We start from the raw sequence: 144,179 nt of genomic DNA on the forward strand, positions 1-144,179 counted from the left end.
GACCCTTCATTGAGCTGTTCCATTTCATCGCATGATTTTATTGCATGGCACTTACCACAGGCTGTTGTATAATTGTGTGTTCCTTTTCATCCATGTCAGTCTCCTGCACTACAACGTATGATCCAGTAGTACAGGAAATAAGTTATGTCTTGCTTACCCTTGAATTCCCAGTGGCAAGTCCCACTACTGTTTCAGTATGTACCTATTGCATTATTAATTGAATTATTTATTAAATTATTAATTATGTCTTTAATTAATTAATATTGAGGTAGACCAGCAGAGGGGTTGAGAGCCCTGCTTCCCCAAGCAAACCACCAGAATCCATTTCTGTCTCTACCACTTACTCGTTGTGCAAGGTTGGTCAAGTTGCCACCTTCCCCAACACCCCTTCTCCAAGATTGAGTAGCTTGCATGGAAACTCAGTGAGACAAAAGACCGCCTCCTCGTAGCAACTAGGTAAACAAAACCCAGTCTTTACCGCATACCAAAAATACTCTTATTTTTAAATGTCCTTAGCAGGGGCGCCTGGGTGGCTCAGTCGTTAAGTGTCTGCCTTCGCCTCAGGTCATGATCCCAGGGTCCTGGGATCGAGCCCCGCATCGGGCTCCCTGCTTGGCGGGAAGCCTGCCTCTCCCTCTCCCAATGACCCTGCTTGTGTTCCCTCTCTCACTGTGTCTCTCTCTGTCAAATAAATAAAATCTTTTTAAAAAATAAATAAATAAAATAAAATAAAAATAAATGCCCTTAGTAAACATTATTTCACTGTACAGGATATTATTTTTTAAAAAAAATAGGAAGAAAGAAAAAGCAGAGTCACAGATGGCTGTGTTTTGCTAGCAAATAACAATCGGACGATACCTCATGAGGACAATGTCGGCTCGCACCCATTTCCGGTACAGGTACACTGGCTCCCCACCGAGTCCCTTTCCTCCGGAGCCCCAGCCCTCCTGCAGCCTACCAGCTGCCAAGGCTTCTCCTCCAAGAGAAATACAGCCAGGAGCCAGGCCCCGAGCCCCACGCGCAGAGCACAAGGCTGGGCAGTGCCCCTCTCCTGCAAGCAATCAGCACAGGCCCTCAAGCATGAGATTTAATTGCTTGTTCATTATTTTAGCTCACAGGGGCTACAAGGAAGCATGGCATTTCTGCGCACACCATCCAACAGAACCCTGGGAGCTGTCAAGATTAAAAAAACAACAGCCAGGACAAAGGGGCCTGTCTTGAACTGAACGGCTTCAGGTGCCCGTGACTCAGTGAGAGGGACCAGGCGAAACGCATAGCAGGCCCTCGCTGTTCGCTGCACCCTTTCCAATTCTATTTGAGCAGGGAGGAGAGTGCCACAAAGAGATGGGAATTTGAACTCACAGCCCCCGAGTGCACCAATGTCCCTTTTCTGCCTGATTGTATACTTACAGTGCCTGGAAAGTCAATAACTTCCCATGGTTTCACAGCAAAGCCAAGCGATGAAAAAAGAGACATTGTCCTTTTGAAGATGTGGAAAGTAATAAGTGAGCAGGCTGAATCCTCTTTGGGTTTAAAAGCCAGTGCAGTGCTAGCAGTTCTGCTTTAAGGTGTCAGAATTGCCTTAAATCTTTCGCTTTGTTATACCCTACTGCTACACAGATATAATAGAGCCGGACTGACTATCTCAAACAATTTGGAGATCATTCTTTCTCTCTAGAAACTTTGTTGAAATATATATATGAGCACAGACTTTTTTCCTTAACATTTTCTGTTTAAAAAATACTTTTTTTTTTTTTTTTTTCCCAGATGCTTCTTCAGAGATCAGGGTAACCAAGCCAGTAGCAGCTCGCTTAAAAAAATAATAAAATAAAATAAAATCATATTCTATCTATCAGGTGTGGAGCACAAAGGTTACAGCTGGTTTTCCTCCCCCATTTTATTTCCTCCATTGGAGCAGATTTGACCTCGTCTCTCTAAAGGCAGAAAACTTCAACAAAGGCAGGAGGGCTATTTTAAGTGATGAAAAAGATTCTGAATGAAGGATTATGCCTTTGATGAAGCCTGAAAGAAATGCAGTGCTTAGGAAGTGGATAAAAGTCAATAGCAACCATTCTTTGCTTTGGATGAAACCTTGAAGGTGCACTTTCCCCCAGTGATCTTCAAAATTAAAAAAATAAAAATAAAAACAAACAGGGACCGGTGACTTTCCAGTTCTCTGGCATCTGTGCGTCCGCGTGAGAGGAAATAGTGAATTCCAGAGGGTCCCTGCCACATGCCAGGCTCCGTGACGGATTGAGCGTCCTATAACTCACTGCACCGGGAGAACCATGAGTTACTAGGCTCTGGGTCGGGGGAGAGAAGCCCCCTCATCTCAACAGAGAAGGAAAACCCTGGACCTGCGACACAAGCAGCCGAGAAAACTCGCTCTGCAGGAGCAAGGATGGAGAGAAGTCATCCAGAAAGAAGGCTTTGAAAAGATACTCCAAAGGCGCCATTTCTCCCTCCTCTCTTTCCACGTTTCTTCCCCCGCGGCCCCCTTTCCCTCCCCCGGGCTCCTGCTTTGACTCTCTGGCTGGGGCCGGACACACACGTTTCCCAAAAGCAGGTGAAAAGAAAAGCAAGGGCCTCAGACTCTACCCCATCCGACTCATTCTTCGGTGGCAGAGACAGAACGGCCTTCAGTGTCGGCCTGCCCCGTGTCTGTCGGACTGTGAACTCTTTAAGCAGTGAGACGAAACGTTCTCCACAGCGAGATGCCCCTCATGCTTCAGTTAGGTGCTTACAGGTGAATATTTACTGGGGGGGGATCATCACATAGCGAATCTGGTTTGCGAATCTCCAGCCGGAAGAGCCGAGGCGTGCGCCCGGAAGTGCCTGTGCGTCCTCCCCGCCCGCCGCCAGCCCCCAGCCGCGCTGTAGGTCTTCGCTTGCTGCTGCCCTTATCGCTGGGGTGTCAGTGCTTCCGCTCGGATGGCCTAACCCGGCTGCGATCATTTTCCGAGCAGCCCCAGTCACCCCGCCTGGCTCCGCGCCGCCGGCGCTGCTTTGGAAGGCGGGCTCACCGGAGAGAGCAATTTCTTTTTTTTTTTAAGATTTTATTTATTTATTTGAGACAGAATGAGAGAGAGAGAGCACATGAGAGGGGGGAGGGTCAGAGGGAGAAGCAGACCCCCCGCCGAGCAGGGAGCCCGATGCGGGACTCGATCCAGGGGCTCCAGGATCATGACCTGAGCCGAAGGCAGTCGCCCAACCAACTGAGCCACCCAGGCGCCCGAGAGCAATTTCTTAATGGAAGGAATTTGTTATCAGTTTAGGCCACAAGCCTGCATCTTTGAAACAGCGTGACTCAGATGTCTTAGCGCTCAGAGAATTAAGGTTTCGCATCCCTTGGTTTTATGTGAGGAGTCTTACTCTTTGGGGGATGGCGGGATTAAATGGCGCCCTCTCGCGAGTCATTCCTGCGGTATTTTCCAGCACCTACTATGTGCAAGGAGGAGCGGGAAGCATGCAGCCTAAATTTTTAGTAAGCAACTATCTGCAAGGAGGTTAGCTAGGAGATCGATCTTAGAATCAGAAGAGTTAGAGAAAGTTTTGAAGGTTTAATGCAATTCAAGTGCTCTATTTTTACAGAGGAGGAGATAAGCCCCTGGACTATTATTCCATAACTTCTCGAATAAAAGGAGAGGTCACTCTCAGACCCAGATCTTGTGACTAAAATAAGGCCGGCATGGCTTTCTGCTGTTTCCTGACAGTCACGGGGCTCCCACGTCACCGGATCACAGAGGCCGGCGTGGTTTGTAAAGCTGGTGCTGTGGTGGCCAGTCAGAGGCAGCCACCAGCCCCTGAGAAGCGACCCCGCGGTCAGCACACGCGCGCACGCGTGCACACCCATGTAGCCCTCGCCGTCCGTGTTTGCGGGAGGAACCCTCTCCCAGATCCGTGGGAAAGAAATCTGGGTGCAGAGCGTTCAGGCACCCTGCTCCAAGTTAGCAGGCAGTGAATCAAGGACTCCAACCAGCGCGCGCTCGAGGGGGCCATTTTGTGCTCCCCACACTTCAGCAGCCTCGCTTTGCAGCTCCTTCCCTTGTTCCCTTTGTCACCAACTCCACATATTTCCAGTACCCTCGTTTGCACCAAATCATGAAACCAAGGAATTTTAGAGATGAGTTTCTTTTAGAGACCAACTAGCCCAGACCTCTCATTTTATAGGTGAGGGAACCGGCCCAGCGACTTATCCGGGTCACCTCACTAGAGCGCGCACATTGCGTGAGAAACAAGATGAGCTCCTTCCCCTCCTGCAGACACCAGCCCATCTATGGATTGGTATAACGTCGTGTCAGCCAGGTTTCCCTAAGCCTCAACAGCCAGCACATGTTAATATGGTCACACTGTCAAGAAAAATAAGTGTATTTCCATAAAATACCTGGATAAGACATGCATACATATTTGTCTGGGTCACACGTGTTCATGAACCACCCACCCTCTCAAAGTCTTCACCTCCTTACCCTGGAGTCCTACTGGCTGTCTCAACCCTGCCCACCCCTTGTTGGTGCTCACTACCCCAGATGTCACTTGAAGATAGTCCTCACTCATGACCACAGCTGCTCAGACTCTCCCTCACAGTGTTGCTGCTCATGGGGAGAGCTCTCTCTCCAACTCTGCTGGTGTCTTCCTTGTCTGAATTGGATGTGCCTGGTCTTTAAGGAACAAAAGCCGGGATCCATGCTTGGGAAGACCTCTCCATCTACCCCCAGGTACCATTTGTCTATCAGGCACTAACACTGTATCTTTGTGCATCATAAAGTCTCTGATAAAAACAGCCCCTTAAACCATAGTCTGAAAAATAAATCCACTGGGCTATGACAGAAACCAGTCACAGATGTAGAAATCCTCCCCCTCGCTCTTGACCCAGGTATCCTTAGCTAAACTGGCTCACAGCATCTCCAGGAAATCAGCTTTAGTGGAGCTCCCACCAAGCTATGGGGCAGGTTTGAAGAGATCTAAAGCCAGGTTAGGCATCAGCTAGAACCCCCACTATGTACGTATCACTAGATCTAACTTGACTTGTCTTCAACTTTATACATTATGCAACAGGAGTAAGAGCATAGTTCAACAAACCTTTTCCAAGAACGTTCTGGGTATTTTCTGTCTCCTGGAAATTGTAGGTAAAAGAGCATGTCATATGAACAAGTAAAATTCAAGTTGTTGTTGTTTTGGTTTTTTTTTTACTTCCTTTTTTAAAAAAAATTTATTTAAATTCCAGTTAGTTAATATACAGTGTAATATTAGTTTCAGGTGTAAAACTCAACACCCAAGAAACAAGTAATCCATGGCACCTCAGGCAGGAGTGGCTCCATCTTGGGCCTAGAAATTTATTTCAACACTAGCTACATGGCTTTGGGCCAATTAGTTAACATCTCTGTACATCAGTTTCTTCATCTGAGAAATAGCAAGCCGTTCCTGGGACCCCTGGAAGAGCCGACTGAGATAATGCGTGTCAGAAATGTAGCAAAGGGCTGGACATTAAGAGTAAGCTGCTGGCAAATTTTAGGTGTTAGCATTACTATTTTGTGGCCACCATCACTCTCACTCAAGTATTAGGAAATTTCAGGGAAAGAGAGATCACTGGATGCCAGAAATACAGAAAACTTTATAATTTCACATGGGTCCTGGAATTAGAGAGGCCTGTATTTAAATCTCTATCTGACTACCTAGGCAAATTTATCTAAGAAACTCAATCCCCCTGAAACTCAGTTTCTTCACCTGTAAAATGGGAACAGTAATACTTCCTATGTACGTTTATTACGTTTTTCTCTAAGGAAAACAAAGTTATTGAACTGCCCAAAAAGAAGTATACTCTGTGGGCAGGAAACAACTCCGTTTTTATTGCATGCCTCCATTTATTTATACACCTATGAGAGAAAGATGCATGTATGGTACCAAAACCACAGACACAACATATATATCATCCTTATTGCAGTCCTTGGCCTTAGTAGACCCTCAGTCAGCAAGAGCCAGTATTAAGAATAAAGATGACTAGATACAAGTATGACCTCAAAGAAGGAGCACAAATAGATGGTAAATTAAGTGGAGAGGATAATGCAGGGCAAGGGGACAGCATGAGAATCAGCACAGGAGGATTAAGCATATCAGGTATGGGAGGAATTCAGGAGAAGGGCCTGAATGATGAGAGGGATTCTTGGGGGAACAGTGACAGGTAAGATCAGGTAAAGAAATAAGGGACTGAAATACCAGGATGCAGGCTGAGGCACTAACAGGAGGCAGCCATTGTGGGTCCGGAAGCAGAGAGGAGCTTGATGAAATCAGAGTCGTGAAGGACCAGCCGGGTCATAATTTGCTCAGCGGAGGGAGCAAGGAGACACTCTAGGTGCAGTCTTCGACACCTAGGGATAGTAGATTAATAAAATTCCGAACACTTCCAGCATGTACAGCTCCACTCTCCATTTCCAAACTAGTTGGATTTCACATAGATACCCACTTCCCCCATTACTACTCGTCACTATTCCAAGACTCAAGGGATTTGTATGTATGGATTCCATAAGGATTCTAGTCACTCACCTTCTACTGATTTTTAGCTTAAAACACAGTAGAAAATTATTGACATTATTTCCTTGAAAACCCTTCCCTGCCTGTACATGTCTATGTCAATAATTGTCATGTTGGCAATTGGAAATGGGCCTTTGGCAGCTCGCCTAGGAATGTCAAATAGTCTCCATTAGGTTTGAAAGCCCTGAGTTTCAGTAATGGGTTGATACTCTAGCTGATATGATTGTACAAAATTACATAATTGATTTCTGGGACACTGCACCACACAAATTTTATAGGTTTCTTTTATTTTGTGCCTCAAAAGGCAAGTGTGCTTACGTTCATTTTCCTGAGTAAGAGGATTTCAAGTCTTGCTCCTGGCTGGTCCAGATTAAACTCAGGTATTTTATAAGGCTCTACACCTTTTTTCTCAGTTATTTTACACATCAAAGCCTGTGATTTTTCCATTTGCTTCTAGGAGTTGGAAACTAAAAAGTGGGTCTGAGACCAACTGTAGTTGCACAAAATATATCATTCCTGGAGCAAAAGAAGTAATGAATACTTCTTAATTGTCACAGTATTTTTATGGGTTTTCTTCAGCTTTACGATTGTTACAAATGTAGTATTTTTTACATATCTTTACAGCATATATGGTTAGTGCAGGCATTCTCTTCTTTAAAAAAAAGTTATTTCTAACCTCAAGAAAGCCTACGGTCAGGGAACAATGACAAGGTAAGAAAGAATTGGCTTCCGTGCGATCTATTCTCTCTGTGTCAATGGATACAAGGACTAATGGGGCTCCCATTCAGTCATGACTGCACTGTCTGGGCCAAAGCAGAGAGGAAAAGCTGAACCGGCCATATTCGATGACACTGGGTAATTGTCCCTAATATTTAAACAATGGCCATGACAAATGCAATGCTGAGAGGGGAAAAAAGGAGGCATTAGGCTGAGTAGGAGCTAGGGGCACCGTGAATGCATTTCAAAAGCAACATCTTATATGAAGAGGGAGAGAAATATTATGAAATGCAGAAGGCATATAATAAGAATAATGAAATTCCTAAAGCATGTTGAAAGGCAAGAGGAATTGAATTCAAAAATGAAACTTCTGAATGAAAATTATTTCATTTGTTTAATTAGGCTCACGAGCTGAATGCTGAACTGAGCCACAATTAACCCATATTCAAGTATCTTGATTTGCAGGCATGATTTTCATACTGAAGGATTTAAGAAAACTCCTTTCTTCTCCTTGAGAAATGCATTCATTTTAGACAGAACTTCTCAAAATTGCCATCAACAGACAATCCCCAAAATTATTTCCAAGGAAGAAAAGTGACAACATGGAAAATACTGCATAATCAGAACCTAATATTATACCTTATTATGTAACATACCCACATGCACACAGGAATCTCTTACCAAAGGTGTAATACAATCTTCACTCTGGTATTGAAGGGAATCTTGATATGATCATCCCCAAAACCCCATAACAGATATGGTTTTACTATTCGCAATTGTGACATTCCCAGAAGTGTCACATTATTTTTTTAAATGAAAATCAATTGAAATTAAGTTTCTTTTGAGATTTTCACAACTTGCTCAGAAATACTTGGGACATACATTGAGATGTTATAAAACCAACTTTCATTCACTTTTCATGCTCACTCATCATTCAATGCTTATTTTGGTCAATATGAATAGATTGACTATTCTATGCTGGACACAGTTGGGTAGGCGATAAGGATGCACGAATTACAAACTCCTAAGAGTTGCCACTAGCATGGAGCAGAGAAACAAATACCACTCATTTGTTCTTAAAGCAAGAAAGATCTCCAACAAACCTCTCAATAAATTTTAAATAGATAAAAGATAATAGAGAAACAAAAATCATCAGAAGAATTCAGCTCTTAGCTCAAGACCAAGTCACCTCCATTTTACCCAATTTCATAAACTTTAGAAAAGAAATTCCTCTTAAAAGACTATGGTTTGAGTAATTTTTCAATTTGGTTTGAGATGAGGGGTCTTTCCTTGATATATGTGCCTAGGATGGCCATTTTTGTTTTATCAGATATTTTTGCTTTCTTTGGCAGATGTTTGAAATTCAAATGTAGTTTTGACAGTTGAATCCCTGCAGTAGCTAATAGTTCTCAACCACACCCAGTTCTCTTGTCATTCTGGGCACACAAAAGACCTAACTTCCTAACCTCCTCGTGGGGTGCTGAGGAAGTGGGTCTATGCCTGGTTCGGACCAATGTGGTGACACCTCCCTGCAGGAGCATTTAACTGTGCCGTACATGCCCAGCATTCCCTTTTCAAAATGATTCTCTTCAGTGACTGATCTTTCAGCGTGGGGCCTGGAGAGAGAACAGCATGGAGCAGAGCTCCCACCTGACCTTGCAAGACATAACCTTTTGTCTTAATAAGCCATTGAAATTCCAGGGCTATTTGTTACAGTGGCATAACTAAGCCTATCCTGATGTATACCTTCTTTTACCTTCACTCTTGAAATGCTCTTGGGTTTTCTATCTGAGAAATTGAGAATTAGAATTAGAAAATGAGAATTACAAAATGAAATCGATCACTGGGTTTGGGAGCCTTTGCAGATGTGAAAACTTTTTTTTTTGTTTCAAAGAGAGATGATTCCTCAGATCCAGAGCATATGGAGTTATAACCATTATCCTACAAGGAAAGGGAAGATTTTCTTTTCTCCTTCTTAGAGTGGTGAACTCTCTCCAGCCCTTCTAGGCAGACAGCTCAGACTGGATGAGGTTGGATCATGCGATAGGCTTGGAAGGAGGAACACAAAGGGGTGCTTTCAGGGTCTGAGGACCCAACACCAGGTATGATGGATGGGCCAGCTCACAAGCTACATCTCCCATTAACCTTTAGGTTGATGGCTTGTAGTAGTGCCGGGTACTGGACCTTCTTTCCACTATGGAAGTCTCCAATTTCCCTCCTTCTGTCTTCTGACTCACCATAGACACTTACATTGGACAGACTTTTCCTCAAATACACCTATTCTTCCAGCCTTTTGAATCCCCAGTCATCCTGTGCCAGATACAGACCCACACTGCTGAGTTCTAGCTGTTCAGCAGCTCACCTTGCATGGATTTCTCAACACACTAACAGAAGGAGGCTCGAATTCAACATAGCTGGGTGCTGCACACCCCCAAAACACCTCACTCATGACTCCCCTGCTGGGCAGGGTTGAAAACCACAGTTGCATAAACCTCTTTCCTCTCCGATCACTAGGGAAATAAACAACTACTAATAATAGTTTATTATATTATTATATAACATTATGTATTATGTATAATATTTATTATTATTATTATTGAGCATACACAAGCAACTTCTGAGCACTAAACTCATTTAATTCTCATACCAATCCTATAAACGAAATACTGATATTATTCTCATTTTATAAACATATCCCATGCCCCATAGGAGTAAGTGGCAGAACCATAACTGGAAGCTGAGTCCATCAAACTCTAAAGGCCTTCTTTCCCAAAAGAGAATCCAAACTCCCCACTTTAAGCTTAATTTCTTTGCTTTCTGTTAAAACACAGCCACACCCAGGAGAGGTATCACACTAGGAAAGTGTGCCCTATTCTCTCAGCGGAGACTGGCCCGATGCTTACCTATCTTACTTCTGAACGAGAACATGGGGAGACCACACTCCTGCCCCCCCCAAACATAGGCTGGGCCTATAAGACCAGGTTCTGGCCACTGGACGTGAGGCCTGTCCAGGCCTGCCCAGGAAACACCTTGCAATCTTGTCCACACTGGCTCTGCCCCTACTTCTGCAGCCACGGAGGCCACATATTCAAGATGGTGGTATCTGGGGCTAGGAGGGGCAGCTATCTCTTCGAGGAGCTTCCCAGGAGCGTGCCCAACCTGTACCAACCTGTGACAGGAACAAGGAATAAAGCTTGATTTTGTTAAGCCACTAAGATTTTGAGGTTGCTCTTTGAGCAGCTTGTGTTCCTTATCATGATAAATATACTCTCCTGTGGTAATAATAGGGAAAAACCCATGAATGACTTACTTATAGTTCAATTTCTCAAATTCAGCACAAGTATTTCAAATCTCAGCCTCACCAAGACATATAAGTTTAACAACCACTGAGCCAAGACTCTCAATTAACTAGCCAAAACAAACAATCCAACAAAAACTCACAATATATCCAAGGACCCTCACCCCTAATGAACTGTTTGTTCTGGATTATTTATAAGATAATCTGTTTATTCATGTCATCTGATCTTACCTGGCTACTTTGAGTTCTATCCTAGAGAATCATTTTGGAAAATCTCCTTTTGAAATTCTCCTAAAACCACCACATGTGTGAGTGGGTGAGTCATGCCCATTTATTTCAACTGCTCACGGGAGACAGAGGTTGAAGATGCTGTTCCAGTTAATCAATTACAACCCATATGGGGCTGTTTTAATCAGTGCTTCAAGATGCACCTGGAAATAATTACCTCTCGTAGGTAACAACAGCAAGACTGTTGAAAGGGTTACTGGACTGTTGCAAATGGCACGTTCAGTGTGTATCACCTGAGGTTCTCAGGTGTCCCACAAGCAAGGGCCAGTAGCATATTCCAAAAGCAAATAAATGATGATTTTGTTGCTGTTGTTGTTCTCTTCATTCTAGGGATCACTGTATGAAAGTCGGATTACCAGAGCATGGCGGTCAGTGAGACTAAGATTCATACTGGATGATGGCTGAGGATATTCCATACTCATACGATAAATCTGTCATACAGATGTTCATCCACTTGAAATATTTTTAAAGAAAGTTTGGCAAAATGCAAGGCTGGGATGTGACAGCTCTATGACAGATCTATCAAATAAAAAAGATAACAGTGGAAACTCTACATCACTTATGGCACAAAAATTAGCAACGGGCTGAGTGATCTGAAGGCTCAATTCAGGGTTTAATGTTCTCATATTTTTAAGTTATTGAGCGAATATTGAGATTTATTTTTTTCTCTCATAATAGGGTACCCAGAGCCAGAGGGAGAAAAACCTTCCAATAAGAGTACTTGAAAATAAAGAATGACATTTCAACCTGGATGACTTGTACATGCAGAAGTATGCCAGAAACTAGGAGAACACAACTGTGTATACAGCTGGTGCTGCTCCAGTGACATCTCATCTTAGGACCTTTTTAAAATAAAGCAGTAAGGATGCTTATATGCAGGATTCCCTTATTTAAAAGATGGTACTTTGCGGTGGGCGCCTGGGAGGCTCAGTCAGTTAAGTGTCTGACTTTTGGTTTCAGCTCAGGTCTTGATCTCAGGGTCGTGAGATCGAGCCCCGAGTTGGGCTCCTCACTGGGCATGCAGCCTGTTTAGTATTCTCTCTCTCTCTCCCTCCTCCCCTGCCCCACCCCCTAAGCTTGCATGCTCTCTGTCTCTCTCTCTCTCTCTCTCTCTCTCTCTCTCTCTCAAGGAAAATAAAGAAAACATCCTGCTCTAAATAAATCTAATTAAAAAAAAAAAAAAGATGGTACTTTGGTTAAAAAGGTCCTTTCCCAAAGAGTGCTCCAAGGATTCTATAAAAGAGAGTTGCCTTGGGTGTTACATAAAAATCAGATTCCTTAGCCTCATCCCAGATCTAATAGGGCCTTGGCACAAAAGATTTTAACAATCGCCAGGTGACTCTGAGAACCCCTGGGAGAGACAGATCACTTGTGAGAAATCAAGTAGGAGAAGCATAATTCATCACAGACAGAAAGCATTTTCCCACATGAGAACCCAGAGAAATTAAACTCCAACAGAAGTGATACGTTTTTTAAAATTGAGATTTTAAAGATCAGAATAAATAGGAAGTCATTAAATGTGTCTATCTAAATAAAACAGAGATAGATGAAAGGGTATTATGAGAAAATCATTCTGCTTCCAATAGAGATAAATATGATGTTCAACTCTTTGACTCTACTAAATAGAAATAAAGATCTTAAAATTTATATAGGTAATAACTAGAGAGATAGACAGATATTACAGTTCCCACTGTGATTAGCAAACAGCTTAAGAGAATACCTTTTATTCTTTATCTTATATTCTTCCCACTGTTAGCTTCCTTCTGTTTTTAACAACAAAGACTCCATACCAGTCAAAGGGGAAAGGTTTTGAAGTAGCTATTAGAGAGACAGTTTTTCCCAAAAAACAGCCAGCACAATTCATCCTTCACATATCAGAACTGCTCAGTGGGAGGTTAAATTCTGTAGAGCTGTTTGGTCAAGATTTAATATTACAACTTTCCATTTATAGCTCGGCGTCCCAACCTGCTGCATGCAAGTACTGGGTACCTAGTCCCTCCATCGTTGTTCAAAATCTGGTGCCAAGTGCCACTGGAAATAGATGTCACTTGAGCAATGAAAACCATATGTTCAAAGGAAAAAGATGAGCTGCCTCGCACTTTTTAGACCACAGGGAAGTCTTAATACATCCGAACAAGAGTGTTAAGTATAAGTGCAAGGCAGAAACCCACAAATGAAAATACTGTAGGAAACTTGGTTATCTGTACAGGGAACAGATTTCAGCAGCTCAAGACAGTTCATGATGACAACTGTCGCAATGCCAAATTGTCTCTTTGACATTCTACTGTGCAGTTGAGAGAAACATATAAAATGCATTAGTATAGAAATGAGCATATGTTGGGGCACCTGGGTGGCTCAGTCAGTTGAGCGTCCGAGTCTTGGTTTCAGCTCAAGTCATGATCTCAGAGTCCTGAGATCAAGCCCCATGTCAGGCTCCATGCTCACTGCGGAGTCTGTTTGAGATTCTCTTCCTCTGCCCCTCCTCCCACTTATGCTCTCTTTAATAAATCTTAAATAATAAATAAATCTCTAAATATAAAAAATAAATCTCTAAATAATAAATAAATCTAAAATAAATAAATAAATCTCTCTAAATAAATCAATCAATCTTAAAAATAAATGAGCAGGGCACCTGGGTGGCTCAGTTGGTTAAGCGACTGCCTTCGGCTCAGGTCATGATCCTGGAGTCCCTAGATCGAGTCCCGCATCGGGCTCCCTGCTCGGCGGGGAGTCTGCTTCTCCCTCTGACCCTCCCTGCTCTCATGTGCTCTCTCTCTCTCTCATTCTCTCTCCCTCAAATAAATAAAATCTAGAAAGAAAATAAAATAAAATAAATGAGCATACGGTACCCATATGAAAGTGACCAAAAAAAAAAAGAGAGAGACAGAGAGAGAGAGGAAAAAAGAAACCATATCATCCAGCTGTAAGTACATGAGGGCAGGCACATCGATTTTTGCTCTTCATGGAATCCCCAGTGCTTTGTACACTCCTTGACTCTTGTAGGTATACATACATACATACATATAATTTGAAATGATAGAAAATAAAGATCAGTACAAATAAAATGGGTTTTCCTGAAACTGTCAAAAGAAATTCCAAGATATAACCTGTCTTTCCACCGAGTCTTGCCAAGTTACTTCCTAAATATCTCAAAATTTTCTACCTTTCCCCACCTCTGCCCCACTGACCTTAATCTCAACCACCATCAGCTCTTTCCTAGATAACTACGAGAAAATTTTAAGGGAATTCCCTGCATTGACTTGAGCCCATCTTCAATCTTCTGTTCACATTTCAACCACCACAGTCATCTGTAAAATGTAAATCATACTCATACACACACACACTGCACAAGCCAAATTAAACCATTTCAATGATTCTCATTGGTCTTAGAATCAAAAAGAAAATTCTTAATGTGGCTACCAAGATGACCTGGCTCCTATCCATCTCCATATGGTCATCCCATAGCATGCTCTGGCCACCCAGACTGCCCTTGGTTCTTCTAATATGCCATGCCCTCCAACACAGGACTTTGGCACTTGTTTATTCCCCTCCACCCTTCCTTTGCCTTCCATTTTTTGGGTAATAACAATGCTTTCAGATCTCAGCTCCCATATGTCTCCCTCAAGGAAGACTGTGTCGGCATCCATGTTTAGATCACATCCTCTACACTCATTCTCAAATCATCATGGACCTCTTCCTTATGGCACTTATGAGTCATTATTTTATGTTCACGTATGTGATTCTTCAATTAATGTCTGTCTTCTTTACTCTAGTGAATGCTCTATGAAGGCAAGGATTCTATCTTTGAGTTGTACTCCCCAGTGTATCCCCATCATCTAGCAAAGTGTTTGGCATTATAGTAGGTTCTCAATAAATAGTTATTAAATCCATAAATTAATTAGGGGACCAATGATTCAAGAGTATCCCCTCTATCCATCAGTTCCGCATTCCTAGTCCCAGGTCTGTTGTAGTTGTTGTTTGTAAACCATGAAAGGTTTCCTTTTACTTGTCTGACCAATGCATATTTAAATAATTTCACCAAGTTAGTAATGATGTACAAAAAGACAGATCCAGACATCCGTTGGAACCAGAAGTCCAAAGTATTTCCTAGCAAAGGGATCAGATTAAGGAATTTACAATAATCACATCCACAACATTTTTAGGTCCCTAGGAAGCTTCTTGAGTATTTAGATTGAAGCAGCTGCTTCTGTCATGGCTATCATGGAATCTGATTCCATCAAGTTCAGAAAGCAAAGTGTGGCATTACAAGTCAGATAGCAGGATATCAATGGAAACAACTGGTATTTTCATGGGGTTATAACAAGAAAACTCATTGCTGAGACCCAGCTAACCAGCTGAAAGCTCACATGCACGGAAAGTTTCCAAAGGTTGTTTTTTTTTTTTCTCTTGTTTTTAATAAAATGTCCTTTCTTTGTGTCCTGATCCCAACCATGTGATATTCACTAGACTATTTTGATCTGTTAGCAAGTACCTCTGCAGATATTTTTAACTTCCAAAAAGCCACCAAAATATTTGTCTTTAATAAATATTTAACAAGTAATACAGGTTAACATATATATGTATCCACACACACAGAGAGGATTTGGGAGTTTGCTTTGTACAACAACTTTAAAAGATAAATAACTTGGTGTCATTATTATCACAATTATATACATGAGAAAACCAAAGGTTCAGCTGTCTAGCTGCTAAGTGGTTCAAGTGGGATTCAGATTTATGTCAATTTCCCATGACCCACCACCATCCTCACCTTCCCGTGAAAAAGGAAAAAAAAAAAAGGTGCCGATCAGCTTTTCCAATATGGTATATTAAATATTTTAGACCCAATCTAACATGTATAAAAGTGATCAATTTCACACCACTCAGCTTTTTCCATTTAGGATACTTTTCATAAAATTTTCCTGGAAAAGTCTTTAAGTTGAGTATAGAATTTTATTCCACACTGAGACAAAGGATGAAATGTCTTCAGAGTTCACGTTCCTTGCTATTTCACTCACACAGAGGTCTGCTCTTAATTTTTTTTTTCTGTTTCATTCAAAAAGCAATTCCACTACCAACCTGAGGTTAGCTACATTAATCTAATGTCAACTCCATTATTGTTAATTATTTTATGGTAGCTATATTTTAACAGAAGGGGTACAAAGATCCCTCATGTCATTTCATAGCCCACCAAGAATTATATTGAAATAACTACATTGATTTCCAGATCTCAGCAAGCAACTAGGACATAATTAAACTTTTATCTCTGGAAATTTTGCTGTCTTTTTTTTTTTAACCTGGTTACCTATTGTTCAGTAGACTAATCTTATTTTGCTTCTCAGGTGGGCCTAAAATTTCATTCAATGCTTAAGAAATAAATTAAAATGAAAGACATGTAATATCTGGACATTTCTCAAATAAGAATTTCCATTGGCATATTTTCTCTGGGTTCATTTTTTTTCCCTGTTTCTTATTTGACTTTAATAAAGCTATACTCTATTGAAGTTAAATAAAAGCGTTCCTCTGAGCACTTGGAGTTAAATTAAAATAGCTATAAATCTGAAGAAGCAGCCATTTAAAGATTCTACTTGACCTACCTTAGAAGAAATAACCTGTAGCTATAGAAAGAGTAGGTTCTACTGGGACCTGCTCTGCAAAATCAGCTCTGAGTTCCCAGGTCTCTCCCTCCTGGAGTACATCTGTCATCTCTCTTTGCTCCCTCCTCACCCCAAACAGTAGGTCTTAAACTTTATGAGATGGAAACTTTCTCTAGACTTCTGGAAATTTTTTCTTCCATTAAAATAAAAAACAATAATAATAAAAAATAAAAAGCAAGTGAAAGAGCATCATGGTGAAGCAGAAAGAAGGAAAAAACCCCACCAGACTGAAAACACACTTGAATTCATAATCGCCTTACTCATCTATGTCACACTGGAGAAGCCACTTTGTGCTCTGTGACTCCGCTTTCTCCTCTGAAAATCAAAGGAGGTAGATATGAGGTAGGTTCAGGACTGGGCACTCACTGCCCATGCAAAATGTGCCAAAAATTAAAATTTATGCAAAAAATTCACGAGGAACAAAATATCAAATGCTTAAATAAAAACAGGCTGAGTGTCACTGATTTTCCTGGTCTTGACACAGCTCTGTTCCTGACCAGATCCTCTCTAAATACCATCTACCTCGAACATTCTGTGATTGGGCTTCTAGTCTCCGTAGGGACATGGCTACCTTCCAGCGCCTGAGACCTGGACAGGGAGGTTCAGCCAGTACAGCCCCTTAGGAGCATTTCAGGGTGACCGGTGAGAGTGCCTGGCGCCTTCCTTCTAATTCTCCTCCTGTTGTTCCAGGGAGACAGTGACTTCATGTGGCTTCACATCAGGACTCTGCAGTGTGATCAAGATTGAAATCATAATCTCATTTCCTTAAGAGCTTTGGGAAGGCATAGACTTCCAGCAAGCTGCCTCGGGGCGCCACCCCGCACCCTGACTTGCACTGACTTGATTAAGCTTCAGCTTCAGACTGAAGGACGCATGGGGGCTGCTTTAAAAAATTCTGGAAGGCTGTCCTCTCCCTACCCTTGTCCATCCAGCCTCAGCAGGGCATTCCCATGCACTGCTCTGCGAAGGGTGACATAGCATGGAAGGAGAATGAAGCAAAAGCAAGTCCTGACCTTTGATGGCAAAGCTTCTGATCCCCCAAGAGTAGAGCAAAGGTCCTACTTTTGGTCCTGAGCCCTGCTGGGGGGAGGAAGGTATAAAATGCCAGGATGGGGACCACTGTGACAAGACTAAAGCAAGTAAAGCAACTTCATAGAGATCCCCCAAGCCCCAGAGGGTGTAAGAGGTCTTAGAATACCTCAAGGCTGGCAAGGGAGCCATAAAATGACCTCCATGCTCCTGTAAGTGCAAGGGGTCTCAGATCTGGAAACGCTGTTATTTGCAAACATAGAGCAGGCTGTATCCGTTTCCCAAGGAAGTTAGTGGCCCGCGCTCTCTTTCTCCCCCAGGCGCTCGCCTTAAAACCCTGTCTAGCCAGCACAGTACGAAACAGGAGCCCGTGGCTCTCCATTTATGTGTTGGAGGCTAGTCTGGATGAAGGTGAGAATTTGAAAGTCCTATCAAGGATGCTGAGCTCTGACCGCGCCTCTTCTCCAGTGCAGGCTGTCCTCCAACAGAGGCCAGTTTCATAAATCTGAAGATGTCACCTTTTTTCCGAAACTATAGTTACTTCGATAATTTGATCTGCTCCCTCTATTGCTCCAGTATTGCTCATGCCTTGTGATTTATATGGGCTTCAATATTCTTCTTTCATATTTAAAAACCCTTATGCAAATTCTGCCAGGGGCACAGCAAACTGAAGTTTTTGCATTAATGTTTCATATTATTCACATACAAAAATTCCATTTAAATCTCATTAAGCTTGTGACATAAATCCAAACAAACTAGAAAATGCCCCGTTAAGGTGGAAAAGTGACATATGTCTTCCAGTCCCCTGGCAGAACAGCGCCGAATGAAAAAAATGATAAAAGTGCTCCCCATTTGGGACAATATACCAGTGGACACATATGTTACTTTTCTGCCTGTAACTGCTCACAGCCTTCCTGCCTTTATCTCAATAGCATTTAAATGAAGTATTTGTCAGCAACTATTTCTGGTAATGTGACGCATGTGATTCAGTAAGGCGGCGAGCGGAGTTTCTGGAAACATAACAGTATCCTGGAAAATCATAAAAAGTCTGTCTGCTAACGGCATTTTTTTGATTTCCCTCTAGGCATTTCTTGGGGTTCGTGATATGATTTATCTGTCATGTAGTATTAACAATATACCTTTCAAGGACTTAAGGATGCGTGGGGCCCCTGAGCTGCCTGCCTCAACCTGCCAAATGCTGAACGTCCTTCCTTCGCGTTGCCTTGCCTCATCTCTAACCAGTTTTTCCTTGAAAAACAATTATAATAATATCAGCAGTTTACAGAGACTTTACAATTACTATTATAATCAGCTTTGGCCCTTAGCTATTGCAAATCTGAGTTTATCTCCCCTCTTGATGTGAATAAACACAAGTTCAGACCAGTACTTTGAATGACACTATTACAGTATCATAACCATTTATGTATTTTTCTCCAAAAACATCGGATTTGGGGTCTTGGTGTAGCTCTCAGTAGCTGCAGGGCTCTCTCAGAAGGCTGAACGAGAATATCTAAAAAGGTATGAACGAACGCCCGTGGGTGTTGAAGGCACAACAAAGTCTTCAGCCAATGTTCGCAGCTCTCCACCCGCTCTTGTCAAGCCTTCAGAGACTCCGTGGGAAAAGAAGGCATGTTTGGCCTCCAGCCCCTGGGACCTGGTTCTGTTTTCTGTGGTTGTCAAGAGCGATAGGCATATGCGCTTTCCCATCCCTACCCATTTCAGAGAAAGAGAATGAGAGCAAGAGAAATAGAGTATAAGCAGATAAGTAAACGTGGACCAAGAAGCAAGCCTAAGGGGAGGCTGCCTCTTTCACCTGCGTGGCTCCCACTTGCCATCTCAGTCTAATGGCCTCCTTGTTTAATTAATTTAACAATTCCCTCTTTTGGTTATTCTCTCATACCTGGGAAATTGACCAACTCAAGCGTGGCTTCCCCTGGACAGCCTTTCCTATTCGCCCCACCTGTAGTAGGTGGGGGGCTTTGGTGACGGACGTGGCATCACACCACTGTGCACTCAGCACCTCGCAGCACTTCTGTATTCCATCCTGAAGGCAGAGTAGTGAGCTGGGTAGGATAACAACCCCTGTAGCCATGCTTCCCCGGGTTTGGATTTCACTCCACCATTTACTGAGAAATCATTGGTGAGGTACTTACCTTTTTCTCCCTTGTTTCCTCATCAGTAAAGTAACAAGTTATACATGTAGGGTACATTTTTTTTAATGTCTTGTAAATACAAAGGGCTCAGTAGCATAACATATTATTATTATGTTATATATACCATTGACTCTCTCCGCCATTAGACTGAAAGCCAGTCAAGTCAAGGACTGCTTTGCTCAGTGCTTGGCTGAATAGATATTTATGGATGAATAGACACCAGTGATTTGAAAGTATTCTTAGAATTAAGAAAATGCATGATTCCAGATGCCTGCACGATGCTTTCCTTTTAAAAATTTTGTAAAAATACTGAGTTCTGACACATTAAAACAGCATGTATTTAAAATGTATAATTTGACAAGCTTTGACATATGTAAATATCCATGAAACCATGACCACACCAAGATAGCAAACCCTTTAGAATCCCTCCCTGAAGTCCTCCCCATCTCCCCCCACAACTGCTGATTTGCTTCCTGTGACTATGGATTAATTTGCATTATCTAGAGTTTTACATAAATGGACTGATACACTAGGTACTCACTTTTGTTTGCTTCTTTCACTCAACATAGTTAAGAGTCATTCATATTCTTGTGTATATCAGTATTTTGATCATTTTAATTGCTGAGTAGTATCATTTTGTATGGCTACATCATGAGTTGTTTATCCATTTACTTGTTGATAGGCAACTGGGTTCTTTCTAGGATTGAGCTCTTACAAAAAAAGCTGGGAAAAACACTGGACATATACTTTCTTTTCTTTTGAGTAAATACGTATTAATGAAATGGCTGACCACACCAATGTAACTTTTTAACAGACTGCTTTCCAAAGTGGTTGGAACATTTTACATTCCCACCAGCAGTATATGAGAGTTCCAGTTCTCCCACATCCCTGCTAATACATACTATGATTAGTCTGTTTAATTTTTCATTCTAATAGGTGTAAAGTGGTATCTCACTGTGATTTTTGTTTCCATTTTCCTATTGAATAATGCTGAGCATCTTTTCATGTGTATAGTTGCCACCCACAGATCCTTGGTAGATTGTTCAAATCTTTGGCCAATATTTTTATTGAGTTATTTTCTTACTGTTGAATTTTAGAGTTCTTTGTAATGTTAAAATATATGAGGCATATTAAAAAATTTAAGAGATTATTTGATTATTTCAGCAAAAATCAATTGAAATCAGGCAGGGCCAAATCAGAAGTGGTTAGAAGTGCTCCACCAACAGGAACTAGGGGAGAGACTTTTATAGAGAAGATGTGGAAGCAAAGCAAAGGAAATTATTTGATTGGCTATAGCTTAAGTGTACTTGATTTGGAGAAGATTGTTTGGTTGGTTGTCCTTAGGTTTTGCTTTCGTCTCCTTGAGGCATTTATAGGCTGAGGTTTGGGTTTGCTTACATAAACTGCTAAGGTATTAGAACCACATCAGTCTAAAGGCCTCCTTGTTTAATTAATTTAACAATTCCCCCTTTTGGTTATTCTCTCATACCTGAGAAATTAAGCACAAATGTGGTACTAATGCCACTCTCAGTCACCAACAGGGTTAAGTTGTTCTTGTTTCATTAGGAAACTTGTAGGTTATGTCAGGTCCATGGAAGAATTGTTGTCCTCCTGTTGTTCATTTGTTTCTGTTTCTCCAAGCACAGTGAGACCATCTGATGTATTGCTAATGGCTACAAATGCATATTTAAGACCCTTGAGAGAACACAGCACACCAGGGAGACTACAATGATGATTATCAGGAGGATAAAACCAAGGGACTGAATTATGTTCCTTGGCTCCTATGAACCAAACCAGCTGGTTATCAAATAAATCAAAGAATATACCTGAAGGGACATCAACATGATTTAGCCAAGTGGAGTGTTTGTTGATTTCTTGTATTTGCCTCAAAACCAGAGTTATTGATCCTGGCATTGCCATGGCACAGGCTTCTCCTTGTGCAGCCAATAAGTAATCTAAACTAATTCTATTCTCTAAAACCACCTTGCAAGAAAGCCTAGGGACTCTTGTACAGAGCTAGCCTTAACAGTAGATTTAGTGATAACTGCCAGAGTTAAGGAGTATTGTCTTCCTGTGCATTAAAAAAGAGAAAAGACAAGTCACGAAAAGGCAAAGGGAATAAAAGTTTCATATTAGAGATGTAGATCTTGATCCATGATCTTGGGAGAGCTGTCTACCTCAAGATGCCTTCTGCTTCTGGAGAGGAACCTCCCTGGTGTATTTTAATATTAGATCTTCAGCTGGTGGTAGATTCAAGAGTCTGGAGGAACCCCTTATAATTGGAGGATGTGGACCCAAGCTTCAAGACCCTGAAGTTTTATTACTATCACAATAATGAGGAGGATCCAGCATGGTCCCTTCCAACAAGGCTCAAGGGAAATATTTGTTCTTAGTGATTTCAAATCAGAAAAGTAGGAAAAAATAAGAAACATTAGTTTGAAGAGACATAGCCAGGTATTTGAGGAAACTAGAAGAATTCAGGATCCAGTCTGGTTTATAGGAATATAGTATCCACAAGATTGTTTTATAGTTTCCTACTGAAACATTTTTTTCTCTCTACAACCATCCTCATTTCTATCAAAGATAATCACAGTAAGACTAATTTGTTTGCAAAATAATTCCAATCTCATTAAAGTTGGCCTGATTATTTATATAAGTGCAGAAAGAATAGTGATTGACCATACCAGCTCTGTATAAGTCATCTTTGTCGGAATTTTTCATAAATAATATCAGACTGGACTTTGAAAAGCCTCTCAAGGCTAAGAAGCCAAGCCAAGGACTCAGCATCAAACTTTGCCTGCAATATCTATAGATTTAGGTTGATTCCTTTCTTTTTGAGATTTCCCCAAATATCCTGAGTTTCCTAGGGCTGCCAGGAAGTGACCTTTCTTCCTCACTTGGTAAAGTTTAGAATCCTGTAAGCAAGGTAGCAGGTGGGTTTTCCAAAGAGCTTCATTGGTTCCATAAAGTCAACCTTATTTCCTTAAAACTGTCTAGCCATATCTGATTTTATACACATCATTCTCAAAGATGAAATTTCAGTCAAAGCCTGGTAGAATATAATCAAAGTTTCCAATTGTGGCCTGTTATAAAGAAAACAGATTCTTACTAAACTTATGTAAGTGATGATATTGCCCTGCAAATAAGAATATTTAATGAGTTTCTGGATTCTGGAGGGATTAGGTAGAGAGAAAAAATTATCGTCTCAATTCTGTTTAAGAAACTATACTTTGCCAAACTGCTGTAAGGCGTAGATAGGTTAAAAGAAAAGAGCAAAAGGTTTTCTTAAACCTGGAAAACCAAAACATTAAAGAACCAGCAATGTTTCAAACAAAAAGTCATGGAAAATTATATTCATCCTCATCTGTTCTGTCAATCAATGTTATTAACTCTCATTCTATTTGAACCTTGTTTCTCCATTAAAGTTCTACAAATTCTTAACCAGGTCAATGGTATGTTCTTTAAGTTATCAGAAACCTGTATTCTAGAGTACTTAATGGCTTTCGCTGAAGAAAAGGCACGTTTGCAAAAGCATCAAAGTAAAATAGCAACTGTCTATAAATGACAAAAAAGACTTTTTAAAAACAGCCATGGTTAAACATTTGATGAGAGGTCATATTATAAGGAGATTTAGTTATTTCTATGGCATTCAATAATTAACATAATAATTGAACAGAATATTGACAAATTTCTATGAACTATAAAAAATTTCTGGAATACCTATATTACTAACATACATTCATATTCATGTAGCTTAAGAAAGTTTATCATACTGATTTGACAATGCTTTCCATGTAATTTAACATACAGAATAAACCTAATTCATTTAACATCTCTATTTTACAAGGTGGGAGACAAATCCTTTGAGATTTTCCAGGGACCATCTAGAAAATCTCAAAGCTGATTTATGGCCAGAAAGACTCCATTTGGAATTTTTTTTCGGTAAGTTGTCAAAATGGAAAAGGGTTTGAACATTTGATCAAATAGAATAACAGATCATTATGACATAATACTTAATCATCTTTTTAACCAAAGTGACAATAGAAGATTTTAAAGGCAAATGCACAAGATGACATAATGGGGCGGGGGGTGGGGGGAGAGAAATTAAAGACCTGATAAAGACAGCATTAAGCCCAGGAAATTATATTTTTCCTTACAGCTAATTTTTCAACTTAGGTACAAGTTTACAAATAAATTCAAATATGTTAAGTTCTTCTAATAAGAAGCCAGAAGTAAATAAATCTATATCCAGAAATTAATGTTTAAGAATTTTATCTTATTTGGAAATGATCCAAATATTCAACAAATACTCTTCATTTAATTAACTTAGTATAACTTTAAAGTTTCATGTTTGGAAACTATTTTTAAACAGACATACCATAAAGCAATTATTGTTGAAAAGTTCATTTATAAACTTTTAACTTACTTACATCTATTTAATTGTTCTTAACAATTATGTTTAGGTTACTCATGAAAATCGCAAGGAGACATTAAACAGCTAACCATCATCGTAAGTTATTTTTCTTGCTGACAAATTTTGTAACAAAGATAACATGACTTATTTGACTTTTAATAAAGCCAGGTAGATTAAAGTTACATTACTGCATTATTTTTAATCTTGATAACTCTGAAGACATGCCTATTCTAGTTAAAGCAACAAACTTAAACTAGCATTTATTTACCAAAGATTATCCCAGATCATGTGGGATCACCTAGTTTCCAAATAGCTTGTTGTTGCTGTTGTTGTTCTGATAAGAGTTACCTCACTGGTATTTGCATTTCAAAGAGATGGCTTTTGGTTCCTGGAGAAGACTGGGTAGAACATTTACATCTCAAAGGCAGAGAAAGAATGCAAGTTTCTCCAAGTGGGGAGGGGGGAATTAGTAAAAAGGATAAGTGGGCTTGAATTGCCCCTAGAGCCACATTTCTGTTCTTGTAAAGACTTGATTTTTAAGATAAGTGATTTCTAATTCTTCAAAGAATTCAGTTGCAACCTTATGATATCAAAGGATTGACCCACCCATCCAACTACAGTATTTTCAATTTGCTTATGAGGGAGAAGACTTCCAATTAAGGTGGAATCAAAAGGTTCCTATGTTCTAGATTCAGAGCTGTGTGTCTTTGGAAGGTTTTAGTAAATCCTTCCACAATGGCTTTAGAATGTTTTCTTTTCCTGTGGGCATACAGTTCCATTTTAGCTTAGAGGAAAAGGCCTAAAATATTTCTATGAGGCTTTTAATATCAGCTTCTAATTTGGCCAACTTCTGACTACAGAATTCATTTTTTTTTTTAAATCCCTTAAAATATCTTATCAGGTTTTAGCTGGGACAAACAATACATATTCCTGGCAGTACTGAACTCCTTTTTACTTCCTTGTTCTTTTGAACCAACAATATACCTAGCAAGTGACTCAAAACCAAAACCAATAAGCCTTTTGTGGCTTACCCATGGATTCAAGAGGTTTTCCACAAAGAGGGTGCAAATATGTAGTCCTCCCAAGATCCAGAACCACTGGATTCTTGGTTATCTTTTGGTTATCTTTTGGTTATCTTTGGGATAATCAAGATGTCTGGATAACCAAAGATAACCAAAAGTAGGACTTAGCCAAGTCCCATGAGACCTGGCAACAGTCCATAGGACACTAGCCACAAGTGGAGTGTGTGCATTGCAAGCATAAAGTCAAGCCAAGTAAGTTCTCAGAATACAATATAATATAAATAAGAAAGTGATAGCTGTTCCTGGGAGAGAAAGGATCCAAAACCAATGGGTACCCCAAAATCAAATTCACAAGAGTCTGAATTTGAGAAGTAAGGGACAACATGAAATTTTACCTTTCTTTCTCAATCAGGTACTACAGACAGAGATCCAAGAAAGCTGACTTTGGTAAGAATTTTCACCCTTTTTAGCTTCTGCCAGTTTTCCTAGTATCCCATCTGCAGGCCCCAGAGTGAGTGTGGTGTCTCGACATGTCCCAACCTAGACACCTGAAAATGTAGAGAAGGAAAAATAATTTTTTCTCTGCCCTTTACAGTGAATTCTTGGCTAAGACCCCTTTTTCTATTGAAAAAGGGGACCTAGTAAATGAATATGTTTATCTAGGTTAAAAGTTTCCCACTGTGACCATGTAATTCAAAATTATCTTTGGTAAAGTTAACCCACTTGTTCAGACAAACACAAGTCTGGGCCATAAATTTTATACATATAGTCAGCCGAAGTCCTAGATGGAGGACTCAGAGGAACTAAGTTTTCTCTCTCTCTCTCTCTCTCCCCCACTTCCTCTTTTTTCCTCAAAACAAAATTTTAGTAATCTGAGGTCTCACACTGGACCCAGTCCAGTTTAAGTCAAACCCAGTTTGACCCCAGATCTAGTCCAGAAAAAGAAATGCTCATACAAAGTCCAAGAGTTTATAACACAAAAGCTGTTGAGCTGGAATATCCAAAAGGGACTTACCCATATCTCCAGAGGCAGCTAGAAAGCAGTAAGCACAACAGACTCAGTGGATACCTTACACCTGCTATCGCTCATTGTTCCTGGAGGCCTCAGGAGTCTCCTCAGACACCAGAATGATTAAAGATAAATTGAGGCATATTAAAAATTCTAAGAGTTTATTTGAGCAAAAATCAATTCCAACTGGGCAGCACCAAACCAAAAGTGGTGAGGAGCACTCCACCAACAGGAGCTAGAGGAAAGTCTTGTATAGAGAAATGGCAGAAGCAATATTATTTGGTTGGTTGTAGCTTAAGCATCGGCCTTATTAGAAAAAGGCTAGTTGCTTCTTTGTGGGTGATTGTCCTTAGGCTTTGATTTCTTAACCTAGAAACATTTACACATTTAAGTTTTGGTTTGATCACATAGGCTCTAAGGCATTAGAACAACCTCTTTCTAATGGCTCCTGTTTAACTTAACAATATATTCTGCTTATAGGTTCTTTATTAAATATGTGTTTTGCAAGTATTTACTTCTTGTCTTTTCACACTCTTATGAAAGAGTCAAAGTTTTTTATATTTGTAAAATTTAGATTTTTAAAGGATCATGCTATCTGTGATATATTTAAGAATTTTTTTACTAACCCCAAGATCCTCTTACGTTTTCATATAAAAGTTTTATAATTTTAAGTTTTACGTTTAGGTCTATGTTTTATTTTGAAGAGTTTCTATTGGTATGTGTTCAACTTCACTAGTCTTGATTTCTCATTGTCTCTGCCATGTCAAACTTCTATAGTATAAAGTGAGGGTAAAATAACAATAATTCTGGGAATGCAAGGAATCAAAAATTTTACTTCCCATGCATCTGTGTTTAGTATGCTTTCATAGGACATGGAATCTTGGAAAAAGGAGCCAACAGAAAGAAAATGTAACAGAAAGTCCTAGATTAAGCCTTTTTCAAAGAACCTAACCGACAAATAGATCAGAGCAAGAAGAATGAAGGAGAAGGGAGGTTTCCAGGAGAGAAGGGGTATGGAGGGGGAGGAACACTAGTAGATTATTGAATGTGTTTGATTATTTGAAAAAAATTATGGTCATTCATTTGACAAGTTTTTTATCCAAAAGAGGAAAAAAAGTTTAAAAACAATAAATAAAAGTAAGTAAATTTTAAAATTGCACAATAATTAACTCCAGGAAAAACAAACAGTTGTACAAGAAAGGAAGTCTAATAATACTATGCTATGTGTTTTAGCAACAAAACAAATTTACTTACTCATAATAGTATAAAGACTGTCAGATAATCAAAAATGTACTATAACTCAATTGGGAGAATGAGTAGGTTGAAGGCAAGGAATTGTAGGCAAGCTAAATCCTCAAATACCACTAGAAAACACTGATACATATTGCCTAAATGTAATCATCAACAAAATAAGCCTATTTCTCAGAAATATGGAGGTAAATACCTGAAGTTAACATTAGAAGAATCAGAGGTAATTGTTTCTGGTGTGTAGGATGGTAGAGAGGGGATGTCTATCTAGCAGGAGGATTAAACCTGGGAACTCCCTCAGAGAGTGGAGAAAAAAACCCGAAGATATGGAAGTATTTTATTTTTAAAATAATGTACATATGCTATTTTGATTGTCTTTAAAAACCGATTTTTTTTTTTTTTTAAGAGAATGGTTCATCCAAATGTTTACTTTTCAGCTTCTTGTCAGTGAGTCTCCTGAATAGCGCCTTTGGCTAAAGACAACCAGCAGGGCAATATGGCCACCCAGGGAGAAGCACTTCAGCTGTATCTGCCTTTTCCTTTGTCTTGTAGGAACATCTCTCACATTCCATTTCCTCTTAGCCTTCTCTGACTTCTGTTCCCATCTTTGCAATCTTCCCCATCCTAAAAGGGTCCCTGAGGGGTCACTGTGCTCTAAAATTGGAATAAACGACTGCTTTCAAAGAGAAAGTCATGCTTTTGACAGGCTTAAATGTGCAAGTGGAGAGAGTGGAAGTTGTGGATTACGTTCAAAAGGGGGCCACAGTTTGCCTCAAGTGCTGTCCCCCCGCAGTACGAGGCAATTCTCTCAGGGTTGCTGCATGATGGTGACGTAGCTGGTCTCTCCTCTGGCTGCTCTGTTCAGGGGAAGGGATGTTGTTGGGAAAAACAACGCAGCTCAGACAATGCAGCAGCTGCCTTGACTAAGAATAGAATCCCGTGTTTGATTTGAATTAGCCATTTGAAACAAGAGCAGAACAGTCCTGAAAGTAGTACCATCTGTTTTCCTTTAAGGCTGGGTCATAAATAACAAGATGAAAATATATTTCCTGTTCTGAATTTGTGACCCGAACTGCCTTCTGCTATGTTGTCACTGACCACTTTTGCTGTAAACCCACATGACATTAATTGGGCAGCTGTTGGCTGTAAGGTGGTTAGAATCTGTTGTTGTTCTGTTTGTAATCTCTAGATCTGTGAAGAACTCCTTTATTTCACCCCTCACTTGTTAAACAAGGAAATAGAAATTTTTCTGTATATTTTTTAAAAAGCAATTCACACGCCAAATGGCTAAGTGATCAAACAGCGCAAAACTATTGCTGAAAATTCCTGCGTGGTAGAAGGATATCTTCCAAGTCAAGGTCAAAGAGAGTAAAGTAAAGAAGACAGGAAGCTCATCCAGCATCTCTTGCTCACCAGGTGCAGGCCTGCTAATCCCAATTAAGATAAGGATGGAGAGAGAGAGGAGCAGGGAGGAGCAGAAAGAAAGGGTGCAGGGTAGGGGAAAGAGAGAGGAGAAGGAGAGAATTCGACAAAAGCAATAATTGTTCTTTCCATGGAGATCACCAGACAGTCTTAAATCCTTCTTCGCTGGGATTTCCAGCGATTGTAAACTGTGATTTATCAGCACTTTCTTTCGTTATCTTTTAAATTCTCATTCACACAGAAAAACTTGGATTTTGTTTCTTTGATAACTCAATGGGCCACGAAGGCTGGTAGGCCATCCCATTTCTGCACTCAGCTTGCTCTATTGCCAATATAGTCTGGGAGGCATTTCAAATGACAGACCTGCAAATTTGAAATGCACCATAAAGGGGTGTGGTTTCTGCAAGTTTTAGATTGGCTGGCCATGAAAAAAGCCGTACCTAACAATGAATGTCTCCGCATGTTAAAATGCTTTTTTTTTTTTTCTAATCATTTTGAAACAAAGGCAGGCTTAGAGAATTAGAAATTTTCTAAGGCACATCCATGAGTTAATGAAGGTGTTACCTAGGAGACTTGGTACAAATGCTGGGTGCCTGTGATAAAGTCGGCCCCTTGGCAATGGTGGAGCCCAAGCAAATCCATCACGCAATCATCAGCTTAGACATCATAGTAGAGAGACAAGGTTGGGAAGAACCCGGTCACTCAAGCTTGGGTTAACACAAAAACCTAATTCCTGCTGCAGGTTTAACCCATCCAGACCATTCTGGACCATCAGTCTGATTCATCTTTCTTAAGAAAACAAAACTTCTAAAAACAAAATAAACCTTCCACTTATTCCCCATTTCTACAAAATAGTTCTCTCCCTAGTGTGTCCCCAGTCTACCCTTTCAGCCTGGTCTCCAGTGGCTTACCACACTCCCATCTCTCCTCCTTCCATGCCTTTTGCCTCATCTCTGTCTGCTACCTGCCCATCCATCCTTCTGGAATGAGGTCTCACTTCACATTTCCCCAAGTTTGCTCCACCACCCCAGCCTATGGGGGCTCCATGAAAGAACAAAAAGATAAATAAGTCTGGGACACTGCATACTGAATCTTTCATTTGGAGAGTTATTATGCAATAGTCATAAAAAGGCTCTGAGAAGTCACACAGTGAAGAAACCTGTTTAACCTTTTTTAGCTGGTGGTGCCTAAACATATTTGACCTCAGGACCCTTTTAATCCTAACAAATTAGGAGTTTTTAGAAACCATTCAGAAAAACATCAAATTCCACCTCTTTTAGAAAATCACCTCTGAACACTCTGTGCCATTGATCTTGCCCCTGCGACCTGAATGCCTAGTTATTGTTTGCACCTCTAGTTTGATGTACTTGTCATGGCTGGTTACTCTTCCCTTTTTTTTTTTTTTTTAAGATTTATTTATTTGAGAGAGAGACAGAGACAGAGTGTGTGTGAGCAAGGGGAGGGGCAGAAGGAGAGGGAGAGAGAATCTCCATCAGACTCCCCGCGGATCACCATGGAGCCCAATGTGGGGCTCCATCTCACAACCCTGAGACCATGACCTGAGCTGAAATGAAGAGTCAGATGCTTAACCAACTGAGCCACCCAGGCTCCCCTGGCTGGTTGCTCTTATTATGTATGCATGTATGTATGTCAAAATGGTAGTAATCATGATCATAATAGATATTGTTTAACAAAAACCACTACATTCCAAGAATGGTACCAGATGCTTTGCAGATATTCCTTCAGTGTATTTACTTCTAACAACCTTGGAAGGTAAGTGGTATTATCCCCATCTTCCCTCTAAAGAAACTAAAGAAACCAAAACTCAGAAACATCAAAGCCCGGAGAACACAGCTCCTGAGTCATGAACCTCTGCTTCAGTTCTGGGTCTATATAAGCTCAGATGCCAAACTCCCTCCTACTATTCTGTACTTCCAACTAGACTGGCCACTCCTTGAGAATCAGAGACTGCCTTGCCTTTCTCAGTGGCCGGCACACGGTAAATGCTTGGCATATATGTTCATTAATTGGGTGTGCTGAAGGTTTTCTAACACAAGCAATAAAACAACAGACTTTCTGGGGCGCCTGGGTGGCTCAGTTGGTTAAGCGACTGCCTTCGGCTCAGGTCATGATCCTGGAGTCCCGGGATCGAGTCCCGCATCGGGCTCCCTGCTCGGCAGGGAGTCTGCTTCTCCCTCTGACCCTCCTCCCTCTCATGCTCTCTGTCTCTCATTCTCTCTGTCTCAAATAAATAAATAAAATCTTTAAAAACAAAAAAAAACAAAAAAAACAGACTTTCTACAGATTCATGAGCCTTGTAGAATTAGTGTATATTACTCTATTTCCTTCACTGCCCCTTCTTAAAATTCTTTAGAAATTTTATTGAAGAAAATTCTGTATCTCCTAAGGTAAATTCTTATTCTGAAACAAAGTTCCTAATCCTTAAAGATGTTTGAACCTTTTACTACTCATTAGTATAGTTAATAAAGGATAGACATTTTTAGTAAGGGTTGAGGTTGAGGTTGGTGCCCCACAATCTGGGGGATGCTCAATACATCCAGTGTAGGCAGCAGGTTGATGATTGATTGCTCCCCTGTTCCCTAAGAAGCAGTAGAATTTAATGGTTAAGAGTCCCAATTATTTAAAAAAAAAAAAAAAAAAAAGGAGCCCAATCATGGAGTGAAAAGTCCTGGGTGGTACAGAATAGTGACCAAAAGCCAGATTCCAGCACTGGACTGCCTGGGTTGAAATCCCAGCCCTGTCTATTATAAACTGTGACTTTTTTCACAAGTTCCCAGACCTCTCCATGCCCCATATGTAAAATGGGGATAATAATGCTACCTACCCCATAGTATCAGTATGAGTGGTAAAGAAGGTAATACATGTCAGGTACTCCCAAAGAATGTCTAGCATGTAGTAAACATTCAATAGTTGTTGAATATTTTTAGTCTATTCATGTGCTAAATGGAGCTCTTCGTTGATCATTCCCATGACTATTTTTAAATCATCATCATGATAATAATAAGCTAAATGATATTGAATGTTTACCACATGCCAGACACATTCTAAGTGCTTTCTAGATATTTTCTCACTCAGTCCTCCTCACAACCTCTAGGTAATTACTATTTTTATTCTCATTTTACAGATGGGGAAACTGAAGCCCAAGGTGGTTAAATAATGTGCCCAAGGGCCTTTCATAAGGATGGTGTGGATTTAAACCAAGCTCCGCCTATGTGTAAAGCCCACGTTGCTCATCACTATTTTGTGAGCCACCAATACACATATATGGTTATTAATTATGACTATGCTATTGTGACCCTGCCTTCACTCTTGCCATTCCCTGGCCTCCTAAGCCCACCCTATATCATCCCCACCCACCCACATTCCACTCCTCAGTGAGCTTGCTTCAGGTCTACTCACCCTGGGCATCTTTCCAGACACCTGTCTCTCATCTCTGAGCCACACTTAGCACTCAGGGACTGAAACATACCATCAGGTTCTTTACTGGTTTCACATCTCCCCAACTGCACTTTGCAACCAAGACAGAAAAATATATTTTATGTTTTTCTACTATGTCACACAATCCTTAACAAAACAAATATTCATGAATCGATGAGTTCATTAGTTAATGCAACACATGAGGCTCCGGCTTCCATTTAGATTTAAGATGCATGTTGTCAGTGGCAGAATTTAGAAGAAACATTCTTCCTGATCACTCTTGGAGAGACCGATATAATAATTGCAAATTATTATACTGGTGGTTAATCTTTACCACATGACCATAGTAATTTCTCTGTGTTGGATTTTTCTACATGATTTGCTATGAAGTATTACAGAAAGAGCCAGGTGTCCTTCATATTCACCTTTTGTCCAGTTTAGTTCCATTTCAGCATATAAACTAGGTCTTATATCATTGGTAAATGAAAAAGAACAAAGTTATATGCAATGGTTATTTTTTTAAAAAAGAAAAAGAGAAATGAGAGTTAAGGAAAGGACTTCAAAGTTAATTTACCAAAATCCAACTACATCCTTGACCTATGAAGACCCCAATAAGGCATTAATTACTAAAGGATTAACACTTCTCTCCATTGTAACAATGGAGTCCTCTGTCAATGGGAAATGATAACAATATTTGCATTCATCCATTAGCTAGGATTCACAGATTATGAGAAAGGTCTTAACACTCTTCCTAAATGAAGTTAAGCAACTCCAGTGAAAGGAAAGAGCTCCTTTCATTGTCTGAAAGGACTTGAACAATTTTGAAAACTCCCAGCAACACCTTACGCAGTGCTCTGCCCAAAGCTAGAGCCCAAAGCTCTGCCCAAAGCATTATGAATGTGTTGACTGCAGTATTTATCCTGCTTGCACACAACTGGCTATGCTTTATCAGCAACGGATTCCAAGGATATTGTATAAGAAACTATTTCCTTGTTCTGCTGCACTCTGTGCTCAGCCTTCCCCTTTCCCGCTGCCCACTCGCACGACTATTCAATTTCAGAGTGGATGCAATGACTCCGTGAGAGAGAATCTAAATAAACACCATTTCTTCCCTCAATGAATCAACATGTTGCCGCCATGTTGGAAAAGCAGATACCATTACGACAGTATATTTCACTTCTAAACATTTGAATTATTTTTTCTAAACTACTTTCTGATACCATCTCTACTGCCTATCCCTTCAAATAGGAGTTTGTACTTTTTGTCGAATGACATGACTCTTTTAAAATGTAGCAAATATAAGAATACTCAGTCCCGGGAAAGAAAAAAAGGATTTATGCATAGTATACACACCCTCAGAGGAATTTTTTCTTACTCTTTTCAAGTTTGTCTTCCCATCTAGGTCAAGTCAGTAATGCTGCCAAAGTCTTTATGGGCATAAGGAAGCCTTTCACATGCTCATAACCTTGAAAGATGAATGGAAAACCATCTAAGAACTTTCCTTACATGTTCATTTTTCCTCCATGAAAAGGATATTTGATTGAAAATAAAACAGAGTTGACAAAAGTGCCAACTCCACCACATTTCTGCCATAATTTAAACTAGGCACGTCTCCCTCACACACCCTGAGGTCAGTGCTCTTCGGCAACAGAAAGGAACACGGCAGCATCGTTTTACAGCTCGGTGTGGTAGGCAGACCCCCATGATTCTCATCCCCTTGTGTGACACCCAGGACTATGTTGCATTACATGGAGAAAGAGAGGTTGCAGAAGTTATTAAGGTTACTAATCAGCTGACCTTGAATTAATCAAAAGGGAGATTGTGTGGGAGAGCCTCAGCTAATCATATGAGACCTTTAAACACAGTGTTTTCTCCAGCTGGTGGCAGAAGAGGAAGAGAGATTAAAAGGAGAGGGAACATGAGGGAAGCTCTTTATTGCTGAGATGGAAGAAACCCTGGAGCAAAGACCTGAGCGTGTCCTATACGAGCAGAGAGTGTGCCGGTCCAATAGCTGGCAAGAAAACAAGGACTTCACTCCTGCAACCTCAAGAGCCTGAATTCTGCCAACAATCTGAATGAGCATGGAAGCATTCTTTCCAGAACCTCCAGCTTAGCCCAGCTGACCCCCTGATTTTTGTCCTGTGAGATACTAAGCAGAGAACCCAGTTGTAACTGACCTGCAGACTATGAGATAATAAGTGGGTGTTGTTCAAAGTTCTTAAATTTATTACAAAGCAATAGAAAATGAACACACTTTGTATTAACTGAGAATGGGTTCCCAAGCTTTTCCCACTACTCTTCTGCTCCAAGTCTCCTTTCCAACCAAAATGTATTTCTTGGTTCCTAAACATACCTTTTGCTTTCGCCCGCTCAGCCTTTATACACATTTATTTGCCATGCTGGAAGCCTTCTTTGCTGTTTAGCCAAGGCCTTTGAGACCAACTCATAGCTTATCACCTGAAGGAAAGGAGCCTGACACAATTTTCTCTCCAAAATCAAATAATCTTCACCTGTATAATTCAATTGACAATCATGCCCTGCTTTGTGGCACCTTTTCTTATGTGGTCTATATTTTTATTACTACTTATTTTCTTCTTAATTAGATAGTAAGGCCCTTGAAAGCAAGCACTCCTAATTTTTATGCCCCACTCTACCTAATACAACCCTTGCACATCATAGGCCCCCAATAAATATTTGTTCATTTGTTTTGTTCCAAAGTATCTCTCCTCAATCTTAATGAGATTAAATGACACCAGAAGTCCAGAGAAAACCTCATTAGCCAAGCAATGGGGAGCTCAGCAGTGACCTGCCCCACATTCCACTTGGCCTTTCACTACCGTGAACCCTAAACACACTTAAACTGTCAAAATTAAAAATGTAACTGCACAAACAAGATAATCACAGAAAGTAATTTTTGCCAATTGATTTGTGTGACTTTCAATGACATTGTAAGCTCCCAACTCTTCCCTGAGCTGCCAATTTGCACAGAAAGGGATGCTTTCTCTACGGACCATATTTACAAATGAATACACTATTCGCATGAATGTGCAAGAGAAAGAAAAGACCAGCAGAAAATATAAAGAGTGTTGAACTGAACATTGTTAACAATTAAGAATGATCAACATAACAGGCATGAAGGAGCAAAGGCCGGAAGTGACCCGTGGTGTTGCAAGCCATGTAGGTTTTGTTTAATCCCTTGAAATACAAACAGGGCCTAAAATCCCAGCTAAGACATTTACTAAACTAAATGAACCTATTTTAAAGTTTCAGGGAAAAGCAACAAGAATGCAATTTGGGAAAATAATGAAAGTCAACTTCGTCACACTCCAGTGCCTCCCTCTGTGATGTTACCATCCGAACCCATAGCAAAGGTTGCCCCATAACTGCCTGAAAATTAAACTCAAACTTCAAAAATATCACTATCTATTTTTCTTTGTTTCTCAAAGGAAAATGTAAAATAAAAATCAATTTTACATGTTTTTTATGTGTTCTTTATTATACACAGAATCATAGAACATGAGGCCTGGCTGAGACCCTGACAGACTCTTTTGTTTATTCTTTGGCATTAGGCAGGCCCACACTTAATCCTTCCTTGATAAGAAAATCTCTATCATTTCTAAAGACTTGCAGAGGAGATTTCTTAGATTCTCTCTAACCCACTAAGGTAGTTAATAACTTTCCTTATTATCTAGCCTAAATCCTTAAGACTCATTTGTTCTTGTCTAACTATTCACTAGAGGTTGGGGGGGGGCGGAATTTATCACTCTCTTTCATATAAGAAATACTCATATACTGATAATAATTATAGAATCACCTCTGCGATCTCATAATGAAATATTCCAAGTCTAATGGTGGTTCTCTGCTAAATGTTCTGCAACTTCTCCTGCCTGCCTTTATCTATAAACCTCAAAAATGTTTGCTGACCTCTGTTAAGGATTTGATTACCCGATACTGAAATTTGTGGTAGTTCTTACAGGTTACACCTTGGACATCCATCCAGGACCGTATCTCAGGAATATAGGATGACATCAATCATGCTATCCTCACTCCTACAAATAATTTTATGAAGATAATTCAGTTGGAATGAATATTGAGGGCACCTATGAAATGTGAAAACAAGTCACAGAAAGGTTGTCTATATAGAAAAATAGGACTGAAAGGAAGTATATCACAATGTTACTAGCAGCTAACCCTGGATGATGGTAGGATTATGTGCATGTATGTTTTATCTTCCATTACACTTTTCTATATTCTCCAAACTTCTTATTATGTATTAGTTTTTAACTAGAAAAGAAGAAACTGTGTGTGTATGTGGGTGTATGTGTGTTGGAAGGGGCAAAGTGGAGCTGCTCATTGGGGTTAAATGAGAGTGAGGTGGTGGGTGACCAACCACCCCAGTTTTCACACTGTTAAGTCCCAAATTGCAGAAAATCTCTCAGTCCCAAGCAAACCTGGATGGTTGGGCACCATAGAGGAAACCAGGTAAGGGGACATCAGAGGTGCTGCCTATGGACAGCCAAGAGTGGGAGTAACACCAGAGCCATTATTTTTCCTACCAACTGGAAACCACTTACCTCGGCCTGATGGATGAGCTGCTCTGGATCCTTAAATTTAGAGGATCAAAGCAACACCCTAATACATGGAAAGGGAAGAGCAACTCTGTGTTGGAACCATGTTCTCTTTTTCATCTATGAAGCCACATTGCTGACTCAGGTCAAGGTAATAAAGCCATTTGAGATTGAATCAGAACAGAAAATTCTAGACTTATTTGCTTTGCTGCTTCTTTTTCTTTCTTTCTTTCTTTCTTTCTTTCTTTCTTTCTTTCTTTCTTTCTTTCTTTCTTTTTCTTTTTTTCTTGCTACTCAGGTCTCAGGAACTCAGAAATGCCAGGAGCACACCCTTAAGAACCAACTAAAAGACACAGACGTGGCTTCAGGTCAGCATGTTGACTCTAGTCCCTATACCAGTTTCCACCCATGGGGCCAGCTCTAAGCAAAACTCTGCAGGAGAAACACGATGCTGAGTCTCCGTTCTGGTCAGAACCAGCCTTCCCTCCATCAGAAGCCCAGTGACTCTCTGGTGGCCTTAGCTGTGGTGAAGCGCATTTGTTTCCAAAGTCATTGTGTGGTAATAGTGGATCCCTAGGAGACAGTTTAGTAGCTTTTAAGAGCAAATGTTCAAGTGAGGCATATGTAGCTCAGAGCAAACCCACAGGCAATTCTTACCTCCAAGCTATAATAGCAGTAATAATCGCATTCTTTCCCTCCCAGGTAATGCACACGGTATGCCTAGAACAGGGTCCAGCATATAGTGAGCATATGCAATATATATACACATGCCAATTTATGCACCAGCAAAAAACGAGTCATAATTCCAGTCTTCCTTAATACAAAATCAGCCCCAATCACATTAAATATTTACTGAACATTCACTAAGGACCAGATGGGGCTAAATATCCGAATACAAGATAAGTAAGATGTGACCTCTGCCCTCAAGGAGTTTATATATAGTCCAGTTCAGGGAACAAAGATAAGCAGATAATTTCAGCACCAACTGGTCTGTTCCCTGAGAGCTCTCTGAGTAACAAAGCATGTGGGTATTGAGTGCTGCAGAGAGTGGCACTGGAGAAGCTTTCATGGAGGAGAGCTTTGTTAGAACTAAATCTTTCAAATATATTTTTAAATTTTTTTATTTTAAAAATATACAACTTCACTACTAAAAAAATTAAAAACACACAGGCAAAAAGAGAAAAAGTTAAAACCACTTGGGACCTCAGTGCCAAGAAATAAACAACTTTTAGCATTTATATCTTTCCATAATTTTTATATAGATATGAAAACTACATATGTATTCCTGGTGATACGTACTATTTTGTAATCTGATTTTTTTCCACTTAAAAATATAGCATGAGCATTTTTCCATATCAAAACATATAAAAAATAAAGTACAACTTTTTAAATGGCTGCTTAGTATTCTACTGTAGATATATATGTAATTTTCTTTTTAACCAACCCCGCTCATGATTTCCAAATGGGTTATGCTGGACACTCTCATTCAGTGGGAAGTAGAAGATTTGTTTAATAGGAGGAATGGCTCGATGTGATTGTGAAAAAACAACCAAGCAGTATGGAAGATGGATCTCAGCAAAAAGAATTCCGAGGGCACCAATATTCCAGTTGGAGTCAAAGAGGGCCTGAATTAAGGCTGTTGTGGGAAGTCAGGGAAAGACCCAGCCTAGGGATCCAGGAGTATGAATTTATAGGACTTGGGGGCTAACAGTGGGGGACGAAGGCAGGGTCATGCTTTGATGGGGCCTTTATCTCCTGGGTGCTTATTAACCAATAGATCGAACCCAAGAACTGTGTGTTTGGGGGGAATGTGAATATTATTCATTTCTTTCAGGATGCGTTGAGGTCCAAGGGCATATGAAACGCTGGCATGGGGATGATCGATCATTGAATTGAGAACTCCAGACTACTTCCAGGATGGAGAACATATGGATATAGCAGTGAAGACTTGGGCATGGAGAACATCCAGGAAAGTTGGGGAAGTGTGTAGACCATAGGTGAGGACAGATGTATGAGGAAGACTACAAGAGGCACCAGCCACGGAATCTGAGATATGAGGTATGCGCATGAGGAGAAGAGTCTCTGGAAAAAAGCCTTGGAGAAAAAGGCTTATCTCTGACAGTACCATGCTGTGGGAGAACTGGCAAAATCCCCAGGGACTTGTTAGCTCTTCTGTGGACATGCCCTTCCCCTGGGGTGCAGCCATCATCAAGAACTTGGTAATAAACGTTAGGACCTTACCGAAGGCCAGCGGTGGTGTTTCAGGCTTAGCTATTTTGATCGAGCAGTAAAATACCCTAGAGGAGTATCTCTCAAACTGTGCTAGAGCACACCCATAAAAAATGGGGGGAAGGCTTTTATAGTCACATAAATTTGAGAACACAGAAGCAAGCATTTAAATGGGATTCTTCACTACAGGACTTTTCAGAGGCTTTAATATGCTATTGTAATTGTGCTTCCCCCAGAGAGAAATGTGGTGGATGGCATCTCCCAAACTTCTGTAAACATAGAATTCTTTCCATATGGAACATCCCTAACAACTCTGAGATCACTTGTGTTCCAAAAAGGCAGCGTGAGGAATGCTGACCAAGGAACACCGGGTAGGTACTACACATAACCCCCATCTCAATTACTTGCAATAACAAAACAAAGCAGCTAATTTACTTTGTGTGTAACAAAATAGGTCAAATACCAAAGGGAGAAAAGCATTAAAGGCAAGGAATCTTTTGGTGCCATATTTCATTAGCTCTGAGGGTCACATTTCTTTTTACATTTTCACGTCTCTGAAATCCAAAATCAGGATGTGTCTCAGAGCTGGGGTCTGACAACCTTTGTGTGACCTGTGACAATCATGACAGAGTTCTCATCGTCCAAACATCACCGAATATCAGCAACTTGATAAAAAAAATCTCGGAAAATTAGAAATGCACTTTTGTATATGAGCTCACAATCAAAAGTTTGTGGGGAGTGGGTCTGCAGTGGTACTGAACGGTCAGCAGCATTTCTGACCTGGGAGTCAAAACAGGCTCGTACCACTTAATAGCAGATCCAGTAAGGAGTTCTGCACTGAGGGCTTTTAGTTATTTCACCGATTCTTTAAGAAACAATGAGCCATTGACAGCTTCAAACGCACAGGTATGTACACAGATGTGGACAGCAATGATAATAAATGAGAAGTCCAGAAGACCAGGACTGTGGATGTGAAGAAGCCTTAGGAATACCCCAATCAACTCACATCCCTTCTATCTTCCTTTTTCTCTGTAGGCAAAGAGTGATGGGTGATAAAATCCTATGTCTATGTTCCAAGAGCTCTGCAAATGGGTATTAAATAAATTCTAAGTGGTAAGAAAGCATTGTATCATAGTTTAATGGGCAGTGATTTTTCCTTCTTAGTGGTATATAAAATAACAGGCCATTTGAAATCAGTTGTGACTTAGAATTAATGAAATGGATAACTGCCTTTTAATAAATTATTTTAGCCAATTCTTTCTCTCTAAAACATTTTGCATCTTATTCTTAAATGGCCCAAATTCCCAAGGAAATGCTACCTTTAGAGTGAAATTTTGAGACCTGCCCTTGGTTACCTTACTTTTGAGGGGTTCAAAGGCATCCGTCTCCTCTCACTAGAAATCTCAAGCAGACCACCTCCTAAAGCAGCATCTCTTTATAAGGCTTCTGCCTCTGAGCCATCCTGAAGGACAAGGCTTTACACCAGACTAATTCTCCGGGGACAACCTAGGCTCCTCCTTGAAGTTTTTGTTTTCCTCTTCAATTCTCTTTTTATAGTTGGAGCCCGTGACAAGGCTCCTCTGCCCCAGCTGACGTCAGTTAAACCTTGTGCTTAAAGCAGCGCTGCCTCCCCTCTCCATTCAAATCTCTATGAAATGAGGGACTGAGATAAGACATTCTCGGGGTCCCTATAGCATCCTACGCTTTATGTTGACTTCTCAAAAAGACCAAATGTATTATTGACATTTCATTTGCACTTTATACAAATATTTATATTTGTATAAATATAATTTTTGTATAAATATAACAAGCACATTATATTTATAATTCACCATTGTGCCTTAATAAGCAGACACAGTTCTTGACAACTCTCATAGTGGAGTGCCGAATACGGGAACATACTACAAATTAACATTTGTCAAACGGTCACATTTCGCAGCATCTCAACTCGGTTTGAACACTGTGTTTCAAGATTATATTTGTTCCCACCTTGAAAGTAGCCACAAGCGCTGCTTCTTAACAAGATAATCATTCCTGAGTTGAGATGGGCAGTTATAATGAAGTTAACTATTAATGTGATCTACAGTCACTAGGCTACAGGGCTGTGAGGTCAAGTTCATGTCCGCCTGGTTGGCTACGGTGTCTGTAACACGGAGCATGGTGTGGTTTTGCAGCAAATTGCTCAACAACTATTTACTGAATGAATAAATGACTGACTCAGTGGCATTGAGAAATAGAAAATTAGGGCAAAATGAATTTTTAAATGCCAAATGCATGTGTATGTTGTAAACCATACAGGCAGGTACAGATGATTTATTGAGACTAATCTTTCTTCTAAATTTTCTTCATGCCAGGATATAGTCCGATAATGTCATAACAACTTGCATTGTCATTGGCTTTAGCTAAATGAGTGACCCATGCAGCAGGCTGTGGGATTATTTATAATATACATGCACACGCATTTTCTTAATCACTAAGGATAAGTCAGACAGCTTCAACTGTAACAAAAGGGGGATCCTAATCTGTAATCCTCTTTTGGTTTTGTGGGGGGGGTTGTTTTTTTGTTTTGAAGACCCCTTAGTCCTTTGGGAGAAGGCTTGAAGAAAACACTGGAGGGGGGATGGACCTCTGAACACCAGAATTAACACTCTTAAAAATAAAAAGGTATAAGCAGCTTTCCCAAACTCTAATGGAAGATGTTCTTTGATAGCAGAAAATTGACTCCTGAGGAGGAATAAGCTGAAGTCCTGACAAGGATGGCTGAGCTTTCACATGTGATTACTGGGAGATGCACTCAGAGAGCCTCTCCCAGCCCCTGGAAGCTGGTGAGGACAAGAGACTGAAAGGATGCTCTGAGGCACCCTGTCCCATGGAGAGCAGATGGGAAGGAGTCAGACAGCAAAACTGCCCAGAGCCTATGAGGGTGACAAATGTAGTAGGAAAGTGCTGGGACTGTCGAGGCGCCCCACAAGAAAGGAGGATGTGCCAGGGTAGTGAACCTACTACCTTTCATTGGTTTGGGACTCTGAGGCAAAAAACCACTGGCATTTTTTTTCAGGGATTGGCTTATTCCCAGGTTTTGTATGTCTTGAGAAGGAAAGAACAACACAAAAATCACATAACATTACGGATGTACATTCATATCCTTACTACCCTCCCTGACCAGTTTGATGAAATCCCAGAATTCTTATAAAAGTGATCGTTCTCCCCAGAGTTCATGAAATTCATCCACCGAACTAATCTAGAAATTCTGTCAGAACAAGCTCTTTCTCATATGTCAGCATCTCTGCGTCTTTCCATTCTCAAAAATAAAAATATTGACATGCAGAAAAACAAAGAAAAGAAATTGAGGGGTGGTGAGCTGAGGCGAATGCTATCCGGATATTTTTCAAACACATGCAAAAATATTGGAATCAGGGAATGCAGTATCTATCACAACAGAAATGTGTACCTTAGATCTATGCTATTTCAATGCTCTGCAATACACCAAAAATTAGCTATTGATAAGAACCACCCTCTAGATTTTTTGTCAGGTTGGATGATTTAATTGATTATATGTAACTAAATACCCTAGGGTTGAGTGATAAAGTGGAATCCAATGCTATTTCTCAAACCACCTCTGTATATATTGACTATATGCATACTCAGGATCCTAAGACCAGCAGCACAATTTTTAAAGTTATTTGGTGGAGTTGGGGAGAGGTAGAAATAAAGATTCATTTCATCCAACAACTCCAATTAATACTTATTTTTCCTGAGTGGAAAAAAATGCAACTGCTATATTGGTCATTATCTCATAGGAATTTGGAATATTGATCCTCACCCAGATCTTCCCGTTCTTTCATCACAGGAAAGTTGGATTGGGGACAAGACTCGTGCAAGTGGTGTGATTTCATTATTCTTCATACATGTGCCATCTTTCCACCCTGCCTTACTCTCATCTGGGTGTGTGGCCCAGACAGGTTGCAGCCCATGCTAGGCTGAGGGCTGAAGGCAAAGGCTTAACTGATGGCCACAGACCTGGGCTACCGTCCTCTGTAAACTTCTCTCTGGGACGTCCCCCACAAGCCCACCCAGAGAGTGGGAGACACAGGGTATGGCCAACCAAGGGAGAGGCTGGAGCAGAGCACATGCTGAATGGAAGTGAGGCATGCTTGTCTCTTTGACCCTCATCTCCACAGTAAAAGATGAGGTAACCATTCAAACTCCTCCCTAAGGAAAACAGGATGCACACCAACCAATCTGAGCTAGAGTAAGTCAAACAGAAAGACTTTGCCAATCCTGCCAGGCCCAGGGTTTTCCAGACATATCATCAAGACCCTGCCTCCCACAGAGCTTCAGAGAAATGGGCATTCATGAGGCTAATATTATTTCATTGAATTGGAAGCAGCAAAATCAAGCAACAAGTCAGAGAAGAAGTTGAGAATATCCAAAGCTTAAGTAAATCCCAATGCATAGAGATTTATTTCTGCACTCCAAAGGATCATAGCTATATACACATATATACACATATATATACACAATGTACTTCGATTAAAGCCCTCCAAGTACACAAACTATATCATCAAAATAAATCCTATCGATGTTCCCACCATGAGGAGGAAAATCCTAATCACTAATGAAACAGGATTCAATGAGTCAACAATAGTCATTCTGTGGGCAAAAATAATAATAAAGATAAATAAAAGTCCAAAATGGCAACTATATATTTATATATATATAGTTATTATATATTAAATACATAACAATGCTTTTAAAGGCAGGCCCTGCCCAGAACCGCATGGGAAGCCACCCGACATATGAACGTCATTCACTTACCTCTAGTCTATGTTATTATATAGTTATACTTCAATATAGATTTGGGACATTACAGTTTATTTCATATTTAATATTACTCTTAAGTGTTTCCATGACTGAAAGGCATTTTACATTAAAATATTTTTAAAAGTCATATTTCATTTTCAAACTGTCTGAGCAAAACAAGCAAAATGATGGAATAGTTCAAAGAAGATAAACTATAACTCCCACTTCTAAGAGTCAGGATGGGAGCTCAACAAGATGAAACAATTAGGGCGCCTGGGTGGCTCAGTCGTTAAGCATCTGCCTTCGGCTCAGGTCATGATCCCAGGGTGCTGGGATCGAGTCCCACATCGGGCTCCCTGCTCGGCAGGAAGCCTGCTTCTCCCTCTCCCACTCCCCCTGCTTGTGTTCCTGCTCTCGCTATCTCTCTCTCTGTCAAATAAATAAATAAAAATTTAAAAAAAAAAAAAAAAAGATGAAACAATTAATTTTTGGAACAACCTAACTCAAAAAAACGCAACTACTGTAAAATGTGCAGTGATGTTTCTCTTCCATTTATTAAAGAGAAAGTCCTGTGAAATGAGATTTATACTCTTGAGCTATGAAGGAAAAAACGGGGTAGGAGCCAGAAGAAGATAAGAATCTACACCTACCATAATAATTCAACCTGACCTCTGATATTAGATGACTATGTGATCCTAAAAATGACACCAATACACTGTCCTCATTTTTTATGGAGATATTTTTGAATGCCACATATTGGAGCAGAAAAAGGTAAAATGAATGATGTTTTATATTTATATATATATATACACACACACACACACTTACACTTGGCTTTTAATGAAATATAAAGGATTAAATTTGCCTAATTTGTTTTTCTTCTGTTTTGATGAATTAAATTTGATCACTTCTTACAGCAATTAATTTATCTGAGAAACCTTTTTTTTGATATTTTAATCCAAGCTCTTATTGCATGTACTGAATTCCTATTGAAGCTCCAATAGTAGATTATAATTTTGAAATTGTATCATATTCAAAATACAGTGAGTCCATCTCTGCCTTAAATGTATAGCCAGGGTAGCTGTGTGTGACTCCAGGAGGTAATTATAAATTCCACAGGACTTCTCGTTTCTGGTCCAGCATCTAAGGAGCTTGGAAGTTGTCACTCTTGGTAACAAGTCAAAGAAGTGAGGTCACAGGGAAAAACACTGCCTCAAAAATTGGAAAGATCAGCAGGAGGATACAGAGAATCACAACTTACCAGAGCAGAAACCTTCATAGGAACGAGCCCCAGAGTAGGGAAATCTAAACTATAGTTGAAAAATTGCCGGAGACTCAGCGTGGACAAGTCTGAGACACAAAAACTCCAGGAGGACTCTGACGTAGGGGTCCCCACACTTCTGTGAGTTTTACCTCCAGGAGATGGACCAGGTTCTTAGAGTGACTATCAGAGAAAAAACAAAAAACAAAAAACCTTGTGCTTCTGCTGTGGGGGAAAGGGCAGGAAGGATTTAGAAACATGCCGGAGCATTCTGTTCTTAATAAGAAGGTTTCTCTGTCCTCAAGAGAAACTATGTAAAGAACCTAAAACATGGGGTTTTATCAGAGACTAACTGACCCGAGGGAAGGGAAATATCCAATTCCAGCCCACTGGAGACATCATATCTACCTAAGGTGATGGGGAGACTAGATATCAACCAACAGATTCTAATGTTTTTATGGAAAGGCAAAAGATTTGGAATAGACAACACAATATTGAAGGAGAAGAACAAAGTTGGAGAACAATATCTGACTTCAAGACTTACTACATTAAAGCTATGGGTAATCGAGACATGTGGTACTGGTGAAAGAATAGACAAATAGATGAATGGAACAGAATGGAGAGCCCAGAAATAGACCCATATAAATATATAGTCAACCGAGGTTTCACAAAGGAACAAAGGTACTATAATGTAGCAAAGATAGTCTTTTCAATAAAGGGTGCTGGAACAGCTTAGCATCCTTGCACAAAAAAAAAAAAAAAAAAGAACCTAAATACAGACCTTATGCTCCTCACAAAAATTAACTCAAAATGAAACTCTTAGAATTTAACATAGGAAAAAAAATCTAAGTGACTTTTGGCTATGGCAATGACTTTTTAAATATAACACCAAAGGCAGGATCTATGGAAGAAATAATTGATAAATTAAACTTCATAAAATAATAAATAACTTAAACATAAAATAATAAAAAAACTTCTGCTCTGCAAAAGATTCTGTTAAGAGAATGAGAAGACAAGAGACAGACTGGGGGGAAATACTTCCAAAAGACGTATCTGATAAAGGATTGTTATCCAGCATGTACAAAGAGCTCTTAAAACTAAACGATAAGAAAATGAACAACTTGATTAAAGAATGGGCAAAAGACCTGAAAAGATATTTCACCAAGGAAGATAAACAGATGGCAATTTTAAGCATATGAAAAACTGCTCAAAATATGTCATTGGGGGGCCGCCTGGGTGGCTCAGTCAGTTGAGCGTCTGACTATTGATCTCAGCTCAGGTTTTGATCTCAGGGTTGTGAGTTCAAGCCCCGCACTGGGCTCCACGCTGAGTGTGGAATCTACTTAAAAAAAAATGTCATTGGGAAAACACAAACTAAAACAACAACAAGATACCACTGCACACCCATTAGAGTGACCAAAATCCTAATGCCACCAAATGATGGCAAGGGTACAGAGCAAGAACTCTCTGTCATTGCTGATGGGAATACCAAATGGTACAGCCACTTTGGAAGACAGTTCGGCAGTTTTTTACAAAACTATAATGTACTCTTGGTAAATATATATGGTAAATAGACTCTTACCACACAACCCAGCAATCACACTCCTTGGTATTTGCCCAAATGATTTGAAACTTATGTCCACACAAAATCTGCAAGTGACTACTTATAGCAGCTTTATTAATAATTTCTAAAACTTGGAAGTAACCAAGATGTTCTTCAGCAGGTGAATGAATAAACTGTGGTACATCCAGACAATAGAATATTATTCAGCACTAAATGAAATGAGCTATCAAGCCATGAAAAGACATAGAAGATACTTTCTAGGTTAAGCCAGTCTGAAAAGGCTACATACTGTACAATTCCAATTATATGACATTCTGGAAAAGACAAAAGTATGGTGATGGTAAAAAGATCAGTGGTTGCCATGGGTTGATGGGAGTTGGGGGGAGGGACAAACAGGCAAAGCAGGGAGAATTTTTAGAGGAGTGAAAATACTCAGCATCATACTATAATGGTGGATACATTTCATTGTCCATTTGTCATCACCCATAGAATGTACAACACCAAGAATGAACCGGACGGTAATGATGTGTCAATGTAGGTTCATCCATTGTAACAAATGTACCACCTGGTACAGATATTGAAAGTGGGGAGTCTGCCTCTATGTGGGGACAGGGAGTATGGGAGATCTCTGAATCTTCCACTCAGTTTTGCTGTGAACCTAAAACTGCTCTAAAAATAAAGACTATTTTTTAAATGTTGTTCTAATAAATGTGTTTTTTTCCTAAAAACTAAAACAGCCCACAGTGAGCCCTTTGCCCCTTTCTCTCTTTCATTGTGATTTAATAAATGCTTATTAAGCATGGGATATTAATTTCCTAGGGCTGTCTTGACATAGTACCACAAACTGGGTGGTGTAAACAAGTATTTATGTCTCCAGTTCTGGAGGCTGGAAATCCAAGATCAAAGTGTAGTTAGAGTTGATTCCCTCTGAGGGCTCTGAGAATCTGTTCTGTGCCTCACACCGAGCTTCTGGCATTCCTGATCTCTGTTTTGTGTTCACGTGGCATTTTCCCTGTGTATGTGCCTCTGTCTCTAAATCTCCCTTTATAAGGACACCAGTCATATTGGTTTAGGGACCCACACTGCCTAAATTCCTATCTGCAATGCCCCTGTTTCTAAATAAGGTCACATTCTGAAGTACTCATCATTAGGACTTCAACATCTGAATATTAGGGAGATGCAATTCAGCCCATGGTACGTGTCTATGTACATAGCATCATGTCGGGCTTTGTTGGGGATCCAAAATATGATAAGGCCTCTTGCCCTTGAGAACATGACACAACTAATACACGGCCACAGCAATTGTGCAGCTGTCACAGGAAAAGTGCAGGATTAAGAGCAAAATGAAAAGTCTTGATGCTGCTGGTATGACTAAAAGAAGGCATTAGAGACCACTTACAGGTTGGGGTGGACCACTGTGGGTGGGAAGCTTATGGGAAGGCTTCATAGAAGCAGCAAGAATTGGGGCACCCTGGGTGGCTCAATCGGTGAAACGTCCGACTCTTTATTTCAGCTGAGGTCATGATCTCAGAGTTGTGGGACTGAGCCCCATGTCAAGCTCTAGGCTCTGCACTGAGTGTGGAACCTGCTTAGGATTCTCCATCTCCCTCTGCCCCTCTACCCCGCCTGCTCATGTGTGCGCTCGCTCTCAGCAGGGATTAAGGAGGACACATGTGATGTCAGGAAGGCAGAGCAGGTGAGAAAATGTCCCCCACAACTCTTGGTAAGCATGTCCCTGCAGAGCCTGTGAGTAGCTGGAGATCAGGCACAGTAGGGGGCTTATTCAGGGCAGCAGTGAGCAGGTGATAAAGATAGAAAGTCAGAGGGGAGGCCAAACTGCAAAGACCCTCAGGATAAGTGAGGGCTCTGGATGAAGTGGGACCTCCAGGGTTTTGGACTGGGAAGTAAAGTAAGGAAAGCAACCTTTGAGAAAGGTGTTCCTGGCAGGAGCGTGTAAACTTCACTGGAGAGGAAATCCATTCATTCCACAAACATCCATTGAGCACAGTCTCTCTGCATGAAAGGAGCTAATATATAACAAGTATCCTTTCTAAAGGAAGAGATCACACACAACTAAAATGCCCGTTTATACAGAGGTAAGGCTGGGACCCTCCTGAGCCTGAATAATCTCAGGGCACTGGTCAGCAGGCCCGCTTTGATCTGCTGGTGTTTTTTTCTTGAGTGCCACGTGCTGCAGTTTTATTTCATGAATAAGCCCTGAAACCTGATCCCATTCTCACTTTTCAGCATACCGCACATCTCATACTCAGTGGGCCACAAAGACAATGGTAACAGATCTAAAATCGTGCTCCACAGAGGGACCGGGGGTGCAAGAAACAGCAACTCTATGAGAATCATAACCGATTCCCACTCATCAGAGAGACAGGCTCTCGAGCAGGAGAGCCAAACATAATTAAGTAAAATTGTATTACTCCAATTTCCAATTACATAAATCAATGATATTTGCCTCAATACTATACTGTATACGGTATAATACATAGATTTATACGTGTTCAGATTGACTGAGTCAACTACCACCCCTGTTACATCAGCAGGTTCTGTATCACTTGGTGTCAGCAAAAAAAAAAAAAAAAAAAAAAGACAGTTACTTTTACATTCAAGATGAAATCACATTGTATTTTCAAAGCACATGTCATCTTCTCAAAAAATTATGCTTAGGCAGGATTTTTCATATAAATAATTCTCTACTGGGCAATCTATCAGAGGCTGGTTTTTTCCTTCTCCATCTTTTTTTAAAGTTGGCTTAGTGCATTTAAAAATAAATAAATAAAAGGATAAACCTTGAAAGCTCACCTCTAATAGCAGACTTGGTAAAATAAATAAAAACATAAATAAAAATTAAAATTAAAAATAAATAAATAAAAGCAGAGAACTTTTTTTGGAAATATAATACCCTTTCTTAAAACAATTACAGCTCGTCATCTGGGTTCTTGATTCAACAGATGGAGAAATTTTCACCCTTGTCTTTTATTAATATGCATTATCTATGGTTGTATGTGTTAATATTATGTTTGTGGATAGCTACAAATAACCCATGAACTTAATCATCCTTTCATTTCCTCTTGACATTTTATTTCTATTTCATGAAACAAGAGAATTTTAAATCTGGGTTATTAGAGATCTTCATTGGTCCAGAGTTTAACTACATTAAAAAACAAAACTCATGGGGTGCCTGGGTGGCTCAGTCGGTTAAGTGTCTGCCTTTGGTTCAGGTCATGAGCCAGGGTCCTGGGATTGAACCCCGGGACAGCCTAGCGGGGAGCCTGCTTCTCCCATGCCCTCTGCCCCTCCCCCCCCCCACTTGGGCACTCTCTCTCTCTTTCTCAAATAAGTAAAATCGTTTTTTAAAAAAATAAAAATAAAATGAAACTCATTACCTTTTGTTTCAGTGTACTTATCAAAGCAAAATAAGAACATTACAGAAAAGTTACAAAATAGAGAATTTCCTATTGATGTCTACCTTCTAATACAGTTAATGTGATCTTCAAAATTTCTTTCTAGTATTGACGTGTATGTAAATATTTTGTTGTAATTATAGTAATTATAAAATTTGGCATTCAACTTTTTTACATTATGAGAGAGTTAGTGGCCATCGTCATTCTTCCTGACGCTTGCTCGAAGTCAAGCGCGTAGAACGGAAGACTTGGCCTTTGAGCAGGAAGCCCGGTGGTTTCAGCAGCATCAGCATCTCCTTGGGAGGAAACCTGCCTGCTCAGACCAAGAGCATCACAATGAGGAATTCTCAAAACAAACCCTGGAAGAGGAGCATGGGGCCAGATCGGGTAGGGGGGAAGAATAAAGAGGGGCGGTCTATGCTTGCTGCAATGAGACATGTGAAGCTACTGTTACTGGATGAGCTCAAGAGGATGAGCTGAAGGAGGCCCAGCTGTGGAAAGCCCAGAGTAGCCACTGAATAGGGGGAATTGGAGGGGAGCGTGGCCACAGGGAACCATGCCAGGTATGGCGTGTCCACCCCTGGGGCTAAGGTCATAGACACAGGGATGGTGAAGAAATGTAGCTCTGACACACTGGAAGTTATGAAGTGACAAGACAGGACAAAAGACTTTAAAGGCTGAAGAAAAACACGACCCAAAGGTCACACGCGTCCTCACTCTTCATCACAGGAATCCTCCTATGACCCATCTTCCCCGTGAGCCCCCGCTTCCCCCACACCCCATTGCCCCAGAAAGGAGAAGCCTCTAATCATCGTATTGCTCAGTCACAGGAAGTACAGACCAGTCCACAGGCACTGGTGGGTGGGGTCACTGTGCCCCTGAAGGAGGCAACATTCTTTCTTCAACTTTATTCTTTCTTTTTCTTTTTTTAAGATTTTATTTGTTTATTTGACAGAGAGAGACACAATGAGTGAGGGAACACAAGCAGGGGGTGTGGGAGAGGGAGAAGCAGGCTTCCCGCAGAGCAGGGAGCCCGATGCGGGGCTCGATCCCAGGACCCCGGATCATGACCTGAGCCGAAGGCAGACGCTTAACGACTGAGCCACCCAGGCACCCCTCAAAAGCATTCTTTCTTAAACTCTGCTACCCCCGGGCCCCTCCAGGGGCTGTCTGGCCAGGTGAAAAAGTAAACGGCACACTCTTGGGCTTCAGCCTCTCTTTGTCTCACTGCGGGCACATGGGAGTGTCTGGTCCCCAGGACTCAACCCTGAGGAGTGGGCACCAGGGAAGGGCAGGGTGGGGAAGGCAGGTGAGGCGGAGACCCCACTCAGCCTCCAGCCTGAGGACCCACCAGACTGTATTAGAGGGCCAGAAGTTTCTTACTGATATTGCTAAACTTCACTTCCCATTCAAGTATTATCCCATATCTACATTTCTACCTTAGGAATCCCAAAGGGCAGAGAAGGGAGGGCTAGACAGGCCTGGGTGTCCTTGACACCCAGTACACCATGATACCCTTCTGGTCTTCTAACAGCTTCTAGCTGCTGAATCTGAGCAGCCCACAGAGCGTCTCCTTGTTACCTACACATCTTTAAAAATAGAGTCAACATTTAAAACTAGGAGCTCCCACACAAAATTTTAGATTTCCACCTCCTTTTAAAACTTGTGTGATCTAGGGGCGCCTGGGTAGCTCAGTTGGTTAAGCATCGGATCTTGATTTTGGCTCAGGTCATGATCTCAGGGATGTGAGATCGAGGTCCGAGTTGGGGCTCCGAGCATGGAGCCTCCTTAAAGTATCTCATTCTCCCTCTCCCTCTGCCCCCCGCCCCTGCTATCGCTCTCTCTCTCTTTCTCTCTCTCTAAAACAAAACAAAACAACAAAACAAAACAAAACACACACACACATAATTGTGCCATCTAGCCACACTAGGCCAAGTGACAATATTTGGCCGGGGCAGAGCAGGGCTGCCCCTGAGGGCTGTTTTCTCCTCAAGGGGCCCACCTCCAACCTCTTTTACTATCAAGAACAGAGAGCGTTGCCTTTTATTTTCATGTTCTGGCCAATGATATTCTTATAGTAGCTAAGATATAGATGCATTTCTTGTACCTGTGTATCTAGAAAAAGTGGGAACATGAAAGACTAAGAGAGCCTATGTTTCAAGAAAAATAAAGGTTTAATATGAAAAAAAAAAAAATACCCTTCCCTTATTTAGTTTTCTCCCTTGTTTATTGAGGCATTTGTATGAGGTGATAACACTTTTTTTTTTAAGATTTATTTATTTTAGAGAGAGAGAGCATGCACAAGTGGGGGGAGAGGCAGAGAGAGAGGGAGAGGGAGAGAATCTCAAGCAGACTCTCTGCTAAGCGAGGAGCCTGACGCCGGGCTCAATCTCACAACCCCAAGATCATGACCTGAACCAAAACCAAGAATTAGACACTTAATCAACTGAACTACCCAGGAGCCCCATTAATATGATAATATGGACAAGTGATTTTTTTTTAATAGAAATTAAAACAGTTTCAGTTGTTCATGTCCCTACAATAAGACAGCCCCAAAAAGTTTGAGCCAATTATTATTATTATCAACTATTTATTATTATTATCATTATCATTATTTTATGCAGGGCTCCCTAATAGAAGCTCTTACATGTATGTATCACCTAAACTTTTGAGATAGGCTTCACTCTGACCACTTTACAAATAAAGAAATGGACCAATCACAAAATCAATCAGCAGCAAGCCAGGATTTAAACCCAGGTCTACTTGGGCCCACACCCAGGCTCTTCCCAGCATTACACTACCCTGGTTTACTTTTTTTAGAGTTTTTATTTATTTATTTGAGAGAGTGAGTGAGAGAGAGTGAGAAAGAGACAGAGAGAGAGGAGCAGGGGGGAGGGGCAGAGGGCGAGAGAGTAGCAGACTCCCCACTGAGCAGGGAGCCAGACATGCTCAATCCTGGGACTCCAGGATCATGACCTGAGCTGAAGGCAGAGGCTGAACAACTGAGCCACCCAGGCGCCCCTACACTACCCTGCTGTAATATGCAGGTCAGAACCACAACTGGAAAAGTATCACAACAATATTTCTGTCTGTTGTTTCAAAGCTTTCTATTTTGTTGTACAAAAACAAGACATGGGTCAAAACCTGAATATTAGAGAACATAACTAGGCTGGTAAGTTTAGTTACCATACGAGTTTCTAATGCCAACCACCTGGCAAGTAGTAAAGAGGCACGTCACCAATGCCCATTTTCAATGGGGTGTTAGGATCCTAAAGCCTGACTAGCCCAGGCATTTTCAAACTGTGTTCCTCGGAACCCTCAACAGTCATCGGAAGAGTTTCAGGATCATTCACCTCCTTCCTTTAGCCAGACCAGTCCCACCAGTACCTATTCTGTTTGCTTACACTTCTCAATAAGTGGAAGTAAGAAAACCTTTGACAGCGACAATAAGTTTGAAAACTACTGAGCTAGTCCGATCTACTCCTTTTTTAAAGGGAAAGAACATGAGATTTTAGAGATTGTGAATTGACTTCCCTCAAATCCCACGCAGCTGTTATAGGCAGCCTCAGATCTCAAACTCGAGGAGGGCATTGTTGTGTTTCAGGCAGATGCTCTCGGGTTCGAGGTGGTGACAGGGACCCAAGCAAGTGCAAAGTGCTAGTGACAGGGCCATTCTGCATTGCCCCATGCCATGCGGTTTCACTGCTTAAACGCTTTTCTCCCCAGTGTTAGGCTTGATTACATGTGTGGAGGCTCTGAAAGTTGAAAGCTATAGCTCGTTAGTTTCTACGAATGTCAAGGGTTTTTGTTTTTTGGGTTTTTTGGGGTTTTGTTTTTTTTTTTTTTTTTTTGCTGTGCTCAATTGTTTACTTTGACTCATCTCTGAATTCTAAATAATGCTCACTCCTTTCTAAATATGCATTAGCCTTCACTGTCCATTGGGTGAGACTGATACGGGAAGGGTGCTTTCTATTAAAAATAGCATTCCATGAACAATTAGGTAATAAAAAGTAATCTGGAATTTAACCAGGTAGATTAGAAAGATGTATAGATAGAAAGACAGATGATAGATGATAGATAGATGATTAATAGACAGAAATATCAATATTGATAGATGGAACAAAATATTAGTATAAATTAAAGGAGGGGAAATATCAAGTGTGAGAGCAACTGCAATAAGATACTTCATAATGCTTAAGCGTTATTACTGATCACCATAATGAGTACTATGCGAAAAGTAATAGTAATTTTGATCAAGGTCAAACACATAATTTAGTGATGCTAAACATGCATATAGAGCTGTCTTCCTGAGTTTGCACAACAGCGGTATTTTTCACAACTTTGAGGTTGGCTCAGAGCCACGGTATCTCAAGGATTAATGACTTCCACTCCGGTGATTCCAAAGCCCAAAATGCTCATGATACTACCAGAGACTTGCTTCACTGTTATTGCTTCTAGCATTTCTAATGAAATTAAGTTTCTTATGTTACTGTAGCATTTTATCAAAACCCTTTCCACCTTTGTCTGATGGTCTATCAGATAAACAGACCCTCCAAAAAACCCATAAAGCACATGGCTCAGAATCTGCTACTGGTTCTCAGCCATATTTCTAAATAACACCAAGCTGCCCTCTCAGCTACTAGTCAATTCCGTTAAACACCTGATCCCCCTGCCCGACTGAAGCCGTTGTTGAATTAAGTTGATCAGCTCCATTGTACGTTGCAGCATCACATGATTTCGGCTCTGTGCTTCTGAAGTCATCTAGAAGCTTGAAAATAAAATTCTGTCCTTAATAAACCTGAACAGGAAGGTTTTCATTACCTATTACCTTAGGGTCCACAGCTATAAAGTAAAAATTTTAATTATACCCAAATTCCTAGAAATGATGCTAGAAATATAAATAAATAGCACATGGCATGCCCTGTTGACCTGCTGAAATGTTTGTCACCTGGGTGTGGCAGGAAAGGGGACTCTCCTTTGCCCCATCTTCTGTTCTCCCCTTTGCCCGATGATGAGCTGAAGGGGCCTGTGTCCCCCAGCAGCTGTGATTGGATTGTGTGGGGCCGGTGAGCACCAGGGCAGGCACAGAGGAGAAGGAGCCAAGGGGCCCCCTGACGGACAATGATGCCGGACATAGACTCTGACCTTCTGGCAAATGATTCTGAGGACCTTGAGGGATGGAGGAAATGGAGGGAGACAACAAGCACAATTAAGAAGCAGATGAAGGTTATTTTCAAGACCATTCCGATCGCCTCTGGCCCTTCAGGCACCTTCTCAGCGTCCCCAGGTGCCCTCAGCTGTGCACAGCCCCAGGATGAATATCCCAAGAGGTCTTGGACATTGTGCGATTCCAGATCTTTCCCTCCTTCCCATCCAGTCTCACTGCCCCTTGGTCCCATCTAAACTCTGCTGACAGTGGAAATAACTTACAAGCGCTTCCCACTTTCTGCTTTGCCTGTAGTTATATACTTGCTTTAGCTTTCCTCCTGGACTACAAGTCCCTTGAGGAGAGAAACGCTCACTTCCTCAATACCTCACACATATAAACCCTTGTTGAATAAATGAAGGGGGAAATGATCTCAGCTCCTGCCCCCAGGTGAGAAGGAAAACAGCATCTGCTGAATGGCGACCATGCATCAGGCACTGTACACACTGTGTCCTCCATGCCCTTCCGTAACCCAACACCCCTGCTGGGCTCCTACTGTCTTACAAATGAAGAAATCAAGACACACTGAGGCTAGGGGCTTGGTACTGCTCCCTCCATCTGAATGCTTTGGTGACACTTCGTGTCTAGGCTGGATCCTCTTGTCATTCAGCCTCAACATAAAGGCTACCTTCACAAAAAAGCCTTTCCTCACTACCCAATCTCAAAGCACCCTCTAGTACCTATCCTGTCACCCTGATTTATGTATCACTTTCCATCCCATATATGGCATTTACCTTACCTGAAATTACTTTGTTCATTTATGTCTCCCCTCAATTAACCCCATGAGAGCTGGCACCTTACTCACTTGTTCATTGCTTTACAAAAGCTGTGTCTAAACATAGAAGGTGCTCATTAAAGGTTTATTAAATGAACTAGCGAGTGAGTGAATGAGTGACAGAGGGAGGAAGAGAATATCATGATTCAACCAGTAAGACCCACGGCAGAATTCAAAACCAGTACCATTTGGGGGCACCTGGGTAACTCCCAGGTTAACGTCCAACTCTCGATTTCAGCTCAGGTCATGATCTCGGGGTTGTGGGATCCAGCCCCACATCGGGCTCCATGCTCAGAGGCAAGTCTGCTTGAGATTCTCTCCCTCTGCCCCTCACCCTGCTCAAGCTTGAGCTCTCTCTCTCTCTCTCTCTCAAATAAATAAATAAATAAATAAAATCTTAAAAAAAAAAAAAAAAGTGCTCTTTGATTCCAAGCCTGTGTTCTTTCCTGCTAATTTAAGGAGCATTTGAGGTATTTGCTTAAATACAGATTCCCAGGCAGCTTGCCCTGAGATTCTGATCCAACAGAGCCCAAACTCTGTATTTTGTTAATATTAGTGAGTCCTGTGTTCATGCAAGTTTGGAGAACACAGCATTATATTACACTGTGTTTTGTGGTGCATCAGCTACCTCTTGCTGGTTAACAAACTGCCCCCAAAACTTAGAGGCTTAAAACATAATCATTTACTTAACATGTAATTCTGTGGATCAGTATGGGCTGGGTTCAGTTGGGGCGTTCTTCTGCTGATATCAGCTGGGTTAGGTTGTATATCCATGGTCAACTGGAGTGACCAGGAGGTGATGAAGGAGACCAAACCACAGATTTTTAATCATGCAGTCTTATTCATGTGGTGGTACTCACAGCATTCCAAAAGCAGTCAGAGAGAGCAAGTCCCAAATACAAGCGACTTCCAAGCCTCTGCTTTACATCATGCTTGCTATCATCCCATTAGCCCAAGCAAGTCACACGGCCATGCCAAGAATCATCCAGGGGGAAAACTACTCCAGGGCTTGGTACAGGGAGGCATGAAAGAATCAGGGGGCTGTTACTGCCACCTCTCTCTTATGATCTTGCCCCTGATGGTGGAATGGAGATGGAGATGGTGAGAAGTGGATGGGTTTTTATTATATGAAGCAAGTGTAGCCAACAGGACCAGGTAATTGATTCGTGTGGAGGATGAGCAAAAGGGAGGAACACTGGGTGGTTTCTCGGTTTGGGATTTGAGCAACTGTGTAAAAGGTAATGACATTTGATCATGAGTAGAAGGTAGGTGCCACGATGATACCTATCCTTTCCCACCTCTATCTCCACAACCAGGTACAACAATAATTCTCACAAGCTTTAGTTTCAGGATCCTTTCAAACTCTTAAAACTTATGGAGAACCCCAAATAACTTTTATTTATGTAGATTGTATCTAGTGATTAATATATTAAAATTTTTAAATGATAAATATTTTTAAATATTTATTCCTTCATTTTTAAAAACAAAAATCCATTACATATTGCCATAAATAATACAATTTTATGAAAAATAACTTTTCTAATACAGAAAGGAGTGATAAGAATGACGTTGTTTTTGTAGTTTTGCATGTCTCTTTCAAAATCTGGCTTAATAGAACACAGCTGAATTCTCATTCCTGCTTCTGCATCTAATCTGTTGAGATATTTATTTTGGTTGATGCATATGAAGGAAATGCAGCCTGGTACAGTATGTAGTTGGAAAAGAGCATTATATAGCTTTTTCAGATAATTGCAGATATTCTTCAATACTATACCAAAACTCAACAGTGGCAGTTTCTTAAAGGTTATTTGTGATATGGAATCTGGGTCTTTATTGATGAACTTTCCTCCACTTACTTATATTAAAATGTTTTCATCTATTCTGCACTTTGAATGGATCTTTTACTCCTGCATGATTATTTGGAGATTGGTTCATTAATTTATACAAATCTTCCAATTGTTGACTCTGTCATTACATAACATCAAAAAAAATCACATTCATTAATATCACCACTAACCTCATCAAAAACGTCTTTAAGCATTGGGAAGCTGTCAACCACATAGTGGCAGATACAAGTTTTCCAAAATTCTAATTTTCCATGAAAGCTCAGATTTTATCATTGGCAACAAATACTGTCAGTTGTTTTCCTAGAAGTGACAGGCTCCCTTCATTCATTTTTAAAAGAAAATGTCTGCCAAATATCCAAGTTTGAATAACTAGTTTTTCTGTCAGACGTTTTTAAGTAAAAACGAGTGTTTCATGAAAAAAGCAGCTAATTCAGCTCACAAGTCAATCACATACCTGTTTTTCCTCCAGACAACCATTATACCTCACTATGAAAGAGAAGTGTTTTATGTGTACTTACTGCTTTTTCACACCCTAGTATTAAAAAGATGCATACTTCAGGGCCAAGGTCTAATAAAATAAATAATTTTTAGTGCTGTGTCAAAAACATTCCTATGTGAAATCGACATTTGGTTTTCATTTTTATTTTTATGCTGTGAGCATTTGGTGGTGAGGAATGCAATGAATACTAGCATGGTTTGGGGCCACTGCCTTGATTCCTGCTGAGGCACCAACAGTGTGTCCCATCATTGCTTTAGCACCTTAGTGCAAATGTCAAAACAGTGAAAAAGGCAAATGACATCTGATGTTATTATGAAAATAGTTTTCACCCACAGATCTCCCCCCCTTAAATAGTCTTGGGGATCCCGAAAGTTCAGTGCATCACACTCTGAAAGTCAACCCATCCAGTGCAAATTTATATAGATGAAATTTATGTAATAAGAGATATGAAATTATATAGAGAGGTTTCACTTTCCCCAAACCCTCCCACCATGTATGTGCAAGAGGACATATCACTCTCAAGAGTACACTGCAAAAAATAAGTCATTTCTCTCACAAGTATTGGACACACACCAATGAAAGCAATTTGTGTGCATAAAAATCATCAAAAGCAGAAAAAAGGGGAAAAGACAGACATTTGCAGATGAAAATCCAGGGCTCAGTTATGGAGCAACCGTGGCCTGGGTACAAGACAAAACTCCAAGGCCATGCAGAGAGCAAAGGGATATGGAATGTGAGAAAGATCAGAATGGCATGGTTATCTGAAAAGGAAGGCCCTTGGAAGCCAAACTTTGAAGGGAAAAGAGAGACAAAGATTGAATAGGGAAGAGGAAAGACTTTTCATATAGAAATTACTGTGTATACAAGGAAGAGCCTGACATGGAAGATAGAATTTTTAGTAGTTATGAACACCAGTTCTGGAGAGCAAGTGACCTGACCTTGAATTCTGGTTCTGCAGGTTTTGGTACAATCATGGATGCACTATGATTTGGGGTGGGTAGTATTATTTCTCTATGCCTCAGTATCCTTAGCCATAAAATGGGTATAATAACAGTATCTTTCCATAGGATGACCATGAGGATTAACAGGATCATGTGTACAAAATGCTTCACAGAATGGCTAACCGCATGGCAGATTCTCATTAGATGTTCACCAGTAGCAGTAAGAGCAGTCAGAGTGGAGGAGGGGTGGAGGGAAATTAAGAATTTGACACGGCATGGAGGAAGGACAGGAAAAGTAAAACAACGGAGCTGGAATGAAAAGGGCTCACAGGTATTCAGCTGTAATGCCTGAAAGGGGGGGAAGTTGACAAGTGGTTTAAGAACTTGGAATGCCTGGTCAAGAGGTTTGGATTAAATGTTTGGATTAAATGTTTAAACAGAAAAGAGTCTCTGAGAGATCCTGGCTGGAGGAGCAAATGATTTTTTTTTTTTTTAAGATTTATTTATTTGACAGAGAGAGACATCAAGGAGAGAAGGAACACAAGCAGGGGGAGTGGGAGAGGGAGAAGCAGGCTTCCCGCCGAGCAGGGAGCCCGATGCAGGGCTCGATCCCAGGACCCTGAGATCATGACCTGAGCTGAAGGCAGACGCCCAACGACTGAGCCACCCAGGCACCCAGGAGCCAGTGATTTTTTTTAAAAACCGTATTGCAGTAGGGCACCTGGGTGGCTAAGTCGGTTGAACGTCTGACTCTTGATTTCAGCTCGGGTCATGGTCTTGGGGTCCTGGGATTGAGCCCTGCATCCAGCACACACTCAGGGGGGAGTGTGCTTCTGTCCTCTCTCTCCCATTCGCGCTGCTGGAGTGCACTCGCTCTCTCTCTCTCTGTCTCTCAAATAAATAAATAAATAAATCTTAAAAAAACAAAGAAACAGTATTGTAGGAAAACTTACAGTGACCCAGTGTAAATGGAGGGGAGCAAACAGGGCCCAGAGACAAGAAGCTCTATAGGAGGCTATCAATGAAAGCATAGCAAAGGTTGTAATTTTGGGGTGGAAAGTTTCATAAATAAGAGATGTCACAAATAGGGAAAATGATACCAACATAAGAGATGAAACAGCCCGAGTTGCTGGGTGGCACAGTCTTTCCATGGCCGGAGCCACCCTCCAGCTGCCCACTTGTAACCCTTACCCTCTAAAGGGATCAGTAGACTCTTATATCAAATTCAAGTGAAACACAAGTGAAACTTACATCCTCTGGGGTTGAAGCTGAAATACAAGTGCACACATACACAAAGCGTAGCACCACTACCATGTAAGGCATTTGAACCTCTGAGCTCATCCTAATGACGTTACGATAAGCTCAGAACGCTTTTTGCAGCCCCTGACCACTCACCAACCTCATGCCCTGACACTTCCCCCAATGCACCTACTTTTATCAGGAGTTTTTCAGTTCACGGGGACTGGAAACCAAGTCCTATTAGCTCGAGAAAGCACATGTGCATGTTGCTCAGGATTGGGGCCAAGGCAAGAAAGGAGGGGAGAGAGCTCCGTGGCCTATGTAATGAATAAGTCAAGGAGTTCCGTTCCAGCCAGATCAAGCTAATTGCAGGTTTCCAACACAAGCTGTCCTTGACCTCTGCGACTGAGGCTGCAATGTGAGACGCCACCTATCTTCCCACCGGAATCCCAACCAGGCTTTCGCCCCCTCCCTCCTCGACCACCTCCCTCTGCATCAGCCATCTGCTCCTGGCGGGCGGGAGAGGAGGCCGTTTCCTGATCCCTGCACTACCCAAGCTCTGCCCCACGTGCTGAGGTGCCCTCTTCCTTTCCCCAACAACCTCCCGTGTGGCTCTTTGGGGACCTTGTCCTCCAGGAATGGGCCCCAGAATCCCTTGGGAGCAGGTTAGGCATGCAGAGGCTTGGGCCCTGCTCCAGGCCAACTAACTCCGAATCAGCGCTTTAACAAGATCTCAGGTGATTCTCATTCACATCTCAATTTGAAGAGCACTCCACATTAGGGAACCGGCCCACTGAAGGGTACAACTGGTGCTTACTTACATAACATTCTCCGTGAAGACGCCATTGTCATGGCTAACCAGCTTCTTGCAGAGGGCCTGCTGCATCATCGGTGTTTAACAAGGGCTTGCTGGATCGACGAAGGAATAACGAAGGAACACATTGAAGGTGATTTGTTCTTGCACATTTAGGAATGATTTCTAAACCAGAATTCAAATACTTATCTGGTAGAAGATTCATTTTATCTTCATCAACAAATGAAACATTTAAACATATAGATAAATTCATTTTAAGGTACTGATTTTTAAATGCCTCTTATTTATATCAGCTACACCTGTTCCTTTATTGAAAACTCTTTCGTTTTACAGAGAAATTAAAATATTCTGATAGTCCAAATGCATAGGCTCTAGGAATAAAACCATCAAAAAATATATATTTTTTTAATTAGGTCTTAAATGTTGAGCAATGAATCTTTATGACAATTATTGACTTTGTAAAGCTCCCCCTAGATTAATGTGCGGTAGAATCTGTGCATCTTAAATTTTTTTCAATCAATGTTTCCTTTAGTTTTTTTTTTTCCCCCTTCTTTTATCTTTTCAACAAACAGGCAGTGGTAAGAGCAGTTTGTCATTTTTAAGGCACGAGGATTAGGCTTTGACTAATTGGAAGATTTGCCCATTATTTAAATGAAACTTGTTTGCAGTTTCATCATCCGTGTGGATCTAGAAAGGCGGCCGACTGGCCCATCAATTTGGTTAGAAAAGAATAAATGAATAAGGAGACTGACAGTGTTCTCTCGTGGGAGGCTCTCTGTCGCTATATTGTTTCTCCAGTATTAATTATCCACGTAAAAATAATTCACTATGCTGCACTATTATCTGCCCTGCTCTAAACTCCCCAGTCAGCTGCCTCCTGGCCTGCCTCTCTCTGCGCATTTACATCTCCTGATGTCAGCAAGTGCTGTGCATTGATGTGTTCACTGTCAACAACACACCGGGAAATCATGGTTCCAGGCAGCCAAGAGTTATTTTGGCTTGAGGCTGCTTCTGAAAGCGAGGTTAGCTCTCGCCCACGCTGTAGGAAAGGCTCATTTACAATCCTCGCACCCCTTCTCTGGTTAGGGTTTGAAAAGAGTGCCAGCACCTCGTGTGTGAGCTTTGAGATGAGGTGTGCAGGGAGGTGTCATTGACAGGTCACTGAGTTCAGACGACTCAGAACTGACAGAAGGGAGAGAGGCAGAAAACAAGAGGAGAGGGGGAGGCTCGCCGGACCACCCCCATCTTGTCCCGTGAAAGGGTTCCAAGCCATTAGTATTATGGATCTGACTTGGCCCTCCATGCAGTGCTGACATGTTGAGGACGGAGGAGTGCATTCCAGGGACAGGGAAATGCAGGTCTGACTTTGGACCCAGAGAACAGAGGGAGGCAGAGATACGGAAGCGCGCAGTGAAGGGCAGGGCAGTGGGACTTGGAAACACTCAGATGAGGTTCAAAGCCATAGGGTTTCAGTGCTATGGATGTTAAGGGGCTTTTTCTTTCTGCCCATTCAGACAGATTTGTGCATTCTCAATTACAGTCTGAGCTCTGTATTAAATTCAATCACAAACTCTGTGGATTAGCCCACTCAGGCTGCTGTAACAAAATACTATAGACTGGGAGGCTTAAACAGCACGCATTTACCTCCCACCATCTTGGAGGCTGAGAAGTCTAAGATCAAGATTCAGTTCTCTTCCTGGTGGAGAGCCCTCCTCCTGGCTTGCAGACAGACACGTTCTCTGTGTCCTCAAATGTCAGAGAGGGACAGAGAGTGCACTGGTGTCTCTACCTCTTCTTGTAAGAACACTAATTCCACCGAGATCTCACCTAAAACTGGGGCACCTGGGTGACTCAGTCGGTTGAGCATCCAACTATTGTTTTCGGCTCAGGTCGTGATCTCACAGTTTGTGAGATCAAGCCTCACATCGGGACTCCAATGCTCAGCAGGAGTCTGCTTGGATATCCTCTCTCCCTCTGCCCCTTGCCTCGCTCTCGCATGCTCTCTCTCTAAAATAAATAAATAAATCGTGAAAAAAAAAAAAGAAAAAAAGATCTCACCTAAACCCAATTACCTCCCAAAGACCCCACCTCCAAATTCCGTAACATCAGGGGTTAGGGCTTCAAAATACGAATTTTGAGAGAATACATTTAGTCTACAATTCCCTGCTGAGAGTTTACCTACCACTAGGTAACATACTAAAGCAGCCTTTTCTTCTGTTTTTTCCCCTTAATCAAAGTCATTCTCTGGATACTTTGCAGAATGGCCCTCTCGATAGAGCGTGGAACTTCATCCCTGCAACCTCAGGGCTACCCACTGCCCACTGGGGTCCCACACCCTCCCCTTTTCACAAGCAGGCACACCAACTCACCCTTCACACCAGGACATCCTTCTCCCCTCAGCTTTTACCTGAGTAGGAGCACCTACTCACACCTCAGGACCCAGCATAGGTAATGCTTCATTCTCCAGATGGACTCCACCCCTCTGGGCTTCCCAGCACTGAGCCCTCTCCCATTCAGACATTTACTACTCTGTCCTGGAAGGTGGCTAGTCACCTCTGCATCCCAACACAAAGCACAGCACCTGCTTCTGGACAGCCTTCGAAACTAGTTCATGAAATAGTCATGGCTGCCTCCTGAAACCTAGTTATCCTTATAATACATGAAAGAAAAGAGGAGTGGTGGCGGGAGGCGGGGTGGGGGAGTCAGAGTATTGGATTTCTTCCCTCCCCCTTTCTCTGGAAAAGGATGACCAGGTTTTCTTACTCAGTGGAAAGGAGAATAGGGTGGAGACAAGCAGATGGAAAGTACCAGTTTCATTCTTGGCCTCACTCTCTTGGCCTCGTCCCCTCCCCCACAGCCCTGTCCCCCTGTCCCCCAACTCTGACCACAGCAAGAAGTCCTGAAGCAGCTCCAGGATCTCTGGAGTGTTCCCTTTCCTCCTCGCACCTTCCTTGGTGGCACGCTGCATGCACCCTTGGTGTGGGAAAGGTTCCAGCCAACAGAGGGGAAGCTTCCAGAGCTGAGAGGATGAGTGGGCCAGGAGGCCTCTGTTGCTTTCAGCATCAGTTCTACTCTTGGGATCGCAGCCAAACGCCCCCAACTCTACTTTCCTTTCAATGTATTTCAACTTTCGTTCTTGCCAACTCTTCTTTTTAATCTCCAGATGAGTGTTTTCTTACCCAATCTCCAACTTTCAGAATCAGTGCTCACCAAACAGGGAAGTCCCATTGCCTGGAGTCAAGTTAGCTGGTTTCTTGCCCACATTTTCTTTCTTTTTTTTTTTTTTTAAGATTTTATTTATTTATTTGAGAGAGAGAGAATGAGAGAGAGCACACGAGAGTGGGGAGGGTCAGAGGGAGAAGCAGACTCCCTGCCGAGCAGGGAGCCCGATGCGGGACTCGATCCAGGGACTCCAGGATCATGACCTGAGCCGAAGGCAGTCGCTTAACCAACTGAGCCACCCGGGCGCCCTCTTGCCCACATTTTCTGTGCCCAACTGGGTACATTTCAGAGCCTTCTCCCTCATGGCCCTCAAAAACCCTGTGGGCGGACATGTGGTAACACCACGGTACTATACACTCCAAAACGGTTAAGATGGTAAAATCTCTGTTCCGCACTGGGTGTTATGCAGAAACAATGAATCATGGAACACTGCATCAAAAACTAATGATGTAATGTATGGTGATTAACATAGCAATAAAAAAAATTTTTTTAAAAATCCCTGCTCCGTGGTTTTTACCACAATTTTTAAAATGAAAATGTTTTTAAAGTTTAACAATAATTAATAACAATAATCATAACAACAACCCTATCATCAGGAATCTCTATGGTTACCTTCCTGGTGGTAGAGGATAATTTTCAATAGAAAACTCAATGAGTTATCTCTATGTGTTGTAGGTTCAACTGTGTCCCCCTAAAATATACATTCAAGTCTTAACCCCCAGAACCTCTGAATGTGATCTTATTTGCAGACAGGGTGGTGGTCGGAGTAATTAGCTAAGGTGTGGTGATACTAGAGTCGGGTGGGCCCTTAATCCAATATGACTGGTGTCCTTATAAGAAGAAGCGGAGACACACACATACACACAACATGAAGATGGAGGCAGAGACCTAAATGCTGCAGATGCCAGACAAGGGACACCAAGAATGGCCAGCAGAGGCCAGAAGCTGGAAGAGGCAAGGGAGGGATTCTACCCTAGATCTCTCAGAGAGCTCCTGGCCCTGCCAAAACCTTGATTTTGGACTTCTAGTCCCCCAGACGGTGAGAGAATAAATTTCTGTTGTTTTCAGTCACCCAATTTGTGGTACCTTTTGTGGAAGCCCCAGGAAACTGATAGATCATGTACATAAACCCCCAGAATCTTGGGGAATTTGCCTCTCTATTGCACAAAACCTAATTTCTGCCCCCTGCACCATCCCTTCTCACATAAGCACAAATGCAGTATCTCTGGCGTAGCGATTCTTCGTGTTCTCAAAAGGGTTGCCTACACCTCTATGGCATCCGTGTATGTTCTCTTTTTTAATCAACAAAAGCCCGCATCCTTTGGCTTTTCCATATGACCAAGTTCCCTGAGTCTCTGAATGATTTTCACTGCTTTTGCTTTACCTTCTTCATTGCTACAACATCCTTTTTACACCGAAGTGATAAGAATTGAAAATGATATTCTAAATGAGACTCTGCTAGTCCTTTCATATAATGGTAGAATAATTCTCTTTGACGCAAATTCAGTATATTCTATTCACACCTCTCAAAGCTGTTGGTACATTTTCATATTGCTTTATCATTGTGGTTTCAGGTACCAGCTATTGTTACGTTGGAACCACAGACTGCTGGACGTTTAGAGGTTATAACCCATTTGCTGCTTGCCTCGCACTCCATCATTGTCCGAAATCACACACTAATGACATGCATTTAATATGCACTTCATTCAATGTTACAGATTTTCTATAGTAATTAGGTCAGGTACACAAAGGGGAAGCCCCTTCCACTCCAAGTTTAGGGCAGGAGAGAGAACTAACATTTATTGAACACCAACTATGCCAGGCATTTCACATATGTGATCTCCACACCCCTGTAAGTTAGACTATTGTTTTATTATTTCTGTTTTATAGCTATAGACTCAGGGCAGGAAGAGAACTTGACCCACTGCTGCTGTTAGTAGGTATCAGAACCAGAGCTGGAATCTAAGTCGGCACAACGCTTCCTCTGGACCACACCACCAACCGGAAGGGGATAGGTGATGTTACTCTCTTCTGCTTGGGAAAAATGGAGACCCGAAGAATATCAATAATAAGTCGAAGAGGCTGTGTGCGATGCTGAAAAGAGTACTGTACTGGGAATAAGCAACCCTGAGGTCTAGAATCAGCGCTTCTCTTAAGTTTCGTAAGCTTCCAAAGATCATAGTTTATTTAACTTGTCCATTGCTGTGTGATGTTGAGCAAATGGCTGACCCTTTCTGGACTTCAGATGTGTCATCTGTAAATGAAGGGCTCAGTGGAGGCGACCTTAACCCCTTGCGCCTTCATCTCGATTAGCTCTGACACAGAAGTTCTGGGAGCAAGGGGAAGGGTCCATCCCTTTCTGCCTTTAGTTCCTGTGTCCTATATATGCTCCATGTTCAGTGTATGAGCTCCGTATTCATTCTTAGCACAGAATACTCTCAATTTCATATTAATTTCTTTCATTTCAATTTCTTAGATCTCTTGGTTTTCCCCAGCATGAGGACATATGGCAAAACAAGCAACAAGAAGGCCCGCTGCCTTTCTGTCGAATTCTCATGTGGGCGGAGCCAAACCACACTTGTCCTGCTGTGTCAGCGACAAGAGGACACTGGGGAGGGGCCGTTGGTCCAGTTCCTAATGCTCAACTAGTCACCCCTGGCCAAGCACTGCAGTTACCATGGCAACCATTGCACTGTGTTCCATGGAGGCCACGGGTCACAACTGCAGATGCCACCATCAGCAGACACATGCCCCTGTCCCCTCCCCAACGTGCCCGGACTCAGCAGCACCGGGCACACACCCCAGGCACAAGCCACCAAAAGCAATCAGTTAGATCGAGGTCAAAAGTAGATGCGAGCTGGGAGCTTCTCTCCCCATAGCTCTACCAGACCGAGAATAAGCATCACACACAGCGGCTACCTCCTTCATGTGATGGAAGAGAACCCATCGGATGCTCCTCAGCACACCACATGACACACATACCTCCAAAGAGAAAATGAGAAAAATGACAACATTTCCTCTGGCTGAGCTATGAATTAAGAATTATCCTTTTCACAATGTGAAGATGTGGATGGAAGATTTGCAGATCCTGCCAGTGCCTTTAACGTGTATATAGATTCCTCGGAGTTCTTGTTAAAACACAGATTCTGGTTCAGAGGTCTGGAGCATGGAGGGGGTTGCTGAGAGTCTACCTTTCTTGTAAGCTCCCACGTGATGCCAATGCGGCTGGCCCATGGACCACACTCTGAGTCTCAAAGCCTTAGATGACACTCGCTCATACTACACATAAAGCTGACCCTGTCCAATCACTGCCATTTATCATTTCAATAAGGAATCAGAGTAAATATTAGCTGGTTCAGAACACACATTTCTACAGGGCAGAAACTATGTCTGCTTGGAATAAAGATAATAGCTACAATTTATTGAGAGCTTGATCTTTACCAGCACACATACACACACACACACACACACTCTCTCTCTCTCCACACAATAGCCTTTGCAATGTATTGTTATTTAATCAAAATGTAAAAATAAGGGAACTGAGGCTCATATCCATACTATGACCTACCCAAAGTCACACCACTGGTAAGCAATAGAGCCAGGGCACAAACCTACCTGTATCTCTCCAAACTCACATGCTTTTCTCTCAGCACACCGCTTCTCTGCCCGTCTCTGTGGCACAAGGCAGCCCATAGAAGGGCTTAGTGCACACTACTCCCCAAAAGCAATGATCTCGCCATGAGGTACCGTGTCCCTGGTCGCCACTGTTTCCGGGGAGGTCACTAAGAGAACTCCAAACAGGAGTTTTCACCTCTGGTCAACCCCCCAGCTACTATATCAGGGATTTGGGTATTCACTCATTGAACAATGATTTATTAAGTGCTTCCCACAGACAAATCATGTGGTTAGAAGAAGCAAAAGATATAGGCTCTGCCTCTTCCTTCTGGCTTTTATGCCTGACTTGGAACCTCTTCTTCTCTGAGTTTCAAGAGGATCATAGTTTTTGCCCCATCCTAGGCCCAAATTCTACATCTTGAGGAAAGCTGAGAAGGCTTCTCGAGACCAGAACTGAACTTCCAAGGTGTCACGGATGGAGACAAACATTCTGCGGTAATTAGGGTCTGCAGCAGGCTGGTCTGAGCTGGAATAGACAGGCCAGTCTCTGGAGTCAGACATCCTGCTCAAAGTTTTACTCCAGCACTTACTGGAAGTGGGGCCAGAGAAAGATTATTTACCCTTTCTCAGCATCAGGGTTTTGTTAATTTTTTTTTATCTATTTTCATCTTAATGTTGGGATTATTAGCACCTACATCAATGGCTAATTGGACAACTATGCCAGTTTCATAGTCCCCGACACATGACGGGCATTCAATGAGGACTGGTTTCCTTCCTTCTGCCATGAAACTGGTCAAGATGTGAAAATGAAAAAATCAGGGTGAAATCAAGGAGTAGAAGAAAGGAGGTAGTAGCAGGACAAGGCTGGGGCAGAAATTAACCGTGGCTCTTTGTAGGAGAGCAGGCATACCTTGAACGGGAAAAGGGGGAGGAAGGTATAAAGCCAGCAGGTAGACCGTAATCACGTGACCAAAGTCATGCTTGACAGCCAGGAAGGAAAACAAGGAGTCAAAAGCTGAGGCAGCCCGATTTAACAACTGGGATTCTTCCTGGGAAGCACGTGGTACCAAGAAGCTGGTGGAAATAGTCTTTCTTCTCTTCCCCCCTCCTTCCTCCCTTCCCCCCACCATTTACACACATATATGATCCTCTTAAAAAGTGCCCACCTGCAGCCTCTTGATCTTCAGGGCCCTGTCAAGAGGGCATATGGGACTCTTCCAGATCCCTAACTCCTCCTTATGGTCTTCAGATGAACTCACCGGTATGCAATCTTTACCCATCAATTCTAGGACATTGTCAGATTTGTATTCCCCACACTCACTTATATAGAACACATGCATAAAAATACATTTATCTCAGACAAATGGGTTTCACCTAAAGAAACACAGGAAGAGGAGGGGATTTTTCAACACTTTCCCAATGAGTGTGGCAGTACTGATTCCTCTACGTACTCAGACAAGGTCAGATTCTGCTGGATAGCCACTAAATCTATTTCCTCTCTGCAGTATTTCCCAGACTGTCCTGTGGTAGGCCCTTTGGTAAGGCCAGGTGACCAGATTCTGGATGATGGGTAGATTAAATGGATGCCATTTCAGGCCTGGCCCATGAAAGCATCCCTCACAATCCTTGCTTCAGTTCTGAATGAGGTCAAGGTGACCTGAAGTGACAAGATGGCAGAATCCAGATTCACCTGAACACAAGCCTGGGCTCTCTCTGTACCACCTTGCTTCTCTGGAGACTGCCCTGAGTGAAGAGAAGAAACAGTCTGGGTCTTTCATGTGAAGCTTGGGGTAGTCACCTGACCCACATTTAACTATGACATGAGCAAGAAATAAGCTTCTATTACTGAGAGGTGGAGTGTCTGTTATAGCAACTAGTATGATCTATTCTTCCTAAAGCAGCAACACAAAGCTCATGACTAATGCTCACCATAGACTAGTGTCAGTCCTAGCCATCCTCAATCCGGCTCAGCTGCAGGTACTAAGGACCTTCAGCCTTCATGGGAGAGCTGCCCCATGTGATTTATTTCTAATCTAAGCAGGCAGACTTTCTGCAGGCTCGGGCTAGATCCTACCAAGCTTTATTGTCCAGACACTGTGAAATGACTGACAGCCAGGAGAATCCCCTTTCTCCTCACCCTAACCAGCCCCAAATGTCTCTGCTTCCTGGCTGAGCTGCCTGTTATATCCCAACATAGAGTTCCAATCATAACAATCAAGTTGGCCATTCCAGCAAATGTCTGCCTATGGATTAGAATCATCAAAGTAGAGGAGGAAAGGAGGGGAGTTACATCTTACGGTAGAATCTATCCTTGTGATTGCTAAGCTTCACAATACATTTTCATTTGTGTTTCGTGGACCATAAGGTATCTGAGACAAATCTACCACTCTCTCCCTCTATTACAGGCTTCTGCTCTGATGTTCTTATGGTTTTCAGTATTACTCAAGCGCAAGAATTCTCAAACCTTAATGTGTATACAGATTTCATGGGAATCTTTAATATGAAAATTTTGATTCCATATGTCTAGTGTAGACTCAAGGTCCTGCATGTCTAACAAGCTCCTAGGTGATGCTGATGTGGCAGATCTGCAAGCTCTGCTTTAAATGATAAGGCTTAAGAGGGAAAGCAGGACTGATAAAGTGAGATTACACCCCTGAATTCCATCTTGTGCATCTTTGCCTACATCCTCCAATAAAGGGGATTTAACCCATTTATATATGATTGTCTTCTTGTGAGTTCCCCACATGGGAGCTTCTACTTCTGTTTTCCTGTGCTGATAGATCACGGTACCTAATAAGGCCACACCCAAGCACGAGCACTCCAGAATTTTCCTCTGTCACCTGTAAGCCTGTCATGAGAGGTCAGAGATGAGAAGAGTCACCTTCCAGATCATGGCAAAGAGGATTTGTATTTCTCTATCTGGGGCCTCGGAACCAATTCTAAGATCTAGAATTTTCAAATCAAGGTGCTGGAAGGGAGCATGGAGACTACCTTGGAATCATCTAGTCTTGCAGTTTAGAGACTTTATTTTAGCTGTAGAATCCTTTCTTCCAATGCAAGCATGCATCCATAAAGCTCAAAACTAAAGGAGATAGAATGGAGGAGGTCTCAGGTAGGAGATAGATGAGGCATTCAGACTCTAAGCCCTCGTGAAAAACTTGCTGTGACTTGCACTCCCAGGTGTGGCAGGAGCAGGATGAGAATGGCCTTGTTTCCACTACCGCTATTCACTCAGGGCAGTCTCCAGAGAAGCAAGGTGGTACAGAGAGAGCCCAGGCTTGTGTTCAGGTGAATCTGGATTCAAATCACGACTTCACCACTAATCATCTGTGTGGTATTGGACAAGTTACCTTCCTCTTTGCACTTCCATTTTCTCATGAATAAACTGATTCCTATATTCCTATATTGCCAGATTCTTGAGAAGAAGAAACATGAACCTATAAATTCCTGTGTTACACTCCAAAAGGGGTGATTCTGGTTTATTGTCCACATATGAATATACATGACCATAAAAATTATCATCTCCATTTTGGAGACATTTCACTCAATTTCTTCAAACCCCACTCATGCTTAGGAAAACCCAACTTCAGACATGTTTGACATCTACAGGGGAGGCTTTGGGCATGGACTGAAGGGGGCAAATATTATGTATCAAAGAATACCCCAGACCGTATTCTCACCCTAAACATCTTTGAGATCTACATATAAGGGGTTAGTCACTTATGATAGCCAGGTCCAGGGCCAGCTATAGGGGCCAGGACAGAAAAGGTAGGACAGGAAAGATAGTTTTCTGCAAGACATCTGTCTACTATGCTTGGGAGACCCATGCTGTAGAGAAAATTGCATTATTGCCCTGCTCTTTGTGCTTTATAGGAATTTTATGGAAGTTTTTGTATAGTTTGTCCAGGCACACCTTCAAGGAAAGGCTTCATTATTAAATTAGGAGACTGGGGACAAGTATCTATTATACACTTATATCATTAATGGCTTACAATCTATGATATCTGCAGAAATCACAGAAATATACAATAGATACAGCTCAAACCCTGGTTCCTGGAGAAATGGCTAGATATTAGGATGAAAAGTGAATGTGGTGTCAGGGAGGAAGTCAGATCTTTGTTTGGGTTCTCACTCATTTTCCTCTAAAAGCCAACAACGCACAGTTGCCGCTCACTTGCTCTGCTCAAGAACCAAAGCCATCAGAACCACTTGGCCACCCTTTGAAAGATCTAAATTCCAGCATGCCCTTGCAGACGGCTCAGTCTGCCTCTAACTGAGTCAGCATCTATGACGTGGGCAACCAGGAGCCTGCAGGTCAAACAGAGCTTGAAAAGAATGCCTATATTGACACACTGATGTTTGAAAACTCCTTTGATGAGGGGTAATTGTTATTCACTCTATAATGAGCTGAGTTTACAATGATTGCCATTGTTTTGACAAGTACCTGGGTGTTTCTGGAAAGAGCTGGCTTGGGTCAGCTGTGACAAGGGTCACCGGGAGCTTCGAGCTTCGGGGAGCTAGAGATCTTCTGGAAGGGGAGAAGGGTGAAGAAGGGAGGGTGCAAGAGGCAAATGCTTGTCATTAGAAATCCCCTGATTCAGAGCCCTTAATCTTTCCTCTCCCTGATGTAGTCATTCCAGGGAAATCACACCAGCCGGATTCCCTCTCCTGAGGCCCCTGTTGACCCCCTCCCTCATTCTCCCCACAGAGCCAGGTGCCCATTTAAGATCATAAAAATGATCAGCTTCATAAACGGCAAACTAGGGAACTTGATTCAATTCTTCATATTTTGTTAGGTGCCAGGATGTTTCTTTTCCTCTGTGACAGAGCCAGTCATGCCCTCAGAATACATCTCTCCATGGCTAGGTATTTCTCACACCTGGACTGTTTTCCTGCATAGCCCCACATCATTCTCCATCAGTGGTTCCTTCCCTTGGCTGCACAGCTGAATCATCTAAGGAGTTGTTTCTAAAAGAACAATTCCTGAGACTGATGAATCACAGACCTGTACCCCTGAAACAAATACATTATATGTTAACAACAAAAAAGAATAATTCCTGGAATCCGATTCCAGAAGTTCTGAATTAATTGCTCACGGGTGGGCCCTGGACATAGACATTGTTAAAAGCTATGCAGGTGATTTTAATATATGGTCAAGGTTAAGAGTCGCTTCTCTAGACCCAAGAACCCCTACACTGCAAAGAAACTGATAGGGCCAGTGCTGCTCAACGCTGACTCCACATTAGAGTCACCTTGGGAGCTTTAGAACTTGTCAAGTCCTGGTCCCCAGCCCATTCAAATAAATGAGGATCTCTGGAGGTGCCGACCGGGTGTCCGTATCTTTCAGAACCTCCAGGGAGATGCTAATGGGCAGCCAGGATTGAAAACCACTGTGTAGACCAAATGCGTGGCCAGAAGCAATCACTGGAGGAAGAATGAATGAATGACTATTCTGTGGGTAAAAGCAAATGAATCAGGAAAAATAGTCTCCACTTACGTGGCCATGCAATCAGGGGCTTTTTTGCAGACTCTGATTCTACCTCATCTATTTGCCTACCTTTTCCAACTGTTAGTCGCTTACCTGCCTGCCAATATTTGTGCATAGGCTCTAGGAGTTTACCGTCAATAAAGTATCCCACCTACGGACTTAAACAGGGCTATTATCTGGCACAATGTTGGTGTGATTGCTTCTGTATTGTGAAATGATTTTATCTGTTGGACTTTCAGTCTATCAGTCTGTGGGAGAAAAGAGAGCCCGGCAAACTGAGAGTAAGTTAACAAGCCTGGCTGAGAAAATTTATTTGTGATTTCTAAACATTCACTGCCTACCGTTACTCTTCTTCTGAACATTGGGGATCATTACCAACACATTTTTTCAATATACATATTTGTTTTCTGGTGGATTCCTAGGACTCTCCATTTTTGAAATCCCTAGAACTACTTTATTACCTGTTTATCACATGAACCAAGGGGAGACGTTTAGTAATATATTCTGTTTTTAAAGAAGAAACGTCTGGCACTAAAAACCAAGGTATATACATTAAGAAATAAAGATCAAGGAGACTATGATACAATTACTCAAGACTGCACAACAAAACAAAAGAAAAGCCAGAGTAATGAAATGGTCTGTAATTCTTTAATTCCTAGATTCATCGGTCATTCCAATTGTCTTCATCTTTATTTTTGTTCAGATTTCCTACTAAATTGCAAGACAGCTCATCCTTCATTTATGAAAACACTGGGATTTAGTTTATAGATTTTGCAACCTCCCTTGATTTCCCTTTATCTGCTCTATTTATTTTCTGTTCAACACTTTTTCCAGAGGGCAGGTGACAAGGAGACAAGAGGAGTTTCTGGAACTATCAGTCCCTTTTCTATGTAGTGACCATTCTGATGAAGTCTCAGTAATGAGGGAATAGAAAACATTAGTTAAATCAATTTGGAGAATTATCTTTAGAATTTGAGTATAATTAGTTCCAAGTTATATGAGTATTATGAACATTTTTGAGTGCCTCCCTAAAATCAATCCCTCACACCCACCAACCAGCAGACAGCATGTTGACTTCCCAGTGGGCCATATTCCTCTACAATTTTATTCGGTCATGTGTGGAATAACTGAGTCTGAACAAAGAAGCACACAAATTAGCCATATTTACCGGAAGCAATCTGTCCATGAGATATGGTGAAAGAGAGGGTCAAATTGTAAACAGGTCTAACAATTTCCAAATTCTGTGGATGAAGAGAAGTAGGGAGTAAAAGAATTTTCTCTCACATACTACCCTATGGAAGAGGGAGAATTCCTGATAGCCATGATTTTGGCCTCTCCATAGTTAGGAGCAGTAACGAAAAAGAAAGGAACATAAAAGTTATACAAAAATATTAAAAAAGCAAAGAAAAAGAAAAGAATCAGGGGGAAAAAATGACAGAAAATGCCAGGAAATGAAATTGCCCAAAAGCAAAAGTTGGGTTTTTTTTTTTTAATGTTTAATTTCCAAAATATTTTTAAAGTTTTTATTTTAATGTTTTAGGCATAAAATCTCCCGAATGCTTCAAACTTCACTGACAGCAAATACAAAGTTTTTTAAGACATCCATTCTAAGAAGCTCTTCAACCAAATAGAATATTTTGATCCACTCCAGGAGTGCCCTAAAGCCCACTTGGAATAACCGCAGAGGAAGAAGAAGGTCATCAGATTTAAACTTGAGAGAACCGGTGGCGGGAATAGCTATTTTAAGTGCTTCTCTCTTCTTGTACAGGGATGGTAAATCTATTTCCCATATTGGGAAAAGAAAAAGTATTGGGAATCTTCATATTTACTGCAGTTTCTTTTTTCTTCCTCTGAAAGAAGGGAGAAAATTATGAAAGAATTGAAAACCAGTAGAAAATGATATCTGTTCATAAGCCATGTGTGACACTGTTCAGCACGCAATTCCTTACACTGCCCTTGTCAATCCGGCCTGCAATGCTGGAGCCGTGGGTAGGCCTCCCCCATGGCCAACGCCAAGGGGAAGACAAAATAACACAGGAAGGACCACGCTGAGTGTTCTGATAAACCCACTCCTATATTAAGCTGTGACTAATAACATTTACAAAACAAGAGAAAGGCCAGTGAATTGATCCTTAAACAGTGTTTTCACCAAAATCTTGCTGTCAGTGTGTGATTATGAAACCCAATCCTTGGAAATATTGCTGTCTCTATAGAATTTTACTTCTGCAAATAAGATCTGGAAAATTCATGCATGGGAGAGTGGTGAGCTTGGACAGATATCTAAGACAGGAATCTTAGCATCCCTAATTACAGGTTCTATTATTTAAACAGTGAATAAACCAGTTCAAATTATTTCAACAAACATTTGTTGAGATTATTCAACATGAAGAGATCTATGATTTTACAAAGCTAAATATACATGGGATGGTGAATATTATTTTATGTTAAGCTCGTTAGGAACAAGGAGAGGCTCTAATGAACCCAGAAAACACATTGTTTAAAGGAGAGAGAGAGAAAAATATATTTAGTTTTTGCTGAATGACTGGAACAAATATGGTCAGTTCTGCTATAATGTAACATATGGGTTCCTAAATATCACCGCACTACGCAAAATCACACAATAAAAACCACAGGGCTTATGGAGAAAATGAGATTAAGGCGTAACACTCAAAAACTTAGTGACATGTAAAAAAAAAAAACAACTTAGTGACATGTTTATAAAAATGTTTTAAATAACGAACCTATGAAAAACTGGTACACACGCAACATGGTTAAGAAACATGTATACTACAATAAATACGGCATTTTACCATCTTAATGTTGTGGGCGTCACAAGGTTGCCACTTGTGAATTACTGTGGAGGGACGGTGGGAGGTTATGTGACCAGGAGGGGACGTTGTACCTCCATTCACCTTGTGCGGGGCCATGGCTCATCACACACGAGGTGAACTGAGCTAGCTGGCGGATCCTTGAGATGTGTGCCTTTTGTGTATCCCGATGAGGCTTGGTTCAGCGGGGCACAATTTTCTGCTTTCACCTAGTGTTTCTTGTTGAGGACATCATGCACAGGCCAACACAAAATTCGTGTTGTGAATTCCGCTTGTCCCCCTGATATATGGGTAGTGCTGGAACAAATTCATGGCTTCCAAATAAGTGTTATAGCGGAACTGACATGTATATATTCACACTCCAGTTCTTCTGCAACAACAGTGTTCTTCCTCATCTACCACCAAGTTTGTCTGATTATTATTTCTGTCTAAGCAATTCAAAAACTACAACACTCCAGAAAAATCATCTGTGGTCTTAAAATAAGAACAATAATACCAGTTGCTAACGCTGGATAATTGTCCCACACCCAGTGGTAGGTTCTGCATGCCACCGGCATCTTCAGCAACATGGTTTAAAATCAGCCTGTGGATCTAGAACCAGGACCTTGACCCCCACCTGAAAGAGGTTTCCTTTGTATCTGGCAAGGAGTGCCCTTATACCGAACTACCTGGGAAGCACTTCTGTTTAAAATAGCATTGCATATGGCAGGCAGGGGTTGCCGCCCTGAGCGTCCTGCAACTGATCCTCCCTTCATCCTTCTGAAGCTTCTTTCTACAGCCCCTTAGAACAACAGTCATCATGTGCCTTGGTTTATCACTTTAACATTGGCCATCTCATACCTAATATGTGGTGGCCATTCTGGTACAACAAGCAATTAAAGCAGACCCTTTAATATTTATGTAAAAACCTAGTTTCCTCATACTACCTGAATTATTTACCCTGAGTAAGTGCACATTAAGTCACGGGCTAATGGGTGACACACTTTTTTATATGGACTCACATCCCTGGAAAGCATCATGACCATCAGGTAGTGGTGAATCCTAATGGCACTGTGAAAAAATCTGTCCATTCTCTGAAGGAGCCAAGCTGCCCTCCGTTATGGCAGAAGGAAAAGTGGAAAAGAGAACCCAAAGCACAAGGCAACAGAATATTCTGCACACATCTCTCTCCCAGAGAATGCAGGTCATCCAAAGGATCCCATGCAGCACCAACACCATTTTGACACTGAAACCAATAGTATTTGCCTCAAGATAACTCCACCAAAATCTCTTTATATGTTCTGGCTTAATTTTGCTTGGCTGTCCATAAATTACTCTATGGGGTTTAATTCCTACAAAAGAGAATATAATCCACCCTTCTGCTATTAACGCAGCTACAAATTCATTCCTGTGCCAAACAGCAGGGAAAGAAATCAAACAGTTGGCCCCCGGTGAATTCATCTATTTGCCCCAGTTTCCTAACACTAAGCGCGCCTCAGACAATAGACTGGGTTTTAACTCTTTCTTGTCAAGTCTCCATCATGAGCAGTCAGATCGCATCCTCCCGCTCACTTCTCAGCTCATTACTCACAAAGAATATCTTTTCCCATGAAACCTGAGCTAACACACTCCGCAACCAGCGCTGAAGTTAGCAGTAAAAAGTCGGGTCTCGCCATCAGAAGCACATTAGCATACAAAATATTTCCACAGGAAGAAAAAAACCCTGTCAATTACAGGAGCTGCACTCCATTGTCTTAAATGTTGCTGTTCTCAGTCAGAACGCGCACCCACCTCTATTTGGAGATAATGCACGTTCGGATCATGGTAACCTTTTACAGCGACTGTGGGCCTGTGTAGAAAGGAGACGCTAAAACTACATTCCAATTCGATTCAACGGAAATGAGGGGGAAGGTCTTTTAGACAGAAATCGAGATAAATAGGGGGAAACAGCTAATGACTGTAAGCTTTGCAAGAACTGCTAGTTTCAGGGAACCTCACTCAGGAAAGGACAAATCCCAGCCCTGACCCTCACTGTGATGTTCTGGAAAGAACTAGGTCAAGGATCCAAATGAAAGGGAAACCAGGGGTCATTTCACAATATCCTGAATTTATCACGCCCGCCCAGCGGTCAGTTAGGCAGGCAAATGAACAGTTAAAAGGCTCCACTGAACCATAATCCCCAATCGTTATACTTAAATGGCTCTTCTCAATATAAAGGAGGCTCTTCAATAACCATAGATCTAATTTCTGTTAATTTTATGTAACTCTAACAGAGTCATTAACATTCGTGGAACCCACTCCACACGCAGCCCCTCCCTCCCCTACTCCCCTCATTTCTCCTACCAGCGTATCCCTTGAAAATTTAATTATTACCAGTGGAATTCCTGCACTAACTAAAGGCTTTTGCAATCAAATCAATAGTTGATGAAAGAGTGGTCCGAAAAAGCCACGTTAAATGCATTATGCTTTTCCATCTCCACATCACCCGTGTGGCTCCTTTCATGATGTTGCAATTGGAGACCCTCAAAATACATCACTTTCAGGGAGTTAAAATGTCTAAGTGTTATCCAGAGGTGGTTATTATATATTTATAAGGGCTCCCCTATATGCCTCTTCTGGATTTATTAAGTGCTCTAAGGATCTGTTTGGCTTATACCAACTACCACACACTGATCTGAGAAATCAAGGAGGAAATACTCAAATGCAGAGCTGGGCAGGAAGGGAAATGTCTGTGGGCATCATGACTGCTACAAGGAGACGGGCCAGTTGTACGTGTTATTTAGAAATAGAAATAAGTCTTCTCCCCATCCCTTTCTGCCCTACTCATACCCCCCACCGTTCTGTTCTAATGGAAGAGCCCAAATGCTGTGCTGTCTCTCTTTGTGCTTCTCCACCTATGGAGAGTCTCCAGCACAAAATAACGTGCCTTTGGGGAGAAAGAGATGCTTCCGTGTTGTTGTGTCCTTTTCTGCTATTGGTGGAATGGGCTTTGGTACCTTAATTATATGAGGATTGTTGCACCAGAGATGGTTCTATAAAGAAAGCATTTTATCCAGGCCACATGTAGTGTGTACCTCATGGCATTTGCAAAATTCCCCATATATGAACATTTTGGGGGCATGTGGCAAAGTATATTTATAAATGGTTCCCTGGTTCTCCAACAGGGTGGTCAAGGGGAATTGCAGACCGTGCGATGCATGGCTGTACTGTGTATATTACCAGAGGCCATGCTGGAGAGGTGAATATAGATGAATTCTCTGGATAAACAACCAGAGTCCTCTCCTAAAGGGCTGAAAGCTGAATCTGACTATATAGGACCAGGTGTGCAAACACAGTTCAGATCTCCTAATCTAAGTGATATGGGAAGCACTCACACGTTATCTGAAAAATTTAGCCTGCCACTATTTTCCTGCTAAATTGTCCAGATAATTACTTCAATTTTCCATTTCACTTTGACTTAGAAACCTAGTCACAGGATAATAACAGGTCATTGTACAGGGCAGAAGCTTATTTGCCTATTTATTAATAATGCTCATCTATCAACGAGCAACTCCCATGTGCCTGGCACTGCCCTCAGGAAGTTTTATTCTAATTGAAGTCAACACTTAGACTCTAGAAAGATCAGTGAACATGAACAATGATCCATTAGCAGCTGGATTCAGTGAGAGAATGTCCTATTATGGGAGCAGCGGAGCCCGAACTATAGGAGGCTTTCCTGGAGGAGACAGACTTGGCGGAGAGTCTGACCAACCCTCGATTTTGTTCACATCACACACAGGGAATGATATACTGTGTACCTCATGGAACAAACTGGTGCTGCTCACAGCCGGTGATGGTCCAAGCCACCAACCACCCTAGGACAGGCCTCACCCCGGGTCACCCACTCACTTCAGACACTGCTTTCAAGCAGGTGTATGTTGGGATTTAATTAGGCAGAGAGAAGGATATGAGAAGAGAGAAGAAACACATGATGTAAACTAACACAGCATTCTTTAAAGAGGAGGTACAGCTTTTGCAAAGAGAAACGTACCAGACATGGAGCCCCAGGACACAGTGAGGGGTTCAGTGGTTAGCTGCCCCGGCTTTAGAATCGGAAAGTTCTGGGTTTTCCACTCTGCCCTACCGCTACCTGGTGGTCGGGTAGGTGCCGTTGGGCAAATTATTTAACTTCTCCATGCTTCATTTTTCTAATCAGGAAAATAGGGATATCATAGTCCTTATGTATTAATATAATTGTTCTTATCGACCTACGTTGTGGAGAATAAAGGAGACAATGTGAATAAAGCACTTTGCACAGAGCCTGGTACATGGAATGTTCAATAAAACCAACTATGATATTAGTAATATAAGTGTTGCTATTAGTGTTGCTAAGTGATGTTTGAAGCCAAAGGTCAGCAGGTTAGGGCGGATAGGGGATGAAAATATGAATTTTCAGAAAATGGAAATATGCATTTATTTTGCGTATTTGCTGGTGGGTACAGAAAACTAGATGAAAGAAAAAAGAAATAATTACCTCAGACGCAGAAGCTCTGGTCAACTCAGAGGAACAGGAATGTTTTAACAGCTGTCTAGGGCCAATTAGGACTCGCATTTCAGATGACACATTCAAACGCTTATCTGCACAGTAGCCTCGTTTTCTGTTCTCCCTCCGTGTTTGTGCATTCACTTTTGCAAATGCATGGACAAGCAGATAAAAAGTTGAATGTAATTGCCAAAGGGGCCACCCGTCACTGTCGCTCCAGTTGCCCTGCCTTCACCGAGGACCGTCTAAGTGCCATCATATTAACACAGGGAGAATAACGGATCATAAATATTTGAGGACTACCCAGCAAAAGTACCAGAAATTATCTATTACCCATCGTGCAGCCAAACCCAAGTAAAAGTTAGTTATAGAACCTGAGATAAAGTTGAATTTCTCTGAAATAGAAGAGAGCATAATTTGTAGCCTAGTCAGCTGTGACATATAAATACACATAATCTCCAAAAGGAGAAAATAAATGATAAATTTTCAGTACCAAACAGGGCACCAAGTACAAAGTAAAGTGATCGATTTGGGTGGGTGATAGATAGCACCTCCCTATTTGCAGTATAGATTCATCAAAAAATTCTCAGGAAGAAAGAAGGTTTGCCATTGAAAGATGCCATTAATTGTACATTTTGCCATATTATTTAGAAATAGGCATTTCAATGCCTAAAGTAAAATGTCCATATAAAATACATTTATAAAACGTTTCATTTACAAGTTACTCTATGTCTATTTATCACTCTGAACTTCTCCATCACCCTGGGAAAACTGCAAGAGCATTTTCAACTCCATTTTACAAATGAAGAAATCAGATCTAAAGAAATTTAGTGACTGACCGTAGACCATGTAATTTGGAAAGCACAGGGCCAAGACAAGAACCCAGGTCTCCCCAGTAGTACACACTCCTCGCCATATATTCTTCTATTACATGGTAATTATTCTAGGTGCAACAGAAGTCAAGGTTAAGTATTAGTGAGTATAGCTGTCCCCGCAGAGCAGCGAGGGATGCCAGTCCAAGCCGAGGAAATGCATTAGGCCAAGTTCAGGAGCATGAACTTCGGGCACACAATGATAGCTTGTCAAGTGTATTGGCTCCAATTATCAGTGTTTAAGGGGTGCGTGGAGTATGAGACTTGAGCATCCCTAAAGGACACAGTAAGGAGTGTGAGATTTATCCCATAGTTAATTGAGAGTCATCAAAGGGTTTTTTAACTAGGGAGTGATGTAATTAAATATGTATTCCAAAGTCTGGCAGGGTTGGAGCCTGGATTTCAGGGCGAGGAAGAGCTGCTGAGAAGCTGGAGGCAGAAAGACAAATGGGAACAGCAGCTTGGGAATGTCTTCAGTCATAGCTCGGGGTTAGCTTTGGCTTGCATTCTCCTAGAATGTGGACACTAACTCTTCCACTGAGCCGTGAATTCTTTGCAGAAACTCGTGTTTTATTTACCTTCGTGTTCCTGGGCTGCAAAGTATAGTGAGTCGTACGTTGCAAGATCTGCCTGCAGGACTTGCCTCCCAGAGAGCCCAACATCTCCTCCACCTCAACAGGACCAACACAAAATGTATTACTCTGCACCCAAAGATTACTTCTCTTGCCATCTCTCTCTTCTGGAAAATATGCACTGCCATCCCTCTGGTTTTCCAAAATCTGGCATTCATCCTAAGTACCTTCCTCTCCCTCATCCCAGCCCTCATCTATCCATCCCTATACAATGCCCCCTTCTTTAAGATCCCTCTGTCCCCTTCACTAATTGTGGTTTTATCAGTCTCCTAAATAAATATTTATCTGCAAATGTACCCCTTTTGAATCTATCCTCAATACTATTAGGAGAGGCATCATTAAAAATGAAAATATGATTGGGCACTGCTTAAAACCCTCTGTTGGCCCTCCATTGCTTAGAGAATGGCCTGGAGTCCACACTCTTCATCATCACACACTTGCAAAACCTCCATCATCTGGCCTTCATCTCTGGCCAGTCAGTTCCAGTGACCCAGTGCTCCAATCAAATGACCCACCGAGGAACATGCAGAGTGAGCTTTCAAGCCCATGAGCCAGCACACACACACTGTACCTTCGTGTCTCTACCCAATCCACTCACACTTGTTACCTTCCTGGCCATCTCTGATTTGTGCCGTTTACCATCTTCTCTTCTGAGAAAGCTTACCTCATACAGTCCCCAGCAGTCACTGGGTCCCCAAGGCCAGTCATTCTCTCCTTTCACGAAAGCTCTCTGTCCATTGCTTACCTCTGCAAAAATTCTCAACACACTGTATTAAAGGCATTTATTTTCATGCTCCTTGAGGGCAGGGATGCTGCCTAATTCATTTCTCTTTCCAATAGCCAGTACTTAGAACATGATAGATACTCTTTAAACATTTATATGTATTATGCATACATATTTTTAAGAGACTAAATGATGGGGCGCCTGGGTGGCTCACTTGGTTGGGTGACTGCCTTCAGCTCGGGTCGTGATCCCGGAGTCCTGGGATTGGGTCCCGTATTGGGCTCCCTGCTCGGCGGAGAGTCTGCTTCTCCCTCTGACCGTACTCCCTCTTGTGCTCTCTCTCTCTCGAATAAATAAATAAAATAAAATCTTAAAAAAAAGACTAAATGATGGAATGAACAAATGGGTGAATGTGGACACATTTTTTTCTTCTCTATCCTCAACTGCGGGAATTCAGTATCATCTATCTGCCTATAGAATCTGACAACAGGCATTTGAGGGCTATAGTAACATAAACATATATATTAAGGGGTGTGTGTGGGTTCTTGAATTTCACAATCAACTTCATTATGATATGGTTACACTTTACATATAAAAAGCATCTTAGCATGTGTGTGTGAATATACACATAGTGAGATTTAAAGATCCCATCATTATAGTAAATAATCTCAACGTTTCTTTAAGTGAATTAGAAGAAAATTTCCTTATATTGGTTTTATTTTTCTTCCCTAGATCAAAACTTTAGCCTCTGTGTGGGAAACAGAACACCACAACGACCACTGGCGCATGTTCGCTCAGACTCCGGGATGTCTGAGAAAACTCGAGATTGCAGGGTTAAAAATAACCCAAAAGGATCAGAGTGAAATGCCCTTGGGACGTGTGTGGTCAGTTCTAAAGTACGCAGCAGAAGATGTTTAGTAGATAGGAAGCCAGCTGTAAAAAGCACACTGGGCACTCCCCTCTGTTCCTTTATTCTGTTTTAAAGGTTCTTACGTGCTTGACTAACCCTGGGTACATGGAGGAATGTGCCTTACTACGCCCCTGCTGTAGAAGGTATGTAAGAGTATGGAAAATAAACCTCGGCACCTCGGGCCACTCGCTTGGAGTCCCCTGTGCCTTGCTCTACGGTCTTCTCTTTTTCTCAGTTCCTTCGCCGCCCCAGGTCCCCGACTCTCTGAGGTCGACACCTCTGCATCTTGGAAGGAGAGCACTAGAAACATGTTTGGTAACTGATCGGTGACTAAATTTATGCTCAACAGTTGGCTTACCGACCAGCATGTCCAGTTTACCACGAAAGAGTTCATTTGGTGAGACTATTAAGTCTATCGCAGTGATTTTCAAAGCTCTTTATTCTCTCCCTTAAAGCTTCAAATTGTGAGCCACCTTGAAATATTCTAAATAAAATACAATCGCACTGTCTTGAATAATACAATGCCTGGCAGAAAGGAGACATCTGATAAATATCTGTTATCGTTGACTAACTCGTCCCTGCTTGATTATATAATCCTTGAGAGCAGAAAGTGTGTCTTATTAACAGTGCAGCCCCATAGAGTCAACCACTTCGCTCAATGTTCGTTGAATAAGTGTGTGCTCATGGGCATTTGAAATTGGGCAAGACAGACACATTCTTCAAATGGTATTTGTGTTGGTTCCACTACCTTAAGAATCGAGTTCATTGGTCTCTGTAGGTACCAGTCATTATTAAATTGAGCACTCTACTTGACTATTACAGGTACAAATCAAGTCCATGCACACAAATGCTAGCTTCCATCTGGCACTAGAGACCTAAATGTGAAATCCGACGTATTGTCTAAGGAGAAGTCAGCCTCAAAATCAGGGAATAGAAACAGTGATCCATAAATGTTGTTTCTTCATCTGCAACAGTGATAAGTCACAAATAAGAAAGTAAAGAGTATTACTGCCATTAACTGTTTCAGATCACCATCTGCAAAAAGAACACAACAGAATGGAAATTGCTTTTATAAAGTATTCAATACAATTTAAACATCTCATGATATGCAATGGGGCTCTCCGAGATGTGCCAGATGCTATTAAATACAGCATGTTCTATGGGAAAATCGTGCAAAATACATTCAACCAATTGAATTATACTGCAGGGCATAAAGGACTGAATACATAACCGAGCCCCCATTACCTTGGTCTTTGGGCATTTTTTTCTTGTAGCTTTCAGATATAGAACATGAAAAATAAGAACAAATATTAACACCTGTATTTTTCGATCACTGATAACACTTTCAAAGCATTGCAGTTATAACATAAATAGTGTGTACCCATTTTGCGTTAGAAAGAATGATTTTCTATTACATTTATAGTGTTTGGGAATTGTTTACTGAAGAAGCCATGATGGGAAAGAAGTACAGTGGCTACAAATGTAGGGACCTCTTCATTTGTAAATATTGATTAAATTCAGGAAAGTTCTTTTAATTCCAATGCATCATTTAAAATTTGCAAAATTTTTTCTATTTTGCAGGAATTTTTCTCCTTTTTAATATTATCCTCTAAAAAAAAGAGTTTACCAATAAGATCCTTTAAGGTATGAACAGGTAAGGCAAGTATTATTTAATAGACAAATTGTAAACACAAGGAAACCAAGGTTCCAAGGCATTGAGTGCTTTACCCAAGGACACCAAGGAAGGAAACCCCACACCCAAAGACTCCACGTAAATCTTTCTTCCACACCCCATGTCCTTTCACACCCACCAGGGCCTCTTCAAGGGCTGCCTAGGGGAGGAGGCAGGGGCTAGACAGGGCTTCCCAGGTCCCTGGGCTCTGAGTACATCTCTTTTACGTATCATTTACTTGAAAACTAAATCTCTCATTTAAAAACTGTTACTCTTCTTAAGCTTAAAAAAACAAAAAACCTATACACTAGACTAGGCCACTGTGAAAAGCAACCTTGGGGTTAAGAATGTAGAACAAGAGATTCATTACCAAAATAGTAAACCTAGGGAGGTAAAATCCAAGATCTAATATCCTGGGCCACGACCAGGTATGAGAGCAGGAGCTGAACCAACGCACAAATCAGGGTTCAGTGCATTGTCCGTCAGGAGGACTTATCGTCAGGACCCACTGCCATGGTCCCCCCTCAACAAGGGTCTGCTCTTCCAGCCTGGCATACAGCCAACGCCATCTCACGGGAAAATGTTTTTGCTCAGTCCTCTGTCGATCCAACAAAAGTGGTTTGCTTCAAGTGGGTTTGGAAGCCAACTCACAGAGCTGTTGGTACTTTTTTGTAGAGGTGAATGGCAGATTATTTTTCAAAGTTGTAAACATTTGTGTTTAAGACCTGGCCTGGCTAAGGCTCTTGCTCACAGACACAGAGAGTTGAGTAAAAGCGGTGTTTAAAATGGAGCAACCCTTTGGTGACATAGCAAACACGGAGAAACTGGCCAGAGAGCCCACTCAATGGCAACTATATATTTTATTCATACACCATAAATCATCTTTCTTGTGGGTGGGAAACCACCAGAAGGAAAAGAAACACCGAGCTTGAGGTGGGTGATGGCAGCAGAGGCAGTGATGTTGATGAGATGAATTTACAGGGGTGATAAGCTGTAGAATCATCAGTGACAATGGTAAGTTTAGAACCAGGTGGGACTGTTAGCAAATATAATGATGTTGGGTCGGTGAAATTGTTGGGGGGAGGAAATACAGTCTTCATGGGACACGAGCATCAAAGGGGCACCATCAAGGTTGTGGTGTGAGATTGGAGAGAGAGAAAAGTACAGGTATGTGCCAGATGCTATTAAATACTGAGGTCGACACCCCCAGGCTATCTCCTCTCCTCCTAGGCTTTGAATCTCACCACACAGTAAGAGTGAGATTCAAAGCCTAGGAGGAGAAGAGATAGCCTGGAAAACCTCAAGAGGAGTCGAAAAGACGATCAAGACGGTTCAGAACTCGGACTCCAAAGTCATCTGTAAAATGGAAATAATAGTGCCACTACACAGGGTTGTGGTAATCATTGACTATACGGAAAGCACTTGGAGGAATGTCTGGCGGCTACTTAGTGCTCAAGAAAAATATATTAGTGATGATAATCATGACAATAATAGTAACATAATAATAGTAAGAAACAGATGTTCTCATTTGGGGAAGAAGAGAAAAGAAAAAGAGTAAAAGAAGAAAAAGAAACCAAAAAGGGGAGAACCTATAAAATGAGTTGTCATGGAAACCAAGAGCAGAGAGGATTGTAAACTGGAGAGGTTAATTAACAATATCCAATGCTAGATCAAGGTCAGGGGAAATCATACCTGAGAAAAGATCCTACATTAGGAAAGCGGAGTTCATTGACAGCCTGCAAGAAAGAAGTTCCAATAGAATATTGGTGGCAAAGCCAATGTTGAAGGGATAGAGTGATGAATCAGAGGATAAGAAACAAAAGAGTTGGCTATTCATTCAAGAATTTTGGAGCGAGAAGGAAGGGCAATTAAGAGAGTTACTAAAGGAGATAGCAGAGTATAGGGACAATTTAAGTTTGGGAAATCCTAATACATCAGAAGACAGAGAAAAGACCCTGGCAAGAGAGAAGATGAGGAAAAAGTTAAAAGTGCAGAAAACTGCTGGTGCCAGATGGTGAGGAGGTAGAAGGGAGTTCATCCTTCAGCTCAGGTAGAGGAGTGTGGAAGAGCAAAAGGCATTTCTTCCCTTGACGCAGGAAAGGACAGGAGAATAGACACACAAGCGCCAGGGAGGAAAGATGTGGAGGGAGCTGAATTTGAATGGGAACATTCTTCACCCTAAAGTTGAGTCAAGAAACACTCCCAGTTTCTGTATGATGTATCAAATGAACACATAGGAGATTCCATCTACACATTTTTGTGACACTCTTCAGCAACTCTTGATTGCATAGAAACAGGAAGTAGAGAGAAAGGATGGCAAGCTAAGCAAGGCTGAAAGTCCAGGACACAGGTGCATGGTTGAGATGCCTGACCAGGTCACATAGCGGCGGAACTATGGAGCAAGAAGAGACTTCAGGGACCAGTAGAGCAGAGACAGCACAGAACTGAAGGTTATGTTAAGAATAAAATATACAGGGCGCCTGGGTGGCTCAGTTGGTTGAGCGACTGCCTTCGGCTCAGGTCATGATGCTGGAGTCCTGGGATCGAGTCCCGCATCGGGCTCCCTGCTCGGCGGGGAGTCTGCTTCTCCCTCTGCCCCTCCCCCCTCTCATGTGTTCTCTCTCATTCTCTCTCTCTGAAATAAATAAATAAAATCTTTAAAAAAAAAAGAATAAAATATACAAAAGTAGCATTTGGGAAATGAATGATTAGGAGGGTGGTTCTGGCTAAGAAGAGAGGTAGGGGCAGGGGCGCAGAACCTGAGAGCCTGGAAGTCAAACTATCCATCTCTTGGCTAGGGGGATAAGCCAGAGAGTAGTGGATGCCAGGAGTTCTCAGGGGTGTTCTGTTTATTCCAAGGAAAACTCACTAACTCTTTTCCTATTCATGTTTTTTTTTTCTTATCATATGCAATGCTAGAATTCAAATCCAGTTCTGTAGAATTTCAAAGCCCCAATTTTTCGTCTTTTCTTTTTTATAGTAGCCATTCTAAAGGTATAAGGTGCTATCTCATTGTGGGTTTGATTTGCATTTCCCTGGTGATTAATGATATAAGCATCTTTTCACATACCCGTTGGCTGTCTATATGACTTCTTTGGGAAAATGTCTGTTTAGACTTTCTGCCCATTTAAATCAGATTATTTTTGTTGTTGGTTATTGAGTTATATGTGTTCATTATATATTTTGGTTATTAACCCTTCATCAGACATATGATTTGCAAATATTTTCTCCCATTCAGTAAGTTGCCTTTTTATTTTGTTGATGGTTTCCTTTGTTGTGCAGAAGCTTTTTACTTTGATGTAGTCCCACATGTTGATTTTTGCCTTTATTGCTTTTACTTTTGGTGACAGATTTAAAAAATCATCACCAAGGCCTATGTCCAGGAGATTACTGCCCATGTTTTTTTCCTAAAAGTTTTGTGGTTTCAGGCCTTGCATATGGTTTTTTCCCCTCAGGTTTCATTCCAGGAATGAAAATTTAAAAGTATAAAGGATCAGGTCATAAAAGGCAATCCCTACATTTTGTCATTTGTTTCTGTATTATTACCATTACTATTGTTGCTATCCCTTTATTGTCATTTTAAAGGCAACCTTTGAAGAGGAGAGAGAGATGCATGGGTTCAGAGCCTGTTAAAATGGAGCCACACTTTTCGATTTCCAGTGTAGAGTAGGTTCATTTATGCTGACTGGTTTACTCTCAACAACAAAAACAAATCTTGTCCAGGACTTTCTGAAATAACAGAGACCAAACACTCTGTTCCTGAGCTGCCAAACTTGGGTACCTCTATGACTTTGAAAATACTTGTGATTTAGCCTGGAATGGTCTTCCTACTCTGGTCGACTTAGAAAATTCTAACTTATCCTTCAAGTTCCAGTTTAAGACTTACTTGTTCTGTGAAGCTCCCACTGATTCTCCCAGATATCAAGTATCACAGAGACAGTGATTTTTTAAATAGTCCACAATATGTGTCCTTTCTCTTGCTAGGCCCCGTTCTCTCCCTGCATACCACCTACCATTAAAGTGAGGCTAATAAAACTTAGTTCCCCTAGCAAGAATGAACATATGTCAAAGAAGATGTCCTTTCCAGGGAGAAGAAGAAATAGAAATCCTGACCTTTCCAGCAGAGTAGAAGATAGAAAGAAAAAGAAAAACTGGAGGAAGACAGGTAACAATTGGCAAGATATATATGTCATGGCTTCTCACCTATGAGGTGGGGCTGGAGGCTTAGGTGGAGAAGAAAGCTAAAAGATATAGGCTTTGTGCTCCAGTTTCTATTTGGAATAAAAACGAAAGAGGAAATGCTGAGTGTGGTGGCCTAATAACAATGTGGGGTGTCTGCATTGGGTAAAAATGGTAGCATGCTGTGGTAAAGAAAGAGAGGCTGAATAATCACTCCCATGGTTCCCTCTACCTCTGCATGATGGAAGAAGCTCCCACTTGCCTTGTCAGGAAATGGAAGGTAGATAATGGTGCTTGTTAGCGAGGTGAGGAGATGAGCGGGGAATGGTAACGGGGGAAAGTGGTGGGAAAAGTCACCACATAGTCAAAGCCTGGGGGAAGTGCTCCAAGCCTCATGGAGCATCCAAAGTGCCAGGGAGTACTGAGGAGGAGTCCTGTCATTGAAGGAAGACCACCAAGCCAAAATCACCTAGGCCACAGCTTGTCATAATCCTCAGTAAGAAGGTGGGCAAAGGACATTACATGCAGGGTCCAGATGACATAAAGGACAACAGAGGGACCAGCAGACATGCCTATGAGACATGTCTCTTCCCCACCACCACAAGACCACCAGCAAGTCAACCCCTCACCATCATATGCTCGTGCCATTTTAGAATGGGTGGAAATGCAGGGGAGAAAACAAAAAGATTAAACATATATCTGAAAGCAATTAAATTACTTGTAAGAGATTATTTATGTTAGAAGATAGTGAGATAATTTACCTAGCTAGTAGTATTTAGCATTTAATTTACTATTTAATTTAGTAACTAAATTAACTAGCTAGACTGAGATAACTAGCCAATTAGAGCCCAATACACACAGAGACACACAGACACAAACACAGGTCGAGTTGAATGGGGACCTTATTAGTCAGGGTTCTCCAGAGAAACAAAACCAACAAGATAGTTGATAGACAGACAGATAGATGATGATAGATAGATAGATAGATAGATGATAGATAGATAGATAGATAGATAGATAGATAGATAGATAGATAGATAGATAGATAGATGAGAGAGAGAGTGAGATAAAAGAGAGATTTATTATAGGAACTGGATCACACAATTATGAAGGGCAAGAAGTCCAACCAACCTGCCATCTGCAAGCTGGAGGACCAGAAACACTGTTGGAGTGATTGAATCCCAGACCACAAGGCTGAGAACCAAGGACAAATGGGTAAGTCCTGTTCTGAGTCTGAAAGCGTGAGTACCAGGAGCCCTGATATGCAAGGACAAGAGAAAATAATCATCTCAGTTCAAGTGGAGAGAGAGTAAATTCTCCCTTACTCTGCATTTTTGTTCTAATCTGGCCCTTAAAGGATTGGATGACACCCACCTGCATTGAAGGGGGCCATATGCTTTATTCAGTTCACCAGTTCAAATGCTAATCTCATCCAGAAACATCCTCACAGACACACCCAGAAATAATGTTTTACCAGCTCTGGGAATCCCATAGCCCAGTCTAGTTGACACATAAAATTAACCATCAGAGGGACTTACAGAAAAGACCATGAAAAAACACAGAGTTGCTAAGTTTCTCCTCTTGAAATATTTGTAAATTTGTGGTCCTGCTATGCAAGGCTCACACTATATTGTAATTATGTATTGACCTATCTATTTCCCACATTAAACTGAGATTTTGAGAGTTAAGACTGTATTTTCAACTTCTAATTCTAACACAATCTTGCGAATACAATAGGCTCCTGATAAACATTTCCAAAATGAAGGAATAGAAAAATAAAGGTTGGGGGGGCACCTGATGGCTCAGTCAGTTGGGGGTCTGACTCTTGATTTCAGCTCAGGTCATGATCTCAGGGTTGTGAGATCGAGCCCCTTGTTGGGCTCCACAGAGTGGAGTCTGCTTGAGATTCTCTCTCTCTCTCCTTTTGCCCCTCCCCCCAACTTGTGCTAAATAAATAAATAAATAAAATCTTTACAAAAGAAAAAAGAAAGGTTGGTAAGATTGTGTGAGAATGACCACTGAGCATTCTTGACACATCCAACAGCAAAATAGACTCAAGACTGCTCCCCAGAAATCTACCTCTCACTCTTGGTTTTTGATGAGATTTATTTCTAAGTTTTCTTAGTCTCTGTTCCCCTTTATTTATTCTTCCTTTCTTACTCCACCAGAGCTTCAAGGAGGAAAGAAAATAGGAGAGCTGGCCTATAGAGCTCTTTAAAAATATTTTTTAGTATATGTGCTGAATATTTTTGAGCAACACCTCTCCATCTCTGTATGTTTTGATGTTGTGATCCATGCCAGAAGAGTTTGAAACTCAATTATCAAGTTATACATTCATATCTCTATTTTGATCAACATATAGATATTTATAGATAGAGATGTATAGATATACACATATACAGGCCGAAAAAAATATAGGGCAGGTACAAGTGAGTCTGCCTACAACCCAATAAGCTATTTCACCAAATTTTCTCTCCAGCCTTGCTCCACAATAAGAAACAATAAGAAAGACTGCTGAGTGGTCTTTAAAATTAAATTATTCTTTGCAACTACTGATGGGAGTGCCAAGGTGGATTTTGACCAAACTCTGCTAAAAGGAATCTTGTAAAATATGGCAAGGATCTCTGGAGGAATTGGAACTGGAATTGAAAGGAAGGAAATATGACCCACATGAATCAGTTTGTCTGTCAATTGCTCAGCACCATTCCCCGTGTTTCAGAGCTGGAAGTCTAATATCTACAATTCCAGAATCTCTGCCTGCAGGGCTCCCCACCAGATTCCACCCAGGAGGAGCACTCATGCATGCTTTGGAAGGCAGAAGAGAAACCATCATCATAGTAGTGCTCCTCTGGCAGAGGAGCAGCAAGTGAGGACTTTGGTAGATGTGGGGTAGTGTGTGTGTGTGTGTGTGTGTGTGTGTGTGTGTGTGAACTTTTTCTGTGCTGGAGGCAGTTGCATCCAATGGTTCCTGCAGACCCCTACAACCTCCCGTCTCTCTAAAAGCTAAAGATTCCCTGTATTAAATCCCTTCCTTCTTGAATACGTGGAGCCATTTCTTTGTCTTTGACCATCATGATGATATGAGAACAGCAATACATATTATTATACTATGGAACAGAAGACACTCTTTTAGGAAATGCCACAGAATCACCTTTTAGGAACCTCTCTTCCCATCCCGCCACATCCAACCCATTCGCAAGTCTTCTGCCTCACCTTACCAGTTAGCTTGCATATCCACTTCCCAACTCTGTGGTGATCACTTCTGGGGGCCCTCTCAGCACCAGGCTCTCCAGTGAGCAGGCAGCTCCCAGCCCTGACCCAGCCATCATCAAGCACAATGTCAAGGTTCTCCTTCATCTCCTACATTGCTCTCATAGTCAAAATCTTCTGGGGCTATTTCCTTTGACTCCAGAGCCAAATTCTCTAAAGCCTGGCCATTCCCTCCCACCTTTCAACACTGCCCTAGATTCATCATATCTCTCATCAGACTGGTCTCTCACCCTATGACCAACAAACCACATGCATTCCCCCCTCAGTTTCTTTGTTCATGCTTCGCCCTCCCCCAGAACGCCCTCGCCTGCCTGTCCACAGACACCATGTCTGTACAAGAGAGGTCAAGAATCAGCTCCTCCATAATGCCTCTCTACCCACACAACATTCATTAATACCCTGCCCTTCTGAACTGAAATATTTCATCATGAATATTTGCCTGCAAAGTCCAGCCCAAATTGTTGACCCACAAACTTGAAAACTAAAATACAATGGCTATTGTCTTAAACTACTACATCTTGGGATGGCTTATATGCAAACACTAATGAATAAACACTCTTCCCAATCTTGTCTGCCTACAGCATCATCTCCATAGGACAACCAGCAATCTTTTTAAACTGAAAATCAAATTACACCTTGCCCCTCCTGGCTTCCCCTACATCACTGATGCCTACACTCCATTTGGTCAGGCCAGCCTTTTGCTATTCCTTAAACAAGCCTGCTTGCTCCCACCTCAAGACGCTTGCAGTTCCTTCCATCTGGAAAATTCTTTTCTTAGAGCCACACATAATTTCCTCTCTTACTGCAGCATGTAGATTCTTTACTCAAATGCCACCACTTCCAAGAAGGCTTCTTGGATAACAGTCTCTAAAGTACCATCTCCCTCAGTCTCTGTCCCCTTACCCAGTTTTATTTTTCTACACTTGTGTGATGCCTCTCTTACATACGCATTTGTTTACTGGCTTATTTCCCATCACACTAGAAGAGAAACCTTCTGAGAACAAGGACCCCAGTGCCACTCTGACCATTGCATCTGTAATGCTGAAAATCAAGCCAAACACACCAATGGTTCGGGAAGGAGCTGAGGACTGAAAATAGGAATGATTTGCTTTCAACCCCTTAGGGATGTTTAGAATATACCAAGTCTTGTGTTTTAGAACTCCAGGTAGGCCTGTGTGACTAGGAAGGTTTTTGGTATCTAAAAGCATGTTACCAATAATGAATGAATGAAATCAAATTTAAAAGTTGTTTTTCTTTTCTATGGCATTATAGTCATTTTGATGTGACACTGACATAGTTCTTCTTATGTTGTTTCCTTTTTATAACACAATTTGCATAATTTAAGGACAACTCTGGAAGACTTGCACAACTGAAGGCAATGCCAGAAAATGTATTTCAAGAGTCTTAATGATTTGCAGTCCTCACCAGCTCTACACAATGTTGATGACATGTCTTATGGTAAAGGCATGAGATGGAACGTGGACACCATAGGCAGTCCACTCTGGGAAGAGAAGTGGGAGCAAAGGTTTAAATGTCCAGACACAGAAAAATGTACCAGCTGTCCCCTCTACTGCCATCAACAAAGTCTGGCTGTCCCAAAGTTCAGCAATCCTCAGGAAACTAACAGAATTAAAAGGTAGCCCAGCCTTTTTCTAGGTGTACCCTATTTAAACTAGCCATTTAAAGATCTAAAATCCTTTATTATGGCTCTTTTTAGAATCGAAATCAGCAAATTTTCATCTTTCTGAAACTGAGATTGCCCACCTAAATGAGGCCGAAGTGTGTTTAGCTCAAGTAAGATAACCAAATTTAATCTCAAACAACAAATAAATGACAACAAAAGTGGGGCTTGGGGAACAGAGCTGTTTAGACATTTGTATCATTTCTCTGCTAACTGTGAACTAAGCCCAGTCCTAATAGCATGTTCCACAGACAAATCATGTCATTGTTTATGGTCTTTTTTAACATTTCACAAACAAGTTGAAAAACAAAAATAGAAAATTTATATTAAATTAAAATATGGTTAACCACAGTCAAATGTTCCCTACTTAAAAGTAGAATTCATGGGCACCTGGGTGGCTCAGTTGGTTAAGCGACTGCCTTCGGCTCAGGTCATGATCCTGGAGTCCCGGGATCCAGTCCCGCATCGGGCTCCCTGCTCGGCAGGGGGTCTGCTTCTCCCTCTGCCCTCTTCCCTCTCGTGCTCTCTGTCTCTCATTCTCTCTCTCTCTCAAATAAATAAATAAAATCTTTAAAAAAGTAGAATTCACTTACGTTGTAATAAAAGAGCAACAATTTATCTTAACATTAAGAAAACATAGTTTTACAGAATTATAAAGCATTGTTTAATTGTTCCCTGCATGCAATAGCAACATTTTTTAAATTATATGATGAAAGATTATTTCTAAATCTTTCCATTCACACGATCCCTCCATTCATACTAAGATGTTCAGCCTGTACAGGAAAGACATTGCTCCACAGATGAGCTCACATGGGGAGAAGCTGGGAGGGGTGAAGCCTATAGAGCACTTCTTCCTTTATACACACTTCCCTTTACTTTCTCTGTGAGTCAAGATCATAGTAAAGCAATATTCGCTTTATTGTTGGGTATTAAAATGGCCCGGGTTTAACAAAAAGAATTGGTCAGATGCCACAAAAAGCAGCCAGACCTTAAGATAAAGGAGCCCCAGGGGCATGGAAGGATCTAGGCTTAGTGGACAGGAAGGTTCCACAATCTCAGAGTTCCTCTTTAAGAAAAAAAGAATACAAAATTAAAAATACAGAATTTCTATGGAAGTATATTTAATACATAGTTGAGAAAAGAAATCTCAAATTATATAAATTAAACTGACAAATATCAGAAGATAAAAATCCAACAAAACCGTATTTTTTGAATAACTAACATAGCTCTGTAATACATTTTTTTCTTTGGCTGGATGTTCCTTGAGCACCTCTTCATAAGACAAGAAGGTTATATATATATATATCCTACACAGAGATAGATAGTTCAGTCTTTCCTCTGTGCAATTGATAGAAAAATGCTGCATTAACAGATATATTCCTGACGAGAGAGAACTTCCATCTGACTAGGTGTTAATAAGAACCAAATCTTCGGGGCGCCTGGGTGGCTCAGTTGGTTAAGCGACTGCCTTCGGCTCAGGTCATGATCCTGGAGTCCCAGGATTGAGTCCCGCATCGGGCTCCCTGCTCGGCAGGGAGTCTGCTTCTCCCTCTGACCCTCCTCCCTCTCATGCTCTCTGTCTCCCATTCTCTCTCTCTCAAATAAATAAATAAAATCTTTGGGAAAAAAAAAAAAAAGAACCAAATCTTCAACTTACAATGTCATACATCTGATGAAATTTTCACAAACTGGCCTCTGACTCCATATATTTCAAATCTTGTTTCTCTTCCACCAGCCATACCCTTCTGGGAACAGGGAAGGAGAACACACTCCTATGGCAGGATGGTGTCCCATCTAGTATGTCTGGGTCACGGTTCTAGGGGAGCTGGTGCAGTGAGTGGTACAGGTGTTCTGGGAAGCCATTCCTGCAGCTAGCAGTGCTTGATGATATATGGGGGTGACTGCAAATCATAGATGTGAATCCCACCAAACCCACAGCAAATGTATTCCCGTGTCCTTTCCCTTGAGTGATCTCAAAATTGCCCAGGGCTTAATAACAAGTTTTATTCATAATTGTCCAAACTTGGAAGCAATCAATATGCCCTCAATAGGTGACTGGATAAATAAACTATGGCACCTCCAGGTGTTGGAATATTACTCGATTTGAAAAAGAAATGAGCTACCAAGCCATGAAAGACATGGAGGAACCCTAAATGCATATTATTAGGTGAAAGAAGCCAATCTGAAAAGAGTACACACTGTATGACTCCAACCATATGACATTCTGGGAAAGGCAAAACTATGGCAAAAGTAAAAAGGTCAGTGGTTGCCAGGTGTTAGGAGAAGGGAAGGAAGAATAGGTAGAACATAGAGGATTGTTAGGGCAGTAGAATTATTCTGTATGAGATTACAGTGGTGGATACATGTCAGTATCCATTTGTCCAAAGCCATAGAATGTACAACACCAAGAGTGAACTCTAACAGAAACAATGGACTTTGGGTGATTTTGATGTGTCGACATAGGGTCACTGGTTATAACAAGTGTCCCACTCGTGAGGGACAATAGGAGAGGCTGTGCATAAGCAGGGGCGGTGGGTACATGGGAAATCTCTGAACTTGTGGCTCAATTTTACTGTGAACCTAAAATTTAAAAACTTAAGTTTATTTTAAAAAATTGTTCAGGGCCACACCAGTGCTACCCAAGATGAGGGAAAGCATGACAGAAGAGAAGTTGGAGAACAAAGAGACAGCAATCTTAATCTGACTGGGGTTAAATATGGTACTTCTGCAAATTTTACAAAAATATGCCCATGTGACTACATGTCGGGTGGCCTCTCCCAGGGCCCTGGAACGGTCTCTTACAAGTGGGGGACCTGACAGGTAAGCTTCAATAGTTTTGCAGTGAATCTATTGCATTTAGGAGATGAAGATTAAGGAAGAAATTCCAGAACTGAGACAGATGAATGCCTCAGGATGCAAGTGGCAAAGGGAGTCTGTCCAGCAGCCTCTCCTTCTGCCATTAGCACACCTGCCTTGTGCAGGTTGCCCAAAGCAGGGATCTGTGCCAGGGACAAAGAGCATCCAAGTGGAGACCTCTGGAAATAAAGCAAAGGGGGAAAAAATGTTAAATTGTATTATATTTGCATTTTTATAGGTAAAAGTGGTCAAACATCAGCAATTTCACATGGATTAACCCAATAATAATTATTTAAATTTAATGAACCCTTACCATGTGCTGTGTTATTAACACATCCTAGGCATTGTTATGGGTTGACTTATAATCCCCACAAAAGATATGTTGGCCTCTAAACCCTCAGCGTCTCAGAATGTGACCTGATTTGGAGACAGAGTTTTCACAGGGGTAATCAAGCTAAGATGGGGTCGTTAGTGTGAGTCCTAATCCAATAGGAATGGTGTCCTTCTACAAGGGAAAATTTGGACACAGAGAAACAGGTGCACAGAAAGAAGATGGTATGAAGAGACAGGGAGAACAGCATCTATAAGCCAAGGCTATCAGAAGCTGAGAGAGAGGCCTGGGACTGGTTCTCCCCCATGCCCTCAGAAGGGGCCAACCCTGCTGACACCTTGATTTCAGACTTCCAGTCGCTGAAACTGGGAGAAAGCAACTTCTGCTGTTCTAGCCACTTGGTCTGCAGTACTTTGTATAGCAGCTCTAGGAAACCAGTGAAGGTGACTCCTTAAATCTTCACTATGCTCCCATAAGGTGAGTGCTTTTCCTATTCCATCTATCTCAGAAAACTGAGGCTCAGAGAAGCTAAGAATAGCGTCCAAGGTCACAGAAGCGGCAGGGGATGAGGTTGGGCCTTGAACACCACATTCTGACTCCAAACCCATGCTCATAATCACCGTGTGGAGCTGCCTCTGCATTCAATAATACCCATTTTAAATTAGCAACATCCACAGGTTATAGAAGGAATGTCTTAACGTCCTTAAAACCACTTGTACTCTGAAATACTATTTTTCAAAACCCACTGTGATCCTGTTTGCAGGACAGGAAGTTCTCCTCACTTGAGGATCGTTAACACCAGAAAAAAAGAGCATTTAAAACAAATGCAGAGACCAAAACTCAGTGGTAAATAATGATGAAGGGGATAGCTTTGAAGACTTCTCTTTGAAGACTTCATAGCTTTGAAGAATGCATGAATTCTTAGACAAACAGGAAATGAACATTTGAGCAGACTAATTATACTAAATTTCTGTTAAAATCATCTGATACCATTTATTTCGTGTTTGATTTTCAAAGCATGAAGATGAAGAAGGTCATCTCTTATTCACTGGAGATTCAGAACTTTTTTGTTGGGAGGATCTGTCTAGTCTTCATTCTTACTGAGTTTTTCTTCTTTGGCTCTTAGGTTAACTCTCCCAGAATCTCCTTTGTATGTATGGCTTTGGGTAAGCTTTGAGCTGTTTTCCAACATCACTTTCATGACTTCATGAAATCCTGGTTTTTTTGCAGGAATTGCAGTTTCATTTTGTAGTTAAAATATCTTGTTCTGCCAAATGTGTATAAGTTGGTACCATAAGAGAGATTATGGACCAGAAAAATATTGAGCCCTCCAAGTACCCAGGTGAAATGGATGCAGATAGGTGTTCTATTAAGCACAGAGGGATGTGAAGTGCAAACTGACACCATGCAATATGATAAAATATGGTTTTTCAGATAACTTTATAGTGTCAGGGGCTCTGAGAGTACCACCATGTCTTTGCTTAGAATGTCTTTTCCCAAACTGTTCTGGGGAATTGCAACTTCCAGAATGTTATATATATATATATATATATGGATGGAGGGCAGGATAGAGGGAGGAGAGGAAGTTATGGTTAAGCACATTTGGGAAACACTGAGTTAAATAAATTTGAACTCTCTAAGAATTCTCTGTGACTATAATGTACCAATAATGTACATTTTTAATCTCTTAAGAGCTAGGCACAATAAATAGTGGTTTCCAAACATTGTTTATTTGATAAAACTGTGTTTTCCAGCATTTAATGGGATCAGTATTCAGAAGAGCACACACTAGGACATGCTGACTTAGAAAAACATTTCTGTTTCTCTGGTACAAGATTATACTTTAATTAACTGAAGGTGAGTGACCATAAATTCTGACTCTTGGACACCCAAATTAGTATGACTTTGTGCTGTGAAATAACAATGGCCAGACCTCAGTTTCAAATGGTTTGGGGGTTAGTCCCATGGAGTATTATAGGAAAAGCACCAGACTACAAGGAGAATTTACACTGGTCCTCGTGCTTTGGGGGCCTTAGCTCCATTTCCAATGGGGTACGATGGAACCAGAGTTAATGGAAAGAGAAGCCTCAGCACAGCAGAAGGTGCTGAAGACGGAAAGGGGAAGACCCAACCTGGCAGCATTAAAACCAGTCATCTCTTTGGGGCGCCTGGGTGGCTCAACAGTTAAGTGTCCAACTCTTGATTTCAGCTCAGGTCATGATCTCAGGGTTGTGAGACGGAGCCCCACATCAGGCTCCATGTCCAGCATGGAGTCTGCTTAAGTTTCTCTCTCTCCCTTTTTTTTTGCCCCTCCCCCTCCTCCCTCCCTAAAAAAATTCATCTCCGAAACTGAAGCACTGAACACGGTTTCTGCCCTCCTGCAATGCCCTTTGTAACAAGCATAGGGACAACCAATAGGCAGTCTTCTTTGCAAAGGAATTAACCTATCCAGTTTTTGTGGGTTTTAAGATTATTGAGCCTTGGGCCAGGGTACAAGTAGAATTGAAGAAGGGAGAAGAACACTAGGAATGGTAGAGGGTATCAAGTCCATGACAGACGACCAAAGCAAATAAGAAAGTAATGCTGGGGAAGATGTTCACATCTATGGGAACCACCAGTGCTCTAAAAATTATGCAAATGATCCATGACTTACTTACTCATACCACAGCTAGCAAAATTTCCAGGTTAGTATTACATTACTAAAAAGGCATTAACTTTAAAATTTCCTATCTTTTTTTTACCTGATACTTATTTATCCTTTCTAACCTGCTCACATTCCCAAGTAGATAAGTTGTTTTACATTATTAAATCATGTAGAAAAATTCAAGGTAAAAAAAAAGAAAAAACAACCAGATCAAAACCAATTAAGAGGCAGGCATCTGAGTTTAATTCGTTGCTACAACTGTGCATTCCAACTGGCTTTCTGTGAGCTGACATGGGTTTCCTAGTAGAAGGAAGTATCCAAGTTCACAGAAAAGAGATTAATTGATCTTCCAGGCACCATATTCCAGGACGACTGTCATGCTTATATAGAAAGCAATAGGTAAGGGTACCTGGGTGGCTCAGTCGGTTAAGTGGCTGCCTTTGACTCAGGTCAGGATCTGAGGGTCCTGGGATCGAGTCCCACATCAGGCTCCCTGTTCAGCAAGGAGCCTGCTTCTCCCTCTCCCTCTGCCTGCCCCTCTGCCTACTTGTGCTCGCTCTCTCTCTGTCAAATAAATAAATAAAATCTTTTAAAAAAAGTGATAGGTAAGGGAAGCCTTCACCTGTAATGTTGGTCCCATCCCACACCCTTCCTCACCACCTCAGCACAAACTCTGCATAAAGTCTTCTCAGAAGGGTTGCTGTAGCCTGATGTTCACTTAATCCATCCCATGGAATCTTCAAAAGTGAGCTACAGGTTAAAGAAACTTCCAGGTTCCTTTGCCATCTCTCTGGAAGGTGAAACTTGGGAATCGGGGTGCCAATCCCTTATATGGAGCTTTGGGTCTGGATACTGGGCCAAGCCAGCATCTGGAGATGAAAAGGTGAAGGGCTAAATCTTCACACTGGATCTGATCCAGGTTATGAAGGCAACTGAGGTTTCTGTGTCACCTGGGGAGATTCAATAAGCAAAGAAAGGAGGCTTGGATTTAGGCTTGCTATCTTCCTTGTGCTATATCTCTCGGGAAGTTAACGCTGTTAGGTTATAAGATACATACAGTTATACATGTAGGATGTATAAAGTCACAGAAATTCTCATCAGATGAAGGCTTCCTAAATAACACCAAGAAAAAGCTGTAAGAAAACCTTCAATCATCATCACCATCACAACACTTAGAACTCTACAGTTTTCTTCCATTAACTGAACCCATCCTGGGAACTTATCATCTCATCCCCTCAATTAGGAAACATTTGGAAAGCTAAGATAACAAAATGAGTATAGGTTGAGTTTGTTTCCTTGTTTTTTCTCAACATCTACTCAATGTAGGAAAAGATTTGAGAGACTCCAGCAGAATGAATGGGCAAAATTTTCCTTGGACTATACCATACTGCTCAAATCAAAACTCAGTTGACATTTTGGCAAATTCTGAATCATTTTTAGAGCTGACATCCCCAACAAGAGCCTCAGCATCAGTAAGTCTGAGTCTTTCATATCAGACGCAGAACTGAAGTCCTTCTGAGAAGACAGGGAAGCCTGCTTCTCACTTTTAGGGAATGCCAGCCCAGAATCACACCTAGTGTTGTCCTAGGACAGCCTAGAACAGGAATTCTCCACCTCGGTATTATTGACATGTAGTGGGGATGAACTCTTTGGCATGGGGGTGGGGGGCAGGGAGGAGACTGTCCCCTGCACTGTGGCATGTTTAGTATCCTACTAGATGCCCACTAGATGTCAGTAGTACCTCTGCCCAGGTGTGACAAACGAAATGTCAACTGTCCCTGGGGGTAGGGAGGAGAATAACCCCAGTTGAGAACCATTGGCCAAGATGCTGGGCCAAAGCCTTTCACAAAAACTGGACTTTAAATCTGCCAAGTGCCCAGATTTGGGGTTGCAACTCCCAAATTTCTATGTCAAAAAAGAAAAGAAAGAATTTTGTTCTGAAACTTTTTAAGGTTAAGTCTTACTGGTTGGCTACCTCAATAATTTTAAAATCCCAACATGGCCCCAGAATTTCTGATTTTCGATAGCTCTAAATTCTGATGAACCCACCAGGATATTAGCTGCCATAGAGAGATCCAAGAACACAAAAACACTCTTTCAACGTGAGGAGACCTTCATTCCTGATCATTATTTAACTCCAAATGAGTTGTTTGTTCATTCAGAACTGCCCAATTAGGACAAAGTCCAGCTCAACTCTTGAGACACCTTGGCCAACCACAGTAATTTTAGTTTTCATATAGTTGATACTGATCCTTTCTGATAATAATCAGGCAATGGGCTCATCGTTGTTTTATGGCCATTCCAACAAGTGATACTAAGATTATGTCATCAACATAAAAGTGAATGTGTGTCTTCTCCATTCCCATGACAGGCAGAGAAGTATCTAAATTATCTAATTTCTGCCTCATTACTTAAATACATGTTTAACAGAAGAATAGCCTTGTTTTATATCACTTAAATTGGATTTTGAGTTGACAAAAAACATGTCTTTCTCACTTAGATTTTTGCAATAGTATTTATTATGAATTAGGCTTTGAGAAACACTCATGGCCTAAAATACATGATAAGGTTTTATAGACTGGCCCATAAAAAAATTCTTGTCTTTGTATTAAAGACCAATGAAACAGCAAGAAACCTTAAGGGAAGTTTTGTATTTTTCTTACCTTACTTTATCAGAGGCCTGAAGGGGAATATAACAGTGATCAGTACTAAACTCGTTTTGCATAAACTCTAAACCATTTTAGGATTATGTTAAACACAGGGCTACAAATTACATAAATGTCCCACAGAGTGCTAACTCTGTCATTTGTGAGCAATTGAGATGCCCCCTTTCTGAGAAATAATACCTGAAGAGCTAATTTAGCAAAGATTGAGGCCCATTCCTCAGGAGAGTCTCTAAACCCTGTGGGACAGAAAGAAATAAGCTCCTGAGACACTCTTGAAGTGAACGAAAGGCTTTTAATAGGCATTTGGTTTATTGCATTCCAAATAAGAGGCCAGGAATATGTGTTAACACGCAGAAGAACCCTTACAGGGAAGTCCAATGTAATTGTCACCTGATCATCAAAAAGATTTGTGCTCCTACAATTACAGAATCCATTGCTTGGGTGGCAATGTCCCCAAATCTATATTTGGTACTGTTTCTGACAAGCAAAACCAAAGATTCCCTCCAAAATCTATTATAACCTGATTTTTGGAAAGGACAAGTTCCTTATGAAAACATTTGAACTTAATAAAGTTTACATATGACTCATCTGGATTCCGTTTGCGGTATTATCTCGATAACACAGCCAGGCAGCATGGTTTACTGGCAGACCTTCTGCAGGAAAGAGACAGCCAGGCCCATCCTCTGCCCAGAAATGGAGGCTTCTAGGCCAGTGGTTCCCAAGCTGGGTCTGAAGACTCACTATATTGAAATCACCTGAGCACCTACCAAAAATGCAGATTCCAATTACCCACCCCAGATCTAATGAATCCAAATCTTGGGGAGAAGAGTCCCTGGAATCTGTGTTTTAACAAGCATCCAAAGGTGATTCTCCAGAACAGTGGAGTCTGACCTTGAAAGACTGATACATGAACCTTGATTTGCATCTTCGTTTCCTTATGTCCAGAGATTGTCTGCTTTAGGGTTGTGTTTGGTCAGTCATAGTGACCACACATTGAGGGCCAGATGCAGTGTAAGAGGGGGTGCTGACTTTCAAACCTGGATGCCCACAGCCCCTTCCCAGTTCCCACTCTCCACCACAACCACCCTTACCTGAGGCATTATTTCTCATTAAATCCATACACACATATGCAGACACACATTTATAAAAGATTATAAAAGTACTTACCTGACTCTTTTCTCTGGATGAACCCCGGCTGTGACTTTTCTAGAGATGTTAGCTTGACCCTAAGAGTAAGTGTTGCATTTACCAGAGAAAAACAGGAACCTTGCTTCTTCTTCTCTCCCCTTCCAATTGCAATGATTATTTTTTCAAGAGACTCTCCATTCCTCCATGAAAGTCTTACAAAAACTACTTATCATATGTACTTGACATTAGCACCACTCTCAAGCATCAGTTTATATATTCTGATAAATAAATAGCACCTTCTTTTTCTCTTTCTCATTGGCCATCCTATAGTCTACAGTTATTGTTACCAAATAATGGAATCTCGAACAAAAAATAGAAGCCTTTGAGAAAAGAAAATGTGCAAGAGGAATGAAAAGAGCTTGACATCTCCTTCTCACTAGCCATTTACATTATGTCATAGGACACAGGTCGTTTGACCAAAAAAGAGATCGTTACCTCCAGAAGGATAACACATTCATCAAGGAAAAGAGAGAGGCTTTAGAAACTTCTACTCAAAGCAACAATTTTAATCCAGATCTTTTGGGGGAAGAAAAATAATGCATGCCTATCTAAATCTTCCTCCTAATTTCAGCCAGTTAGCACATTATTAAGTGTCTACTTTATATCACATATATTCAAACCACCTCTGATGCCCAGGAACTCCCAACTAAGATTGTGTGGTTATAGAAAACAGAGTCTTCCACAGCTTATGAAGTTAAAAACTAGGACCCACCATATTCTACAGTTTATCGGATCATGAATGGGGCTATGAGACACAGCTGAGCTCCAAGTATATGGATGTAAGGGCACAGCACACAGAAAGGGCCAATCCGTCCCTAGGAGGCACTTGTCATGCCTAGCAGTGCCAACAACCACTGCAGCCCAGGCAATGACATCAGATGCTCATCTTAGGAAATTTTGTTGGAAAAGAGGGACTGTGTGGTCAAGTTCATTTGAAAAACACACTCAAATACACCTCCATATTTGTTTGCTAGGACTGCCATAACAAAGCACCACAGGCAGGAGCTTTAACGACAGAAATTGCTTTTCTCACAATTCAAGAGACTAGAAGTCCAAGATCAAGGTGTAGGCAGGGTTGGTGTCTTCCGAGGCCTCTCTCTTGGTTTGTAGGCCATATTCTCCCTGTGTCCTCACATGGTCTTTCCTCTGTGCATGTCTGTGTCCTAATCTCTTCTTCTTATAAAGACGCCAGTCATTTTGGATTAGGGCCCTCCATAGGATCCCAACTGTGTTTTTAAAGACCCTATCTCCAAATACAGTCATGTTCCATAGTGGGTTAGGACTTTAACATATAAATGGGGGGTATGCAGTTCAGCCCATAAAAACCACTTTTGTGCAGATTCACAAGTATGTTACACTATCAAGGATCTGAAAACTCCTATAGTAAGAAAAATGCTAACCTTGTTTGAGACGGCATTCCTCCAACATAACTGACCTCAAAACATTTTCCATATCACATCTCTTCATATGCCCCACAGTTCCACAGTGCACATTGCTGGGCAGCTCTATGAGGACTTGGGCTTACCCAAAGTGCATGCTGACTGCAGAATCCTACCCCAGCACACCTGGGGTCTGGTCTTAACAGAAACTTTGAGTCTCCATACCACAGACAGCTTGTGCCAGGTGGTGTCGGAAGACTCAGGGAAATACCAGATATGCTTCTGAGGCATTCCAAATCCAGCTGGGTAGTAAAAGTAGGAGAGGAAGTAAGGTGGCAATAAATAACAATATAAAACAGAACAGAATAAGAAATGCATGAATACTGTGGACATTCTTGTTGCAGGAGTTGGGCAGATGAATTTGGTATGGATCCCAGTGTCCACAGAACATTGCACAGAGCAGATGGGGCTCACCCTGAGCTGGACCAATCAGTGGGGCATCAGCATCAAGGTGGGAGTGTATTCCAGGATCCATGAACTGGAACACAAGTGAGGTCATAAAAAAGGGAACAGCAAATTTGTATACTGAGCATTTGAACTTATGGGATCACGGTATAATGGTAACTGTCCCAACAAAATTAGTAAAGCCAGAACAGAAGAATTAAATACATTCTTGGTTGTGCTTTGATGAACTTGAGGAAAAGCAATACATTTGCAGTGAATACCTACTGCTTTGCCTATCGGCATCCATTCACACTTCTTGTCATAAAGCCGTGCCCAGATATGAAGCTGTGCACTGTGGCAGAACTGATTCCCATCTGAAGCAAGAGACAGAAGTTCTCTCTTCTCTGTCAGTAGTGTGATGGGCAAAGCAGCAGCATGAGCACTTTGCTGATTCTAGCTAAGCCCCTGGCTGTCAGAGAATGAATCCAATCCAAAGGAAGGCAGAGCAAACAGACGAGAAAATCCAGGACCTTGGTTATATCATGGGAGCCCCTGGGTCAAACCATACCTGAAGCCATTTATCCTGGATTTTTCAGCTAATTAACTGACAGAATATCCAAATATTATGTACTGATAAGGTGGGCTGGTTATATAAATTTGGGAAACCAGCTCAAAGAGGTGATAAATGAATTGAGAGAAGCAAAGGAGGTCCGGGTTGAGAGGAGTGAAGGTAAAAAGTGACAACTTATAAGAAAAAGGTTGTATAAATCATCATGTGTGAGGGCAGTCTGAGGCACAGAGGAGTCAAAGAAGAAGGAAGGAAGGAAGGAAGGAAGGAAGGAAGGAAGGAAGGAAGGAAGGAAGGAAGGAAGGAAGGAAGGGAGGGAGGGAGGGAAAAGGAAACAGAGAGTTAGGTAGGTAAGAGGAAAACAAAGAGAATGGAATGTTGAAATCCCAGGCACAGGTAAAGAGAGGATTCCAGCTTTCTAATCTTTCCTGAGGAAAGGTCCTCCATCGAAATAACAATTACTATTATTTTTTGAGCACTTGCTTTGTAACAGGCAGTGTTCTGGATACCATTTAATAAGTCATTCAATCCTCTCACCGTTAGAGATGGGTACATTCATCGTCATTTCACAGATGAGGATGCTGAAGCACAGACAGATTAATGAACTTGCCCACAGTCACACTAGTAAATGAAAGAACTAGAACTAGACCCCGGTATTCTGCTTCTCGAGTTTAGTCTCTTACCCAGTATACTCAATACTTCTCAACCTGTAGCATCTACCTATAACTGATGCTTTCATAAGTCTAAGAATACGGGTAGGGATTCATTTAACCAAAACTTTATCTCCTATATCCAGTCTGACTTAGAGGTCTGAAATTCTCCCATTTTTGTGTAAGCATGGTTCTCTTTTTTTGGTGTTCTGTTAAATGTAAATAGACTCAGGGCAGACAGTTTATTCAGCCATTCAAATGTTAGCATGGATTAAAATGATAGAAAACTTTCTTATACCAAGAGAGCAACCCGAGGCCATACAGATTTGTGAAAAGCCTGAGGTGTCACAAGTAGCTCAGATGGGAGAGGGTTAAAAACAAACTCTCCTCTTCTGAGTTCTCCTGTGAATCACATTTTCCCTCCTCTCCAACTTCCATCACCTCTGAGCACAGGTTTTAAAGGTTAGTCTTACTGCTCATGAGCCTAGCCCCACAAGATACTTCTGGAAGTATTATATTAGGTGTTCATTTTAAACATGTATCTGTCTCACTTAGGATGAAGGGTTCTAGAAGTATCAAAAATGTAAAAGAAAAACCCTCATTGGGTATACTTTCCAGGCAAAACATCAAAGGTGGAAAATATACATGAATATAAACATTTATAAATTTTACTAATTTTATTTTATTTTTTTTAAAGATTTTATTTATTTGAGACAGAGAGAATGAGAGACAGAGAGCACAAGAGGGAGGAGGGTCAGAGGGAGAAGCAGACTCCCTGCCGAGCAGGGAGCCCGATGCAGGACTCGATCCCGGGACTCCAGGATCATGACCTGAGCCGAAGGCAGTCGCTTAACCAACTGAGCCACCCAGGCGCCCCTAAATTTTACTAATTTTAAAACCTTGAGATTTCAACATAGACCATGAGCCAAGGGAGAAAAAAAAAAGCAAAGAACCAACTAAGGAAAATGTTCCTATACACCTGAAACCCCATCTCTACCTAGCTAAGTCCTCTTTCTCCTGCTTCTCTTCACTCATCACCACCTCCAGGAAGTCTCCCAGGATAGCCCTGTCATCCTCCTTTATTGCAGGTTTTAACTATTTCTTTAATCTCCATTTCCCTCCCTGAAGCTTACATACACAAGGGCAAGGACCGGGACTGTTGTGTTCACCATTAGCACCTACCCCAGTACCTGACTATGGAGCTCACGCTCATGAATTAATAAATGAAAGCGAAGAGCTGCTACTCTAAATGCATGAACATCCTGACAAATCATCGACAAAGAGGCAAACACGGCAGCAGAAGAGTGAGCCAAGTGTGTTTATAAAAATAAATGCAAAATAAAACGACACCATTTTTCATCCATTTTTTTCTTCCCTTTAAATTCAAAAAATAAAATAAAACACAAGGACAACTAATGCATCCCTTCAATGTGGGGGATGGTCATTCTCATGGACTGCTACAACTTCTGTAGGACACTTTGGCTCTGCGTATCGACATCTTTCAAAGTACGTGTCCTTTAGCCCAGCAATTCTGCTTTTAGAGGTATGCCATCAGAATATATGCAAATATTTATCTATGAAACAACCAGTGTAGCGTGGTTTATAATAGCAAAGGAAAATCTAAACAAGCAATAATAGAGGATTGGTTAAATTATGCACATTAACAAAATGAAATGATATGCATTTTTAGTTACCATTTATTGGGCCCTTGCTATGGGCACTTACTAGGCACTGCACTAAGTACTTAACATGCCCTGTCTGATTTAATCCTCAGAACACTTTATGAAGTGGGCATTATTATTATGGCCATTTTCCATGGGAGGAAATTCAGATTTAGAGAGGTGAAGTAATTTGCTCAAGGTTACACAGCTAGTGAGGAACAGAGCCAGTGATAGTCTCCAAGGCCAGGCTCTCCATCACTAAGCTATCTGCCCCCAAGTTAAAGGTGTCAAATGTGCATTTATGGCATGGGAAGGTATTCCCCTGTTCTTGTTATATTAACTAAAAAGACAGATCATAAGGTAGTTCATAGGACAGTCACCTTTTTGTAAAATACTAGCATATTAAAATACATGTATTTTTATGTTTACATGCACACATTCATATCTGTGTTTATCTCTGCACAAGGGCTAAAAAACTTATATTTAAAGGTCGCCACAGGGTGGTGGGATCATGGGATAATGAAGTTTTTTTTTTTTTTTTTTTGCTTACCCCAACATTTTATGGTTTTCTACAATAAAAGTAGGTCACATGTAATACTTTAAGTTTTTTTGTTTTTTGTTTTTTGTTTTTTTTAAGTTGAACTCAAAGTAGCCTAGAACTTCAGAGGACCTTACACATCACTCAATCTATTCTTCTTTTTTTTTTTTTAAAGATTTTATTTATTTATTTATTTGAGAGAGAGAATGAGAGAGAGAGAGCACATGAGACGGGGGAGGGTCAGAGGGAGAAGCAGACTCCCTACCGAGCAGGGAGCCCGATACGGGACTCGATCCCGGGACTCCAGGATCATGACCTGAGCTGAAGGCAGTTGCTTAACCAACTGAGCCACCCAGGCGCCCCCAATCTATTCTTCTTACCAGCAAGAAGACCAAAGCCCAGAGAAATCAAGTGAGCTAATTAAAAACAGAGCTGGGAATGGAATCAGTCTTCTTATCACCCGCCCATGGCTCTTTGCCCAGTCCTTCCCCAGTGAAGGCACCTGAGTATGTTCTTTTGCACAGTGAAGAATGACAGAACTTGCTGAATGCTCGTTTTCCTGAGCACCAACCAGCCAGCCCTACAGCACTATGTCCTGTGTTCCAAGTGCTGGATACCTTGATGCCCTATGAAATGGTGCATGCCACAGGGGATGAAAGCCGGAAGGAAAGAGCACCACAGCCTGGATGTCCGATGGCCTCCAAACGACTCAGGGGTAATTTTTTCTAAACCAGCGGCTCTTCAAAGTGAGGTATGCCAGCATCCCCTGACAACTTTTTCCAAAGATGAGGCCCCCATGGAGCTTCTCAGGGGAAGGAGAGATGGGTCTTGGCTAGAATATTCCAAAACACCTCTCCATGTGATACTAACGTATGCTCCCCCCCCCCCCCCCCCCCCCAGTGAAGGAACACCAAACATCTTCAAATGTCCATGTGTGAACTGGGAACCAGACACTGTTGGTTGCATCTTTATTTAAAATTCTTCCTATCAGCAACCCAGTCCGCTGGGAGCCTTGTAATAGATCTGCATTCCCTTTTAGGTCTCCTTTTGAATTTGAAAGGGAAGAACATTATGAAGAACAAAGGAAATGTTGGCACCATCCACCGTATCACTCAGATAGATCTGGCCAAACCCCTGATCAGGGAACTCAGAACCCAAGGCAGGTCGGTAGTGAGTGGGCAAAAGGCTAAAACCTACGTGAGGATGCAGGATGTTGGAGACCAAAGCACTATCATTGAGGGAGGACGTCATCCATGGTCAGGATGATTCCACCAGCCCTACCTGCTGAAACACTAGTTGAGGTGTCATATACAAACCAAGGACATTCACAGGAGGCAGGCCCAAGGTAGACAGGAAGCAAGGACAAAAATACAGAAAGATGGCCCCATTCAGAAAAGAACAGAAAACTTTTACAATGAAATGGGATGCAAAGCTGAGAAGCAGAAGGAAAGAAACACAAGAGAAATTAAGATGCACTTGTAAAATTGTGAAATGTATCATGCTGTATTATCAGTAATTTTAGTGACTACTCAGAAAAGCTGTTCTTTAAAAAGAAAAATAGAACAGCTTTTTCTTAGTTGAATAATAATAGAATTTTAAACACTGTGTTTCTTGCTTTTTGACATTGTTTATATTTGTTATTTGTATATATTAATACACAAGTAGATTTTAAATAAATCCTACCAAGGAACCATTTTTAGAAATTTTAACTTTTTTGACATTCTTTTTTTTTTTTTAAGATTTTATTTATTTATTTGACAGAGACACAGCAAGAGAGGGAACACAAGCAGGGGGAGTGGGGGAGGGAGAAGCAGGCTTCCCGCTGAGCAGGGAGCCCGGTGTGGGGCTCGATCCCAGGACCCCGGGATCATGACCTGAGCCGAAGGCAGACGCTTAACGGCTGAGCCACCCAGGCGCCCCTTTTTTTTTTTAACTAGACTATTTAACTCTGTAAAAGCCGGCTAGGGATACATTAATAATTGTAAAGAATATTACAGCTAACAACAAAAATTAAAATAATGAGTGTCTCCTTTTAAATTATACCAGAGTCCTCTCACACAGGAAGTGCTTGTGGTTCCTTCCGTCAAAAGAATTTGCTGCCCTTGTCATGAACATACACAAGTCAGGGCTGCAGCTAGGAATACCCAAACCCACAGGAGTGTAATGCAAAGGATGTCACCTCAAGCCCAGGTGTGGGTCTCAGCTACCTACACCTGTCCAGATGCCACGTTATTGAATGTCCCCTGGTCTACACAACTTCCACAAAACAGCTTGATCCAATCCCTTGGACAAAAGCCTAAACCCTCCTCCTCTTCTCTGCTACAATCTCTGCTGACGTCAAGAATGTTCAAACCCAGCCTTCTCGGCCTTTCTCTGACTCAAGCCTTTGATTGCACAGCTGGGAGCATTTGCCCCAGAGACTGGATTGAGCCAGCAAAATGTTGTGGAAAGAGCACTCAACACAGAGTCAGAAAGCAAAGGTTCAAGACACAGTGACTTGTATTTGTGATACAAAACTTCTCTGAGCCTATAGACAGGAATCTCTCTCTTGTACCCAGAAGTCACACCAACTCTGCATCCTTCCTAAGGCTGGGGGAAAGCCACTGTATGTTCAAGCATCCGGTACAGTGCCTACAATTACAGGTGATGGGGAGAGAAATGGAGGCAGACATCATGTCTACGGGGTACCAATTTCCCCGCTGGTCCGGAGCCTTGCCTGCCACACAAAGGGTCTCTGTCCCCGCACAGGCAGGCTCTGAGACCCTCTACGAGGAACTCCAAGAAGACCAGTGTTCTAGCCGCCTCCCACCCGCAGCAGTGAAGAGTTACCCTTCTCTGCCGAAGACCCTGTGTGCTGACCCCAGGCAGGGGACACAAAGATTTCTCCATCGACCATCTGCCAGTTAGCAGGGTTCCTGGTTTATGGATTTTCACTCATTGCAATATCTTTGCTTTCTGCAGCTGGGATTGGTTTAGTTAAAAAAAAAAAAAAAAAAAAAAAACACTCTGCAATAATGGTGTTAAACAAATAGCACCGGGCCTGGTATTTTTAGATACGTTAAAATTCTCTTTAAGCACGATGTGAGGGCCTGAAAACTCAGGCTGTTTCCTATGGCTGAGCGAATACTGATAAGAGCTTTATCCAATTTATAAGGCAAGAGAAGGAAATAATCATGTGTGATGGAATTGGACAAATAATCCAGCTCCAAACAATTATGAAATATAATGCAATTACAGAATCCTGTGCCAGGGTTCTGGCGGTACCAGATTCTTCTCTTTCGTGAAGCAATGGTAATGTAGAATTTTAATGCTCACAGGCCTCCTGAGTAACCAAAAACTATGGGCAACTAAAACTCAAGACAAAACCTGTATAAAAACACGTGTGTGTGTGTGTGTGTGTGGCAGGCATGCCCTTCCTTTCGCATGGTTGTGAGCTGATTTCACATTGCCCCAGACACGCCCCGCATTCCCTGTCAAACTGGCAAAAGTATCTTAACTCAGGACAGCCAAAAAAAAATCCAATTCTGTAGATCAGGGGTTAAGTCATACTCAACTGCTGTTTTCTTGGAGAAATAGGGATGAAGTCTCATTATAGAATCCACCCGGCAGAAACGGTTACAATTTCCCCACAATGGCTTTTCTTCCCTTCTAAGGTCCCTCTCTCCCCAGTCCTCTTCCCCTTGGACTCAGAGCAGGTTGGCTCTCCTCAACTGCAGACGTCAGGCAACTACAAACAAGAGTTCTTTCTTCCTGAGATGTCTGCTTATGGCGAGAGACCCTACCAGCAGAGGTTCAAGGGTAGCAGAACGCATGAGGCTGAATCCTTCATGTCATTTCACTGGGTTGTAGTGTGGACTGTGCTTTGGGTACGATTACGGAAGGACTGGAGGGAGTTGAGAACAATGGGAAGGAAATGGGGGAAGGGGCTTAAGGGAGGAATACCCCCTCGAGACTGGGTGAGGAACAAACCTACCCTACCTCTTCACTACCTCGATCCTCACGTAAGTTTTGAGAAAGCCCAGTAAGCCAGATTGAAAAGATGAGGGTTATGGGTACACACTGAATGAAGCAAATCTGGTCTCCATTCACCTGACAATTCTCCCCAGTGTGTCCCATCTATAACTCAGGAAGACCCACGCATGCACCTGTCATCATTTCCTCTCCTCTTCTAAACTGAGCCGCCCTTCCCTCTGGAGTCCCCAGGACCCTAGTGTCAGGTGGCTTTCTAGGTCCCTAGGAGAGAGCAAGACAGTGGAGGGAACTGACCAACGGCCCTGGATCTGAAGTGTTGGCTCTTTACCATTCTTGCGTGAGCTTCCTCTGAACAAGCCCCAGCTGGCGGGCGGACACACCCAGAGCTCTACCGCAGTGCTGTAACTTCACACGCAGTGACCCCGATAAAAGCTCAGAACAAGCTCTGATCAGGCAGGCAGGCTCACCACCACTCCCGTGGCACCCATCTCAGGGCCGGACACACAAATCCTTCTTTTTTTTTTTTTAAGATTTTATTTATTTATTTGACAGAGAGAGAGATAGCGAGAGAGGGAACACAAGCAGGGGGAGTGGGAGAGGAAGAAGCAGGCTTCCCGCCCAGCAGGGAGCCCGATGCGGGGTGATCCCAGGACCCTGGGATCATGACCTGAGCTGAAGGCAGCCGCTTAATGACTGAGCCACCTAGGCGCCCCACAAATCCTTCTTCACACTGCTGCCGGGTGCGGCGGGGGGGGAGGGGGTTCTGAAATGGAAACTCCTCTCTCCCTCCGTCTCCCTCCCTCTAGCACAAAGTGTTCATGTGTGTGCACAAACACACACACTTTTGTTTTAATACCTTCAGAATAGAACTTCCCTTTGCTTTTAGGGACAAGTTCAAATTTTCAAATGGCTTGCAAAGCTCTTCAAGATCTGTCTCCTCCTCCGATTCTTCCTCTTCTCCCTCCTCTCCCCGCTCCTCCTTCTCTTTCCCCTCTCCTCCTCTTCCTCCACTCTTCACAGAGCCAGCTTCTCACCATCCTTCAGGCATCACTTCCATACTGTCTCCTCAGAGAGGCCTTTGTGACAATCCTATCTAAATCGGGTTTCCTCCACACAAACCCACACGAGGCATAATTCTCTGGCGCGGCACCCCCTGGCTCTCAGCTTCGTGGCACTTACCAAAATTTGCAATCACTAATCTTTGTTCTCTTTTTTACCGTCCATCTAAGAAGCTTACTGTTAGCCCCAAGATGGCAGAGACTACGATTCATTCATCTGGCATCAGCATTCCACATATGGTAGGATCCTGAAATCATGAGGTTAGTATACTGTCATAACTTAGATTTCTCTTGTTTCTTTCAGACAGACCAACAAGAGAAGAATTATCATTCCTGTATGTAGGAAACAGTGAGGAGCCAGCCGCAACTGGGGGATTTGTACTGGGAAGGCCTGGAAGCAAGGGTGAATAGTTACAATAGACAGGCCGGCAGGGCAGCTCTCGAAAGTTCGTAAGTGTGGGCTTGATCCGGCTGCACACTTTGAGAGGAGCAACGATGAACAAAACCATAGCCCCAGGTTGTTCTAGTCTTGACATCAGACACGTGGAATAGAGGATAAACTCCAAGCTCACATTGGTGAATAACAAGACAGAGTAAAGTCTTCAAACATCAAATCCAAAAGAAAGCAGAAGTTGTGGTAGTTGTCTTTTGTGGGCAAAACTGGGTCCAATTGGTGCAAGCCTCAAGAAACTGATTTCACCTCAGTACAAAATCAAGCATGTGGGCGCCTGGGTGGCTCAGTTGGTTAAGCGACTGCCTTCGGCTCAGGTCATGATCCTGGAGTCCCTGGATCGAGTCCCGCATCGGGCTCCCTGCTCGGCAGGGAGTCTGCTTCTCCCTCTGACCCTCCTCCCTCTCATGCTCTCTGTATCTCATTCTGTCTCAAATAAATAAATAAAATCTTAAAAAAAAAAAATCAAGCATGTTACTACCTCGGACTGCCTAATAATGAAATCAATTACTTCATGAGATAGTGATGTCCCTGGTGCTGGAAATAAGTCGGGGACAGAAAAAAATTATTGGGGAGATAATTTCCACCTTCTACGGTCCCTTTCATTCCAAGATTCAAAGGGCCACGGAGAGCCATCACAGGTTTTGAGACAAGGCAATGTGATAAAGTGTCCTATTGGAAAGATCTATGAAAAGTTTTGAAAACAGAAAAGTTTTCAGTACCGAATGAAAGAATGAGTGCTACCTTGAGATATCATAAGACCAGGATGGAGAATTATTACTCCAAATGAAATTTGATTTGACAAAAACAGTCTAAGAAAATAGTGCTTTCAAGATTTGTAACAGCTATCAAAGTCTCCAAGAACTTTCTTCATGACTAGCATCTTTAATAAGTAGAGAAAGCCTTCTGCATCAGAGATTTTAGAATATATTTCAATAAGAATGACCCCTCACCTTAATGTTCTATGTGGGATACTCAATTACAGCAGCATTCAAGATCAAAAACTTGTAGGGATGTCTGATCTGTTTACATATATTCCAACCAGCAGTTGAAGAGCTTTCCTCACTATAAGTAATTAAATTAAGGCTCTCTGATAGCATAAAGTTCTAAAGGGGGCTTCAGCTACCTGGGCCACATGTAACACTCTCAGTACAAAGCCCTTATTTAAAAATTTCAAAGATGCCAGCTTTTTCTCTTTGGTCCCTCATCACCTGATCTTTCTTTACCTGTTTGGGTCATGGAGGAAAAGGCCATCTTCCCACAAACTCCGTAACGGCTTCTCCTCCAGGTGCTCACTCATGGACAATGAGCAATGCATCTGCATTATCACTTCCCCTTTCTTTTTCCTCTCCTTTGCTTTTTCTACATGCCTAAGAGAAGGGTCTCTGCAGCCGAGATGCATCTGTGAAGCTCTGGGTGGTGATTCAAACATTTGCCAAATGATCCAACTGCTGGAACTAAATGGGCTTTGCTCAGGGGTGGTAGCAGTTACACTTTCGGCTTGCCCTAGGTCCACAGGCACAGACCCATGTCACCTGGAGCCTCCTCCACACATGGTGGGATGGGCACCTGTTGCCAACTGACTGAATTCTCTTTTACCATTTAATGAAAAAGCAACAGACATGTTTTTCACCACTTGCTATTAGAGAGATTGCTTTGCCTTCCCCCCTGGAAGGCATAATGAGGGTGGGGAAAGGTGTAACAGATGTGGTGAAGAGTGGCTTCCTTTGGTCTGGCTGTGACCAAGTCAATCAAACCTATAGTCAATGGTAAATTCAAGTCTAGGATGCCAACCAGGGCCATCATTAATAAAAACCACAACCTCACTGGGTGAACACTGAAATATGTATTTCAACCCTCTGCAAGGATCGAAAAGAGAGAATGAACAACAAAAGGAAAGCCCCAGCCTTTTGCATTTTCTCTTTGTATTTCAGTCGGCAGGAAAATATTTGTTCAACTTAATAGAGGGTGACACCAGATTTATTTAGTCTCGAGGAACAGCCAGCCCCTGAGTCCATGAAGTAATAAGGTCTAAACTTGCCGCCCAGGTGCCTCAGTTGTCCCAGGCAACAGACTTTTGGCAACAGCAAGAGAGCTTCAGGTTAAACATCAGAAAATATTCTTATTCGTAAGACATCATAGCCACTGAAACAGGGTTGAGCTAAAACTTTGTGGCAAAGCCAAGATGCAAATCCAAGCTGGCGATTTCTGCTAAGAGCTTTGGGTTGCGAGGTTTCCCAGCTTCGTCTCCAAAACTCTGTTTGAAACCATAACGTTCAGCGAGCGGGCGAGCGAGATTTCATGCTTTCATCTGAAAGCCACACCAGCAAATGCATCTCTTGATGCAAGTGGGGGTCTTAGAATCTTCTCTAAAGAGCCAAACTAAACATGGAACTCCATCTCAAAGCCCTCCTCCTACCCCAAGAAGTACAAGCTCCACTTAAAGGTTCAATAAAAAGATGAGAGGTGGGGAAATGCTGGCTGAAACAGCACATTAGCAGCTACATTTAAGCCCCCACCCCAGCATCCGAGTGTCACTGAGGTTCCAGAGGGAAACCTACATGATATGAAATGTAGCAATTACTGGTCTATTAATATAGGATGTTAGTCGCTGTCAACTACATTCTCTCAAAGAGAGGTGGGGGATTCGTACTGCCAAGGTAAAGTGCAAATTTTTTTGTCACCTAGGAAAGAAGGAATGAGAAATCTTGCTGGGGCACTGTTTTGTCTCAGATGCAGAAACTTTCTGCTGGCCCCAACACAAAAGCTGGAAAAAAGTGTGACGTCAGTGTCTCTCGCCTAACGTTGCAAGCCTGGAAATCAAAGGATTTTTCAAATCCCAGGATTAGTGAGGAACAGAGAGCGAAAATGTGAGGGAGGAAAAAAAAAAAAGATTTTTAGAAGATTTTAGCTAATGACCCTAAGACACCAGCGGGGGAGAACGGAGTAGGTGGCTGTAATCCCCTCGTCCCTGCAGCCGCCTGGGGAGAGCATCCACATGACCTGGACGCACGCAAGGGGAGGGCTGCCAGGAGGGGGTGCCCTCTAGCCAGGTGAACTCCTCCAAGGATGACACCCCCGCCGCCGCCTCCGCTGTCCCAGTTTTCTCTGCGCAGCCCGGCGCCTGTCTTTAGTGGGTAATTCGTCCCCCAGCGCGTCAGCTTGTTAAGCTCTAGGCCTTCTTTAATGGCCTCAGGTGTGAGCAGCAGAGAGCCCCGTGGAGCAGCTTTGGCCCGGCAGAGCTCACGGGGAGCCAGGTGCGGGTGGTCCCTGCGCGCCAGGCCCGCGCCCACGGTGCTAGCTGCGCCCGGTCCCCCCACCTCCAGGGGGCAGGGGGGCCAGGAAGAGGGCCCCTCCGGGGAGCCTTCCCGTTTGAAAAGAAGGGAACGCAAAGGTGTGGGGGGAGGAGCCAGCTTAAAAGAAGACAGTCCAGCCTTTCACCTGTGGTTAAGCTAGATAAAGGGTTAATCCCTCAGATGCCCCAAATCACTTCAGAGCTGGAGGAGGAGGAACAGCTTGAAGGGGAGAGGAAGGGAACAGGCTGTTGAGTAGGAAGGATTTCTGCAGACCCTGCGGTTGGGGCTTAGCCACTAACCCGGGGAAGGCAATTCTGCAAAACTGGAACACACAGGCACTGTACCGGTAGGCAACTCCAACAAAGGGCACAGTCTAGGAAACTGAATAGAGATTTGTCCCCTGTCTCTCAGCCTACTGACCCACTTTCCTTGGGCTACATCTCCCCAGATCCCTGCCCCTTGCTGAGTCTTCCTGTTAGCCAATAGGGAGAGAAGAGTAGGTTTGGGGATCACAACGGAGGGGGAATAACAGCCCGTTTGACATTTTTTGAGAGAGACACAAGTCTCTCTTTTCCCTAGAAAATCCTTTCTGAGCCACCCCCATTCCCACTGTGCAGATACACATACACAACAAGATCTCTCCTCCTGCTCCCCGTCCAGGGCCTGAAATTCTACGTTTAGTCATATATTTTGTTAAAGCACTGAAAACATCTGCAGCTAAAAAAAAAAAAAAAATGTGTGTGCTATTTTGGAAGGAGAATCCTTTGATCCATTCTTAGTTGTTAAAGTTGTGGCACAAAGAATTTTCTCAGAGTACCCAGCCAGTTACTCGAATGAGGCAAAGGATAAGTGAATTAAATGGATATTGACAGCAAGTCCCGGGGTGTGAGATACTGCCTAGTTGGATTACCACAGAAAGAAGTAGCACACGTACACACACACACACACACTTTTAGACACACAGATTGTCTACGATTTTGTCTAAGATTGGGCTTAATCAGCTGTCAGAAGCCCAATATGGCCACTAATAATTGTTACATCCACTGGCGTGGCTATAAAGAAATATAGTTACATGATCATTGGCACCATCTCCTGGGTCCTCCGACTGTGAGCAAACACTGAGCTGCTGTGGTTCAGCAACAAGCACACTTAGGTCTGACTCCTAATTCTCCCACCTTCTGACACAACTGCTTGGATTTGAGTTCCGCTCTCCCTCTTAGCTACTATACGACTTCAAGCAAATTACCTGCCATCCCTGAGTCTCCCCAGCCTCATCTATAATCTGAATACAGTCACATTGGACAACCCAAGGAAAGCACTTGGCAGAGTGCCTGGCACATAGTGTATGTAGTACGTGCTCAATAAAAATGAGCTCTTTTTACTTTATTATTAATCATGAGATTTTAGCCACGTGATTTTCCTTCTTTGAGCTTCAGGTTCCTTATCTGTAAAATGGAGATAGTCATATCTACTTTCACAAGAGCATTGTGAGGTCTGAAAGAAAAGCATATGTAAAGTGCCTAGCACCATGCCGGACAGAGCATGGAAGCATTCAACAAAATGATAGCAGCCAAGTGGAAGATGAGGGTGATGAGGAAGAGGAGGATTTTGATGTTAGTGATGTTGGAGCCAAGCCAGGAAATTCACATGTATCAGCCCTAAGCACCCATTTCCAGAAAAGGCAGACCTCCCCCTGTAAGTTCCCATTCACCCCTGCTACATGGATGGAGATGCTGTCTTTGTCTCACCAGATTGCTTCTCCTTTGCCAAAGCGGTTTTAAGCCACAATAACAAAGATCAAGCAATCTGGTCTGAAAGGACATAGAATAGAACCCAAATGCAAGGACTCTCCCCATATTTAATTATTGCCTCCTTTCCCACTTTTTTCTAAGCTTTGAGGCAAGGTAGTGTCTTAGAGAATTGACTCATCTGCCGGATTCGTTCATTACAGCTGTTGCTAGGAAGTTATTATGTAAATGGCTCTGCTCCTCATCTCCATTATGCTTTTTTCTTGTTATTGTGAGATGGAATTAAGTGCTAGCCCTGCGCTGAGTTTTCATTAGACTCCTTCCTTATTTTTCTCTCCGGCTTTATCAGTCACTTTAGAAGTTAATCCTTTTATATTTTAAGGACTTTAAAGAAGATGTAAAAATTCTCGAGTATCCAGGGGGAGGGGCTGGATTTCAAAGTGGATTGAGCTCTCCCTCTTCATTGTGTCAATATTTAGTGCCTGGCTTTTTTTAATTTTCAAAATTCAAATTAAAACATCATCATGCTCCTATAAGCTTCACTACCTCTAATAATCAAAGAACAAGTTTCAACTTGACACACGGATAAGGCAGTGCTGAGCCACATTCATTACCATCCCTTCCACTGGATTAGGTAATCAAGTTTAATAAAGATGAAAATCTTTCAAGATAAAAGGAAAAAATAAACACTCATGCTAAAAGTTCTTTAAAATTAAGGAAAGACTGCAAAATCCATTTGGGAAACATAGGACTAGGTGGTTGTTCTATTTTTTGCCACATTCCAAGGAAGATACTTGTTCTGTGTTCCAAAGTGCAGAGTCAATATAATTTTTACCCCCCGAAGGCATACCAAACAGGTATGAAGATTTCAAAACCAGCCCAGCAGGCTTTTCAACAGATGGAAAGTGAGGTTGCACATTTCATTTCGGTTACCTGCTTCTAAATCATTGATTTTTGTAGAAATGTCACACCGTGCTTGAAGAGAAGTCTCTCTTTCTCTCTAAACATACAGCAAACTTCGCAGAAATGCCAACAATTTTAGTTAAGAGAGAAAACTTCAAAAAAGCCCATGAAATTCAACTCACTCTCCCATCTTCTGCACACAATACCCAGTGACTTCAATTACATACCCCCTCTCATCCCCAAATGTCAGGAGCAGTTTTAAGCCTAAAACAAGCAGTGAATTGGCCTCACCCTGCTGAAAATTTGTGGGAAGAACAGTGGGAATCAAATACTTACTCTTTAGTTTCAATACACTGAAGAAAAAGGGTTAGACTTATGGCTAGAGGTAATAAGGCCAAAGCTGGAACGGGTAAAAAGACTCCAGGTTTACACCTGTAGTTTTACGTTTCACGACATTTTAACCTTCAGGCCAAATCTTCAAAGACAAGAACCAGCACTCTAACGTGAAAACACACATTCAAATTCAGTATCCCACCCAAACTATCTACATTTAACCTAATTGTCTGCTATGAAGAGAGGGCAAAAAGAAAGAGAAAGAGGAGGAGGGAAAAAATTGTCAGAGAAGAAGGATGGGCACAAGCCTAGATGTCCCCAACAGAATTAAGGTCAAATCAAATTTAGGAAAAGTCAAAGGGGAAATTTAGGAAAAACACAAGCAAATGACATAGATGGATCTCGTTCAATTCCTGATTCAAACTAACAGGTAAAGAAGAATAAAGGGAAAAAAGAAGAAATAATCAGGGAAATCTAAGTGTGGTATAGACTGGGCATTAGATGAGACCAAGGAATAATTAATTTTGTTAGGTGTGCCCAGGCATTGTGGAAACTTGAGGAAATGGCCATATTTTTAAGAGATGCACACTCTCATATGCATGGGTGAAATGAGACCTGGCTGGGATTTATGTTAAAACACTTAAGCAAAAATGAAAAGAAGTGACTAGAGGAAGCAGGGAAGGGAAACTTTAGACAACTGAATCTGAGTAAAGGGCATATGAGGAGTCAATGTTACTCTTCTCAATATGAATACATTTGTGTATGTTTGGAAATCCTCACAATGAATACTTCATGGAGTTCCTCTTACTCAAAAAGTTTGAGAATCCCTAAACCAGGGGTCCAAGAGTTTCTTGGGTGTTTATCTGGTGGAGGGAGAAAGAGACAGCTCCACTAACTGGTGTGTAAGTAGCCCTGAGGTCTCAGGCGTCAGGGTAAAGATGATCAATGGTCTTTGGTCAAGAAGACTACCCCTCTCAGGAAGCATGTTGACTGATTATGACTTCTCTCTCCCTAAAGGCTGAGCTCAATGCTTTTATTAACCTAGTGACACATGTAGGGGGGAAAAAAAAACATTTGAGGGAAGCCCATTAATTATGGCTAATGCATGAAGCTCAATGCAGAAGTGAACAAGACAGGCCAGAGGGGTGGAGACAGATAGTACTTAATAGGTGCACTAAAGGGATAGAGGTGCCATATTAGAAAAATAGTGGGATGCAGAGCAGCACTGTCTACCTGAAGGGTCAGGAAGGGTTTCATAAAATGACTTTTAAGGTGACTTTTCAGCCTTAAACAAGCTGCACTTTTTCACTATTTGTGGCATATGCTGGGAATCAACAAGTACTTATCGAATGTTACTGAACACTGTTGTCGCTCTCCTCAAAGATGGTCGTGGCTCAACTTGGTACAAAAGGAAATCCTAGTTCTTCAGCCAATACATGACCAGACCCCTCCTCCTCTGCAGTCTGTCCAGACCTACCTCCTCCAAACCCATCCCAGTGAGCCCCATCTCTCCAAACCTCCACCACAGCCCTGATCACTCAACATGTCCAGGATGCACCTGTGCTTAGACCAGAAGGAGGAGGAAAAGAGATGAATGCAGGTGCTTGAGGTGGGGGTAGGGGGCACTATCAGCAGCTGCAGGGGGTCAGGAGAAAGATCAATGGCATCTGCTGCTGACTCTGATCAATAAGTAGGGAAATCTGTCATTAGTTAAGAAAATTATTGTTCATTATTGGCTCTGTGCACCAAAATAAAGTCTTCCATAATTGGTTGTGCAGAGGCACTATTACCCAACTTGGAGAAAGGCTTTCCACAGCATCTCTTAACAAGCAGTTTCCAAGTAATCACATGGAGAGTTTAGTTTATGTCCTTCAGGCCCCAGTACTGTCCTGCTTTGCATTCCTCCAGAGACAAATGTTAATATAGAGGTTTGAGTACAAGTCAGTGCTTTGGGAGGTGAGCATGGACTTGTAGGTGAAGGGGGGGAGGCTGGTACATGAGACAGGGAAGGTAAGAAGCCAGTGAGAGGCGTGTTGTGAAGTGAGGTACAACAGTGGGCCATAGGACTTAATGCCACTGGGGAACTCAGAGACAGTCCATAGAGCCCATGCTGAGAGGGACCCCTCTAGGGGGAAGTAGCCCAGATACTAATCCACCAGCTCTAGCCAATCACTGACTGAGAACCTGGAGGAGAGGAGAGTCACACCTGCCCTGCCTCCCATGAACACCCTCGTAGATCTGGTGGATAGTGAGCCTCTGGTGTGGGAGATGGAAGCTCTGCTACCACGCCTGGAAATTGTAAATGCTGTAAGCATATGAGCAGTTGTCTGTTGCACATGCCCACATTTAGACATACACACCATACAGAAATCTGTGACGGTATGTTCATTAAAACTCCAAGGATGGAAAAAAGCATTACAATGGGTTAGTCTTAGTATTTGATGAAGTTCATCTTTGCATATTATCTTTCTATAGCAGGAGCCAACAAACTAAAGACTACAAGCCAAAGCGGGCCTGTCTCAGTAAATAAAGTTTGTTTTTTTTGGTTTTTTGTGTTTTTTTGGTGTAGTCATAGGTTTTAATCAGTCAGTAAATGAGCATAGAATCTTGTGGAACTTTCAAGAATTTCACACCTGTCCTACCCTTTGGGTTCCCCTATTCCACCCCTAATCTCTATAATTGTCTGGCTCCTTCCTTTTTTTTTTTAATTTTTTATTGTTATGTTAATCACCATACATTACGTCATTAGTTTTTGATGTAATGTTCCATGATCCACTGTTTGCGCATAACACCCAGTGCTCCATGCAGAACGTGCCCTCTCTAATACCCATCACCAGGCTAGCCCATCCTCCCACCCCCCTCCCCTCTAGAACCCTCAGTTTGTTTTTCAGAGTCCATCATCTCTCCTGGTTCATCTCCCCCTCCGATTTCCCCCGCTTCATTCTTCCCCTCCTGCTACCTTCTTCTTTTTTTTTTTTCTTAACATATATTGCATTATTTGTTTCAGAGGTACAGATCTGAGATTCAACAGTCTTGCACAATTCACAGCGCTTACCAGAGCACATACCCTCCCCAGTGTCCATCACCCAGTCACCCCATCCCTCCCACCCCACCCCCCACTCCAACAACACTCAGTTTGTTTCCTGTGATTAAGAATTCCTCATATCAGTGAGGTCATATGATACATATCTTTCTCTGACTGACTTATCAGTAAATAAAGTTTTATTGGAATGCAGTCACGTGCATTCACTTACCACTGCTGCTGTGTGCTCATTCTCGGAGTAGAGTGGTTGCCACAGAAATCACGTGGCCTGCAAAGCCAAAAATATTTATATCTGACCCTTTACATGAAACACCTTTGTTTCCCTGGTAGCCTTTTTTTCTGAACCATTATGTAAGAAGTCCAAAAGCAATCTCTAACTTCCTCCGATTAGTCCTTCTACTCTTAAAGAAATGGCTTCTTAACTTGTGTGTCTGTCCTGCCATATCCATTCTTTAGCGTGTCTCCTACCACACTGCACTGTACGCCTATGTACCTAGCTCACCACTGCCTCAAGAACTGAGCTTTACTCACATTTAGATGCCTAATGTCTAGACATCCAACAAATGCATATTTAAGTAAAATAAATACATTTGGGAGATTGGAGTTCCGTGGTCATCAATCCAGCTCGGGTTGGGTTCCAGAAAATGTGGACAACTTGCTCAAGATCACATGCATGGCCGGCATCAGACCCAGGTAGGTCCCCTTGTTCCTAGTCCAGGATGGTGTTATTTAGGGACACAATCAGGCCACATGACTGCCCTCAAAATGCATGTGCTACATTTAACACGTGGCATTCTTGGAAGAAAAACTCAAGGTGATGATTTTAATCTACACATTCTCTGATTGGCCGGGACCACTCTACCTGGGAAGCCCCTTGTCTGTCTTTGCCTCACAGATGATCTACATCTCTGAAAACCCTCCTCTGTCTACTAACCATTGTTCCCAAGATCAAACCTCAAAAGTCCCTCACAGGGCTCCAGTGACCCCGTTATCTTTCAAAACCACCTTAGGTATCAGTAATAAATCTTTCACCTTCTGAAGAGGTAAATCAAAGCTTTGGACACAACTAGCAAAAAAATGGCTTTTCATTATTTCTGCTGATTATAACCACAAGTGTTCAGATGGCACCTTTCAGAGCTGCTGAAACAGTAAACAATAACACAACATCTTTACTGTCTGATAACGAGAAGTGACTTACCTTCATCAAAATAAATCTCAGCAGACTTCAACACCCTTGGAAAAAGCTAGAGAAAATAAAAAAGAAAAATGTTAGTGAAATGATACTTTATTTATATCTTTTTTTATGTCCTGCTTTTTTTTTAAACAGGCATCTCACACCTAACTACAGACAAAAGCTGCATCCAAACACTTAAGGAAATTTGTTACCTGCTTAGCGATTTTTTTTTTTATGTAATTCAGAAAAAGTTAAGCCAAGCTACAGACGAAAGCCTTTGCCACAAACTGCCTATCGGCCCTAGCCCATCTGAGGCCTGTTTAAAAACCAAACGAGGATTTTTTTTTTTTTTTAATATCCATGTCCAGATAAATTTAAGAGCTATTTTTCTCTCTTCAGGAAAGATAGAGCTTAATTTTTCAGGACTTCTAAAAATAACTGCCTCACCCCTCTTTGTGTCAGAATCCTACCTCGAAATCCTACCTTTTTTAAGGTGGCGGCAATCTATGTCAAATCTACTCAAAGTAATGCTTTGCATTCGGTAGATATTTTAAAGACTCGTTTACACTTGTTTCGTATCTTTAAAATAAGCCTGTATGGCAGAACACGATAGGGGGAAAAACAGCTGGAAAAGGGATCCAGCTCAACGTACAGGTGAGGAGACCAAGTCATAATGGGCAACATCAGCATTATCATCTCCGCTTTGCAAAGAAGGATGACCCCTGAAAATGGCGAAGGGACTTCCCAAATTCACAATGAGCACAGAGAAATGACTGAAGTGTAGTCCTTCTGCCTTCCGGTATGAGGCCTTTCTCTGGCACAGGGACGACATCTGTGTCCAACAGTGCTAACTTCTCTTAATTATAGTCTTTTTTTTTTTTTTAAAGATTTTATTTATTTATTTGAGACAGAGAATGAGAGAGACAGAGAGCACATGAGAGGGGGGAGGGTCAGAGGGAGGAGCAGACTCCCTGCAGAGCAGGGAGCCCGATGCGGGACTCGATCCCGGGACTCCAGGATCATGACCTGAGCCGAAGGCAGTCGCTCAACCAACTGAGCCACCCAGGTGCCCCTCTTAATTATAGTCTTTATGCATTTCATAAATTTTAATTAAAATGAAAAAAGTGAGAATAGACTGTTAAACTAGTACATGCCAAGCAGCTGAAGGTTATCACAAAAGCTTCAAAATGACATGACTGACTGACATTTCTATGGGAAGTCTTCTGTTTTGTAGCAGCTTTTCCACTCAACCTGATTGGTCTCTTGGCTGGGACTTAGCAAGAGGACAATCCAAATAGGACTGCATAAAGTCTGAGAGGTTAACACCTGTCCAGTGTGATTGCTTAGATGATACTTTCCCCACCCCTCACTGCAAACAACATCTGTAATCATTCGAGGACCCACCAAGGATGCTGATTAACTTGAAACAAAATGTTTGCAGACAAAATTATAATCTCAAAATGCACTTAAACTCATTCAATCTAGAACCACTCCATGAACAATGGGTAAGCTAATATTTCAAGATAAGTATATGGAGAAATTTATCTGTCCTAGGAGAAAATTACAATAGCCCAGGGGGAATTTTTCTCTCTCTATATATCTATTTTTGGGAAAAAATTCTCATCTCTGGAATTGAAAACAAGAAAAGATATCCATGCATTAATAAGGAGAGGCAGAATCCACTGTTATTCACTTAGCTACAAATAGTAGCCCCTGAGAAAATGATCCATTCAAATAATAATCCTTAAAATGATATTTGACTATTATATACCCGATGTGATTTGTGTTGAATTTAATTATCTAAATTTAAAATACAAGAGACATCTAAAGCCATTATTTCATTTGGAGTTGAATGAAGTAAGTCATTTGGAAGTACGGTTTAATTTTTTAAAGTCGTAGCATAACTAAGGGAGATTTCCTCCATCTATTTCAACTCTGGAAACACACAAGAGAGGCCTGGGATGCTTAATTGTAAAGTGTTATATTATAAAAGGGAGCAAAATTAAGTAGTCAGATGTATTTGCTACATTAAGGCAAAATGAAAACTACTATGATTAGAGCAGTTTGAGAAAAATGGATGTAAAATACTTTCTGTTTAAATTACAGCAACAGCTACAATTAAAAGAGCACTTTGCTACTTGCTGGATAGCAGGAAGATTGTTTTCTTAATGCCGTTTGGCATTTGGGGGTTTTTTTCACGTAGCCCTGCTCCAGCCCATCTCCAGCCTTGCTGGATGGCTCTCTTGAGAAGCAGAGACCTCTGCAAAGCTCCTTGAAAAGGCCACAGGAAAGAAGAGGCTCAGAAAATCTAATCATGACCAAAAAGAACCAGACACAGTAATGAGAGCATCAGTCAAATTCAGTTCGCAGAGGGGGGGCCTCAGCTGCTCTCTGTTATCAGTTGCAGATGGTTATGGTGGCCTCTTGAAAGATGGAGAAACGTTAACAGGCAGATACTGAGAAATGCAAATACCTTTTTAATAACTCTTACTAGTCTTAAAAATAAAGACAATATTTTTTTTTCAACATATCAATATAAGTCAATCAAGACTGAACTACGGAGACCAACACCCAAATCCATTCTGTGCCCCATTAAGTGTGGGTTGTGTTCTCACAGAGGTTTCTATGAATTTTCACACATTTGAGAGGAGATCACAGCAGGCATTCTCTTCTGCACGGCACATACCCTCACATTCTTTTCCTTGCCCTTTTGCTGACCGATAGCCTCAGCAACACACACTTTTAGTCTCCAGAACTTTTGAGGAAGGTTGCAGGCTGTGAGCAAATATGTGAGTAGAAATAATGAGCCCAGCATTTTCTCTGAGCCAGAAATCAACCTTATCTGCATTCTTGTGCAACCTTACCTTCCTCATGCCCTGTGAGGCCCAGCAGGAGATAGAAAAGTCGAGAGGGGCTTTTACTTGGTGCTATAGGTAGGTCTCTACAGTGGAAACACACAAACTTTCACAAGTTTGTCTGCTAATATAGATTATCTGAGCAATTATTTAAAACACAGAAAATCAGGGTCCCTCCTCTGAAGAGGTTGGCTTTTTTACATCATGAATGGGGCCGTTAGATCCATATTTTTGGCCAGGAGCTTCAGTTATTTCGTATAATTGGATGGTTTGGCAAATTGTGTTCTGTGCAATAGGGCCAGATCAGGATTCACCTAATCCTGAAGAAAAGAAGAAAGGGGTATGGACAGAAGTAACTTGCAAGAGAAGAAACACATCAGAAATAGACAAGTGCTAGGAAATATCCTGCCTCACTCTTCATTTCTGTGTAGACCAGAGGATGAGGGGCGACCATTACTCCACTCTGTAGATTTCTTGTGAGTTCCCTGTTTGTCATTTGGTATTGTACCTCACTCTCTCCCTGTAGTTATTAGCAAGACAACAGCTTTTATATACTCAAAACTGAGGAGTCTGAAAATTTAGGAGTAGCAGACAATGTATCCTCTTTTTGTGGAGGGCCCAGGATGAAGAGGTCAACTGGGTGCTGAGGTCAGCAGAGAGAGAGGAAATGTAGGTGAGGGGCCCAGAGGTAATTTTGGGAATTCGTGCTCTGACAGAAATTCTGGAAAGCTGTGCTGACTGGAATGCAGTGGACAGGAAAATCGTGATGGAACCTGTCCTCATTGCTGTTGATTTTGATATAAAAATGATGTGAGGCCCCAGGAATCTCCCAGCCAATCTCCCCGTCTTGGGGCCTCTTCTGGGGTGAGCTGAGAGCACACGTCCTGACCACATCTTGTGAGCCGGCTGTGGCAACCCAGGGTTTCTGAAGGACTTGACCATCTCTATCCTGGAAGATGCCAAGCGTCTATGTTTCCTATTGTCTAAATACTTCAACTTGCTGGATGCTTCACCTAAACTTAGAAATGAAGATCTCTTTCCTTTGTTATTTATGTAGGTGACTCCACACACCCCCTTTCAAGCCTGAGGGTCTAGGATATAACTCATTTTATGATAAAAAGGAATATCTGTTCATTTTAGCAGTTGCACTGCAAGGATATATTTCAAACACATTTGTAGTGAATGATCACACGGTATAGCACAGTCAAATTGATATGTGAAGTTCCCAGAATAGTGAGCAATTAATACAGAATGTACTACAAATCACTGGGGCTCAGGCTGAAGATGGAGCGCTGCTTCTGTACAATGAGAAATGAATTTGTATGCCAGAGGCCTAAGAGAAATGCACTAATGGTCCTGGGCTGGGGCCGTATGACTTAGCAACGTAGAACTGAATGCATTAATACTGCTGCCCAGAACACGACGGTCATGCACTGGAGAGGCAGACAAAGCCCACAGTACAACCCCCTTTTCTTCCATGAAGGGTGGTGTTTGAGGAACATGCACTGGCCTCTGGCATCCCACAGGTTGCCCGAGAACGCAAGCTGCAGTTGGGCTCAACTTCAGAGAAAAGACTTTGGGCTTTCATTAAAGTCCCATTGGATGGTTCATTTACCATTCACCTGTCTTGGGTTTTTACATTTGTGAATAGGTCACCTTTTAAATAGAGTTCATCGTTTATCTAGAAACTCTGCTTCTTTCAGCATCTATTCTGTCTACACCACTTCCCAAGACTAGCAGGATTACACACACAGCTAAAGGAAAGTGGCATTATTTTATATTAAATAATGATTGCTTAAGGGCGCCTGGGTGGCTCAGTTGGTTAAGTGACTGCCTTCGACTCAGGTCATGATCCTGGAGTCCCGGGATCGAGTCCCGCATCGGGCTCCCTGCTCGGCAGGGAGTCTGCTTCTCCCTCTGACCCTCCTCCCTCTCATGCTCTCTGTCTCTCAATCTCTCTCTCACAAATAAATAAAATCTTAAAAAAAAAAAAATAATGATTGCTTAAAATGATTATTTGGAGGTTAATCAGGACTGGCTTATGACCTCAGTTCACATAATAGTGATTTAATAAATGTCCTGAAGGAAAAAATACTCACTTCTCATGAGTTTAACCTACTCCCATGACATAACTCATACCTGTAAATAATCTGGTTAGATACTTGTGGTTTAACTGTAATGAATAATCAAATAACTATCTCTTCTTAATGACAAGAAAAAATTATTGTGAATTCCAACACTGAAAAATAACATGTACTAGATTAACAATGCACATATATATCACAAAGTATTTACAATTACACTATTCATATAACTTATCATTTTAAAAAAGTAATGGTTTTTCTATATATGGAATACATTTACCTTAGAATATGAAATAGGTTAAAATTGAGAAAACAGTTACAATAGATATTGATATGATACTTAATCATATTGGGTTTTTTTGTTTTGTTTTTCATCATGAAGAAAAATGACCATCATTTTAATATGACTCTTCAATCATTTTACCTTAAATAGAATATAATAACAAATACATTATACAGTATATATTTAATTCACATAATATTATTGCAAAGAATATTACATTGTATTTACATGCCACTTGTGTTAATATTTTTTAAGCTACATTTAGTCTTTATAATTACAAAGTAATACATACTCATTGAAGAAATGTTAGAAAAAACAGAAAATAACAAAGAAGAAAATAAGAATCTCCCACAATCATCACCGAGAGAAAACCAGCACTAATATTTTGGGATCCAGGTGACCCATGAATTTGGATAGGAAAAAAATACATCTATGTATCCTTACTGAAATTTTTCATTTCCTTTAGCTATCAATGTAGACAACAGTCACATTAAAAGATAGGGAATCTTAATAAAAACAGAGAGGGAGTGGTGCTTGGGTGGCTCAGTTGGTTGAGCATCTGACTCTTGTTTTCTGCTCAGGTCATGATCCCAGGGTTGTGAGACTGAGCCCCAATGTGTCAGGCTCTGTGCTCTACTTGAGATTCTCTCCCTCTCCTTCTGCCCCTCCCCCCTGCTCGTGTGCACTCTCTCTCTCTCAAATAAATAAATAAATAAAATCTTTAAAAAAATAAAAAGAGAGAGTGGGAAAAAAAGGACTGAAATTTCTAAAACTGAAAAATACAATAGCTGAAATGAAAAATGCACTGGATAGCCTTAACAGCAAATTGGACACTGAAGAAGAAAAGACGAATGGGGGCACCTGGGTGGCTCAGTCGGTTAAGCATCTGCCTTTGGCTCAGGTCATGACCTCAGGGTCCTGGGATTGAGCCCCACATTGCACTCTCTGCTCAGCAGGGAACCTGCTTCTCCCTCTCCCTCTTCCTGCTGCTCTGCCTACTTGTGATCCCTCTCTCTCTCTCTGTCAAATAAATAAATAAATAAAATCTTAAAAAAAAAGATCAATGAACTTGAAACTAGGTCAAATAGGAATTGTAAATCAAGTAAAATTAGCAATGTCTGTGACCTTATCATCAATAAGAATCACATTATAGTTATTACAGATGTCTTAATATTTATACTCATCAATACTTTGAAATTATACTATTAGACCCATCACTAAATCACATACGATAATAGTATCTGTCTATAGATATATGATATACAGCATAGCTGGCCTACTATTAGTCAAATCTGCACCCTGCAGTGGTCTAGCCACCAAGCAGGGAAGTAGCATGTTTTCATAATTGGAATTAAACTCAAATAGCTTTGATGATAGACTTCCAGTTTGGGCCATGACAGAGTAATGAGTATCAGTCTGTAGACAACCCACTAAACTTTATGGTATCACTGTAAACAACCACTAAACTTGTATGAAGCAACTATTTTCAACCATTGGTAATACAAATCACAAGGCTGTGATCCATGAGAAAAGGGAAACACATGAGATAAGCTTCACAACCACCCCAGTTTTCCGCCTGGAAGCACTTTCCAAAGTGCAGCATATGAAAGTGAAACCAAAACAGATTGGTGGTCTCACCAGAAAAAGGAAACAAATATCTGTTTGGGGCTACAGCTAGAATTTGCAGGTCAGGAGAAGGTGAACAGTGAAGGATTCCCAGAAATCTGCTTGTGGTCACTATGAGTCTTGGAATAAAACTACACGGTGCGTGCTCAGGAAAAGACTTCAAAAAGCCTAGCATAAATGAGTCATGGGGAGGTCTAAGTAAGATTCTGGAGAATTCATCATGATAGGAGATGGGACATTGACCAAGCAAAGTGGAGATCCCAAGATGGACATTCTGGACATTCACTTAAGACCTAAGAAAGTTCACACTTTAAGGGTGGTTCCACTCTGTATTAAACTGAGCTTCTTAATTAACTGCTTGACAGAACAAAACTAAAGGACATAATCCAAACTATCAACAGGGTAGCATCTACAATGCCTAGCATATAATCAAAAAGTACTAGATATATGAAAAAGCAAGAAAATGTGATTCATAATCCTTGGCAGAAAAAAAAAAAATCAATATAAACAGTCCCAGAGATGATATAGATATTAGAATTATCAGGCAAAAATTTTAAAACAAATTTGTAAATATGTTCAGATATTTAAAAGAAAATGTGAACAAATGACTCCACAAATAAGGAATCTAAGAAATGGAAAATATGTGAAACAATCGAATGAAATTTCCAGAGTTTAAAAACAAAATATCTGAAGTAAAATATTCATTGCATGGATTTAAAAGCAGATTTGACACTGCAGAATATATTGGTGAACTTGAAGACAAATAAGAACTAAAAAAACTGAAGCACAGAAGCTTCAGTTATTTAGTCTATGAAGCACATAGACTAAATACAAAAGAACAGATCCTTATAATATGTGGAGTAATATCAAGTATGTAACATATATGTAAATGGAACTTAAGGAAGCAATGAAAGAAAAATTGTGATAGAAAAAAATTAAGAAATACAGCAAATTTTTTTCCAAAATTTTTTCCTAATTTCAAATGCACAGAACAAAAAAAAATTCGATGAAACCCAATAACACACACAAAAATTCCACACATAGATACATAATATTCAAATTGCTGAAAACCAAAAATAAAAGAAAATCCCAAATGCAAAGAAAAAAGACAACTAATATACAAAAGAACATCGAAAGGAATGAATACAGTCTTCTCATCAGACATGCAAGCACGAAGACAATACAATGGTCTCTTTAAAGTGGTAAAGGGAAAAAAATTCTTAAACTAGAATTCAACATTCAACATAAATATTCTTCAAAAATGAAAATGAAATAAAGACATTTTCAGATAAACAAAACCTAAAAGAATTACTTAACAGGAGACCTTCACAACAGGATTAAAGGAATTTCTTCAGGCTAAGGAAAACCATGTAAAACACAAACTCAGATATACCTGAAGGAATGACGAATGCCAGAAATTGTAAATATATGGTTAAATATAAAAGACTGTTCTTGCTTCTTAATTCCTTTAAATGAAAATTGACTGTTTAAAGAAAAAAATAACAATGTACCTGGGATGCATAACATACATAAAAGTAAAATGTATGACAACAGTATCACGAAGGATTGGAGGGTATAAAAGAGCTATATGGTTGTTATGTTCTTACAAAACACATAATTAGGCATAAAGTGATTAAAGACTAATCTAAGCTAGACTATGATAAAGTAAAGATGCATATTATAATCCCTTCAGCAAATATGAAGATAGAACAAAGTTGATTGTGATAGGTAAAATAACAACTTCCCAAAAGATGTCCAGATCCTTATCCCCAGAACCTGTGGATATGTTATCTCTTATGGAAAAGGGGACTTTGGAGATATTATTAAAGATATTGACATCAGGAAATTATCATGTTTAATCTAGGTGGACCCAATATAATCACAAACATCCTTATAAGTGAAAGAGGTTCAAAAGAATGAGATGTGATAATGGAAGCAGAAGTTAGAGTGACATAATAGCTGGTTTTGAAGAGAGAAGGGGGCAATGATCCACAGAATATGGTCAGCGTCAAAAAGCTAGAAAATGCAATAAAGTGGATTCTCCCCTCAAGCCTACAAAAGAACTGTAGCCATCCTGCTGACATCTTAATTTTAGCCCTGTGAGATTCATTTTAGACTTTTGACTCCTAGAACCATAAAATAATAAATTTACATTGTTTTAAGCCACTACATTTATGGTAATTTGTTATATCAGCAATAGGAAACTTAATACAGTAATTACGCTAAAAAGCTAATAGAAGAGATAAAATGGGATATGAAAAATATTAACTTTCAAAGAGCAAGAAAGAGAAAATGTAACGAATATATGGGGAAAATAAATATCAATAACTTTCAAAGGATTTAAATCATACAAAGTATGCTCTCTAACCACAAAGCAACTAATTTTAAATCAATTTTTAAAATCTAGAAATGCCCCAAATGTTTGAAAATAGTGCATTATACTTCTAAATACCAATGAGCCAAAGAAGAAATCACAAGGGAATTAGAAAATGTTTCAAATTGAATAATAATGTAAATCTAACATACCATGTTAGATTATATGAAGTGTATGAGATGCAGCTAAAGCAGTGCTTAGAGGGAAAACTATTGTTTTATTTTAAATGCTTCTATGATAAAAGAAGAAAGTTTGAAATTAGTGATCTAGATTTTCACCTTAAGAATCTTGAAAGCAATAAGAAATTTAAACCCAAGGTAAGTAGGAGAAAATCATAAAGATCAAATCAGAAATAAATAAAATGAAAAACAAACAGTAGAAAAATTGACAAAATCAAAAGGTTTTTTTCTTTAAAAATATTAGTAAAATCTATTCATCCCTAGCATGACTGAACAATACAGAGGGAAAAAAACACAAATTGCCAAATTGACAATTTCTGTTAGGGAGACATAACTTTACCCTGTGACCTAGAAATTCTACTCCTAGATATTTACCCAAGTAAAATTAAAATATATTTCCACAAAAAGACTTATACAAAAATGATAATAGCAGTGTTATTCATAATAGCCAAGATCTGGAAATAATCCCAAAAATCCATTAACAGGAGAATGGATTGACAATATGTGTATAAAGAAATGGCAATAAATAAGAATGAACAACTATATGCAAAATAACATAGACAGGGGCACCTGGGTAGCTCAGTTGGTTAAGTGTCCAACTCTTGGGGTCAGCTCAGGTCATGATCTCCCGGGTCATGAGATTGAGCCCTGCATCAGGCTCGGTGCTCAGTGGGGAGTCTGCTTGAAGATTCTCTCCTTTTGCCCCTCTCCCCCACTCACACTCACTCTCTCTCTCTTTCTGTCTCTCAAATAAATAAATAAATATTTTTTAAAAAATAACATAATAACATAGAGTTCAAAAACAATAAGCAAAGCAAAATAAACCAGATACAAAACAGTGTATACTACATGACTCTATTTGCAGAAAGTACAAAAATAGGCAAAAAGTAAGCTATGTGCAAATCATATATCCAATAAGGGGTTAATATCCAAAGTATATAAGAAACTCTTACAACTCAAAAGATAGATATATATATATCTCAAAATATATATGTATATATATTTCACACTTAAAAAATGGACCAAGGACCTGAATAGACATTCTTTCCAAAGAAGACATACAAATGGCCAATAGGTACATGAAAAGATGTTCAACATCACTAATTATCAGGGAACTGCAAATCAAAACCACAATGAGATATCACCTCATAGCTATTAGAATGACTATTAACAACAACAACAAAAAAAATAGAAGCTAACAAGTATTGTTGAGGATGCAGAGAAAAGCTAACCCATTTACATTGCTGGTAGGAATGTAAATTGGTATAGCTATCACAGAAAACAGTATGGAGGTTCCTCAAAAAATTAAAAATAGAACAATACCACTTCTAGACATATAACCAAAGGAAATGAAATCATTATCTCAAAGAGATACCTGCATCCCCATGTTCATTGCACCATTGTTCAAAATCACCAAGATATGGAAACAACCTAAGTGTCCATCCACAGATGAATGGATTAAAAAAATGTGATATTTACATTTACACACACACACACATACACACACAAAAAGGAATATTATTTAGCCTTAAAGAGAAGGAAATCCTGCCATTTGCAACAACATGAGTGAACCTGGAGGGCATTATGTTAAATGAAATAAGCCAGACAGAGAAAAACAAATACTGAATCATATCATTTACATGTGGAATCTAAAAAAAAAAAAATTAAGTTGAACTAATGGAAGCAGAGTAGAAGGGTAGTTGTCAGGGGCTGGGAAAGTAATGGAGTGGGGGAAGGGAGATACTGATCAAATGATATAAACTTTCAGTTTTAAGATGAATAAGTTCTTAGCATCTAATGTACAGCATGGTAACTATAGTTGATAATAATTTATTGAATACTTGAAACTTGCTAAGAGACTAGATCTTGAAAGTTCTCACCAAAAAAAAAAAAAAAGAAAGAAAAAGAAGTGTGTGAGGTGATACATTAATTGACTTGATTGTTGTAATCATTTCACTATGTATATGTATTTCAAATCATCACATCGTACCTTTAAATATGTTACAATTTTGTCAATTATATGTCAATAAAGCAGAGAAGCAGGGGGGAGAAGCTAACAATATTCCACTTTACTAACATCTGCTTCTTCTCTAGATTGTAAACTTTGAGAAGGCAAGAGTCATGTTTATCTCATCTTAATATCCTTCAGTGGATATGAATCAAAATGAGTTGAATATCCTGGAAGGATCTAGGGGCATCTATCAGTCAGTCATTAGAGGTAGGCATGATCCTATAATGTGATGGAAAAAAATACACACTTCGAAATAAGAAGACCCAGGGTCAAATCTGCACTGCTTTTTTACGAAGTTGCTTAACCTTTCTGAAATCTGGTTGCCTCATTTGTGAAATTATGGGCGATGCACCTAATTCATAGAGCTTTGTTGGGATTAATGAAACAGTGTCAGCACAGTGCTTGGTAATAGGATCCAGTCCATGAGAATGTCTAGTAAACCTCTATAGATAACAGTTTCCTTGTGTTTTGAGTAAGATAGTCTCTGAGGTCCCCCTTAGTTTTATAAGTCCTTGAATCTATGAGCATTCAGTCAGTCAACAAAGACATTCATTTCTGTGCTGAAGCCTGAAGATACAAAAGGAATAAAACATATTTTCTGACTCTCAAGGAAATTATGGTCCAATGGAAAGGGCAAAATAGTAAATGCTGGCATAGAGGTAGAGAAAAGGTGGCAATGAGAGACAATAAAGACAATGAGAGGTATGCTGTTCCACCCTTGTGTCAACAGTCTCATTTTATGAGTTAACTAGAACAAGCCTATGACACAACTAGTGGAAGGGCAAGACTGGGTCCAGTCCTAACTTCTGGCTCTAATGGGTCCTGAGATCTAACCCGACTCTATGGCTCATGCATCCGCTTGACATTTGCTGCAATATACCACCCTTGGTTACATCTGCAAAGGTAACCCAAGTTTATAGAAGCCGATTATTGGCCAAAAAGCCCTGCAGGGTTTTGTATGGACGGATGAGCTGCAAACAGCACTGTCTGTCAAAACACATTTACACACAAAAAGTAGAGAAAAGGTCATTATGGGAAAGATTAATGTTGATTTTCCTGGTTTTACTTGGGTTTAAAAGTAGAAGCTCAACTCTTCATTAACACAGGTGATTAAGCTGATTACACCCTTATAACCCGTAATCGGTCAGACGGCTTGATTAGACTAATTTATTGTCATTACTCTGCCACGCGTTTCTTACACGAAGCACCCAAAAGAGGAGAGTTTGTTTGTAAGGCCACAATCCCTCATCAGAAATTCTCAGTGTCAGATGGTTTTGAGAGTCAGAAATTTTGGGGCTTCAGAAAGGTAATTTGGTACATATACCTTTCAGTAGATAACACTCCTATCAGGGTCTGGGCGGGCACTCTGCAATCAAACAGCAAATCACATGAATTGTCACATTAAGCAGGATAAATAAAGATGATGAAGAGCCTTATGTCCACTCCAACCAGGTTTTGCAGCCAAATGAGTTGAGGTCAGCTCAGGTTTTGCCACCTGAAACGAAACACTTTGGATTCTCAGAGCTTTTAGGATTTTAGAGTTATGAATAAGGAATTATGGACTGTATTAAATTTTGTAGAGAGCAACTGGCTAATTCTTACCTAAAACCTCCATTGATATATCTAGGTTATGCACAGGATCAACAGCCAGAATTACGATCAGAACTCTTTTTCGCTGAATGCTGTGGGCACTTGCAGAGAAGGAAAGAAGGCTATCTGTACAACAGCTTGCCCTCCTGCCCACAGCACACAAAGCTAATTAGCCACTGCCTCTTCTGAGTCTGGAGCAGGGGGGTTGGCAAATTATGGCCAGTGGGTCAAATCCAGCTACTACTCATTTTTGTAAATAAAGTTTTATTGGAACATAGCCATGCCCTTTGGTTTACCTATTACTTTTATGCTACCACAGCAAAATTTAGTAGGGACAACAGAGACTATATGGCTTTAAAAAATCTAAAATATTTACCGTATGGTCATTTAAAAACTTTTTTTGCTGGCCCCTGGTCTTGAGGTAGTCTCATGATCCTTGCCCAAGTGCTCTAGTTACCACCAATAGATTAGAGGGGACAGTTGAGGTGAAACCTATTTCTATCCCCGGCATAGTGGGTCAAAATTATTCACAGCAGCCTCCACTAGTATATTATGTGCAATTTCCCTGTTTAAAGGGATGAAATGGGGTGCCTGGGTGGCTCAGTCAGTTAAGCATCTGACTTTGGCTCAGGTCATGATCTCAGGGCCCTGGGATCGATCCCCATGTCACGCTCCATGCTCAGCAGAAAGTCTGCTTCTCCCTCTCCCTCTCCTTTTGCCCCTCCCCCCACTCATGCGCTCACGCTCTTTCTCTTGCTCTCTCTCTCAGTAAATAAATAAAATCTTTAAAAAAATAAATAAAATGAAGAGATGCAATGATTCCAACTATTTCAGGGTTCATTAATACTAATCATTATACTGTATACTTCTATGGCATAATATACACAAATATCTCAAGTCCCCCTAGCCATATTTAGAATTGTTTCCATTTTAAACAAGAAGAGAAATATAGGACGAGAAAGGTTAGTTTTTATCAGAAAAGACTGGCACAGATCCATTTCAACTGGGTATTTAAAAATAAGAAAAATGATGATTCTGATTTTTCTCCCACAGCTTATCTTAGTATGGTAGCCTATTACTCTAAGGTGGGTGTACAAGCTGAGCAATAGAGGAAATAGTCCTAGCTTTAGACTCACCTCAAAGTGAGGCATGAATTATCTTGACAAAATATAGCTCAACATCAGTGGTTAATAGCTGGCCTATTCAAGTTTGTGTCAACACGAAAGAGCTTTTTATCTTCTCTCTGTTTTTATTCAATGTAACACCACAGTGGGAACCTGTAGGGTTAATTACAACCTAATGAATGAAAGGATGTTCTTCACATAACCTGGAGCTATTTCCACACATAATTCACTCCTGAAGGCCACTCTGCTGACCGGCCATCCACTAACCAACACAAATGCCAATACTTGGAGAAATACGATGCCTTCCCTGAAAGACTATGTACACAGCCTTCCCACTCACTGTGTGCAGAATTCTGTGCAGCCACTGTGGAGAATTTCTGGAAGTATAACCCTTTCCTCTTGGCCCCAGGATCTTACAACTTAATTGGGAAAGTAAAGCACACACTCATAAAAATTAAGCAATCATAAAGAGCTAATTTGTGGTAACAAGAGGTAATTTGTGGTCATTTGCCAAACTTCAGCCCAACTTTTCAAACACTTCAGCATGAATTACACTGCAGCAAGAGTTCAAAACTGTCTGGAAAATCCTTCTCATCTAATATCATTAATGCATGCTTCAAACAGTGAGATTTCTATTTATTTTGACAACTATTCCCAGTGTCAGGATGTAGCAAGCAAGTATGAAAAGATGAGTAGACAGGAACTTGACAACCTAATGGTATAATATGAATTTTGAAAATATTTATGGGAGAATTTTTTATCCTATTTACTATACATTCTCACAGAGAATCTTGGAGTCTCTGAATGTTATAGTTTGAGGCAGTTTAAGTGTAGGAAATACCACACCTTCACTTTTAAATGTGGAAATGAAGAACTAGAGATTTCTGGTGGCTTTCCCAACATTAGTGGCAACCTAGCCTGGATTGCTGGTCTTCTAACTCCAAACTGGGTAGGGGGTGACAGGAAGGGTGGGTTACAATAGCCTGGATCGTGTAATATTGCAATAATCTTCCTGGTAGGGAAAGGCCCTGGGTAGATCCAGGAGGTCTGCAGAAAATTCAAGATAAGAGCGAAGGCTAGCTGGGGCTCTCAGGTCATAGGGCAGCTAACACTATTTTGAGGGCAGAGCATCTGCAACCAATTCCAACTTCCAAAGTAGAATAGAACAATAGTGGACAGGCTACAAAGCAGAGCCTGGATTCGTGGCTCCCTTTTCTATGGACGGAACTTAAAAAAAAAAAAATTTCCTTATCACGGAGAGAAGTGTCGTTCCCCAACAGGTACCAGTATATAGAGTGACCAACCACATCAGCTTTCCCAAAACTCTCCCAATTTGGCACTGAAAGTCCTATATCCTGAGAAACCCAGCAGTCCCAGGCAAACCGAGATGGTTGGTCACCCTAGAAGGGGAGCATGGTGCCCACACAATAGAGACACTCATTAGGTTTGGACCTGGACAGACTACCACTCCGTAACAGTCTTCTCTGATGTTGAGTGCATACAGGAAGGTCCCCTACCCTATAGACCCTAAAATTGATTACTCCTCCATTAAGGTGTTTAAGCTTCTGACTAAAAAACTATCACTAAACAACCAGTCCACATCAGGGCAGAGTCAGACAAGTTGGCCAAATCACACAAGAAAACACTCTCTTTTGGAATAATCTTTTCATGACTCGACCTGGGATTTATTTTTTCAAAAACCTATTTAACATGGAAGAGGAAGATAGCTCTGTCTCTATGTCTACTATTTCTTGCTTAAATGGTACCTTTGTCAAAATGTGTGTGATTACAGAGTGACAAGCACAATGTAAGTCCTTATAGGTACTTTTTCCTTAAAGTTACTCAATATCTCAAATAAAAACTTTATTTTTGGCAAAGTGCTTTTAAGAAGAGGATTTTGAGGCAAAAGTATCGAATGTACAGGTAAGAACAATTCAGTTCTGTGTTCTGCAAGGCTGGCCTCTTTCCACAGCAAATCCTTCCTGGGGCCATCCCCATCTCTATCAGTCTGTGCTGAGGAAACAAACCAATTTGGATACTGGCTTAAACCCAATATCACCACAGAGGAAACTCTTCTGCCCTGAAAAAAAAAAAAAAAGACCCGGCATGCCAAAGCCAAATGTAAATGGCAAATGGCATTTGGCTCATACACTCTTTGTGGTTGACAGTACAAGTTGGTCTAGGTAAGAATTCTGGTCCCACCTCTGCAACCATCTGTGTGATCAGGAGGAAGTCATTTGGCCTGCTTTAGTTTGGGCTTTTATAAGGCAAGATCGCTCAACTAGACTGATCTCTAGCTTCTTCTTAGCCACAAAAACCACTGAAGGTATTTCTATAGCTTTGCTTTAATTCATATGATCAAGATTCAGCTTACTTATTCATGCAGACAATATTAGAGTGTCCCTCTTTCTACGTGGTAACTAGGCCTTGTGCTGGGTGTCGTGTACATTGGTAAATAAGCAACAAGACCCCTGCCCTCAGAGTTCACAGTCTGTAGGAAAAAGACAATAAACAAGAACACAAACAAGGTATGAGTATGAATTAAAGTGGCCACAGCCAGCACATGAAAGGGGAATAACAAGGAGTTCAAGGAGTGCCCCATCTGATGATTTCCATTTTTCCAACGAGGTGTGAGGTAAAGTCACCAACTAAATATGCACCAGAGAGAGGTAGGATGGAAGATGTGAGAGAGAAAAAGCATAAAATAGTCATCTCATAAGGGGACAGGGAGCTTGCAAAGAAGTGTGACCAGATGGCCAGGCAGTATTAGGAACCCTCCTGAGGTCTGAGATCAAAAATTTAAGAGAGACCCAGTCTACTCAGTTATGGTTTCTTCTGACTAGGCTCCACAGCTCAGATGTAAGCAGAATAAAGCAGAGAGCTAGGTTCATCAGGGCAGTGGTTCTCAGCCCTGCCTGGGTATTAGAACCACTTAGGAGCTTACAAAAAGAAAAATACTGAGACCCAGGCTCCTCCTGCAGAGACTGATTCAGTTGCTCTGCAGTGGGGACCAGGCATGGGTAATTTTGAAGGCTCTTTGGTATGGTTAAAGTGCTTTGGTTAAGCAGATGTCTACAAGACAGTCATACTGATTGAGTAAGGAACCTATACTGGACAAAACATGAATGGAAGCCAAGAGGGAGTTAATGAAATTAGGGGGTTCAGTGGACCACAATGAGGTCAAGGAATAATTATTCTTGGGGTTCCTTGAACAGTTAACTAGAAGGATAAAAGCCTTTAGTAGGAGCATGGTATTACCATTTCATATATTTAAGGGATTTTTTTTTAAGATTTTATTTATTTATTTGACAGAGAGAGAGACAGCAAAAGAGGGAACACAAGCAGGGGGAGTGGGAGAGGGAGAAGCAGGCTTCCCCCTGAGCAGGGAGCCCGATGCAGAGCTCCATCCCAGGACCCTGGGATGATGATCTGAGCTGAAGGCAGACGTTTAATGACTAAGCCACCCAGGCGCCCCTTAAGGGATTTTTTTTAAGTTGTTATGGTGAAGGAATCTAAGATGTGGCCATGGGAGTGGGTGGCTAGCCAATACAGAAAAAAGCAAAATACTACAGATGAGAAGGTCAAGGAACTGAGAGGCCAGGATATGGTGTAGACCATCCACCTATAAGCTGAGATTGCCAAGAATTATCACAACAGTTGGGGTGTATCAGAGGACTCTGAACCAGGAATTAGGTCCACAATAAATGATTAGGGCCAGCAGAGCTGGGGGAATCTAGAAAGTCAGGCTGGGACAGAGGGTCTCCAGGGGGCCAGAAGGCCTGAACCAGGCAGTTAACAGGCCTCAGACAAATGGGCTGAGGTCAGGGTCTAAGCTGAGGAAGAAGGTAGGATTTATATGTCCAGTCCCAGCAACCCGCCCCCCTACTCCAGACTCGCTGAGCCAGAGACACACTCAACATCCACATTGACGTCTAGCAGCATCTCAGCTGAACATGTCCAGAAATGAGCTCCAGATGACCCCCTCCTCGCCTGTTCCTGCAAAGCCTTCCCAGCTCAGTTATAGGCACTTTTATCCTTCCCATCACTCAGAACAACTACTACATTGACTCTTCTCTTTCTCTCACTTCCCACCTCCACTTTTTTCGCACCCCACTGCCAGCCAGCATTGTTGCTCTTTTAGGCACAGCCACAGACTCCAAATTACTCCCCTCAC

This window comes from Mirounga angustirostris, unplaced genomic scaffold, assembly GCF_029215605.1.
Source record: "Mirounga angustirostris isolate CCGP_5_RB_7025 unplaced genomic scaffold, mMirAng1.0.hap1 SCAF_8, whole genome shotgun sequence".
NCBI classification, from domain to species: domain Eukaryota; kingdom Metazoa; phylum Chordata; class Mammalia; order Carnivora; family Phocidae; genus Mirounga; species Mirounga angustirostris.